This window comes from Rhea pennata, chromosome 1 (genome assembly GCF_028389875.1).
Source record: "Rhea pennata isolate bPtePen1 chromosome 1, bPtePen1.pri, whole genome shotgun sequence".
Lineage (NCBI taxonomy): Eukaryota > Metazoa > Chordata > Aves > Rheiformes > Rheidae > Rhea > Rhea pennata.
Window position 1 is genome coordinate 116386046 of NC_084663.1, and position 136621 is coordinate 116522666.

General features: G+C 44.0%; 1 protein-coding gene across 2 annotated transcripts; it reads left to right on the forward strand.

The window, feature by feature from the left end:
• The first annotated feature begins 27392 nt into the window (after window positions 1-27392).
• HUNK (hormonally up-regulated Neu-associated kinase) lies at window positions 27393-85626 on the forward strand. Of its 2 annotated transcripts, none has more exons than XM_062573235.1 (10): window positions 27393-27665; window positions 46521-46813; window positions 55242-55297; window positions 60972-61107; window positions 62818-62945; window positions 69186-69321; window positions 73422-73590; window positions 74572-74655; window positions 79940-80120; window positions 82539-85626. In XM_062573235.1, exons 1-10 carry the CDS (start codon window positions 27393-27395, stop codon window positions 83195-83197), a joined length of 2115 nt encoding a protein of 704 aa, XP_062429219.1. In that variant the 3' UTR covers window positions 83198-85626. The 2 variants fall into 2 exon arrangements, with proteins under 2 accessions (XP_062429219.1, XP_062429229.1); XM_062573245.1 differs by having other exon boundaries at window positions 80057-80120.
• Window positions 85627-136621: the final 50995 nt, after the last annotated feature.

Genomic DNA, 136621 nt, shown 5'->3' on the forward strand with positions numbered 1-136621 from the left:
GGGCAGGCGGCGGGTGAAGGCAGCGCCCGCTGTCGCGCTTGTCCTTACGAAACCGCTTTTTTTTTTTTTTTTTTTTTTTTTTTTTTTTTTTTTTTTAATGGCTGGTGGGGTGAGGGTCTGGCCTCTGAGCCCGCGTTGCAACCCGCCCTCGGAGCTGTGTCGTCGTGGGGGGTGGGGGTAGGGGGAGAGGCGCTCGCGTGGCCGCGTGCCTTAGATACTGTAAAACAGTCAGAACAGAAAGGCTGTTCTCGGTGATGTGCCTTCCGTGCTGGTGATGAGGTGATTAATCCGGTTTGATGGAGCGTTTCAGTGACTGCGTTCACACCACCGACAGGAGCTAGCATTAAAGCGAAAACTGCATATATCCTGCAAAAACATAGTTTCGGGGGCATTAATTGACTGTCATATCCCTTAAGGGGCACATCTGTCAAGCACATCATCGAGTGCTATAGCAACATACTAGTATCCATGGCCAGTCACAGCAGTCTGAAGTGTGTTGTGCTATATAGTACAGTGTGTTTTAACCTACAATGTCATCGTTTGACCCAAGTCCAGAACATCAGCCAGGGAGTGAGCTACAGAAGGGGGTTCAAAATGCTACATGTGCCTCAACAGAAAGCATGTTTGGTTTTATGTACATTGTTCGGTTAGACTGTGGTTGGTATTTAATAGAACTGTTAATCAAGTGCGAGTTACCTTCAAGAGTCCCCTCTCCCTTCTATCAGTACAAGGCAGTCCAGCAATTATATTTAAAAGTTGATAAAACTCAAGAAAGTTGACAGAGGGACAAGACCTCTTGTTCTACTTGGATTGCAAAAATACATAAAGGAGCTTTTTTGTATAACTATGACTAATGTTCGGAAGACGCTTTAAGATGGATTCTGAAGGCAAATGGAGAGTTTGTCCAAATGTCATCAATTTCTCAAGATTAGATTTCACCAATTCCCCTCATCGCCCAAAAAACTTTTTCCAACTCTCACAGCTATTTTTTAAAGAAAGACTCCAAATTGGATAAGAAAATAATACTGCACTTGTAGTGTCAGTGATGCTGCTTGTGATTTTGCCAGTTCAGCATGACAAATTACTTCATATCTGGCTTTCACATATGGGAGAAGGGGATTACTTAGTGAAAATTGACAATTGTCTCTGTGCAGGTCTCTGTGCAGGTAGAAGGTGGAGAAGTAAGAAAAATTTCTTTCAGAGGTTTTGGATTGAGAAGAGAGAAGGAATGAACTTCTTACACAAGTAAGTTATTCTCAAGTTAAGTGGTGACAACTCTTTCTGTAATGCTGGGTATCTGACATTAAACTCCTTTTGGTATATACTTGGTCATACGATCACAGCTCTCTCAACACAACGTCATGGCTTATACAGCATACAGGAAAAAAAGGAAAGGAAAGGCTGTCAGGGGTTATGGAAATGTATGTGAAATTTGAGAATTCCTTCACATATTAGAACCTCTTGAACTGCTTATATTATATATTTGCCTTTCACAGGGTGTCACAGCAGAGTCTAGTGGTGGTACCTCTGAAAGCTCTGCCTGTAAATACTTTTGAGTTTCCTCATTACTATTTTTGTTAGCTATTGTTTTGTTTTGAATCTTCTTACAAAAGCATCTGCTTTTGTAATATGTTTCTAACAATGTTTTGGGAATAATAAGATTTTATATAAACTGTAGGAAGAAACCATCTAGGTATACACAAGTGTGTTTAAAAATTGTGTAGTACAAGCACTGATAGTTGTAATGGTGTGGTGATCAGTGGGCTAGCTGTGTCACTGCATATCTTGCGGTGGTGAGCTCCATGCTCATCTAACTACCAAGCTCAAATCTAGAGTGGTTGTGCGTTGCTATAGTATGGTCCCTGTTCCGATTGCAGTATAAACAAATCCTTAGTGTCAGCCAAATTATCCCTGGCATCTTTTGTTCATTGAGAATAAAATTCTGGTTCCTTGGGGGCTGAATATATTTTCTTTCAGCCTTGGGGGTGAAGAAGGGTGAAGCAGGTTAATTACTCAGGGTTTAGAGTAAGTCCTGGCTTTACTAGGCTATGCTTATGCCCTTCAGAGCAGACCTGCTGCAGCAAGATCATATGCTCAGCAATTTTTAAACAAAATTTCCTGTTGTTTATGTCATACTATGACCACCTATGGTGAGAAGGGAGACAATTGTATAATTTGTTAATAAAAAGCATGTTCTCTTGATTGTTTTTGTCATATTTACACTTGTCAATACTTGAGCTCACAGCAGGTTTGTTATTTAAAATCTGCTTTTATAACATTAGGCATCGTACAAATAGAATGCTAGGCATCATATATATGTCATATATTTGTCCAATATAAATTACAGTCCTTGCCTCAAGGATCATGCATGACTAATACAGCGTTTGATATTGTTTGTATATGTATGTATATGTATGTTTTTAAAATTGTATATTTTCTGTAATACGTACAGCAGTATGTTGTAACATTATTCATGATAACGTTACCCATGTTATCCCTTATGTCTTACATATAACATTTTTGCTTCTTGTTGGTGCATAGATTTAATTTATTTAGTTATGCTCAGTTTACCTACTTTTGTTTCTGACAGACAAGCAATTACTAGGTGTGCAAACGTATGGAAATTGCTGTTCAGAAAATAAATTATGGTTATGTGATGTAATGATTCTTTGGCACGTGTATTTCATCAACTGGTACAGAGCCTTTTTCAAGCTTCCTGAGAGCTGAAATATTTTTGCCTTCAGTATAGTCTTTGTCCTTCTATACGTAATGAAATACAAGTTTCACTAAATTTCAGTTACCTAGAGCACTGACAGATAAATCATTATGTAAAATTCTTATTTATTTTTCTCTTACAGTAATGTTATTAAGTCTTGATCTTTGAAACTATTAAGAACTGTAAATTTTGCTCTGTCTCCTAAATTATTATTAACAATGTGCCTCATTACTGACAAAGAAATTGACTGACAATAATCATCCATAAAAAGTCATATTCCCTATTCTTTGATTCTCTGTGTCTGCCTTTGAATATTTACTGTGATGACTCATTTGATAAGTTATCACTTGAGGCTTTGTCATCCATTAGCATTCTCTAATTTACTGCTGTAATTTATGGGGCAGCTCTTCTTGGCTAGAATTTCCTGAAATCCCATATTCTACAATAAGTATCAAAATCAGTTTTCCTATGTTTTTTGCTACATTGCTGTAGGAAATTTATTCTTTATTGTAATACCGGGTATGTTTACTGCGATTATTTATCAATATTTGCAGCGGGATTGGGACTTTAGGTAGATGTACCTCATATCATAGAGAAGGCTTTCCTTATTTGTTTTATGTAAATGTTAGCACTAAGTAAAAGCCTCACTAACATCAGGCCCTTGAAATCAGTAGGTCTTTGAGGGAAGGGTACATCAGTCTCTCAGTGTTTCTCTCTCCTCTTGCAGGAATAGACCCTTTGGCCTGGCACTGAGATTCTGCACTTAAAAGCTGAGTTAACATGATGCTTATTAATGCTGATCTGTTCTTTTACTGTTTGTAAGCTCAAGTATTTCTGACAAACAGGCTGCACTGTGTTTGAAGGCCTTTTGGAAACTTCATAGTGTAAGGAGCATTTTCCTGCCTGGTTAGTGGAGTGAATCAATGTGCTTATGCTCAATACCTATGCTTTATATAGCAGTAGCTTTCAATTTGATTTGAAGTCCCAGCATAAGTGTGCAGGTATGAAGTCCTGGGTTCTAATTCATAAAGCCTTATAAAGTTTGACAGCTGGTCATCTTATGGGTTGTTTCTTTTCTTTCACACTGTTGCAATAAAATGAAATAAGATGTTTTTGCAGACAGTTCTATCATGCAGACAGCCAAATCTATGACGTTTGAACTTGAGATACTCTTGTGTGGGACTAACTTTCTCTGGTATTCTCACTGAAAATTGAGGTGTGAGCCTCATATAAAATACTTCTTTCTGGTCAGGGTTATTTTTGTTGAGGCAAGTTGGAACAGTAAGAATTTAAGAATGTATGTTTTGTCTATTATGAGCATTTTGATTTTTATGATCTGCCATGATTCTACTATGATTGGCTTAATTTACTTAGTATTTTAAAATCTTTTTTGAAGTGCTGGTGAGACAATAACTACGTAAAACTGCTTTTAATTGATATCAAATCACTGAGGGTGTGACTTGTCTATATCCCATGCTTTTGTTTAACAAAATGTCTTGGATAACCCTATGGAAACTGGACTACCTTCCTGCTCAATAGTGAAGTTATTAGCTGAAATCCCCCATCTTCAGTGAATCTTGACGGTTACTCCAGTATTTACAGAGATTCCAACTTATGCAGAGAAGGTGAAAATAAAGAACTCACTTTACAAGAGCTTTGTCCAACTCCTTATCAAGTATTTTGCACGTGAATTTTTGCACATGAAAGCATATGTAGACTTACTTTGCTTTTGCCAATAGACACATGAGAACAAAATTCCTCCTTTGTTCCTCTGTAGTTATCTCACCAACCTCTTTTTTCTGGTCTGATGTGGAGGCTGACAAGATCGTGAGACTAGGCAAAGCTTTGTTGTAGGTGCTAGACTGAAAGTCAAAGTGTGTCAGAAATCACTTGTAATATTGTAGTACTACTGTAGTCCATCAGAAGAATAGAGACTGCTGAGAGCAAACAACAATTACACAAAGACTAATTAGTTTTTTTGAAAAATTTGGTATTTACATGTAGATTAAGAGATGATGTGAACATGTGGAATTTAATATAGAAGGCAAGGAAACTGATACAGATATATGTATTATATGTGATGATTAATCATTTAAATTTAGCACAATATGAGGTTTATAGGACTAAGAACAACTGTTGGGAACATATATGTGCAAATCATCACATTTAAATAAATTATTCAGTGTTTTAGAAAACTTGCACTGTAGAAAGCAAATTATTTCAATTAGTAAATATACATGACTTTTTTCAATTAATCGTTTACTCACAGAGAAGAACACACAGTTATAAGACAGCCAAAATTCTGAGTGTGAGTTAATTTCGAAGTATGTGTGTAAGCCAAGAATACAGTAAAAAATTTAGAAATGTAAAATCATTCACTGACAGTTCAATCTATACCTCCTTCTCTAGCAACTTTGTGGTTCTGATTCTTTATGTCCTTGGCTGTTGCATGTTTTAAAATAGAATCACAGAATGGGTAAGGTTGGAAGGGACCTCTGGAGATCATCTAGTCCAACCTCCCTGCTCAAGCAGGGTCACCTAGAGCAGGTTAGACAGGGTTGCATCCAGGCGGGCCTTGAATATCTCCAGAGAAGGAGACTCCACAACCTCTCTGGGCAGCCTGGCCCAGGGCTCTGTCACTCTCACAGGGAAGAGATTCCCCCTCACGGTCAGGCGGAACTTCCTGTGCTTCAATTTCTGCCCATTGCCTCTTGTCCTGTCACATGGGACAACTGAAGAGAGTTTAGCTTCATGCCCTTGATGTCTTCCCTTCAGGTACTTATACAGATTGGTAAGATGCCCCCTCAGGCTTCTCTTCCCCAGGCTGAAGAGGCCCAGCTCTCGCAGCCGTTCCTCACAGGGCAGGCGCTCCAGCCCTCGGATCATCTTCGTAGCCCTATGCTGGACTCTCTGCAGTAGCTCCATGTCTCTCTCGGACTGGGGAGCCCAGAACTGGACACAGTCCTCGAGATGAGGCCTCCCCAGGGCTGAGTAGAGGGGCAGGATCACCTTCCTCAACCTGTTGGCAACACTCCTCCTAATGCACCCCAGGAGACCATTGGCCTTTCTGGCCACAAGGGCACATTGCTGGCTCACGCTCAACTTGTCATCCACCAGCCCTCCCAACTCCTTCTCTGCAGAGCTGCTCTCCAGGTAGAAGGTCAGCCCCCAGCCTGTACTGGTGTGTAGGGTTATTTCTCCCTAGGTGCAGGACTCTGCACTTGCCCCTGTTCAGCTTCATGAGGTTTCTGTCTGCCCACCTCTCCAGCCCATCCAGGTCTCTCTGAATGGCAGCACAGGCCTCAGGTGTGTCAGCCACTCCTCCCAGCTTGGTATCATCAGCCAACTTGCTGAGGAGGCACTCTGTCCCCTCATCCAGGTCATTGATGAAGAAGTTGAACAGGATGGGACCCAGTACTGAGCCCTGGGGCATGCCACTAGCCACAGGCCTCCAACTAGACTCCACGCCACTGATGACAGCCCTCTGAGCTCTGCCTTTCAGCCAGTTCTCAGTCCACTTCACAGTCTACTCATCTAACCCACACTTCCTGGGCTTGCCTAGGAGGATGTTATGGGAGACAGTGTCAAAAGCCTTGCTGAAGTCAAGGTACACAATGTCCACTGCTCTCCCCTCATCTACCCAGCCAGTCATGCCATCATAGAAGGCTATCAGATTGGTTAAGCACGATTTCCCATTGGTGAATCCATGCTGACTACTCGTGATTGCCTTCTTTTCCTCCATATGCTTGGAGATGACATCTAGAATGAGCTGTTCTGTCACCTTTCCAGGGATGGAGGTGAGGCTGACTGGCCTGTAGTTTGCCTGGGTCTTCCTTTTTGAAGGCTGGAGTGACACTGGCTCTCTTCCAGTCCTCAGGCACCTCTCCAGTTCTGCATGACCTTTCAAAGATGATGGGGAGCAGCCTGGCAACAACATTTGCCAGCTCCCTCAGTACCCGTGGGTGCATCCCATCAGGGCCCACAGATTTGTGAATGTCAAGTTTGCCCAGATCTCTAATCCTATCCTCCTCAACCAAAGGGAAGTCTTCCTTTTTCCAGACTTTTTCTCTTGCCTCGAGGCTCCGGGATTCCTGAGGGCTGCTCTTAGCCGTGAAGACTGAAGCAAACAGAGCATTCAGTAATTCTGCCCTCTCTGTATCCTTTGCCACCAGGGCCCTTGTCCCAATCAGTAGCAGGCCCACATTTTCCCTAGTCCTCCTCTTGCTGCTGATGTATTTGAAGAAGCCCTTCCTGTTGTCCTTAACATCCCTTGCCGGACTTAATTCCAAATAGGCCTTAGCCTTCCTCGCAGCATCTCTACGTACTCTGAGAGCGTTCTTATAATCCTCCCAAGTGGCCTGTCCGCTCTTCCACATTCTGTGTACTTTCTTCTTCTGTCTGAGTTTCGGCAGCAGCTCCTTGCTCATCCATGCAGGTTGGGATGCACTGCTCTTGAGCTTGGACAAAGTGATTCTTGAATACTAGCCAGCTCTCCTGGACCCCTCTTCCTTCTAGGGCCTTAACCCATGAGATCCCTCCAAATAGTACCCTGAAGAGTCCAAAGTCCGCTCTCCTGAAGTCCAGGGATGCAATCCTGCTTACTGCGTTACTTCTTTCATGCAGGATCCTGAACTCCAACCATCTCATGGTCACTGCAGCCAAGGCTGCCTCTAACCTTCACATCTCTAACCAGTCCCTCTCTGTTGGTAAGGACAAGGTCCAGCAGGACACCCTTCCTTGTAGGCTCCTCCACCATTTGTGACAAGAAGTTATCATCGATGCACTACAGGAGCCTCCTGGACTGTTTGTGCCTAGCTGTGTTGTCCTTCCAGCAGATGTCAGGGTGGTTGAAGTCCCCAATGAGAACCAGGGCCCCCGATCGTGAGGCTACTTCCAGTTGTCTGTAGAAGGCCTCATCGACTTCCTCAGGTGACCTGTAGAAGATACCTATAACAGTTTCCGCCATGTTAGCCTGCCCTTTGATCTTCACCCATAAGGTCTCAACTGCCTCCTGCCCCTCCCTCCCTAGGCAGGGCTCGATGCATTCCAGTTGCTCTCCCAAATAAAGAGCAAATCCACCACCTCGCCTCCCTGGCCTGTCTTTCCTAAAAAGCACATAGCCATCGACGACAGCTTTCCAGTCATGTGAGCTATCCCACCATGACTCCATGACTGCGTGGCCCTGCGATCGCACACAGATCTCCAGCTCCTCCTGTTTATTCCCCATGCTGTGTGCATTGGTGTACAGGCAAAAAAGAGTATTTAATTTTGGATTCAATGAAATTTGACTTTTATGTGCAAGTTCTTTTTTTATATATTTATGTCAGGATGAGGTGAGCAAAAGTAAAAATTATTCTTGCCCATCTGAAGAGAAATTATGTTTCTTATTTTGTTTGTTTGCTTGTTTATTTAGGAGATGAAAAATCAGTTTGCACAATCACAGTCAACAAAAGCAGAAGCAATTTTTATAAATCAGCTTTCAGCTTACTGAGTTTCTTGTGAGAAAACTTGGGTACATTCACTCCTTCTAGCAAAATGTGTAGCAAGATCAGCTCTAATAAGATCCAAACCTACTGTGCTTAGTTTAAGTTTTGTGCTTCTATAGTATTTCCCTGAGATAGACCTTCCACAGGTTTCAGGGCTACTTCACAGGATTCAGTGATGCGTTATTGCAGAACTGGGGCCTCAATTCCTGAACCTACTCAAACTCCTCCTGGTATCAGTAGGTCAGAGAAGTATTGGAGGCTTCATCCTTAGTGAAGATCACAAAACATCATGCTTACTTTAGGTCTCAAAAGTGTGTGCGCCAAATATCTTACACAAAAACAGTAATAAGTAACACCCTATTGTTCCCACTAGCCTTCTTTCCTCATACTATCTGACAAAAAAGGGGTGGTGATTTTAAACATATTTTTATTTTTGTGTACTCTATGTTTACAGTAACCAGTTCTGTTGAGCCTATATTAAAATATGCCTTATTTTATATTATACATCTGGCATTCAAAAAACATGATATTGTCCTTCCTTTCCCCCCATAATGAGCAATACTTGAAAATCACCACCAACAATAGACATTATTCTTGTATTTCTTTCGAGCTTTAGAACTCTTGTTTTTCAGTGTTTCTGCCTGATAAATTAATGAGAAAGCTTGTTTTTTTGAACAAAACTCAAGATAATCATGTAGTCATTACTTCAAGAGATGCTATTTTAAAGCGTTCAACAAATATTACAGGATGCAGCAAAATTCTGAGCGTTGGCAGTTATGCTGGATTTACTATGGGATGTAGCCACAGAATGTTTAAGGCTAATTTAATTTTTATCTCTTTTAAAAAGATTGATTTAATCTTTAATCTCTAAAAAGATTAAAGAGATTGATAGTGTATTAGTGAAGAAATCTAATCGGATTATACTTGAGAGAGGAGAAAGAGAAAACTTATGTAAGTGACAATGATTCTTGCCAAAGTTTATAAAACGTGGCATTGATTAGGGCTCTGTCTTAGTGGAAGATGCATGGACAAATTGCTGAGATTCATTCAGTCCCGGTACGCAGTATCTGTAGGATTACACAGTGAGGCTGCCCTCCAACAACACAGCACAGGGTGACAGAAATGTCAGATTTACTGAAGTTGTACTTAAGTGCAATAAGATTTGAACACTGATAAGCAGAGACTTTGTTTTTGTCCCTCCCCACTCTACCAACATTGGGAGGATGTTTACTAGCGTCACTACTATGAATTTGAGGAAGCAGCTTCCAGGTGAAATATCTTCATGGTGAATTTGTTGCACTTGCTCTTTCTCCACCTCCGATTAAATAATTCTGTTTCTTCACAGACTTTACTCCAAGTAGTTCTTAAAATAAACTAAAAAAATTTTTTTTTTAACAGCTTCTCCTACAGTCGCTGTTGTGGCCAGTAGATGGCACTTATGTACACACAAAGAAGGCATAAATGAAGTTGAAATAATTATTTCCACTGAAATTTTATATTTATGGAATGACACATGTTTAATGTCAACCTAAATGTGGTTCTTATCATAGCGTTATATAAGATTTATTACTTCGTCTGGGTGGTCTTACCCCTGACCCCATATATGAGGTGCTATTGACATTGATCCAAATTTAAATGTTGGCATATGGAGATCTAAATGCATATGGAGATCAGGGCCTTAAGCATGCTTCAGTAGATGGTCACAATACTATGTATTACCTGCACAGTGAATATGTTGATAAGTATTGTGGCTCACTTTTTTTCAGTAAATATTTCGGGCAAATGATGACTCACAGGATAAAAGCTCACTTTGATCTCATAGCACACGAGGAGCACAGATTGAAGAACAAAGTCCAGGAACTTGTAACTCTATATAAAACACTCTATTTCCTTCTTCAGTAGTAAGGATCTGACTTGCCCCCTGTATTCAGAAAGCAATTGTCAAACAAAAGTTTACATTAAAAAAAGGATAATCTAAAAACAGTTTCAAGCATTTTTTTCTGCTGAGATTTCTACTTATTCTAGCTGAGATTTTGTGCCACTCATTAAAGACTGATTTAAAGAAACATTTTGTACTGGAATAGATGTATCTTTTTTTTTTTTTTTTTTTTTTTTTTTTCTCCTTCTTCCTCTCCAAATGCTTATGATATTTATATCCATAGTGGAGATCATTTCACTATTTTCCCATAAAACTAAATTCCTATCACCTTTTGTAATAAGCCACTCCAGCATAAATCTTTTATCCCAGAATAATTTTGCCAAACATCAGGGATATTATTCCAAGCTAGTCTTACAAAAACAACACAACTTTCCTGTGTAGCCAGGCTCAAAGCAGTGGAGCCCTGAATTTGCACATAGGAGATAAAGGGAGCAAATCTAAAGTAGCTTTAATTCTCCAAAAGCAATCTCCCAAAATCCTCAGCATATTTTGGGCAGATCATGGGCCCCATCTCAATTAGAGCAGAAATTCAGGTAGTTTTTCTGGCCTACCATGCAGGGTGTGATGCTGTGTAGAGTCCCTGGAAAGGTGCTTGTGGTAGTCCCACGTGGTCAAGATCCAGTCTCCCTGCTGTATGCATAATCTCATATCAGGGTATGCCAGGGGATCACTGAGGTTGTTTGCTTGCACACAACAGCCATGCTTACGGACCCTTCATGACATTCTGTCCTTTTCACCTGTCATTGCCCACATCCTTCTTCCTCTACTGTTTTTTTTAATCAGTGATTTATTTTCAGAATTCTTTCGCAGATCTTTTGCATTGCTCGCTATAAAAGCAGCAAGTATTGCAATGAAGGGAGTGCTAATTTGCCTCTAAGTGTTATCAGCCTATGAATCCTGTTTAAGTCAAAATATAATTGTGAGAACAATTTGGAAATATTTTATCTGCATTTTCACCTGATGTTTCTTGGTAGGAGAAGTATGGTATAGCTAAACCGGTCAGCAGGACACAGCTATTTTTCATGAGTGCCTCACCATGGCTACCAGCAACCAGATAATATTTTTACTTTATGTGTAGAAAGATTCTTGTGAATTATACGAGTCAGTGTGCTTGCAGAGAGCGGTTCATCGTCTTGCTCTGGTGCTAGTTTTTGTGATTCAAGACCAAATTAAGCCATGTGGAACCCCAGCCCAATCTGTGAAGATCCACATCCAAATACAAAGTCAGTAAGCAGTTGAAGGGGCTCCTGGGGCTTATGAAGTTGTAAGATTGCAGTCAACAGACTGAAACGGGAAAGCATTTGGAAAATACCTCTGGTGTCAAATGTATGCCAATGTCAAATATTTGACTGCTGGCAAAAGATAAAAGATTATGAGCTGAGAAAAGAGGAAGGGCTGAAAGACCACTATGGGTGGGCTAGCTGAGTGAGCTGGCCTCTGGGAGCCTGCAGTGTAAGTGCTGCAGTCCTGCCTCACTGCTGGACCAGAACAGGCTCTTAGCTGGAATGTAGCACAGTTGTTATGCAGACTGTATATTGACATTTATTCTTCATGGAAACCAGGTCCCAGTAGTTCTTTCACTGGATGTAGGTGATTGGCAGCAGGGTGTAAGCCTTTTGCTGTCCTGTCGTACAGGTCATAGGCTTCAAGCAACCCTTGGCAGTGTGTGTATGCCTGCTACTATGAGCACATATAATACCATGCCTTGTTTGACTATGAACTGTTCAGCTCATCTGTTAAACACTTCATCTGCAAAACTATTTTGGGGGCAAAGTAGAAATATAAACATTTTAAATAGATATATAATTAGTAAAACAGACCCTGTTGAAGTAAGTATTACTCTGCAAGTGTGAATATTCCCCTAATTAAACAGAAAAAAATTAAGTATGATGATAGGTGGTTTCATGCACTACTGTAAGAAACTCGGGTACCTACAGAGATGGCTGTTGAAGAGCCAAAGTTGCATACAGCTGAGACCTGAATGTAAGGTAATGTGAGAGTCAGGAGACCTGACTTCTCTTTGTAGCTCTGCTACAAAGTCCTTGTGAGACTGCTCTGCCACTCTACTGTGACAGCACTCTGTAAGATGTGGATGATAGTTACCACCAGGAGAATTCATTGCTCACTTTGAGAATCCCAGAGGGAAGGTGATAAATAATTGTAAAATAGAACATTTATGAAGCTAAGTAAAAAAAAAAAAAAAAAAAAAATCCATTCCATTGCAAAACAAGAAAATACATACTGATGTGTATTGATGTTTCATATTTGAATTGCCTTAATATGTTATGGAGTATATTTACATTTTACTGGGTAGAATCTGAGAACAGCTTCTGAACCCATTAGCTGATATTAAGCCTATCAAAATAGCAATATGCAGGTGAGGTGAATTTTTTAGCTAATTGCATAGCCTCCTACAAAACATATGTAGGCTGGTTTAACTTAAAAAATACGCACAAACACATGCACACAAATCCTGTTGTCTGCATGTGAAGCCAACACTCATGCAGGATGCTAGTCAGTCAGGTCTGCAGATTGAAGCCCTGTATTTTTCTGCAGAAAAGCAAGTGGACTTTTGTATCCGTGTAAATTCCTTCTGGTGCATCATATAGCATGCACCTCGGTGACCTATCAGCTGGGCTCAGATGATAATTCAGCCTGTCTACTTTGCTGAGACAGCCAGAAGGCTCCAGTTAGGAAGGCATCTTGCTGGCTGAAGCACTGCTGAAGCTTCTAAGTTAGTTCAAGTGTACCTTGAAGTCTGCTTTGACCGTAGGGTAATCCTTGTCCACTTCATAGAAAGACTACAGGCAACTGCCCCAGGCCTGAGCAGTAGTACATTAAGCTCTCAGACATGATTGGGCTGTAGAGTATTAGGAGCTCCAGAGGGTAACCGTCAGCCACACTGGTTATCCAGAGATGGCTAATAGTGCTTTTGAATGCAGTCTTGAAGCTTTCCTCAAAAGACGGAAAAGGTATACAAATGCAAAAATTTCCCAAAGCCGCAAAAATATTTAGACGACTGTATCCCACTCAAACCCACAGAAACCTGGAGGCCAAATGATTTGGTATTTCTGTACCCTGATCTCTGTGTGGAGAGGCAGGATAGACGCGTGAGGGAAGGCACCTTGTCAGATGTCCCCGTGCCATCCACAGTGGGTCACTGAATTGAAGGTCGGATTTCTTCTCTGTCACCTTTCAGACACTTCTGTGAATATGACCTGCCAAGCCACAACTGACCTACTCAGAAACAATTTTTATTAACTACTGACCAGCACAGCCCCTGGACGGACTCTCGTGCTACTCCTGAATGGTTGTTAGGTGCAGGACAGGCCTTGGATTACTTGATAACACTCACAGAGATAACCCTCAACAGTCTGTTTCGTCTTCCCTGAATCATCTGGTGGTTCCTGCATGTTGTGTTCCGAGGGATATATCTCTGCCTCGCAAGGTGATTATCCCATTTGGCTCTAACTCAGCCTGGGTAGCAGCACAGGACAGCACAGGCTCACTTTTGGCAAAACAGCTGGGGATTCAGTGTTTTTATAATAATTCCTAGCATTTTTGTAAGCTTACACTGAATCTGCGCTCTCTTCCGCTGCATCTTCATGGGTGGAAAAGTGTGCCTGCCCAGTAGGACAGAGGGACAAGAAGGGGCTGGGAGCTAGACTGATGGACGTGCTCCATTGGTGCCACCCTCTCTGGCCCTGGGGAAGCAGGAGACTGGCTGCATGGTCTCTCTGCTTGTGCCTCAGTTCCCCTTTCACTTGGTGTTTGGCTCCAAACCTGGCTGCAGCTTCTGGCAACAAAGTTTTGGGGGATTTTCCCTGTGCTTTCCGTGCAAAAAGAGCAATGTTTTGTCCCTCTCTCTGCAGAGTCCTTATATGTTTGTACTCTTTTGACTTCTGAGCGCTGGTTGTAGCACTCTAGTCTGACAGGATTTTGGTTTTTTGTACTCCCTAGGCTGCTGCTAGGCAACTAGCCACTAACAGCAATTTGCATGACCCTTTCCTTGGACTATATTACTAGGCAAGGCATTAATGCCATCTTGAGTTGGTAATGTGACCCGTCGCACACAACCTTCTCCTTCTTGCCTGCTTATCGACATCTAACGTTGCTCTAAGTGAGTTACTGTATATTGTATTGGGATTAAGCAGCGGGTAAAATTGCGTGCTGACAGAGATATGACGTAAGTCCTGGAGATTGTCCTGATTCACTGAAAACATCAAAATGCTCAAGGATAGAAGGTACGAATGGGGCTAAAGAGTTGTGTGACCGATGCATCAGTAAATGCAAATGAAATTTAGAAGGTCATGTAAAAATTTTTCTTAGGAATAATACAGAGTCATTTCAAACAGCAGCGGAAGCTATATGTGTTTGGCTGCCTGTGAGGGAACATTCCTGGAAAAAATTAAACTCTCTGGCCAGTGGTGGGACAATTACCAGGATGGATTTTCAGAGGCAGAAGTAGCACTTAGGCACTTAATTCCTGTTGACTGTCAATGGTAATTTAGTATTTAATAGCTCTATTTGCCTTTGAAAAGTCTCTTTAATATGAGAGGGAACTTTTTTTGTTTGTTTTTCTTTTTTTCTTTTTCTTTTTTCCAAATCAGAAGAGTGTTCTTGAAAAGAGCTGGTTGGCAGCGTTCGGGCAGGCACAGCTGCTCGCCCTGCGGGGCCGCTGCCGGCTTGCTCCCCTCCATTCCCACGCTGCCGCAGCTCTCCTCGGGCAACCCAGGCTGGCCTGTGCTTTCAAGTGGGCTCGTCTTGCAACGCCTTTATTTTTGGGTGCCCGGTCTTGATCTCCTTTGTACTTTTAGAGGTGTCGCTTGTATTTGATAGTGTGACTAAGGAATTTCTGTCAGGAGCACTCTTGGAAGAGTATGTAATGTGAATTGTGGATTCAAGATCAATTTATTATTTTCTGTTGGTGTTCCATGTAAGTAGGTGGATAAAAAGAAACCTAATACATAAAATATAAGTGTTATCTTAAAGCTAAACCAGAATAAATTGATAACTTCTGTCTTAATGTGTTTGCAAAGATTCTCCTGATAAGTTCATTAGTGTGATCCTTGTCCTGCAAGCATGTATGCATGTGCCTAATTTTACTAATGTTTACAAGACCAGGGCTTTTTTTGAGATAAGAAATGTATGTTACTAACATATTTTCTGATGTATTCATTGCTTTATGTAAGTTGTTCTATTTTCCTGAAACTAATCTGTATCCACAAATATGAGACGTATTATAAAATTGTATGTACAATTATAGTGTTTTTTTAATACAACATCATAATCATATAGCTATAGTTATAAAAATATATTACGGTTCAGTACATATAGTTCTAAGTAAGATATTCCTGTTGATTTTTACTTCAATGTAGTGACTGAGAGATTATTTCAGAAGTAAATATTTCTGAAGTTTTTTGAAAGATTCTCAGGACTGTTCTACATTTTTGTTCTGTGTTCTACTTAGAAATCAACCGACTGGAAATGAGATGTATTTTGTATGTACAGTAAGGGTGTGCATATGCTTTTAAAGACCGTGAAGTTTGTCAGGACTTTATTTAGATACTAAGCAAAAGAAGCTCACGTAATCACGATTTTGTACGTCTGTCTTTCCTTCCCTCTCCAGCCATTTGCTCGGCGGTTGTGCAAAGGAGAGAGACCCACACGAACGCCCCCGCTGAAGGAAAGACGGGCAGCACGGAAGCCGTGGGTCAGCAGCATGCCAACCGCTTGGCCCGTGATCACAGTCACACCGCTACAAAATGCGCACATCGCTGCTATGATGCCTGACGGAGGGTCCCGGTGGCGGGACGAGAGCAGGGCAACTGAGTGCAAAGGATGCGAGTTTTTTGAGAAAATGGCCTTTACTCTGACCACGGAATGACTTGTTTATATTCTTCATTATTACTTAAACAGATTAGATGAAACCTTGGCTGTTATGAACCTAAACCTTTAATCCCTCAAGTAGTAATTCTTATATATAAAATTATCCTGTTATTTCAATAGGAAAGTTAATTGTAACAATGGACTCATTTTGAATATTACACTTTAAATATATTTGTGTATGGTTTTGATCCACTTAGAACTAGTTTTTCTATTTATTTCAAGACAAAGATCTATTTTTTTCATCTACCTTATTAAACTGCATTAGTATGTTTTAAGGGAAAAGCTTTCCACAGAATGAGTGCACGTATTATAGCGTGACTGTAAATGATTTAAAATGCTGCAATGCCTTCAATTACTAGCTATTTCGTTATAATCTTCTTGCTACATAATTTTCACTGTCTGTCAGTTGATTGGGTTTTTTTCAGCTCACTTTGTCTGGCATAGTAAAGCACTTCTGTACTTATATAAGGCGCTTGCAGGGTTACTGGCATCGAAAGCAAACTTACAATGAGTGTGTCTGGACACGCACCGCATTCAGTTTCCTTGCTCCACCTCAAGTCCTCCTTTAGGGCCAGCAGCGACGGAAAGTGCCCTGGGTGCTGAGCTTGAACATTCCTGCAAAATCAAGCGTGTTACTGATGGTTCTTATCATAAAAGTAATTTTAAGCCGTGGTATTCTCAGTTCAGAAGGGTTAGAAGTTTTGCCCAAGATAATGTGGGTATCTGGAAAGGTCTGCCTCAGAAAAATACGATATGCCTAATGTTATAGGTTAGATCTCTTATTTGCCGTAAGTGACACAGATATCTTAATTAGAAGGAAGATGAGGTAATTTAGCCAATATCACTTTTCCAAATATTTGTGCCAAATTCCACGCACACTCTGGAGCTCAGCACTTTTGTAATGTGTAAACCAGGAATCCTGGGTTTTAACCATGTACCTAAGGACTAGTAATTTAAATATATCACTAGATTCATCACATAGATACAACTTCCTCCCATTTGTCCTTCACCTTTCCATGTCTTACAGCTTCTTCTCATCCTCGCTGTGTCTGCTTCTTTCTTCCTTTGAATTTCCTAATGACAATCTTGAGACTAGTCTTTCAATCGTCTTCCATGATAAGTGGATTTGTCAGGAGAAAGAAAATACTTTATTAAATAGCTGGATATAACTTGGGGAAATAAAAAGCAGCTCATGAAAGCTGATCAAACTGTAACAGTTAATTGAATAAAAAATAGTGACTATCCCTATAAATGACGCTTTGTTTTACCTTTGCACTGTCACTGTTTGCATGATATTACTTCTAATTCCAATGGCAAAACATTCTCAAGAGAATTGTGTTCATTGCAAAAAAAAAAAAAAAAAAAATCTAGTTTATTGTTTCTGATGCCAGATGGACTACTGCGATGCTGTGTTCTGCCTTCCTGTTTGACATACAGCATCAGACTCCTTCCTGTTTGAAACAGAACATCTTCTAGAGAAACATCTGATTTGGATTTAAAAAATTCCAGAGAAGGAGAATGTGCCATAGCGCCTTGCTAGGTCGCCTTGCTAGGTGGTTAATTAGCCTCGCTGTTAAAAATGCGCATCTTATTTTATAGCTTGCGTTTGTCTCGATTCAGCTCCCAGCTCCTGGATCTCATTATGGCTTTGTCTGCGAGCGTGTGCTCATAGGTCTTAGATGTACTTTCAGCCTATGAGCAGTCATCCTCTCCCCTCGCTCGGCTTAAAAGGACTGAGGTCTTCCACCATAAGGTCTGATTTTTAAGCCTTTAATCGTTCTTATTGCTCTTTGCAGTATTTTCTTAAGAGTTTACCAACTTACTCCTTGAGTTGGGGGGAGCAGAACCAGATGCATTTTTCCAGAAAGGGTTATGTGAGGTTTTATTTATAATAAATGATTATAGACAAATACATATTATAATAATTATTATAATTTAACTAGCAATTTAACTTCTTTACTCCTACTTGCTTTTCCTTTTGTGTATGCATTCATGGGCCACGTTTTAAATGGCCTAAGAAGTTATTTTGACTGGCAGAAATAGCCACCCAGCACCTGAGTCACATTATCTCTTTTGGCCATTCAAGTTAAGAAAAGAGGAGGGGGGAGCAGGGTCCAAAGTGATACCAAAGCCAAAGATTTCATGAGTAATGCCTCTTCCCTGCCAAATCTTTCATGATGCTTAGCACTCATCTGGATAAATCCGTGCTGATTCAGGGAGAAAGTATGTGTTCGCTGCAGACACAGGTGCAGACATTAACTGTTTGGTTTTGTAACAACCAACCTGATGCCCTTACGTATTCAAATACATTTTTGAGCGATGCTGTAATCATAGAAATGTACGGACCCAGAAATATATATTTTCTTCTTTTTAATTTTTTCTTCCTTTTCCTAGAAAGCCCACGGCTGTGAAAACACTTCGGGCTGCAAAAATGCCTGGCTGCGAATGGCGCCGGCCGCCCCGAGCCCCCAGTGCTTCGAGTGAACCCGCCCCGGCACCGCCGGGGACGGAGCCCCCCGTGGCTGTGGTGGCAGCCAGGGGTGGGAAACCCACGGCTGGGCAGCAAGATCTTGCGAAAAGGCTTCGTTCGCCACCACCGCTTTCCTTCCGAAGGGCGAGCGGAGTCGGCGCCGGAGGCCAGACCATCGGTGGTCCCAGAGGGTCTTAATGTCGCGTGGTCGTTGCCCGAGACCAGACAAGGACTGACTGGAGAATCCCTCTAATGCCACCGAGGCAAGGGGGCTTGTTGCTATTACTGCAGAGACCAAAAAAAGAAAAAAAAAAAAAAGAGCAAAAATTACACCAGAACGTAAAGGGGAGCAAAGCCCCGGGGGGGCTGCTCTTGGCCGAGGTCCCTCGCGGGGCTGGAGCGCCCGGGCGCCGCTGCTCGCTGCCACAGCGTGGCAGTCTCGGACGCCGATGTGGGAAACGTGGAGTCAAGGCGGGGAGTTTTCGGGCGGCGCGGGGAGTTTTCGGGTGGCGCGGAAAGGGAGCCAGGCGCCCCGAGAAGATTCGGACCAAGGCACGAGCAGGACGCGAGCCAGCTTCGGGAGGAAGGGCTTGCCACCGCGCCGTGCGGAAGACCAGAACGAAAGGGCTGAAAACCCCAAAATATTCACACTGCAGGGAACTTTCCCCCAAATTTAAATCACGCACAACAGCTGCGCGCGTGAATATCGTTTCGGAGGCGTCGCGCCCGCTTACGTACCCACCGGTTTGCACAGCGGGTCTGGTCCCGTGGGCCGCCGATGGAGAGCGGTGGGGCTCGGGTCGAGGCTGCCGGAGGAACGTCCTCCGTCCCTCCCTCCGTCTCCTCTGTCCTCGCTATCTCGACAGCTGAGATCAGCCAGAGGGCTTTTGCCGGCCCACCCTGGGCACGAACATCTGGAGAGTGTAAGCTCCGCTCTCCTTGTGAAGCATCCCCCAGCCCAGGAATTTACTTCTCCCGGCGGCCGAGCGGAGCCGAAGTCCGCCGACCTTCAGGGCGTCAGGAGGGCCCATCTGTTTTCTCAGATTTTTGCCTGGGGGTCTGGCAGTGAGGCTTACGGCTAGCTTGCCCTGTGGGAGTCTGGGTGAGACGAAGAGTGGCCAGCGCGTTGTATATCTATCTGTTTTTCAAACTGTGTGTGCATGTTCACGCTGTCTGCAAGTTAAGATTTACAGGGAAATTAAACAAAAGAATTTTATCTTACAAGCACTTCACGATAAACTGACTTACTGGAGCAAACACCCACCACCCGCCTTTTTTTTTTTTTTTTTTTGTTAACTGTGCTGAATTTGTTCAATAAGTGTGTTCTTTCCGCTTGAGCAAGAATGTGATCCCGCCCTGACCAGTCTCTCCCGATCCTGCAAGGAGAGCATGTCGCAACCACTTCCATGACAACAGACTGGCACACATTATATCCTCAGGATTAAACCAGCACTGAATCATTAAGCAGAAGAAGCCCACGTGACAGAAAGCCCTTATTAAAACTAAAATAATTTCATGGTAACAAAGAAAGGCATTTCTTCTCTCTCTTTTCTTTTCTTTTTTTTTTTTTTTTGAGTTGTCTTTCTTTTAAGTAAGCAAAGGGAAAAAATCCGCAAGCCTGACATCAAGCTGAGATACCTGTAGACTGACATACCTGTAGACTAAACGGAGGGTGGTAGAATAAACAGGTACCAATTAAGTCCCGCAGGCCTTTGTAGTGGATGTAAAGCCTCGTGGGAAGTGGAAGATGTCAAAAAAGTGTTACAAAGCACCCTAGATCATGAGGGGCTCACACTGTGCTCCAGCCTAAGAGCTCTGACAGACCCTCCGATTCCTCATAACCATCTGCTTCCACTTGAAATTTCATGCATTCCTCTGAGTCTTGCCTCTGTTCACCTACGCTGCTTCCAGGGCAGCTTCATCGGATCCTTCCTTGTGTTGTTGCTGCTTCCACTGCTTATCTCCTACACCGGCTTCAGCCATTCAGTGTTTGCAAAATCCTAGAAGCAAGGATCAAAGGCCAGATCTTCTCCTTTTTCCTTGTATAAACTGTCCTGTTAAAACATGACTCTCATAAATAAAGAAACCAGGATTGGGACCCATACCATTCATCTTTGTAGAACAGTGTGCACCCCCTATCTTATACAACTAATTAAGAACAGTCCTGTATAGATTTTTATGCTAATTATGATTTGTTAGAAATTTCAAATACCAAGTCCCATTTCAGTAAAATTGCATGAAAAGGATTCACAATTTAAAATTTCCCTTAATTAATTTATCATGAAGCTAGTATCACTTTGGAAATGTGTTTAAGACTATGCCCAGTCTTGCATGTATATCGAAGTATTCACTTTAAAAAAAAATTGCATTTCCTAACTGGATCCCCCAGCTCCAAATTTTTGTTGTAGTTTCAATAGCTAGGAAAGTTGCACACAGAAAGACACGACTGCAGCAAGTTAACCATGACTTGCAAATGAGGTTTCCAATAATCATGCAGCAAGTCTATCTGTATACAAAGGAAGACACAGGAAAGATTAATGTTTTCAGTTTCAAAGCACCAGGATGAATTTTCACAGCTGAGGATGAGACGGCATTCATTTCAAGGTTTTTAATCTGATTAAATGCATGAGATTTCCCAAATTCTAATTAACGCTAACTGTACTAATGAGATTTGCAATTTTAGCAGTTTTACGATGGGGATGGCGTGCAGCGGTCAGAACGATGATTGCCTCAACTCTTCCATTGAGTTTGCTTTGTTTTTCTTTGCCATGCTATGCAATCAGAAAGCTGTATCACTCCTCGTCTTCAGCATATTTTTCAGAGATGAAGCATTGCGCAGTGAGCGGGGCGGTCTCTTGTGTGCCTGCAGGAACCCAGCTGTTTATGGACAGTGTAGAGGACAGCGGCTACCATGCACCTCCTAAGAAGCAAGGGAGCCTGGGCCAGAACAGAGATACACAGAATTGCTTGGGCTAAAACTCCAGGTGACTCTAGCCAAAGGCAGCTGGAGCCAACTCCTGCTCTAACCCTCATGCAGCAGCCTTTAAATACCTTAAAGCAAGGAGCACAGGTTGCTGGTAAGAGTTTGGAGGAACGCAGCCAAGTTGGTCTCTCTGCACACGTGGCTGAACGTAGCCGGCTTGCTGCGGTGGTCCACGGGCACGGAAAAGGTGCGGTGGGGCTAAAGCAGAGTGAGCCAGAGACGGGGAGCTGCTCAACCTGAGCGCTTTCGGGACAGCAGCAGACGTAACTGTGCTCCCAGAGCCCAAACGTACAGGGAACAGATCCGTAATTGCTGTGTAATCGTGTAATGTGTACTTGTAGCACTGTAAAATGCTGCTTTCCAACAATTCATTCAGTTGTAAAAAAAAACTTTTTCAGACTTCAACAAAACATAGAAATTTGAGTTCAGGAGTGAATCACTGGGTCGTTCGCATTTTACCACAGATGTAAACAAGGTGTTTGGAACATTTCTAGTCAGAAAGCATGTAAATGGCCGATTTGCTTCAACTGAAAAAAACAGCGATTTTGCTAGGTGCAAGCATCACGTGATGGTGTGCAGTCTGCACCAAGAATGGGAGGAAAACCAACAGAGGTAAATTCTCTTCTGGAGGTCAGGGCTTTTTGCCTCTATATTGCCAAGGAAAAGGAGAAGAGCCAGGAGACAGCGTCTTAGGGCTCGAGGGCTTCTTGATGCTGAATTTCCATTGTGGCGGGTCATTTGCTCGAAGGCTGTCGAGGACGACAGCTGCAGGACCGCTTGGACTAGTGTCAGTGCTTATGCAAACGTAAAACTTTTTATTTCAAACACCCGCTCACCTGCAATCTCCTTACGCGTTTAAATCGCTCGTAGAGCTCATTAGCGGTGTGCCAGCGTGGCACCGTGGATTGGCGCGGGAAGTCCACCGAAGTGGCTTTCAGCAGCGTTCGTAATGCCTCACAACTATTTCTGCCCACCCTCCTTCACCTCAAGGGTATCGCACTGTGAGATCTAGAGCAGAATTTGACCTGGCTTTTTGTTTTAATTTCACATTCTTTTAGTGGACCAGGTCCACTGTATTGGCATTCCTGTGTCTGAGTGCAGTATTTTTGCTCTACTATTGCCGTAAAAATTAACATAATGAACTTGAGAAGTTCAATCTGAAAAGATGTACTAATTTCAGGGATTCGTAAAACTATGATTTTCCTTTTTCTTTGCATATCATTCATCACTGGTATCTAAAGGCTTTTCAAAATACAAAGTATTTCACAGAAGCATAATTATACAATATTCTCATGTTCTCTCACATGTGCTTGAAACTTAAATTCAAAGTCCTAAATTTTATGACGCTATGCACTGCATGGAGGGTTTCACAGCAGTTTATTTTAAATTAAAAAATGGAATTTTTAAATTAATGAAAAATGAAAGAGAGTAATAACATCAGCACAGCAGCCCCCTGCTGTTTACTTTTATATCAAATTCAATTTGTTTTACGATATCTCTAAGCCTTTGCACACATATTGGTTGCACATAACTATATTATAGAAGCTGCAGGGCAGAGACCAAGTTGGAGATTTTGGTGGGAGCACAGGAAAAGCTGGAGCTTTCGGTGCGTGGAGAGACAGTGGCAGGTAAGACCATCACCAGCATAGGTCTGTAAAAATTATCAGCCAGCTTCAATGCTTGCTTACTCAGGGACTTTTGCATTTACATACACCGATCATTCTTGAGGACAACATTTGTTCAGTAGTATTTTTTCAAAGACAAGTTTTAAGCTTATGAAACGTTCAGTGCGAAAGTCCATTTCCTGCTGCCACTGAAAGGGAAAGTACGTTCATCCCGTCTGATTAGATACACCGCTGTTAATGGCAGCTGCATGGTATAAGCATTACCCACGTGTAGGAACATAAGTCATAGTGTTGTTAGTTGGTACTGGCCCTCACTGTCATACTGAAAGAGTTGGGCTCTTCACTGCTGTCCAAGTTACGGGTCAGCACACGGGAGAAAGGGCATCCCTGTAAATCATCCATTACCATGGGAGTGCCGGGAAACTCAGAAGCTTCTTATCAGTTCAAATGTGGACAGAGATTTAAACATGGTAAAAACACGTCTTTTACGTCCTTTAAGAACAAATATGAATACATTCACGCTTTGAAAATTATAATTAAGGCAACTGTTTTAAGTAAATAGTCCTCCTCTATCATCTGAAATCCAAATGTTACAGTTTTGGACAGTTGCTGAAAAAAATAAAAGCCCTTTTATGTAGAAAAAGATATCAAAGAGAGAATAAATAATAATGGCATGTCTTTCTTCATTTAAGCGAAGATGTTAGTATAAAGTCAGTTGTCTCTTCTACAGTCTGACTGAAAGCAACAGCTAACACTGCCTTCAAAAGGCCTGGCGATAGGGCAGGTGAGCACAGCTTACCCACTTTTAAGTTGACTGCTACAGAATAGATCAAATTTGCTCGTTGCTCTTGTGCAGCATCCTTGTGAATTTACCTGCTTCCTAATTTACCAGCATACCACTGAAGAGAGCTAAGATTTCACCATTCCTTCACTCAAGGGGCTCAGATCTCTTCAGAAAGACAAGTGAGAGCAATTAATATGAGTTAGGTTTGCAGGTGAGGCATAAGTAGACTTCAAGCATATCACGCAACAGTCCTGTGCTTCAGCACTTCCAAGAAATGCTTGGAAAGCTGCCCTCACCAGCTGCGCCAGCAGAGGCAACAACATGGTGAGGCAAAACTTTTTGCTGATAGACTTTCAGTATGACAATTTTTTTAATTTTTATTTATTTATTTTTCCAAAGAGAGGGATGGCTATTGCCCCAGCACTTTCAACTCAGTGCCCAGACACATCCTACTTTGCCATGGGACTGCAGCCAGGCAACTCAGCTGTGGGGTTTGACCCTCTGAAAGATGCAGCCCAGGCAGACCTTGATATTTGGAGATTAGGCCAATAAGGGGAGAGTCTTCCTTGTGCCTGTAAAGCTCTCTCCAGCTGCAAGCCGGTAATACCTTTTACTACAATATTTTAGAATGATGAGGCAGCAAAGGACAATACTGCCAGGGCAACTCTGAATTTCTTTGCTTTTGTGGATTTAAATCAAGCTTTAAATTATTTTTAGTAGCTTGTTATTACAGCTTTTGCAACCTGGGGACAGACTAGTGCCTTTAATTCATCAGTAATTTCAACAGTTAATAAGAAAATGTCATTACCTAGAAAGACCACAGCTCAGAATAAAGCACACTGGAGTTAAATTTAAATTAAAGCATGGACAGAAATGAATGCAGCCTTTGATCCCCCTTCCATCCAGACTGCACCCTGATGGGCACAGCTGGACAGGACAGAAATCATGCGAAGCAAGAGATCTCGCATGTTTAAAAGGATACTGTCAACTCATTAAGTCCTCAAGTCAAGTAAATTGAAACAAAGACTCGCTGCCTTCTTTCAGAGCTCTCCTGATGTTCTCTGCAGTAGCCATTTCTTGCCAGTTTTATTTTTAAAAGAGGCTGTTTTTCAGGTGTCTGACTGAAAAACATACCATGAACATCTGTTTAATTTTCACGGTGGCGAAAACCGTGTTTCTGTCAGCTGCGCGGCTACACCCCGCTCTGAAGGTGTAGTCCTTGGGGCAAGCAGAGCATCCCGTTGGCTTTGCCCGTGACACCGTCCCGCAGTGGGTGAGAGCCCCCTGCGCCAGCAGGGAAGCCGGCGACGAAGGCCATTGCTCGAAGGCCACGTGCTCGCAGCCTGGAAAGGGGCTGCCGATTCTGCGGAGCATCCTGGAACAATACGTACTTTTTCATCCTGTCTGCAGCACAGCTTTCTTTTTTTTTCCCCCTGGTATAATAATATTGTTAAAAACCTCACGTGCACCACCATGACTGGAGAAGTTAGTGATGCAGATGGACCCAGCCTAGCCACTGGTGGATCCAGCCTTGCCAATGTATGGACTTGTGTAGGGCTCGGGTCACCTTCCCTGGGAACTGAGGGATGGTCCAGGCACCTTCCCACTCCCAACTCTGACGTAGGGAACAGCAATAAAGGTATCTCCAGGACCGCTCAGATTTGGTGAGAGCCAGCTTTACCAATTCCAGCTAATTTGTTAAGGTCTGGAAGTACTGGTGAGAGTGGATAATGTGCCCGAAGATAAAACCCTCCTCTCCTGAAAAACCCACCAGGCACTTGCTGCTGTGTGCTCTAGAGATCTCACCTTGCTTCATTCCCTCACCGCTCGTGCCAGACCTGCTTGATCTCCGGACGGTCGTGTAGAGACCATCGGCATGCCACCGGAGTTGCCTCGCCGTGCACTCTCACTTAAGCTTCCCCGGTGGCAAAGTCAGCAGAGGCGATCTCTTAAACTTCTTCCCGCTTTCTAAAAGCCCGGATCTCCTCACTGATGCTGCTTGTAGCACAGCACTACACACACACTGGCAAACCATTGCACAGGCAGCAGGCTTTGGCACGAGGAACACGCAGAGTAAGGGGGGAGGCAAGCGAGGGCAGGGGCAGTTTCGCTGTTATGGAGAGCGCCTTGTCAAAGTGCACCGCGGCTACCCCAGCACAAGTGTAGCGCAGCAGCCGTGCCTTCAGGCAGCACGTCACGTTAATGAGTCCCTACAGCGTCCGTAACAGAGCAAACTGCTCCCCACCTCGCCTAGGCTCCTGGAGAGCAGCAGGAAGGTGCCAACTTTTACTTGCAATATTTGTAAAAAGGATCCAGAGCAGGGGTTGTGTGTGTATTTTAAAACCGAAAGGAAATTGTCAAAATACTATTGACTTCAGTGTTTTCCCTTCTCCAGTTCCTGCCGACTGTGACAGTATCGTGTTTCTATTTCACTTGAAATTTCATCCGCTAACCTGTATTTCCTTGTGTGTGGTGCAGCAGAGCCGGCTCCTGGGCTCCCAGCGATGGAGCCGCGCTGCCTTTAGCCATGGGATACATTCGGGAGGGATCAGTGAGCGCGCCAGGGAGCTAAGGCGGGATGTTGCAGGGTGCTGAGTTGAGCTGGTCCAGGAGTCTGAAGCAAGTCTCCTTCCCTCCCAGTTCTCCTTCCCCATCTTCTGCCTTTCCATAAGCGCTCTTTGCTGGCACCCGCCTGCCCACCTTCTGCCTAAAGCCCATCCTGGGCATGTTTTGGATCCGGTTAAGTGTGGCTTGGGAAGGCTGGGCTTAAGTGGGAGAGACTTCCAAAGGTTACTGAGCACAACCGGTGCGACCAACAGCGACGTGGAGCAGAGCGGGTGCGCAAGGGGCGCGCGGCTGGCCAGCACCCGCGCCAGCTCGAGCCCCGCTCGCCGGGCGCTTACACCGCTCCGGCCGAGGGGACCCGACTGGCGGAGCTGCAGCGGGGAAGCGGAGAAAGCGCAGCCAGGAGCAAAACCTGCCCGACGTTTTGAAGGAGTAAAAATAAATAAATAAATATATATATATATAAAAAAAAAAAAAAGAGTTTGTCTACGCTTAAAAAGAGGCGGTAGAGCCCTCTAGCGGGGAAAACAGCTTCACATGGCAGGGGAGTGTGATTGCAGTGGAGCTGCTGAGCCGGGTGTTTTGTGATTTTTTTTTTTTTTTTCGGTCAGGAGACGCCTGCACCTTCAGCAGAGAGTTCCTGCCGCCACGGCCCCGGGCGCGCTCGCGCGCTCTCCGCGCCTGACCAGCACAGCGCGGCGGCGCAGGTCGAGCGCGGAGCGGGGGCCGCGGGCGCGCGAGGAGGCACCGCGCCGGCCCGGCCGCCCTCGCCTCGCGGATCGAGTTACGGCACCGCGGCGCCGGGAGCCGCCCCCCGGCCCGGCCCCGGCCCCGGCCCCCGGCCCCCGGCCCCGGAGCCGGGCCCGCCCCACCGCTCCGCTCCGCTCCCCTCCGCGGCGGCGGCGGCACCGCGCGCAGCAGCGCCGAGCGGCGCGATGCCGGCGGCGGCGGGCGACGGGCTGCTGGGCGAGGCGGCGGCGGGCGGCGGCGGCGGCGGCGAGTCGCGGCGGGCGGCGGCGGCGGCGGCGGGCGGCGAGGGCAGGCTGCTGGCCGCCTGGCTGGGCGCGGCGGCGGCGGCGGCGCCGCGGGAGCGGCTCCGCGACTTCCAGCACACCAAGCGCGTCGGCGGCTACCTCATCGGGCGCAAGCTGGGCGAGGGCTCCTTCGCCAAGGTCCGCGAGGGGCTCCATGTGCTCACCGGCGAGAAGGTACCGCGCGGCGCGGCTCGGCTCGGCTCGGCTCGGCGCGGCACGGCGCGGCGCGGCTCGGCGCGCCTGGCGGCCCCGCGCGGTAGTTGCCCAAACTTCGCAGCGGGCTTCGTCCGGCTGCGGGCGCGAAAGCCGCGTTTTCAGTGCGCGTGTGCCGAGATCCTGGTGTTTAAGGTGCTCACTCCCCCCCCTTTATTTTATTTATTTTTCATTATTTCTTTCATTTTTATTTTTTAATATTTTTTGTTATTATTATTTTTGGAGGGGGTCAGAAACGCCCCCCCTTTTTTTTTTTTTTTTTTTTTTTTAAACAGCGGGGTAAATAAGACTCGCGCCCGTGGGGGCACCCAGGTCCGTTTGCTGCTGGCTGGAGTGGTCTAAGGTGCCGCGGGAGGGCTGGGTGGTGATGGGTCGGGGGACGAGAAGTTGGAGCTACCGCGCGCGGCGGAGGATGCGGGAGCGCGTCCTGGGGTGCTTTTCCAGGGCAGCGGTCGGAAAAGCGCACTGCTTCTCGTTGGGTATCCGGTAAGAAAAGTCTCCGCTCGTTTTTGTTCGCCACGCAGAACGTTTTAGCGGAGCCTTTACGCACCGATCGGGGTATGTCACAGCACTGCGAAGAGTAGCAGGGGTTTCGCTTGGCGGCGGACAGAGCAAGGACGAGCCCGCTGGGGCCCCCTGATGAAGGGTTATGTTGTTCTTGTTTGAGCTGTCAGACTTCTGCCTCTGTTTTACCAAATTGCTAACAGAAGTCTGTCCAAAGCAGGACACCTTCCTGCTACTGAAAGCTCCTTGGACCGGTAGAGCTAAGTACAGTGTAATTTACCCGGGCTTTAGTGGCACTGTAAGTATGCTATTGTTATAACTGCATCTTTGCAGCATACGTTCTCTTAAGATTTTCTTTCTTTTTTTTTTTTTTTTTTTTTGTTCTGGTATCTTTGTCGTGGAGTGAAATTTAATACAAGGCTCTGAATTTCAGCGTGAGAAAAATGATAAAGCTAGTGATTGTTATCGTATAGGAATGCAAAAAAAATTTTTGTTCTCCTCTGTTACCAAGCATGTGCTTCTCCTTGGTAACAGATACATCCAATGATCCTTTAGTTGATAAAAGGCACATGCACACACACGTCCTTCCCACCTCCACTTTTTTGGGTTGCTACATTTATCTCGGTCTGTTAAGAGGAAAAAAAATAAAAAGACCCACCACAGGTCCCTCTGTCTCAGCTCCTAGGCCCGCTGTTTTTTTTTTTTTTAATGTCTTGGATAACAGACGTTATGACAAAGTGACAAGCAGGAACACTAGGGGAGAGTTGTACTTTGTTGCTGCTGAGCTTTGAGGTGCTTATTTGTGGGCAAGTAGGATGGTCTCTGAGCACTCTCGGACCTGATCTTGCACCATGGGATCAAAGGAAGCTCTTGCTGTCAACTTCAGCAGGTAAAAGATCAGTCACGTAGTTTCTAATTTTCTAATTAAAGGTGCATCCTAGCAGAAAGTCCACCTATTTCATTTCAGCTATTTATGGATCAGCAATTTGAGTTAATGGGTTGGAGAAAAGGGTTGCTTCAGGTGAGGTCCTACCAGCTCAGGGTTCTTCCCTCTACTTGGAGGGGCGCAATGCTGTCCATCCCCCGCACATGACCCCGCGGGAAGTATTTCACCCCGTGCAGGGAGCTGGTGGACACTCGACTGTTCCGGGCATATTCCTGTGCTGAGCTTCTCACGTGGCCTCCAGCCAAAAGCAGCTGAAACATGCCCAAACTGGATCTGCCTCGCAGCTGCAGGCGGCTCTGCCTACATGAAGCCCACCACAGGCGACTGAGCTCTGACTGTAATATGAGGAAGAGAAGAAAAACATCTGCTTTCCCGGGCTCCTTTCTTGCAGAGCGCAAGGCTGCGCTTGAGAGGAGGTTGGGGCTAGCAACTGTGTGAATCAAAGTAGGAGTGAAACTGTGAGGTGGTGCAAAAATGAGTATCAGTGGCACAGGAGGAGATTATGGGGGAAGAGGACTTTTTACATAATAAACAATTTATTGTCACAGCAAAGTCCTTCCACAGGGGCACTGTAGCACAGGAAGGGGCAGGTCCGTTGATACAGCTGTATTTGTACCTCCTGAGAAGTCTTGGTGAACGGTGGGCCATGCTCGGAAGGATTAGGTACTGTTTTGTAAGTACTGCAGTGCTGGCATCCAAGCCCAGATGGCAAATATGTTCAGCACAGAGCTTCTCGGCAATCAGGTAACCAAAGTCAGGCTGAAGTTAACAGAGCTATTTGAGACATGTGCGAGGAGCTCGATGCACAAGTTACCTTTTTTATCTCTCCCTACCCACCTCCATCCCTCAGCTTCTCCTTCTGAGAGGGAGAAACCCCCAGGAGCGACACCGTGCTCATCCATAGGTTAGGGAGAGTGCTGTGCCATAGCTGCCTGGCACTGCAGGACCTCATCATTTGCGCGTTGGCGGGAACCAGAAATTGGCTACATCCTCTTCAATGCCCTCGTATGAAGGAGAAAGTTAATCTGCAGGAGTGTATTCCTAATGTGCTTGCAAGAGGAGTTCAGTGAAGCAAAACGTGCAAACAGCCTTCTCCCGTGGACAGCTTGCTGGATCATTGTAGTTGCTGCATTTTTCTAAGCTGATGTTTTATGAGCCTATTATTCCAGGATTGCTGCCTGCATGTATTTTGACAGGAAAAAAAAAAATTGACATTTGATTTTTGTCTTGCAAAGCGGGTGTTGAGCAAGGGCGCCACCTAAATTTCAATAAGATTACCGTAATAGTGTAAAGTCGGGGTCTTACTACTAATGTCTGGTAGCTGTATTGGCACAATCCAAGCTGTTACGGTCATCAAAGTATCCAACTTCAGCAAGGGGTGCCCAAAGGGGTTCTGATTTGCAGCAGACTTCAGCAACTCTGGAGGAGTTAATACACATTATTGTTTCAGAAAATTGTGTATTTAGAAATGAAATCTGTGGATTAATGAGTCCCCAGCTAGGCTCAAATCCATTGCACTGACACAGCGTGTTATACAGAATCAAGGCAATGCAGAGCAAATGCCAAAAATCTGCCATTACCTCACCCTGAAATTGCTAGAAGCTGAAGAGATCTTCAAGAGAGCATGAGATTTTATATATTTTGGGCCAAATGCGAGTTACTTTACCAGCTGCTTCAAGGGCAATTTGATGGATTACACATTTTGAGTAAATTGTGTGGGATTTCAACCAACAGCTCTTACAAGTACCTAAGCACAAGAGGGTGAGCTAAGGTGAGATTCTGAGCCTTAACTGTAAATGTCTTTAACACTGGATGTTTAAATCGCATCTTTTACAGTACCTCTTGTGGTTTATGTTGCCATAATGCCAGGCATGTTATTACTTTCTGAGCTTGAAAGATATTTGGTAATGCTTGATGCAATTAAATGCATTTTAGCTGAGCATAGGAGAATGTTGAACAGATTATTTTTTTTTCCATTGCTTTTGAATAAAAAAAAAATCACAGCCTATAATCTGACATTTTGGGATAAAAAGCTGATTTGTAAGATCAGTTCAGGCAGTCTTTATTGCTAATCCTAAGGAAACAGTTTCTGTGTGAGGAGCAAGCCAATTTAGATTTAAATTGTGGCTATGAAACCCTGCTGTGTTAGCTGTATTGTTATTCAGCTAATTTTTGGAGCCTGTGCACAACATAGTCTCAGATTGCTTCAAACGTTGTGCTTAAGGCTCAGAATGGCCAATTACTGGGTAATGGCAATCTGACAGAAGTTGATACTGCAAGATAGTATTTTCTGTGACTTTAGACAGCTGAAATTATGTTCCTGTCAATTCTTTCAATCCTGTTGTAGGTTGTATCATGTTCTATCAGTAGTCTAAATATATTGCATTATCTGCTGTGGACCCCTGATGAAATGCCTGGATAACCCTATATAGCATTGCAGATTGGCAGTGGAGAATGCTCTAGGGCCAAAGTTTGTATAGTCACACTTGAACTGAGGTTACATTTAACTTCTTCTAGGGATAAGCTTTGTCACTACAGGAGTAGTCACGGCAAATTGAATCATTTGATTTCTCATCCACTGAAATGTGTGTTTATCCATTTCTTTAGCATTATTGTTAAGCTCAGAGTAGGTGCCTTTTTGGTTACAGGCGGTCGAGTGGTTTTCTGTAACAATGCTGACTATTTAGTGGGAAGCAGCTGCTAAAAATACAGTTTACCAGCTTTTTTTATGAAGGTAAAGTGATTAACGTGAGAAGTGGGTTTTTCCCGGAAAGGTTTGTTTTCAGAATGCATTTCTGTATTAAAGAGGTATTTTGTATTAGAAATACATGTGCTGGGGGGAGAACGTGTACTTCAGACTCTGGGAAACGCAGTGGTGGGAGAGGGACCTGGAAGTTCCTGTGGAGCCCCGGCAGGCCCTCCTCGAGCAGAGGAGGTGTTTGCAAAGAGCACCTGCGTAGCAGGTCCCGTGGACTCCGTCACCCGCCTGCGGCACGTGGTTCTGCGTATGGTTTCCCGAAGTGCACGTGCCGCTGCAGCGGGCACGTCTTTGTTTGCACTCCGTGCCCTGCCGTCGCCTTCTGCAGCGCTCACCGCCGATGGCGAGGGAAACCTTTTCAATGGGTGATCGCTGACTGGGGCTCCAGCTGGCTTCCAGCGAGCCTGAACGAGATGCGGTCACACCGGCCGCTGCGGTCGCGCGGGTTGCGTGGCTGCTCTAGGTTGGCCGAGGCAGTTGTCTCCGAAAATACTTCCTGTGACTGGAAAGACACCGGCTGTCAATTTAACCAACGTTAATGTAAGGCAGAGTACTAAGAACTCTATGTGCAGGAGTCTGTACTCTCTGCATAGATATACATACACACATTTTATATACATATGTATTTGTGTGTGTACATACTTACATATATACAGTCCTCCATCGTGCCAGTTGCAAATCCTTTTGGTCTCTTGGGTAGTGCAGGCACTAGGCAGCTCTTACCTGAGCCCACTTGAGCTTTGCTCTGTTGAACTAAAGTCGCTCTGCTCAGGGTCTAAGTGAGAGCTGCGGCCCTGTGGACAGGAGGTGGAGTTGTGCTGGGTCCCAGGAGGGAAAGCGAGGGCGTGCGGTGATGGTTGCTTGCTAGCCAGGAAGGCCCACCTTATTCCTTGGAGGTGGCTCCATGGTAGGTGGGCTTTCCTGCGTTCCCGTCTAGGAGTGTTGTAGAGTAGCTTAGTCCTTAAATGGACCTGTTACGAGAAGCAGACTCTGGTGTGATTTGTTCTGCTCAATTTTTATCTTCTAGCAGCTTTCTCTAGGAAAGCAACCAGCCGTTTCAGAGAACATAGACAGGTGGACACAGAGATACGGACAAAAGTTGTACCAAGGGCTATCAGCAAATGTTACAATGCTGCATACATTTTATGAAGTTACAGTGGTTTTATTTTTTCCTGATTGAATTCTCTGTTTGACTACTTGTTCTACCATTGGGTTCATGAAAGGGAAACCTCTGGTGACCAAGAGACCTCGTGTGCCACCTCTGTGGCATCACTGCTGTCCCTTTGAGAAACGAAGATCTGGCGGGGGCCTTCCCTTGTGGACTCCTGCGTAAGACTTCGCTGTTGTCAACCTTGGCTATTCAGATTTCAAAGTCCTGGCTTCCCCGTGGAGTATTACTGGTTTAACAGTTGAAAACTTGGTAGTAACTTGTACGTACTTCTCGGATCTTCACCCTTGTCTTCTGATTTCTGAGTTTTGGGGCTGTGTGCGTGTGGAGATCTCTTTCAAACTTTCTTCCCAAGCATATGGACTAGGAGCTTACTTTGTTATAAATGAAAGTCGAGACACTAATGTAGTCACTGATCTTTCAGTTACTTCTCTTTTCCCCTTGCAACGTATTGTGAGGTTCCAGATAAAATTGTGAAACTTGAAGCCCCTTCATTGTTTTCAGTGGCTCATTGGGTTAAGCCACAGAATTTTGATTTGAAATTTGGTCTGTTATCTTACGTTCTTCTGGCAGTGCTACTTGCATATCAGTTTCCTATAGAGGCATTTGTTTTCTTGCTTTAATTAGTTTTAAATTAAATTTAATTATTTAATTAGTAGTTTTCTTGTTGCTTTCTTCTCAACGTATTTCTGAATTCTCTTTGTGCCTGAGAAAGCCTTGTTTTGAGAAGTACTTACTGTAAATCTGTACAGTGACTTTCTCCCAGGGTACTGTTTATTAACAGCTACTTCCTGTTATACCTGGATGATAATGCATTATTTTGCAGCTGTCAGTTATATGCACTGGAGGGATGAAATGAGGGTGTTTCTGCAGCCTTAATTTTGCCATTTCCTTGCTTTTACATGTTTACTTTCACTGTTTTGATGCTATTCTTTTCAGAGATGGATGTATGTGGATGCATAATTTATAGTGAAGCTACTAAATGTATGCTTGTGTTAACGTATTATATTTCAGGAAATGATTTGAAGGACACTGCCGTGATTCCAATGACATTAGTAAGGACTTTGCTGGAAGCAGGACTAGAAGTTTTGTTGCTTCATCTGCAAAAAGTTCTCTAATACATATTATGGCACGTACAAGCATTTTAATTTAAGGCAGAATAAATGCCAAAATGCTGATATGCAGTCACCTGCTAAGTTTGTTGTGATCACCTGCTAAAAGTTTTTTTTCATCTGGAGAATAGCCAGTTGCAGCAGGCACTTGCTATAAAGCCCTACTCTTCCCTCTAACCCTTGGTTGTTCTATGTTGCTTGCTTAGAGTAGGCAGAACAAATTTTAATAGCCAAGAGAGCCTGTTTGTTACTGCAGTCTGTCTTCCAGGAAGATTGTTTTAATATTTTTCAGCTGTGGCTTACAACACAATGCACGCTCTGCAATGAGCTGAATTGATGCACATGTGGCCATTGCTTATCCTCTTGAGATAATCTGCTTTCAAGTTTACATTCAGCAGTTTTAAGAACGTCACTAACAGTGCATGTCAGCAATGTGCTGCTTTTCATATGGACCATTATAATTTTAGTGGCATATGCAGGATTGAGGGAAGCCGCATGCTTAGGTTAAATTGACACCAGGTGTAGTTCTTATGTGGCACTCACATCTGGGTCCTTGAATTTGTTCTTGCAGTTTTTGTATTTTTAACATTTTTAATGATGTGTTAAACTGTGTGCCGTTTTTTGTACGCATGTGTTACCTATAAATGTCTTGCTAATTAAAACATGTCTTGCTTTCCACATCTTGGAATGCACCATATCTTTTTAAACTAACGAGCCGGAGAATGCTACTACATCTTCATGTATTTCAACAGACGTAACCCATTAAACTTCTTTGCCCCTCTGCTATACTGAGTTGTTTGTTAGCCTGCACTCAGGAAAATGGAGGTTATTAATGCAGCACTTACTCTTCACAAGAATATAACCTCATAAGTAAAGCAATCATGAGATGTTGTGACAAACCTTCTAGCAACTGAATTGTAATAGTCTATCTTAAAAATTGGGCTGTTTTCTTGTATAACCGACAATATAAAAATGACTGGAAAGTTTATATATAGTATTTCACTTCAGGGTTTTGGAGGAGTATCTAAAACTATCCAAAGCCAATGATTAGGTAAATATAAAATGGAAGAAGAATGATGTGGATTGCTATGTTGGTGCTTACCTGGCAGCGAGGGATACAGCTGAACCAAAGGAAACTGGTACTGGCTAGACTCAGACTATCCTGAGTACTCTTCTGCTTGCAAAATAGTCAGACGTTGCGTTATTTTCTACTTAGCTACTATTAGTAAGCTAAGCTACTAATAGCATCTACACGCATCTACTAATAGTAGCTTAACTACTATTTTCAGTTACATGGAGGAACAAAGGAACCCAACTCGCTTAACTCTGTGGCTCTCTAAAACTTTTTTCCGCTATACCTTCCCAACGTATGTCCGTTGGCTGGGTTCCTGGTGGGTATGAATTTAGTGGTTCCAGTGTTAATGCTGATGAGGTGAATCAAGTAGTTTCTTCTGGTAACTTTTACTGGAGTAAGAGAGACAGGACAGAGTGCCAGGACTGAGGTCTCTGGTTCTGGTACCTGAATCAGTGCAAAAGCTGCATCTTAATCTGGGCTTAATGCTGGTGCCTGCAGGGAACAGAGTCTAAGTTCCTCCACATGGAGGACAGGGCCTCCGTGGGGAGTTAACATGGCCCGTGAAGGAGACCACCCACAAAAAATAAACAGCAAGCTGGTGTTGCTCAGACCAGAGATTCCTTTTCTGAGTGTGCTGTGCTCCAGTCTTGCACTACCCAGCTCTCAGAAACACTTCTAATGTTAGACCCAGTAGTGCTGTTCTCAGTTGTAGTATGAGATCAGTATTACTAGTGCTGTGAGAGGGGGGAAAAAAACCACATTGCCATGAAGAGAACTAAAAAAAGATAAGTTATACATAATAAAGTTCCTTTGCTCTGTGCCTGTTGTCGACGATTGTCATGGAAACATTTTTTTTTTCAGGAGTAAATTTATTTTCTGTGAATAATGTCCACCGAGCTAAGAGAAAGAACATACATGAAACTTACACTTTATTGGAAACATTCTTTTCCTGGCTCCCAATGATGGTAAACATTTTATCTCCTGGCTTTTAAATCACTATGAAGGAGAGTATTACCTGGGCCTCAAAAGCAGCAGGTCTGTTGTTTTAATTGGCTTATTTTATTTTATTTTTTTCTTGCAAAGCTATATTGATATTAAAGCGTTTTATATGAGGGACTCTTAGTCTTCCATATGTGTAGTTACGCATTTCATCACTAAAATACAAAACAGGTATTATTTAATAAGAAACATACTACAAATCCATGATCGTGAAAATGGGAAGAGGCATAAGCAAGGTCTCTCGTGTAAGGATTGGTGTTGGAGGAATGTTGCGTGGTATCATTTCTCTGCTCTTGTTTCCCCACAAGTAACCTGAGATCTTCATCCATCTCGCTGTGACAGAAGAAATTTCCAGCATTAAAAAGGGAAGTTATACTTTATCAGAAACAGCTGGGTAGGATATGGTTCATTTGTGACCAAGGCATAAACCATGCCTTGCTGTATTTTAGCTCTCGCTGTTTCTTGTTGTCCTTCCAGCTTAGCAAGGCCATGCCTAGGTGAAGAGGACCTCCGTTTTCTAACAGTTGCCACACTGGCTTTGTTTGTGACAAGTTGCAGGTAGCAGTCAACTCTGGTCAACATAAAATAAGGACTTTGCTTGTCTTAACAGGTTTTCCATCTGCCACTGTGCCTGCACATCAGGCTCCCCATGCGTTTGTGTAACAGTCCTCGGAAAATGTCTTTCCCGTTGGTTGATTTATACCTTGAGATCCAAAGAGTGTTCACATTGAGTGATGGATGGTGTTATAGCATGTCAGTTCTACCTCATGAATGAGAGTCAAAAAGCCCTTTTTTGAAAAACATCTGATATTTGTAAAGTGATGCTTGACAAATATTTTACGTTTAAATCGCTAGGCAAATCCAGCTGTTCCAGGCATTCAAGTATACGTTTTCTTCCTGCCCTATATGACTCAGGTCTAGAGGCTGCTTCTGACAGGCTTGTAAAAAAATTCTTCTGAAACCTCTTTATTGCGTCCTCATTTATCTCTGTGCCTGGCTTTCTGCTGCCTCTACTTCCATCGGTCTTTGCCTAATCTCTCTTGACTTGTGTAGATATCTTGAGAGGCCAGGGAGGTAAATATGTGCTTCTGTCCCTTGGGGATGCAGTTATTGCTACTCCATTAGTTAGATGACCAAGGGAGCACTGAAAGGTCACAGGAGCTGGTCGCTTTTTGCTAGCGGCAAGATAGATCCCATCCGTGACCCATTCAGGGCAAGTCGTGTATTGCTTCCCGTACGTGTGACTGTGCTACAGCAGCGCAAATTCCAGCTTTCCCGGCTGTGCTGTTTCCTCCTGTGCTGTTCTCTGGCTTCCTGACATCCATATACCGTATGAACTGCTGCTTTGGGCTTAGAGGACTAAGCAAAAGTGTAATTCATGGGAAGTTTTATTCAGACCATCTGGGAAGGGGCAGAATTACCACCCTTGCTTCCCTCAAAACCATCTCCTGTCAGTTGCTTTGCTGTAAAGGTCTGGCCATTTCAGATGGCACAGTTATTAGTAGGTAAGACTATTTCTTTCTTTCAGTTGTTTGAAAATGCAGTGAAGAAGCAGTTGGGAAGAGACGGATTTATGGAAACAGCAGAGAAGTATGTCCAGGAGAGGATAACAGAAGTCATCCATGAAGTTATCCACAAATATGACATGAAATAAGAAGTATTTTGGAGAATCATATAGCAGAGAATGGCTCTCCTCCAATGAAGCTGAGCTGCTGTGTGGAAATGGGCCACCTCAGGTGAGACACCAGCTGTGTGTCAAATCAGCGATTTCCTGCGTTCCATTTCCTCCCTTCCTGACTTAAGTACAAGAAAGAAGGAGGAAGAACTGCAGAAATATGGGCAATAGCCTGCTATGTGAAGGAGCACTAAGCTGGAAAGTGAGGAAGCTTGGAGGGATCTGTGCTCACAGTCTTGCAACACTGACAGTTTTAAGACCTTCATGTGATCTGCCCTCGCTCCAATTGGATGGGAGCAGCTGTAGAAGATGTCCTTACATTAGTGCCTTGACAAACCAAAAATCTCATTACCCTGGAAACACTACCTTGACTGCTGATCCAGTAGGCAGCAGGGCTGTGGGTGAGCTGGGCTGTCTGCATCAGCATCAGTATTTGAATGGCTTCTCATGATACTTCACATCTTTTTACAAGCCTGAATTTGTCCAACTTTACCTTTTGGGAGGCTTGTTTTATCTCACTTGATTGAAGAGCTGTCTGTTACTAGACCATCCTTTCTCAGGTAGTTACTTGCAGAAAATCATCCAGTCACTGCTTAATGTTCTCTTAAGTGAAGCTGAAAAGCTGAAGTCTGGGACCTCAGACTGTTCCTAGAGGTCTCTTCAGAACTCCTTCCAAAATTTCAGCGTCATCTTTGAAGTAATGGAACCAGAACTGGATACAGTAATCTAAGAATAGTTTCCTAATTATTCCTGTCCATGACATTAATACCTTTTCTTACTTATAACTGATCCATCCTGCTTACGCTTTTTAGGATTATGCTCATTAGGTTATATGTGGTATCAAGAGGGCTCATCTTCATTTACTTATCTAAAGTATTCCTGAATCCCTTTCCACCCTGCTGGATACTGTCGTCTTTAGTGTGTAGGTAATGGAAGATTTTCTTCTTTTATCTCTTAATGATTTGATTCTCTTCATTCAGGCTACCTTGAATCTGCAGTATATGAGTGAGCATACTTTGAGTTACTATGTGTATTCTTCTTTAGATGATGATTTAAAGCTTTCTTGACTGTCTAGTCTGCCACTAAAGGGAGCATTCCCCTGCCTGCTGAGACTGTCTAAACCATATCCTTCTCTTCAGTGGCTGTTTTTATGTATCGTGAAGCCCTTTGCACACACTGTCAGAAGCTTTGAAGAGATGAGAGTACTTTAAGAGAAATGACTCCTCCTTAAAGTTTTTTTTTAACAAATACCAGAGAAAATTCAAATAAAAAAATATACAAGTCATCTGTCCTACGAAGTAAACACAAAAATTACTGAAGACTGAACATCACCATTTAAGGGTTAAGCAAAGAGATGGTACTGTTTATTTAATGTCAAATCTCAATGCATCTCTATTTGAATATCTGCAGAGAAGCGTTCCAGCATGCATACATGTATGCACACACGCACACACGTTTTGAAGTCTTTTCCTCCCACTCCATTTTTAGTAAGCATACAAGGCAAGTATAAAAGGTATCAAAGGTTTATGACTGAATAGTAATTCTTTTCTATCCTTGATCAAATAACTTCTCTCGTAGAGAAGTTGAGGTAGGTTTGGACTATTGCTGATTTCTTTGAAACTAATAGCTGAGCTGTAAACAGAAGGGATAACACCTGGTGTCATCTTTTTGCAATACTCTCAGAGATCCTTTGCTATTTTCTTTGAAATCAGTTCTTCAAAGGTGACTAGAGTGCTAACATTTGTTAAGGAAATGGGATGCCAAGCAGGATAGCCAAAGGGGATTCCACTAAAAATGCCACCCTGGGAGCCTCTTGAGACTGTTTGTCTGAATTGGGTATGTGGGCTGCAAGGTAATTTGACAAATCCCTAACTTCCAGCATGTTAATTTTTCTTTAGTTTCATTATGTTTTCTCCCACGGTGAAAGTTAAGTTTGTGTTTTCGCAATGATATCTTGGTTCATCCATGTCTGATTTCTCTCTATCTTGAGTGGGAGTTGTGTAGTCCTTTCTGTAGGTGCACAGTTCACTGATTTGTGGAATATATCTGCTTGGACAATCCTTTTCTTAAATCTTTTATTTCTTAAGATATTGGAACTTGTTGCTTAAAAAGTTATTTCTTTGCTGTACTCTGAGATTTGCTAAGTTTTAACACCTAAAGCAAAGAATAAACACTACGCAGTGAATGAGGTTTGCATTTTCTAATCCTTGGATTTGGTTATGAAAAGTGACTTTTATTTTGCTTGCCTGATTTCTTGGGTGCCCCAACTGAGATGCCCTTAAGGGTATTGCTTTCACAAAGGGCTAAGAATTTCACGTACTTCAAAGTTAGGTCTGTTTAATATGATTTGAATTAGCCACCCAAAATCAATGGTCAGTTATGAAAATAAAGCTTTTTTTTTTTTTTTTTTTTTGTAGTGAGAACTGTGGTAAATACAAAGCAAGCTGTAAGTGACAGACCATGGTCATCAAAAGGAAAGAATAAAAGAAAATAAATTAATCACATCAGTCATCTAAGGGTCCTCAAAGAAGAACTTGAGCTGGGCAATACGTAATCTGACTCTTTGTCTCACCCTGCTTGAACAGGGAGGTTGGACTAGATGATCTCCAGAGGTCCCTCCCAACCTCAACCATTCTGAGAGTCTGTGATTCTGTCCCGCTCTGCCCACTAAGCTTAAAATATTTATTTATTTATTTATTTATTTTGTCTTTAAGCAGATGGATTTACCAGATGGTGAGAGTCTCAAGTTCAGGCCATGCTGCTGCCAGCCCATTCGGCCGCGTCCCGCAGTCCAGGGCTCTGCACACCATGCGGGTGGTCGGGGTGCACTGGGGACAGTGCTGAGACCTGTCACTACTGCCAGCACTGGCACCACTTCCAGCAGCACTGCTGGAAGCAATCGCTGGCTGGGGTGGGAGGGGAAGTCTATCCATGTGGTGATCCATAGTTGAAATTTCTCGTCTTGCATTGTGTTTAATTCTCCACGCCAAGCCCCGCAGTGCTGGTTGGATTCTTATTCAGACCCATTTCCTCTCCATTCAGTGGGACCTCTCTCTGGCAGAGGACTGCAGCAACTGACTTCCTCTTATTTAAAGTTAGGAGAGCATTTGCAGAAGGAGACAAAATGGAATGATTGGATAAATGGGGAAATAATAATAATAATAAAAAAAGTCCAAAATGTCAGGCCCAGATTTTGCAAGGCCACGTGCAGTCTGCATTTCCGCCGTAAAATTAAGCATATTATCACTTTATTTTGCAGGCTGCGGCAAAATTATTGCACAGCTTTTCTTCTAGTTGCCATTGCAAGTATCTGACATCAGTTTTGTTCCAGACCTCTTGACCTTGGCTGAGCAAGCGTGTGCCATAGAGAAAACCTGTTTTCTGGCAAACAGGAAGGCTTGCTTCCAGTGAGATGCATCCTTCTGCCAAGAGACAGCCTGTATAAAAACATGCAGTCTGGCAAATGAGAAACCCGAGGCTGAATTCAGTCCTGGGTTTCCTGAGTACTAACATAACACATGACTGAGTGCACTAGTAATCATGTGGCTGTCACTTGGTTTTTGTTCAGATGGAATGATAATGCATCCTAGCTGGATCCAATCTGAGATTAATCAAGGAACCCTTGGTAGAGGAATAGATATTTTTGCTGTAAAACCATAGATTGAATAAAAATCTTTGCCGCTTAAAAAAAAAAAAAATCTATTGCCTTCCATGAATTTTATATGTATTTGAAAAGCAATTCTACAGCAACCTTGGCTTGCCTTCCCCCTCTGCCCCTTTCTAACATCCTTATTCTTTTTGTGTTTAACATCACCCTGGCATCCAGCGTTTGATTTCCCACTGGCAGGACATTACAGGAATGCCATAACTTGAATTTCTTCTTGAAGTACAACAGAGGTTTAGGTGGGAAAATACAAGATTTTTCAGTTGAGGTTTTGAGCTGGAGGACTGGGCTGATGAAAAATCCCACTCTCAGGAAGGCTGAGCCCCACTGACAAGACCCTGTTGCTTTGCTGCCTTACTGCTCTATAGCAAGATCAATCTAAATAGACCTTTGCATGTCCATTGGGTAAGGAAACATTTTTTCCTGCACTAACGAAAGTTTTTGACCCGTGATTTTTCAAAATGTCATAGTGGAGTTATTTATAACCAGCAGAAGGGGAGAGGGGAGAAGATCACTTAGACTTGTGCCCACTGAGCACCTGGAAGCTCCTTTTCCCCAGCACCACGCATCAGTCACTGCCTTGTGGCTTTGGCTCGCTGTCAGGGAGCGGATCTGTGCAGCTGCCCGTCAAACCTGTGAAATGTGCCTCGTGCATGGGCATATGGATGCTGTGCTGGGGCTTTGCTCAGGAGACAGCTGTGCCAGCCCGGGAGAAACCTGTCGTGTGCTGAATGCTAGATTAGCCCAGGACAAGATGTGCTAGAAGAAAGGCGGTTATCTCCAGCAGCAGGATACCAGGTGGGGAACGCTTCCCGGGGGGTGGGCCAACTATTTGCAGCTCTAAAGGCAGGATCCATGCATTGAGCAAGTCTTTCCTCTGGTGATAATGTTTTTCACCTCATTTGGGGAAGATGAAGGGGAGGATGGAGGAGATCAGGAGAAAAGAGGCATTGTGTGTCCTCACTTAGGATCACAGGATAGCTCAACGTTTCCTCTGAGCCACCTACCATGCTTTGTTGCAGTTTTTGAGTGATCCTTCCGTGCAGAAGGACAAATAAGCAAACAGCTGTTGAACTTGATTTATCCTTGTCTTCACTTCTTCAAGTTTAATAAGATTCATTTGGATTTGATTTGGCTTCTTTCTGTCCATCTCCAAAGCGTTCCCAGCATGCATGCACCTGTCTTTTGCTACTCCTTGGAGTGTGGTTAACCAGAAACTTAATGGTCTCACAAGTCCTCCTGACAAGGGGGAAATTGGGGTCAATGTATACCTATTTGCAAAGAACATGCAAAATGTGTTTTCTCTGGACATAGTAGTGATCTAGCAACAGACACCCCAGCACCCAGCTTTCTCCAGGCAATATCCAGCCCCTTAAACTGTCTCTTCTTGCTCCTTCTCAGCGCCTTGCTGTGACTGCTTCTGTGCTGTTTAGTGTCCATCAGCTGTTTTTTGGTTTTTTTTTTTTTTTTTTTTGGTCTTTTTTTTATCCATTCTTGCAGATTCACAGACCCTCTTAAAACACTATCTGGCAAAAATCCTCCATCCATATGTGTCAAGCATGTGCCTTTGTTTGGGTGATGACGTGCTGGTATTTGCTGCTGTTGTTTTAGCTGTTTGGTTCTGTAAGCAAAGTAATTGTTTCCTACAACTATCTTTAGAGAATAGTGGTGTTTACACTTCCCCCTCACCTCCATTCCGGTAGAGTTTAGCCAAACCTGAACTATTTTAGGACTACAATCAATAGAAGCAGTAATTGCTCATATGATGTGTCACACCATAAACTCCAGGAAAGCAATTCATTCTAACAGTGCAATTCTAGGACTCTGGAACCAAAAATATGGCCTATTACTCATCTTTGTATCTCACAACACAGAATAACCTAAACCATTTATTTATTTACACAGCAAAGATTTAGCCAAAAGCAAAGTGTTGAATGTCAAGAGCCACTGTGCTACATATTCGGAGTAATTACTTCCTTTATCATTTATTTATTATTTCTCTGCCAAAATTGGCTGAGAATTCCAGTGGCGAGATAGGCGTGATGCAGGCAGTGCAGAGGCAGCGAGCCCCTGCTTGAAACTTGGGGGAGCAAAACAGGATAACTGGCACGTCCTGAGAACTTTTGAAAACTTGAATGCATTTATTTCATGTTTAGCTAACGTCTGCTGCATCTTCTGTAGTGAATTGCTTTTTCCCCAATGCAAGGGGACACTGAAGGTGGAAAGAGCTCAGGATGAAGTGTGGATCTAAAAGCCGCTTTCTTGTGCGCTAGGGTAGGTGGGGGGCCTGACCAAGGATCTGTTGAAGTCAAGGAGAAGATCTGTCCTTGAGGCACAGAGTTCTCATTCTTCGTGACAGTGAAAAAGCTGTCAAGGAGTCAGATAGTTGGCTCTGACTTCTGTGGTCGGGCGTTTGCCCCCCGCTTCTCACAGGCACGCTCCACGTTTGCAGGAGACGGGCATGCATTCAGCGCTGTGCTTTTTTAGTCAATGAATTGGGAATGGCTTACTCATATGGATAACGGAGGATTCACAGGATGCCTCAGAATACAGATTACTGTTCCATATTGTTAGTACTCCGTATTTGGTATCCTGCAGCTGTAGAAAATATTAGCATTTTATGTTTAAAAAAACCCAAACTCTTGCAGAGATTGTATTGTGCTGCCAGCAAGCAAACTGGCATGTCATGTTTCTGTTACCCATGAATTTGTTTGTCCTCACCAGAATAAATTCTGTGGTTTGCTGTCTAAATAATCTATGCAAGCCTCTCTCCGTGGTCTTATCTCATTAGATGGAAAAATGTACTGTTTCCTTGGTGAATCACCTGAGGCTTTCAAAAATGGTTAAGTTAAGCTCTGATTTTTCCCTTTTGTTTTAGCTTACAACTAAATGATCTTTCTTTAATGTAACTAGCCAGGAGTGTAGCTTCCAGGCATTTGTGGTTCTGGTGCTAAGTGCAATACTCTGTCTTTTACCTAGGTAGCTGTCTGCAGCATGGTGTTCAGTCTTATCTTCATATCAAGGGCATTTCATTAGAATAATCTTTTAACAGCAGAAATGCATCCAGCTAGTTATGTATCTGACTTCTTGTTTTTTTAAGACAAAATATTAAGCCCAGACTCCTGTAGTTTTATTCTTCAGTTCCTGTACTGATAAAACTTGATGGGGCTTCAAGGGATTTTTGTCAAAGGTTCTGAGTCTATTTTTGTTGTCATATTTCCAGATCATACTTCTGTGTGTGTTTGTTTTAAAGGAAAACCAAAATGCTCACTAATATAACCTTTCCTTTCCTTGAAGGCAAAAAGTAGCAGACTGATCAAACTGAGAGCTGCCATGCGCTTGGTGTGCACTTGGCACTTGCTCAGGCTAGGAAGGTGGCCTGATACGTTTTAAATAAGTTCGTCTCCCGGTTGCCAGAGTCTTGCCAGCCCGCAGTACCGTGAATTATAACAATGCAGTTGGCATTAGCTGAAAGTGAATTTGCCGTGACTAGTTCATCCGCTGCACAGAGGAGTGTGGTACACAAGCTGGAGTTGGAAGGAAGTCTGTTTTCCCTTGTGCTATTAGCTGGGTATTGAGAATTGGCAGTTAGGTCAGTAAAACTCCAAGACGTTCCCCACATTTATTATTTTTTGTCTTTCTAAGGTAATGGGGGAGATCCTCCACAAAAAGGCGTGCAGTGAAGATGCGAGTGTAGCATCTTTCTTTGCTTGGGTCGCTCTGGGAAGGCAGCGGGATTATGCCGTTTTGCACACACTTCGTTGGCCCCGTGCCCATGCAAACGAGACCCTTTCACATCCGCTTCATGTAAAATTCAGCATTGTGCAGGAATACTGAGTGCTGCTTTTCCCTCCGAGGAGCGCGGAGATGGGTTCACCATGGCCCTTTGCTGCTCGGCTGGCATCTGCCGCTAAGTCACTGGCCGCTGCGCGTGACCTGGAAGTCTGCGGCACCCAGCCTAAATAAGAGATCTTGAGAAAATAAGGACCTGTGTTTTTGGGGCAGATAATGGAGGCAACATACTTTTCTTGCAGCTGTTTAGTGAATTCATCAAAACAATAAAAGGAACCAGCTTCTTTAGACGTAGAGTGATACACTAGCCTGGCCTGCCCTTTTGCTCACATGGGGTGTACGGCACCAGCAGTAAGAATGAAAGCATTTTGATAGGAGCCGGCCAACACTATCTTGCTGGCTGTGATACAGAATCTCCTTAGTTTTATTATATGCGTTCCCTAAGGGCTCCATTTGGCGTGGACAGCTCTGAGTAGATGTGCAATTTAGCACTTGCGTGAGGCAGTCTTGCCTGCTTGCATTTTGCAAAGTTATGGGGCTCTAGAAGAAACAAGAGGATCACCTTGCACGTATGTTTTAAAACATAACAACAAATGTGCCAAGTGACTGGTATCAAAATAATTCAGTTTTTCATAGTTTTGTGTGTGTGTATATGTGTATATATATATAAGGTTTTTAAAAATCATGCAAAGCTAATATTCCGGTCTAGTTTAAGAAACTTGTTATGGAAGCGTATTATCTCAAATCACAAGTCCAAAGCTAGAAACAGCCAAAAATGATACTTACCGTGTTAGTGCCAGTAGGAAGACTTTCTGAGAAAATGGATGCAATAGATGTCCAGCATTAAGTGTGCTATTTATTTGGGTATGGTTAAAGAGATTGTCTCCTCCCCTTTGTTACCTGTTTCTTGCAACAACTTTTGTCAGTCATGCTACAAGAGGAAAAAGAAAGAAGTTAAGTTGTGGGGAAAGCAGCTATTTCTCTGTGCAGGGCAGTGGTTCCTGAAACAATGTATCCTTTGGGACTGGCGTTTTTGATTTATTTTGGGGTTGTTTGTGCAAGGTTAAAGCCATAAATCACTGGTGGGACTGACAACAACCCCTTCTTCTCTGTTTCTCATTAGGTGGCAGTGAAAGTAATTGACAAGAAAAGAGCCAAAAAGGACACCTATGTCACCAAGAATCTGCGACGGGAAGGGCAGATCCAGCAAATGATCCGCCACCCCAATATTGCTCAGCTGCTGGATATACTGGAAACTGAAAACAGCTACTACCTTGTCATGGAGCTGTGCCCTGGTGGCAACTTGATGCACAAGATCTATGAGAAAAAAAGACTTGAAGAGCATGAAGCACGCAAATATATCAGGCAGCTTATTCTGGCAGTAGAGCATCTTCACCGTGCAGGAGTAGTTCACAGGTAATCTTAACCTCTGGTAAAATTTATCCAAGAGTCTCTAAGTGGTATTTATTATTTCTGCATTTATTTATATAATAAGCAGATGCTATTATAAAAATAAATCTCAACTAGCTTTTTGGTTAATTTGTCTAATTTTGGACAATAGAAAGTATCACCAGAAAGCACTTAAATAAGTGTGGAACTTCAGGTGAGCACACGGGAGCCTTGCTGACTCCATGCTGTTAAAGATAGTCCCATGCTTTGCAAAGGTAGGTCTCCTTCCTCCTAATAATACTATTTTGCTCCTTTAGAGCTTTGTACTGTCAGTTACTAATGAATGTTTCCACTGTTTCTTTGAGGAGGTTGTTATAGCTGTGTTTCACTGGTGGAAATACAGCAGTGTAGTGGAGTGAACTGATTTGGCCAAAGCCCCCCAGTCACTTAGCTGGGACAAAGCCAGAACTGGATCAGAGAAGATCACACTCCTGCTCCTCTGCTCTTTCCACTAATTATATCCCCCCCAGTGAACTTCACAGGACTGAAAAAAGGCAAAATACGGGGTATGGAACTTCAGTTCATCTTGAAGTGTCTTCGCAGGAGAACCGCAAAACTGTTGCGATGGGTCCTGAAGAGAAAGAAGAGATTCTTTTAAGTGAAGTATAGCCAGCGCATGTGTCTCCTTGGAGAAGGATGCCGGGGGGCTGAAAGTTAACTTGGGCTCAGGAGGAAACTGGACAAGTTAATCAAGGAGAAATCTACTGCTCAGGGGTCCTGAATCAAGAGTAGCCGCCTCTGTAGAAGTCTCTGAGCAGCAAATGGTACAGACTGGGGGTACAGGGAGAGGTATCTCATGTGATTGCCTACAGCTTACTCCTTTCTCTAGCGATACGCTCTCAGCTGCTGTGGAGACAGCACAGTGAGCTAGCGGGACCTATGGTCTGACCTAGTATGTTGCCTTCTCTGTTCTTAGGTGTATTTGTAGGGTCCCATCTAAAAAGGAGACTAAATTTTTATAGTTCAAACTGACTGCAGTTCCAGTCTGGGCTCCCATGGACTTGGCATGGGACGCTGAGCAAGTTGTGTAGGCTCCATCCTTCAAGTTATGTAGGCAATTTGGAGGGGCTAAACACTTGAATATTTGGGAAGATCTAGATCTTCATTTCACTGACTGTTCTTACGCTGTAGAAGGTGGAGAGCTGTTGTGTGCGCTTGTCCTCAGGGCTGCTGTGCAGTCAGCTGGCAGCCCGCAGCTGGCTTGCCCAGCTGTGCCCAGCTGTGTGTGGAGCTGTCTGCTGCTGTGCTGCACTGTTGAGGGTACATGGCTTGGTTAAACACCATGTGCTTTGAACACTGCTTTTTTTTTTTTTTTTTTTTTTTTTTTGGTGTCTTGAAGTCTTTCTACTTGTACAGAAACCATAGTTAACCTCAGGTGAAGCGTGGTCTCCTCTCAAGCTAAATTTCTGGTACCACTGGAACATACTTGAGCAGCAACCAGGTCTGTTTTGCAGCTCCTCTAACAGCAGCTGAACTGCTGACTACTCTGATTATTAACCCCTCAGTTTGGCACATAGAGAAGGAAAAAGTCCATTGCTTAAAAGGATCGGTTCATATGCCATAGGTACAGAGAGAGAAGAAGGAAAAAGCAGGTCCAAGTTTATGAGATGGGCAGAGAAAAAACCTGTCAGGAACAGATGAACATGATCAGCTTTCAACGGTGATACTGAGTCCATCAGCAGTTCCTCTCGCTAAAAAATGTACTTTCTGCATAATGTCATAGTGGCTAAGGCAGTTACAGGGAACTCACAGGCCTGACTTTGATTCCTCTCTTTGCCAGAGAGGCTTCAAACCCCCAATAAGCTGAATACAGCTTATTCATCAGGTGTACAATAGACTTCTCAGGCTGCTGTGGCAGAAAGAGGGCAAGAACTGTGGCTCCAGCAACCCATGCATGGGTGCTGTGTACCTGGAGCAGTCCTGGCCCTCGCCCCATCTCTCTGAAGTGTGAGGGACTTCAGGAGAGCACAGGGTGGAAGCAGCTGTGGAAGTGCAAATACGCTCTGCTGTGTCCTAACACTGAGCTCCATCTGTCCAGGTTCAGCAAAGCACGATCCAGCCTTGTGGCATTAAATTAATCCTTACCCCAGAAGAGGCATACACCACCCATTGTATTTCTTGAATCGGTGCACGGCACAGAGCTTTTCCGTGGGAAAGTCTTCCATCCGAATAATGAACAGGTCCAATTCTGTTTAAAGTCATAAAATTTGACAGTCAGAGGCAGTATATTTGCAAGTATTTTCTCTAGGGGCTTAACCGTTCAGTAAGTATCTTTACTTTTTCTGCAAATAAGATACATAGAACAGCATAGAGCCGCAAGAAGAACACTAGCAGCACAATCTGAATTTGTTGTATTGGCCCTCTGTGTGCAAGAGGGAGAAAAAATAATAGTTACCCCGGGAGTTGTTCTTCTTGGGCTTTTGACCGTGGCAACTCTAAAAACAGATGACTCCATCAGCAACTGAAGAGGGGGGAAAAAAAAGTGCAGAAGTCTGATTCATTCTCACCCTGGATGAAATGACAATGTTCTGTTGTTGTTCTTGCTGTTATTTTTAAAACGGTTAAAAAATAACAGCGCTATACAGTGATCCGTGGGTGTTCGCATTCACTGCATGCGAAACAAAACACAGCATTGTAGGCCGGAAAGTGGTCAGCTGGTTGTGTCCCTTTCAAAGTGCTTTCGTCATTTACATTGAATTGGGCAGAGCGTTTAAAGGAAATAAAAATACTCACTGAAGAGCAACAGCAACCAGCGTTTTCTTATCTACGTTATTCAGTGAATAATATAGATTACTTTCCCTGTTCTGTAACTTGGGATGAAAAAAAAAAATCAGATTAAATAAGTCATATTAAATTTGACTATATTAGTTAATGAATATTACTCAGCCAGCTTCAGGAGTTATGATCAAGGCTTGGCATTGCAAAAAACCACTCTGATCTTTGGAGAACAACTGGGACCCTGAACTCGAAGGAAATGTCTTTTAAGAAGCACTGTGACATGCAAAAAGTCTGACAGTCTGATACTAAAAAAAAAAAAAAAAAAAACAAAAAACACCCTTCAAGAAACCTTATTTTATTTTAGAGGTTAAAAAAATTACTGATGTTTGACTATACATATTCGTGATTTTAAATACATCCATCTCCTCATCTCCTATGATGGGTGAAGACTGCAAGTTTTTGAGTGCAGGAGTTGCATCTTTGGTGAGGGGTGTCAAGTTTTCAGAAGTCTGTGGCTGCTTCCTGAAAAAAATGCCACTGCCGTAAATATAATTTCATGTAGTCATTTATGCTCCATTCCTTTTATCAGAAGAGTTGGTCGGTTGCTAAAAATATACATGCAGCAAGCTCAGCTGTGAATCAGGTAGGAATATTTATCTTTCCCTCTGACAGGAGAAAACAAACCCAAATGGCACTATCTGGTGAAGCTTTCTCTTTTCAGAGGCTGTTTACATAGGCCTTCATGCTGTCAAAAAGCAGGATGAACAGTAAGCCCCTTGGGAGTGTAAGGACAACAGAGAAAATGAAGTGAAAGCCTTGGTGCTTGCAACTGCATCCCACAGGAAATTCTCAACAAGCCTTTTAAAGTAATTTTAACAAAATCCAATCCCATCCAGTGCAATTACTGTCAGAATGTCAAAGAAAAGAATTTAATAATGCATTGGTAGCAAAGATAGCTTTCTGTATTCCCCCTTTTCTGTCTTCATGGCAGTATGTTCATACCTTCCACTGCCGTTTTGTAATTAAAAGCAGATCAGGAGTTTGAAAGACGCGCACCAGAACTGAGGCTCAGAGTGGAATTTGTGTATTTTTCCATAATCTCCTTCCTCCCCTCTCCTCAGCTCGCTGAGAGCAGTAAGGCAGTGTCATGATTCAGTTGTTCAGGACGTTACGGGATTCCTGCTTCGGTACCCGTTACTTTGACGTGTTAGCTTTGATAACTTCCATCCTATTAATTTTAAGTGCCAGTAGTCTGGCTGTTGATGCAATATTTATGACAGATCCTGCGCTGCAGAACAAAGTCTCCTTTTGAAGTGCGAAGCTGACTTGTCTTCCTATTTTGTGACACTTTTCAAAATTACTTTTGGGCATTCTCTCTCCAAATACTCTGCCATAAACAAACTGCGCGTTATTTTCGTAAAGACAACGGACTGGATTCCTCTTTTACAGAGATAACCACATTGAATTCAGCGACATCGGGGCCGACAGAGGAGTCAGGCTCAGTGAATGTTTGATAACAAAGCTGTGCCTTTGAAATGCATGTTGAGGTGATGATGAACCCAAATGTCTGCAACCTTCCCAACTCGCCTGCGGCTCCTTAGAGGGTGCAAACAGTGGTTCACCGTAGAGGCATCAACTCCTTCCTCCCCCACTGCATGCGAGTATCTTAAAGTTTTTCAACAATGAATGCCAAAAGTTTACCTAGGCAAAAAAATATATACAGAAGCTCAGAAAGTGTGGGTTAGACGAGTGGACAGTGAGGTGGATTGAGAACTGGCTGAAAGGCAGAGCTCAGAGGGCTGTCATCGGTGGCGTGGAGTCTAGTTGGAGGCCTGTGGCTAGTGGAGTTCCCCAGGGCTCAGTACTGGGTCCCATCCTGTTCAACTTCTTCATCAATGACCTGGATGAAGGGACAGAGTGGCTCCTCAGCAAGTTGGCTGATGATACCAAGCTGGGAGGAGTGGCTGATACACCAGAGGCCTGTGCTGCCATTCAGAGAGACCTGGATGGGCTGGAGAGCTGGGCAGAGAGGAACCTCCTGAGGTTCAACAAGGGCAAGTGCAGGGTCCTGTACCTAGGGAGGAGTAATTCCGTGCAGCAGTACAAGCTGGGGGCTGACCTTCTGGAGAGCAGCTCTGCAGAGAAGGACCTGGGAGTGCTGGTGGATGACAAGTTGACCGTGAGCCAGCAATGTGCCCTTGTGGCCAGAAAGGCCAATGGTCTCCTGGGGTGCATTAGGAGGAGTGTTGCCAACAGGTTGAGGAAGGTGATCCTGCCCCTCTACTCAGCCCTGGGGAGGCCTCATCTCGAGGACTGCGTCCAGTTCTGGGCTCCCCAGTCCAAGAGAGACATGGAGCTACTGCAGAGAGTCCAGCATAGGGCTACGAAGATGATCCGAGGGCTGGAGCGTCTGCCCTACGAGGAACGGCTGCGAGAGCTGGGCCTGTTCAGCCTGGGGAAGAGAAGCCTGAGGGGGGATCTTACCAATGTGTACAAGTACCTGAAGGGAGGGTGTCAAGGGGACGGGGACAAACTCTTTTCAGTTGTCCCATGTGACAGGACAAGAGGCAATGGGCAGAAATTGAACCACAGGCAGTTCTGCCTGACTGTGAGGGGGAATTTCTTCACTGTGAGAGTGACAGAGCACTGGAACAGGTTGCCCAGAGAGGTTGTGGAGTCTCCTTCTCTGGAGATATTCAAGGCCTGCCTGGATGCAACCCTGTCTAACCTGCTCTAGGTGACCCTGCTTGAGCAGGGAGGTTGGACTAGATGATCTCCAGAGGTCCCTTCCAACCTTACTGATTCTATGATTCTGTGTGTGTGTGTGTGCGTGTGTGTGTATATGTATACTGTACATACATATTTATTTTTTCCTTTGGCCACGTTCTTCAAGGAGCCGAGACAGTCGGGCAACAATCTCCAGTGGCTGCTTTTCTTCTCCCTCCACAGCTAAGCCTGCAGAGACGTATGCCGAGGCCCCATGCGTAACACTCTGGGTAGTACTGCTACCGGGGTACTGCCTGCCGGGGCTTTGCATGCTCTAGCCTTTTGCCCACTCAGGAGTCCAGAGTCCCACGGCAGAGATTTTCCAGCGATGGTTTAGTCTGGTCTCTCTCTTTCTTTTTTTCTTTTGGTCTGGCTTCGTAGGACTTGTGCACTTCTAAGACTGGTTAATGTGGGATCTTCGTGTTAAATGGTAGCAGGTAAGTGAAAATATGCCAGCCTGGTTCAGCGTCAGGCCAAAAGAAGGGCTTTCAGATCGACATGGCTTGGGAAAAAGGTGGTACATATGGACTGTTAGGTTACCTCTTAGGGGCGAATCTGCTGAGAATAGATATATGCATAAACACCTTTAATTAACCAGATCTGATTGCGCTTTATAGTGAAACTATATTCAACTTAAATTTTTTTTCCTCTGAGATTTTAAAATTTTCCTTTAATTTTTATCTATTTTTATATATTTCAAACTTGATTCCTTTTAAATGTCTTCTCTTGTATTTATTTTTAGCCCTTCTATGGCTCATTTATTATTCTAATTGCCTCTATGTCTCTTTTGCTCAATTTTCAGCTTTCATCTATCAGTTCTCCTTCGTTTATTTTTAAAATCTTACCTCTTTTTAGCTAACATTTAATTTAGTGCTAAAATTTGCTCAGAACCTCCAAGTCCTCCATCTCCTCACCTTGAGCCATTGTACTGAGCATTTCAGTTCATTGCCTGAAATGCCATTCTGTTCTGCTGATTTCACCTTTTTGCTTGCTTGTTTGTTTTTCCTCCCATGCTGTTCTTTTGGCGCTCTTTCCTATTAAATTCCCAACCTCGGGATCTTCCTAGGGGCTAATCATGCCGTCTGGGGCTCTGCAGCGCCTTCATGGCAGACGTGGAGCCTCACGCTCGGAGAGGGGTCTCGAGTCCCTGAGTTAACGTGCTGAGTTACTTTCAGAGGAGGGAACACAGTCCAGGCCTTCTGTCTCTGCAGCTTGAACTTTTATCGACTGAATTTTACTGCTTCTCCATGAAGTGAATTTGTGCCAATGTATTTAACTACCGAGTACACAATGCAGTCTTCTCATTAGAAAGCCTTGTGTTAGGCTAAAGACACAGGGAAAGGCTGGATGTAGCCATTGAATGCCTGAACAAATATTGCAAAATATTCGTCTTCTGTGGATTTGTATATTATTTCCTCTATTTCTTTTAATGTAGGAAATGAAGAAAAATCTGGCTCATTAGGGTGTTGAAACATCTGTTCAATTCAGAGGAGGTCCTTGAGGTTGTATCTGTGAAGTGAGAGGCATCCTACATACAAATACTCCTCTACTTCTTATGTTTATTTGAAACATAGCCTGGACATAAAATGAAATGGAGGGGAATGCTTTAAAAAAGACTTAAAGTTGGTCACTGCTGTTTTTCTTGCTGGATCCATCCTTGTGAAAGGACTTTGGTTTGGTTGGTTTGCTTGTCTGTCTTTATTATGCATTATATCTTCATCTCTATTAGAGGCATTCTTCAGTGCTCCGTTCTCCTTACAGAGGCGAAATAACATAGATATTGCTGACTTCCCATAATTGTAGCTGATGGCTTTGTTATCCAGAGCTTTCCTAAGTGTACTGGGAGAGGCATCACTGCAAGTCTGAGCTATTGATATCTTGGCATGCTGATTGTTAGCAATACTTTATATCTGGATTTGGGGAAAAATTCAGGTAGTAAAGACACAATCAACAGCTAGAAGTTATGGACAAGTTGTGTAGCAACCTAACTAACTTTTCATACTGTACTTAAAGCTTAGTCTGCACACTTTTACGGGAGGAGGGTAATCGCTGCAATTTTTTTCTTATGTCGAATGTGATTTACAGAAGCACTACCATGTCCTTAAATGAAAGAAGTGCACGTATAAAGTGAAGTAGGTGCTCAAACACATTTCAGAAGAGTCTTTCTTCCTGTAGAAGGCATCTGCTTTCGTTTTACCCTCTCTCCCCTCCAAACTGGTTTCAGCCCTGGTCTGTGAAGTAGTTCTGTCAAAGTTGGGCTCCAAGAAGCAGCAGAGCAGGACTGTGGAAGAAGCGCTGATGTGGTACTCCGAACTTTTGTGGCTTTTCTCGGCTTTGTCACTGGCTTACTGGATGGCATTGGGCAAGTCATTCCAATCTCTGTGCCTCAGTTTTCACCTCTGGAGTATGAAATACTAGTCCTGGCCATCTCTGTAAAGAGGCTTGACATCTCATGCCGGAGGGGAGGCTGGCTCTTGTAGGCTGTAGAAGAGAACAGATGTTTGGGTCCTTGGGCCTCTGCAGAAGAGCATTTATTCTTCAGCTGCAGCCAAAGAAAAGGCTCTAGTTAGGAAGAGTAATGAGAAAATGACCTCCAATTCTAAAAGCATATATTTGAAATGTTTCCCGCATATAAGATTTCTGTGAACTTTTAACTACAGGCAAAATTTGAAGAAGCGGATTAATTATGGGGCTTACTCACAAATGATTGCAGATTCATTTTGTGCATGAAAAGCTGGTGTGAAGCTGTGCATGGAAGCACTGGAGAAGAGATGGTGTGTGGGGGTTTCGGCTTTGAACGTGGAACCATGTGTGCTGTGTTATATATGAATCTTGCAAATAAACCGATGAGAGTGACAGGAATTTGCTTCATTATTTCAGAGACTCACTCAAAATATTTTATTTCTTTCAGAGACTTGAAGATAGAAAATCTGTTGCTAGATGAAGACAACAATATCAAGCTTATTGGTATGAAACCAGTTTGGCAATTCCAGTAATTGAAATTGGTAGTCTTATAAAGAGAATGTTTGAGACTTCATAATCCTCCATGTGACAACTGCTAATGTTGCTACAGAGAGGAGCTGGGAGAGTATAGATAGCAATCAAGCTGTTCCTGACAGCATCTTGTGGAAAAAGTGTTCCAAATAATTCAGCTTTAACTGGGTATGGGCATAATCCTTAGTCTTTTAAACAACAGTTCTCCTATTTAAACCAGGAACTATGTAAAGGGTTAAAGAATTGACCCCACAGAAGTAATTTGTTTTATTACTTTGGCAATTTAATATTTACTGAGGGTTGGATTCTGCCCCCATATGCATATGCTTCCGCTGAAGTCAGTGGGAGTTGCACACATTTATAGCAGCTGGCAAAATCTGGTCCTCTATTTATATTCGTTACATTTGCTTCCAAAATCCAATGAGGAATTGGTTTAGAGGCTTGTTTAAAAAAAATTAAGATCAACAGTAGAGTCTTGATTACATTCAGGCATCGTTTGTATGCGGTTTTCGATTCATTCAAGTTGTGCAGATATTTTAGGTTAATCATCCATGGGTATACTCTCTCACTGCATCTGTGTAACTCCCATTAATGTTAATGTGGACACTGAAAAGAAAATATGCCCCATAATCAGATTCTTTTTTCTTTTTTTTTATATTTATTCCCGTGCCTACACTTTTGCCAGCAGCAGTCTCTGCGGTTGCAGACTTAAAAACTAGCCTGAGGTTTTTTTCTTCAAAAGGTTCCATCATCTGACAAGTGATGAAAATCAGTAACAAACCCCAGCTCAAATGGATGGTCCCTGTCACGTGTGAAGCACATACATTTCGAAACCAGCAAGGAGAGGATGGTTGATGAAATTCGAAATATTCAAAATCTGCTGAGGGGAATTCAGTCTTGAGAAAAATTACCACAACTTTTAGTCATTTCTCTGTAATAAATCAAATGACTCTGGGAAAATAATAACAAAACAAAATGTTACATTACCTCAGTTAGGGGTCAAGAGGCTACTGAGATGTTACCGTGAATCATTCATCACTAATGATGGATACCACCCGTTATCTGGATTTAGCAGATAAGGGACACCAGATGGCTTGTAACAGTGCTATACGAACATCTGATAGATTGAAAGAATTTCTGTAACCTTCCTGTTGTTGGGTGTTTGATTACACAGCGCTATGTAAACTTGACATCCGAGCTCAGATGTAATCAGATGATGCATGTACAATTAAAACTTTTGTGCCAAAAAATAATTGCAGAGCTCTTCCTACAGTCTTGTTGGCTTCAGCTGCATAGAAAGGTCTCCTCGCAGTGGGTGGTGTGGGAAGAAAGGAGAAGGAGACAGTCAGCTCTTCCATAGACCAGCTAGTGTGGAAATAAATTGTTCTCAGGTCTGCAGCCTGATTTTTTTTTTTCAAGCGGAGCAATTGTACACAGTATGTTTTTCAAAGCAAAATCCAACTGTCTGACTGGATATGTTATAAAAGAATAAAGGCTGCTTTATAGGTTATAATTTGACTGGAAGTAAAAGGAGATGTAATATCAGAGTCAGATCAAACACTTGCATTTTGTCAGCAATTGGCTTAAATCCACTTTTCCAGGTCCTCCCGTCCCCTGAGGAAACTCTCCGACTTAATTTTCCCAGAGAAGCCGCTTTTTGGTGACCCAAACCCAAAGAGACAGAGTTGTTTCCGTGCATTTTGCACTGATCTGCTGTCCCGTGCAACTCTCCAGAGTGATCCCTGGCCCTTACAAGAGGCTCCGCTGCCCGCACGCTCCCGGACAGCCCTGCCCGACCTCGGGTGCCGAGGGACGTTCCCGCGGGCAGGGCGCCCGGGCGAAACCTGGAAGAGGTCCAGCAGTGGTAGAGCGCGGTGCCGCTGCCCCGCTAGTGCCGAGGTGGTGCTGAGCTGCCTCTGGGAGCCTTCTGCTGGCATCGGCCTTCCTGGGTCAAGGGAGGTTTTCCAGCATCTGTCTCTGGCTGCTGCGGAGAGCAGAGAATTTACTGCTCTTCCCCCTCCCTTTTCATCCCCTCCCTCAGCTCATTTAGCAAAATATTTTGCGTAGTCTTTCTACAAATGCAGCAGATCAGTTGGCTGTCGTATAGTCCTGCCCAGCGAGGCTCTTGAGTAGCGAAGAGCAAGTGTTGTGGAATTACACACTGCATTTTGTGCTTGAGAAAAGAGGCTTTAAGCTACAAAAGCAGCTCCCCTTAATTTTTGGGGGGTGGGAACTTTGTCGCTGTCTCAAGCACTAGCAACCTAGTAAAAATGTTGTAATAATTGTAAAAGGAAAAAGACCGATAGAGGAAAAAAATAAAAGAAAGGTGGATTGAAGATTAGAAATGACATTGAAAGTCCCTGCTTTTTCATGCACTTCAGCAAGAAGCAAATTCCTTGAACCCCTTTCTTTGTCCAGCTGCTTAATGCCAGCTTGCTTTTGTTACTCCTTTTCGCTAGATGATAAGATGGTTTATAACATGTGCTTAGCTATTACTATTAGAAAAATTCCCTTTGCTAAGTGGACTCATTTTTGGCAGCTTGTTAAGTCTCAGATCTGAGAAATATCGGGACTGGAAATGTTGGAAACAATTCACTTCTCTTTAGCTACTGGCCTTTTTTGGTAGGTACCAGAGAAAGGTTTAGTCAAATGCCACTCGCAGGCCATGGGGGCTTGTGGTCTTCTCTTCACGGGCCACCAGCACCAAAAGGAGCTCTGCTGGCATACACAAAGGTCAGACTGCTCCATGAGTCCATGCTTTGTGCTAAAGGTATTGTTATTTAATAACATACTCCTTTTTCTAGCAGTCACAGTTTCATAGATAGGTTCATAGATAGCCGTATATCCATAGCTCAATTTTGGTTTCCTGGAGGCATTAAAAAGCAGTAACGTAATGCGATCCTTTGATAGTATGAACACTGGGGGTGGTGGAGTTTCCATGTCATAATATTTACTTTGGAAAACCAAGGATAGCCTTTGGTCTGGATTCTGTAGTTAGCTGAGCCTGTTAAAAAAAAAAAAAAAAAAAAAGCCCAAGATAGACAGTAATGGCAGTAACATTATCAGTGCTGCCATTACCATTCTTACCAAGACAAATAGTGTGTCCTTAATAAAAATCACAGTGCAACCATGTAATGCTGACGCAGTGTTGGCAAAATTTCCCTTTTTTTTATTTGCAATAAAGTCCCTGCCACCAGTATACAGGTCTTTGCACACATTTTTAATTTCAATAGGCACAGTGTAGCAGCTTAGAGTGAGTGAATAAGCTAGATGTAAGTGAATAAACTGTTTATACTTTAAGCAAATGAGATAGTGAAAGCTTCCTCTGGAGCGTACTTCCACTCCATTAATAGTGATCAAGAGCTGCTGGTTTCTGCTGTCTCAGAGTATAGCCATTATGTACTTTGAATGTAAAGCATTATATTAAAATCGTGTAATTTTGAGATGATATAATAAAATAGTGTGAAAACCATGACTAGCACTACGTAGATGTATCCTTTCTAGGAATTTTGAAATATATTTTTCCATTGAGATGACCCGTCCAAGATCATAGCCAATAAATAAGTAAATAAAACAGATCCTCAAAAGTATTCTTATTAGCCCCAGGGATAACACATATCCAGCAGAGATGATTGAGCAGTGTCCAGAGCAAATGGGTTTCCACTGGAGGCAAGGAAATTGTCCTGATCCTCCGTTTGTTCTTTGCAATGTTTTCCAGCAAAACCCATTCCAACCTCTGTGGATGTTTAAATATGGTGCCCAGGACATTGGCTCCATGCTAGTCCTCCTCTCGGAGCATCGGCCAGTCAAGTGGAAAGCACTGTGCGGTCATTTGGACACTCCCAACTCACACAGTCCTCTTTCTGACTTTATTTTTTTTTTTTTTTGTAAGCATTATTCATTTTTAGCCTGGTTTCCTAAGGGAAGGTTCCTATGCGAATGCACTGTCTGTCAGCATGCTCCTAATGCCTTGGGAGAGTCTTGTCTGATTTCAGCTACGTTTAACATGGGGGTAAATGCTAAAAGACGTGACATTGCTGCGAGTGCTCTGCAAAGAAGTAGGTAGGTAAGGGAGAGGGCCCCTAATTAATGACTTTGCGGAGGGAGACAGAGTACCACTGCATGGGCTCAGCAGCTCTCTGGCCTGTGAGATGCGGTGCTTTAGCCCAGCCAGGCAGGTGGAGAGGACATGCAGAGGGTGTGAGGCACTTGGATGCAAGACACAAGTCTGTAGGAAGCAGGTTTCAGTAGTTGACTCCTCCTAACTGTCTGGATTATGGATAAAACAATTTTCATTTTAAACATGCACACATTCCGGTAATTTTTAACAAGACTGAACTGAAAAAAGAAAAGAAACTAAAGATGTCTGTGTTATTAATAACAGTATTGTTGTTGCAGCTGTTATCAGTAACAAGTTATTAATAAACGAGAACATCTTTGTGATCTCTCTAGATCCTCTGTTTCCTGGATGTACCTGAGTATCACAGATTCTTGTTGCAAAACGCTACCAAAATTTCCTGTCCGTCTGTGTGGCTAGAACTGTTAATTTGCTCTTGCTATCTCTTGTTTGGTTAGAAAGATGTACCATTCTGTAGCTTTGACAAACTTGTCCTGTCCTTGCGATGCACTTACTTACAAAACACTGCTGCAGAAACAGTTTTCCCAGTCATCCCTCTCTTTGAAATTCACCTTGCTTCACCACGTCCAACCTAAGTTGTCTTCACTTTCAAGACCCTCCACCTCCTCTCCTGCTGGTGAGGCCTAGCTGGAAGCCAGCTCCACAGCTGTCCTCACTGAAGTGCTTTTTCATGCTTAGTGGTTTAATTTTTAAGATCTTTTCTTAAACCCAGCTCACCCTGCATCCATGCTGGCATTTGAGCAGACAGGAGAGGCTGTGGGAACACCCTTCCCGGCATCAGCCAGCGCTTGGCTTGGCCAAAGGCTCTTGTAAGACAGCAGCCGCCTTTGGTGCCTCTGCTCACTCTTGATGCCAGCCTTTCCTGGTCTCCTACTACTATTGCAAGCAAAGAGTGTTGGATACGCCCAGGGGCTTGAAATACAATAATTCAAGACAGAAGAAGGGAGAGGAAGCTAAATCAACACGTTCTCTTTCTTCTCCCAAGTTTTCCTTGTGTTATTTCAGAGCTGCAATGCTGACTCTGCAGCCCTGTGTTTTGCATCACCACAGTAGTCCCGGAAAGCAGACAGCCTCCTCTTAAATTTGATGGCTAATTTACACAAATCAGTGGAAAATGCTGAAGATGTAGCACGTAAACTTGGCCACTTGGTAACATCCTGCAATAGTATAGCATCTGAGGCAGCCTGAGGCTACTTTCTGCCCCATACACAACATTTAGTGTATGGGACAAGTTTAGCTCCAGTTGTTGTCATCCAAATCTATATGAAATATATTTACTTCATTTATGCAATTGGTAATCATGCATGTTCTAAGATTTTCTTATTGTTTGTGGAAATCTCTAATTACTCAGTACCTCAAAGGAACAAATTGTATAAAGTTTTTGTGTGTGGATGATTTCTTAGGGAGTTCATTGCTTTGCTTTTGAAAAAAGGCTTGCTCTTCTTTGTGTTTTAATGCATTTTTACTGTATCTGTATGTTTCCTAACTGCATCTCTGTGTCTTTTGCAGACTTTGGCTTGAGCAACTGTGCAGGCATCTTGGGTTATTCTGATCCATTCAGCACTCAGTGTGGGAGCCCAGCCTATGCAGCCCCTGAACTTTTGGCAAGGAAGAAGTACGGGCCAAAAATAGATGTTTGGTCCATGTGAGTTACTTCTCTTGTTCATAATTATTATTACTGTCATCATTGCCCATTCTCAAATCAGAAACGTTATTCAAGTATTTAGCTACTGAGAGCAAGACATCATCATGCTTTTGATTAGCACGACTCTGTGAACGATGTTGTGCAGATATTTTGATTTGAATAGACCTTTGCATGTCTGCATGTAGAGGAATAGAAGATAGCACGGCGAGATTACTGCAGAACAGTGTCCATCACTCACTGCATGCCTGACTTTGGATGCCGCAGAAGATACGGCTCTGGCACAAGAGGGCAAACAGCTTGCTTTGTTTTCCCCGAAGGTACCTTAAACTTTTGCACGGACTTTGAAAGCATAGTAATTAAAGGGGAAGAAAAAATGGCCAGAAAACTTAGACCTTTGTGAGCTTCTTAGTATTGAGACCAAAGAGCAGATAAGAGTTGCCTATGCCAGACTTAGAGAAAGTTGCAGACATGTTTTTGAGCCAATGCATTTGAACAGTAGTACAGTTTTAGACTGTGCAATGCCCTCCTGCTAGCCAGGACCTGGTGTCAGTTTGTCTCTCCTGGAGAGAAATTAACTGAACTAATGGATTTAGGAGAGGAAATGGCTGGGGAAAGGTGCAATAAAGTCAAACAAAGGAGAATCAGCATGATCCCAGAGTCTGAAACTCAGCTGAATTTTAGCTTTTGCAGTAGAATTGATAGATTTTCCCTCATTAGTGAACTGGGAATAATAAAATTTATATGCTTGTTAGGAACTGTGATAATTTATGAGTTAAAATTTTTTATGGTACTTTGAAAATGTAGAGTACTGTGTCTGTACTAATACTGCTAAGAAGGATTGGCCATAGATTATATATGAGACAAGGAGAAATAGTAAAGTGTGTTTAGAAACCTCAGTCAAATTCACCTCTCAGTTTGATCCACTAGTACCTTTTCACAGTTAAAGACTCTTCAGAACTTTGCATATTGAAGCCTAATTTGTAGTCAGTGCTCTGAGGAGACCCAGAGCTAAATTATCCTATAGCTGCTTTATTTTTCGCTGCAGCAGCAGGTCGTCCGTCCACATCAAGGATGAGGTTAGCAGCACTGTGGGATGCAGGCACTCTTACTGGGACTGGAATGCAGACAAACAGCACAGTCACCCTTCTAAGCCATTCAACCTTTTCCAGTAATAATATCCTGTTCTTTCTTTTTTATCTAAGAAAAAGAATGTGGTTAACTACTACTGTTCCTTGTAGCTGAACAAATGGTTGTATTTGTATTAGTGCACTGGTTTAGTTTCTTATCTGTTCACATAAATTTATTCACCAGACAGGGGAAACAAATTCCCAAAAGGAAGGAATTCCACCTGATCAAATTTGAAGCCATTTTAAGAGGAAAAAGAACAAGCGTACTCAACCCACTTGTCATGGCTAGCTTTGCTGGCTATAAACAAGCAATAATTTTTCTGCTCTGAAAAGCGTAATTGTTCATACCTGATCTCTGAGCTGCTCCAGAGGCCCTGGAGGTCCATGGAAATCCTTGGGCGTTGAACCTCTGTGAGCAGGCTTCTGGGACTTCCTGCCCAAACTATCGAGCGCGACAGGAGGGAGGTTTCTGCTGCTTCCTCACCTTCTGTAATAGCCATCAAACCATAAAGCAGAAGTACAATCATTAAACGCTATGTTTTGTTTTGTTTTGTTTTTTTCTTTTCTGTCTGTTCTCTTCCAGTGGGGTAAACATGTATGCAATGTTGACTGGAACATTACCTTTTACTGTGGAGCCGTTCAGCTTGAGAGCTTTATACCAGAAAATGGTGGACAAGGAAATGAACCCGTTTCCCACTCAACTCTCCACAGGTAATCGAAGGAGGGTGCTCGGGTCTATTCGGGTCCAGGTGGTTGCAACCATTGCGTTGAACTCTGGATTGAGAGTCTTGGTACTTACATAGCTTGCTAATTGTGAGAAATGTTCTTCTTCATTTTAGTCTCCAAAAGATCTACAAGACTTGCTGTAGTGTAACCTGCTTTTGCTTTGACTTCTGGACATAAGCTGGAGAAGTGCCAAGTAGTAATGGATGTGAGAGAGGAACAAATCTGTGAAATGTCTTTCACAGAATAGTTGGTTGGTTTTTTATGTTCAGATGATTTCAGTATAGCATATGGATGCATGAACACATTATTTTGGAATAATACATTCCTGGGCATTGTCATGACCAGAGCTGGGTGATATGCTGCCTTGAATTAACTCACATTTATTATGGAATAAGCACGTGCACGCAGAAAGTTATTATGGGACGGTGACCTGCAAGAACCCTTGTGTGTTCTGAAAATGTGAAGTTGTTATTTGTATTAGTTGTATTAATTCCTGGTTGAAAGCGATATCACTAGGCAACAGAATCATTTTTAAGCTTATAGCAAGACTGTGTCAGTATTTGGAACAAACTCTGTTTTGTACTTAGGTTTTATTTTTGTAAACTAAATTTGATGTTCTTGGAGAGCTTCTGTTCTCCCTATCTGGCAGACTGATAACTAGGGACATTCAATAAAATTAAAATATTACAGATATAAAAAAGAGTAAAAGAGTATACCTTTTCACTCAGTACCCTAATGATGGCAACCACTGTCATGGGGTATAACAAAAAGCCCCTGAAAGTTTTGTCACAAGATGAATTCTCCAAGTACAGCTTTACCTGCGTACATAAGAAGTAGATAGCTAAGGGTTTTCTCACACGGGTTGTCTGTGGATCAAGTAGTGTGCACTGTTCCTGATTCCGTCAGCGTCCGTGTGACGTATGGTTTTTCTGCCAGTGGTTTGCATTGCTGGCATGCTGTGAAGCGATAGCTTTACAAGTGAGCTGGGATGCTGCAAGTCTTGCCATGTATTAGATAAATTAGTATGTGGTATTTCCATTCTGGAGACTTGCCTTTAGGGTTCAGTTACACAAAATTGCCATTTTAATGTTCTAGCACACGTTCTAAAGCCCCACTGAGTAAATTAAGAGTAAGATTATATTGACTGCTTCATGCTGTACTGGATAGATGTCAAATCCTGCAGCATTGCAAAGCTCCTCTTGTATTCGGGGACTTTGATGTCATAGTAAAAATGTACCAAGCTTACCAGAAAATGTACTAGGTTTGCCTGCCCCAGTGAGACTTTTCCAGTAAAGAGCTGCTACACAATAGCCATGTACCATGTTTGAACCAATAGACTGTTTCCCCGATCATTGCTTTCTTTCAATCACAGTAGTCATTAATTAGGACTTTATTGGGATAACTGATGTGTGAAAAGTTGACTCACCCAGGAAAGGCCTTTAGAAGATCAGACCTTACGTAGCAAAAGAGATAACCACTGCTGCCAACAGGTTTCCTTCCGTTGTTTCACTCATGCTACCATTTTAGCATGGAGATTGGGTTTTCTCACAGTTGCATCTCTGTAGAATTCATAGCTTACTGACATTATGCTCTCCAATGAAAGCAGTATTTTGTTTCTCCTGTGAGAACTATAGCAGTTTGAACTTTCAGAGATGGAAAATTAATGGAATAGATTTAAACATGTTAACCTTTATTCACTGTGAGTAAAGGTATGCATCCGCTCTTGATTTAAGTCAGCAGGCTTGCACATTCACTGACTTGGCAAACCGTGATTTAAGATGACATTTGTTCTTGCTACTGTTAGTCTTTGGGTCACTAGATAGCAACTCTGCTCCTCTGCTCTGCAAATTGTTTTACTCATTAACTCCTTAGGTATACAGATCTTTTTCTTTAGATTTCTTTTTTTAGTTCACGTAGGGATTTGAAATTTTTTGCAGTAGACCGTTTTGACTGTTCAGTATGATGTCTTTCAACATTTAATCTAACAGTTACCAAATACACAGTTCCATCATAAAAGCAGCCATTCTTATCACTGAACAAGAGTGTATTTTATTTGTATTAGTTAAAATTTAGGGTAACCATGAGCACCAAAAGCAACTGTGTAGCAACAGGGAAAAATGGGGGTTAGTATTTGGTTTTCCTACTTAGGAAACCATTTTTCATTAAGCTTTTGAAAAACTTAGTTATCCTAATATTGATTTTAGGTGAGCAGAGCTCAGTTGTTAAGGAAGTTGGTATTAGCTTTGCACACATTCCTTGTTTCTCAATTTATTGCTCCTGTATATTTATAATCCTCCTTTTCGGAACAGAGAAGTGAAGCAGAGACTAGAAGAATACTTCCTAAAAGGTGTTCGTGTAGATCCTCAGTTTCTTTGTTTTATAGGCTTTCTGCCTGCTTGATATATTTTTTTAATGTTGCAGAATCCCATGTCTTTCATAGCTGATAGTTTGAAAGATAAGGTTAACTGAGATTTTATCTTTCAATCATCACATCCTCAGGATTCCCCTTGAAAGCCTGTAAAGCACTATCTACAGCATGTGTGAGCACGTATTCCGTGCCTTTGAAGCAGAAAAAAACCAGCATTGCCTTTTATGAGAGTTAAGAAATTGATCACTCGGACTCCAGGAATACGCGGCTCATCTGATGACTTATATCCCGCCTGTGAAGTACAGAATAATTGCTAGTAGTCGGTGAAGTCTGTCTTGAGGAGTTGCGGCAGCTCGGCTAGACGCTGCCGTTGCCCGGAGCAGAGAGGCGGTGTGGTCCTGCTGAGGTACGCCGAAATTCTCACGAAATGCAAGCAGGCATCTATCCTTGCTCGGAGTTTGGAGGCAGGATTTTGTTAGTTTACTGGTGGCTGCGAGAAGTGAAGCGGCCTTACGTCGCTTTACCCTCCCAGTTTAATGAGCAGCAGCTGTATCCCCGAATCCCACCAGGCATGCGCTTGCAGCGGGACCTTCTCCAATGACTTGTAGTCCACACTCACGGCTCTCCCTCTGCTCCTGTTCTCTACCGAGCTTCATGTACTAAAGGAAGTTTAAAGAGAAACCGTGTTTCTCATGGTATTGGTCTTTCAGTTGTCGAAAGAGCAAACCTGACCCCCGAATTGTACCAGGAAACAAAGCTGCATCGAGTGCAGGTCACTGGCTAATCAGATTAATGCTGTCCTTGGGTTCGTCACGAGCGAGGCCCTCGCGTTCGCTTACATAACCGAGCTTTGGAGGGATGATTCGGGGGTGCCGTTGCTCCTGAGGCTGCTTGGTTCAGCGGGAAAAACAACCTCAAATGTAGCGAGTCCAAAAGTCGATTCGTTAGCTTCAGGTTTGCTTCCGAGGGGACTAATTTTGCTCTCCTAGGGCTGCATGGCTGACCAAAAAAAGCACCTCTCTTCCTTGTACTAACAGTTCAGATCAGCAAAGGTGCTGTTCCTCACCCCAGCTGCAGTGCCTGGGTCCTGCCAGCTAGCAAGCCTCCCTGGAGGGCCCTCGTCTCCGGAATTAATTTCTCCCAGTCTGCAGCTGTTGATCTCTGTACGGCTTCGGAAGTTTCATTTAATTAGTCTGTCTTTTACCGAGGGAAGATAAAAAAGTAAGGTTTTTAAGGAGAACTTTGCTCTGTTGGGATCTAAGAAGGGGCTTGGCTTGGAGGGAGGTTTATTTTCCACTGGGACGTGCGCTCCGGAGCTGTGGGTTGTGTGCAGTTTGTAACAAGACAGGCAGGGAAATACTGGAAAGATGGGGATTAAAATGAACGAACAACAGATTAGCAGTTTCCGATGTAGAGAATTCTGCTCCCAGGAACTGCGACGTGAGGGCTTTCAGGATACTCGTAGAACGGTCATAACATCAACTTGCAGGAGATTTACGGGCCTCGGTGTAGTCTCCTCCTGCTGTTCCTGCAATATTGCTGTCGTAGGAAAGTACAAAAATGCTGGGAAAGATTTAAACTGAAGTATCTCTCATAAATCAGTGATCTGTGAAGATAGAAGGAATCCAGCTCATGCCTAGCTGACCTGGTAAATACATAATCATAACTCTCTCTTTCTCTCTCCCAATTATAAACTTCTTGACAGTAGGCCTGTGCTGAAACGGATAGTCTCTCAGGGCCCTTTCCGGCTGATACTTGATTTTTGCAGGATGTTGAGCACAGAGGTTACACAAGCTGTTAGGAGTCGGCACCGATCGAGGCTAACCCTGATTTATTTGACAATCCCTCGCTTCCTTGTGCACCGAAGCGCTCTGGAGTGGCAGCGCAGACTTCCTGCCCCTTCCCTCAGGTGGGAGGTGATTCGTGTGGGCTTTCCGAGCCAAAAACGCTCGGGGAGACAACCCGCGTGCACGCGCAACGCAGCGGAGTCGCGCCGTAGGGGGGGAACCACTTAAAGGCGAGGGCGCTGTGCCTCGGTTGGCGTTCGTGCCCGTTTCAGAGGAGCGCGGCGCGGCCTCACGGGCGGGCGTGTGGCTCCCCTCGCACTGGCTGCGGGGACGGGGATTCGCCAGGGTTTCCACTGTTGTTCTGGCGAAACGTCGCGGCTGCTCTGCCGCGGGGTGAAGGGCAGTGTGGAGTGTCGTGCGAGTGAGACCACCGCTCTCTAAAGCGGAGTGGGAGGACTGGTTCATGATTTCGTTGCATCAAGGCACTAGCACGTCCAGTTTGGTATCCTGTATATATCGCAAGCGCTCAAGGGGATGGCCTGCACTCACCAAAATTAGTTGATGTGACTGTATTGGCAACCCTCTACCACAGCTTTCCCGGAGGACACAGCTTAACATGCCAATAAATCCATGTCTTTTGCAGGTAGAGCTTAAAATGCTTCACAGTTGTATGGAACCAGAGAAACCAGCGGTAGCTTTTCAGCTCAGTGTGTTGGTCCTCAGGCTCTGTCAGTGAGAGGAGCAATTTATTTCATATGCCTAGTCAGCGAAGAAGTTCTGGCAAAACTTATATATACAGGCCAAGCCTCCATTTGATCTAAAATACATCTTCATTAAGTCCAAACCCTTCAGTTAGGGAGTTTAGTTAGAACAACTCAGGAAACTATGCTGGAAACTTTGCCCCAGGCAAAGCAGAGCAGTGGCCATGTGCCACCACTGCCCAAAGTTGCTGCACCGGTTTCCTATACTTGTCTCATTAACAAGCAGATGAGACATGCTCAGAAGACCCTAGGAGGGGAACTGTAGCTCTGCTGCAGAGTAAGATGGAAAAAACTCCTGCAAGATCTTGATCAATCTGACTTAGAGAAAACTGTGCTAAGCCACCACTTCTGTCTTTTGGTTGCTGTTGACTTCATCTAGGATTCATTTGGCATCTTGCTTGGCTGTAGCTCCTCTACAAAATCATTGTTTTTCCCAGAATTTGGTTTCTTTATCTATTGTGCAGAGGGAGAGATCTGTTCTAGCAGACATAATTAGTTCTTTGCTATCTTGTAGTCAGTAAAGTGAATCCAGCCTTGATAATTTGGCTAATAAAGACTAGAACTACTTAAAACAGAGTTTATTTCAGCTTAGATATTGACTTCTTGTGAGCGTTTAAGCAAATCACTTGACTTCTTTGTTCTTAACTACATAAGAAGCACATGACTTACTAATGTCAGAAAACTACTTTTGAGATTTTTTGCAAGAAAACCCTGAGGGATGGTTGAATGTCATTGAAAGTTGAAGGTTCAGTATCTGAAAACAGAACTGAGCCCATTAATTTTACTGTATCCTTTCAGTTTGGCTAAGGCCTCCTGCAGCTGATTGTAGTTTGGATGGAAGCCAGAAGAGAATTTGTCCTTATAATGTCAATGGGAGCAGTAAACGCAGCTCTCCATGTCTTTCCTCCCTGCTCTGCATCCCTGCCGTCCTCTCTACTCACCTCCAGTCTATCTCCTTCTATTTTAAACACAGTGTGAGTGACTTGCCTATGACCTCACCCTCTTGTCCTCAGACAAACAGAAATTAAGTTTTGGCTAACCTACCCAGAAGCTTCAAACAAGCTCTGAAACAAAAGATGCTTTTTCTCCTCTCTTTTATGACTCTATAAATCATTGTATATTTTACTTACTAATCCCTTATCAGACTTTTCGTTTTCTCAGGGACAGTAGACCATTAGGAAAAAGTTGCTTGTTACTGTAATCTTGGTCAGCTGACCATGGCTGACCATAGTAGTTGAATAATAACTCAGCTACTGTGTTAAGTCGTAAAGTGTATGACATAGTTGTATTTTTCTTAATGTCTTTGCAGCGGCCATAAACTTTCTACGATCTCTACTAGAGCCAGATCCGGCAAAGAGACCAAACATCCAGCAGGCGCTTGCAAATCGCTGGCTTAATGAGAATTACCCTGGGAGAGCACCACTTAACGTCACGTACCCAAACAGGTACTGTGAGGAAGAAGGGGGAAAGCCTGGCAATGTCTAAACCCATTAACATGTTTAGGACTCTAGTGTTGCTGTTTTGCTGCTTGTGTGACAGGGTCATACTGCCTTCTCTGGGATTGCTTTTGTGAGGCAATATGAGAAGTTGCTAGGAGTGTTTATTGAATATTTGTTTCTTGAAATGGTCAAAAACACTTTCTTAAATTAGAAGCTGGCATTTGATGCGTTTGCAGGGTGGCCTGGGATGCAAATGATTGCTGATTACTTGGCTCCAGACTGTAGAACAGGCATGTGTGACAAATAGGTCATCAGTTTTGATCTTCTCCTTTGCTGTTGCTAGAGCCATGCTACTTTTCCCATGGAGACAATGCCTATTTGTGATAAACATCTGAGGTACTGTGGATTAGGTAAATATTATGCAAACAGTGCTCAGGAAGGTCAGGCTTAAATGCTCTTGCTTTGTTGATTGTTGAGCTTGAATACCTGTGCAGTGCTGAGGTGACTAAATGCAAACAGATAACGAATCTTATGGCCAGTCAAACATCCATCTAGGGAAAAAGAAAAAGGAAGGTATCCGTGGTCCACGCTGGGTAGAATTAATCTTGCTTGTCTTTAAACATTTGCAGCATGGAGTCCACACATGAGCCCGTCAACCTAGGCTCTTTCTGTAGTCAACGGAGAGAAATAAGGGCATTTTTTAGGGAGTGATTCACCTGACCTCTTTCTGATTCTGCAATAGGATGACATTGTGTCCAGATGTGTGTTTCTTTCCCGTGTCTGTAAATGAAGCCTCAGGCAGCTCACTCAGAAATATGTGTCTATTTTTGATCAGATAAAACCCTTTCCTTTTTCAAACCCCTTCAGCTGTATTCAACAAAGTCTAATACTTGTTCATTGTTGGGGTTACCAACTTGCAAAACAGTGACTTAAAGCCTAATTTTATCAAAGCACAATTTCTGTCCTAACTCACTGAGAGGCAAGTCCCTACGAGAAGATCCTAACTTTCCCCCTGCAGTTTACTCAAGTGCCAGAGATCTAATGTAGCGTAGGCCTAGAGATGTGACAACCAAACCTTCACTGAATATCTGAACCACTGTTCCCCACTCAGAAATGGTTTGGTAGTCTTTGTCCATTGGTTCCCAGAATCAACCAGTCCTGTAGGCATGCTCTAATTGTGCTTACAGACAGCCTACAGCGTTCAGTTGAAGTTAAAATTGTACTAGTGGCCACCAGTCTTTATTCACTGGTTAAACGTTAGCCAGATGGGCAAGGTATTTGTCAGAGCTGTTGGTCCAAACACTGTGGGGCTGGAAGGACATACAGCACTGTCCCCTTACTGCTGAAGCAGTTGCTCTATAAAGGCTGCTCTGTAATAGGTCTCCAGCTCTCAAAACATGGTTGTATAGATTTTGAGCAGCCTGGATGCCTGTTCTCCAGAGGGAGACAACATTAGAGCCATCTATTGAAATGAGAAGGGCAAATGTGAAGCCAGCTGCATTCAATCCTCAGACCTACGTGCACAGAATATGAAGGTGGTCCATCAGAGCAATTGTTTTGCAAGGAATAAGATTGAGAACAGGCAGACTCATTATCCCAACATTACTGCCCTGAATTTAAGGGCAATTGAGTTAATTTGCATAATATGCTTAACAACAAAAGGAAATCTGAGTTTCCATGGTGCACTGGACTGTACTAAAGAGTGGTACGTATGAACATTTTATGGTAAAGAAAGGGAAAACAAGTGTAAACTGAATGAGTCATTAAGCTAATGAAATCACTATCATAATGAGTCTAATCAATCTACTAAACATGGCATCTGTTAAGTGAATGTAAGTGTAACTGAGAGCTATGTGGGTAATTTAATTCTCTTGCTGCATGTGTCTAATCTGCAGAAAAGAGGAAAAAAGAAGGAAATATGGCTTGAATGTGATTTCAGAATTCTTTTGCATTTGTAGGTACATTTCTATGTCTCTATTTTTAAATTCTTTGCTTGCAGTTGTCAGGTTTTTGTTAGATAGTGTTGGAAGCGTCCATTGTATAGTTTGTTCATTGGTGCAGTTAGCTAGGTGACTTAGAAGAGAGGCTGGTCTCTATTAAATAGAATAGCTGTGCAATGCTCTTTATTTATGGAGTGCCCATTAATCATTTGCTCCCAAAGGCCATCAAATTAAAGGTAAGAACAGATGAAAATGCAGCATTGAACTGAAGGAGGGCATATGTTTGCTCGTGCATATATGTTTGTGTATATGGTGGCGAAAATAAGCCTTTCCTATAAAAACACATTTAAAGGGAATATCAGTGCAGAATGCTACTCTTTACTATTAAAAAATCAGTTCCTTTTTTTTTCATTGTATTGTTTTTCTCATTATTTGATACTAAAATATGAGAAATCTAGACACTCCTTATATCAGAACCCAGGTTTTATGATGAAGGCAGTGAAGGATAAAAAGATAAAGGATAAAAGCTGTATGGATTCTTGTCTTTCTCTTTTTGTATATTTCTTTAGTTTAATTAGCTTAATGTCCCAAGCTTGACCTACCTAGAATTTGTCATTGTGGAGCCTGATAGGGAAAATCCCCTTCAGTTTGAAATATTTGAAGACACGGCTTGTCTCCTTTTGAGCTTGCCTCACAAAGCATCACTAGAACAATCTTCAATAGTGTTTCTCCAGGTTTTTGTTAGTGTATAAATCTGGATAAATCCCTTTAGTTCTGAAAAACCCGTGACTGAGTTTGCAAGGAATCATTCTATCTCTTAATCATGATTTTTATGACATAGATGAGAAATTACATTCTATTCCTGAGATCCTCTTCTGGATTCTGGGGGTACTGCCTGTTGTTCCCGAGACAGGAACAAGGTACAAAAGGGAGAGAACATGGGTAAGGTGGAAGAGCAGCAGAAATTGCGTTCGCAAGAAAATATTCTCTCAGGCTTTTTATAAGCTTGCTTTTATTAAAGAAATTCCCTGAAGGCAAGTAAATATTTCTCACTTTGCTGAGCACTTCAGGTAGAAGTTACTTGAATTTCTTTTGCTGTCCGGATGCTTTAAGGTACAATGGCTAAGATAAGTTCTTGCCTATGAGCTTAAAAAACAAAACAAAACAAGCATTCCTTTACTGAAGAGTGTAAATAAACATGCTGAAAAAAGGAAAACATTAGCTATTTGAGATTTCCCAGACTTTATTTTAAATGTTACCCAGGTCCTCCTTTTATCAGACCCAGTCTGATCTCCAGGGGTTCCTAGCATCACAGCTGTACAAAGCAGGGGTATGGCAGAGCATGACTGGGAAAGGTAGCAGCAGGCTATAAAAAAGCTCATAACCTAAGCTCCACTAAGTTGTGTTAGCCAGATATTAGACTACATATTAAGAGCAAGGAATATCCTTAAGAAACAAAACCAAACCCAGCGTTTCTTTGGCGATGAATGGGAATTGACGGGTACATGTGGGAATCTGGCCAGCTCATTTTGATGCCTAAATAGGAGCTGAGTTCTTTGGGAAATCTGTTTTTAATATTGCACTTCTGCTTGTAACCCACATGTTTATAGCAGCAGAGTTACCATTTTGAGAGCTGCTGTAATAACCCTCCCTTTATATCGCCTTTCTCTGGGATGAAATTCCCTAGCTCCTTAGCGTGAGATCATTGGGCAGCAGGTGAAGGGAGAAGTTGAACGCCTTGGTGTTTGCTTACAAGGACAGAGATATTTCCAAAAGCAAAATGTAGCTGCCAGGGCTAGATTTTAACTCTTTTCCTTCAAAACCAGCTGGAGGGTCTTGAAGCACTTCACTAGCCAGATCTAGGGCAACGACCTGTGGCATCCTGAGCATCATGGTGCCATCTCCCAATGTGGTAGGACAGACAAGAAGAAGGCTGCTTGTCTAGCTGTCCTGGCATCCCACAGGGCGAGTGGCTCCTGCGGAGCCGGCCTCCCTCCAACCCGTTCACACAACGGGAGAGCTAATCAGAGCCGCGTTGCTGAGCGGGTTTCAGACCTCCTCTTTGCGCTCTGCTGGTTGCCCCATCGCTAGCGAGGTGCTGTGGCGGGAGGACCATGCTGACACCGTGCTCTACCTCTCTCTCTCTCTCTCTCTCTCTCGGTGTAGAATTCACCTCGAGGACCTCAGCCAAAGCGTGCTGCTCCATATGACTGAGAAGCTCGGCTACAAGAACAGCGATGTGATCAACACGGTGCTCTCCAACCGCGCAAGCCACACGCTTGCCATCTACTTTCTGCTGAATAAGAAGCTGGAGCGCTACTTGGCAAGCTTGAGGGTGAGTACTGCCTCAAGCCGATTCTTCGGACAGGGGGGATGAGGGAGTAAACAAAAGTGCTAAAGGTTTTCCTGCGTGCTGGTGTTTGATCTCAAGGCTTTGCCTGAGTTTTTCTCCTTTTGTAGTAATAACTGTGGAAGGAAAGTATTCCTTGCGAACTAATAATGTTATTTCAGATAGGAATTCCCCAAGCTGCAGAGATAATTGCTTATAGGCTTTAAGTCTCAGGAGTCTACATATGCATAGAAGATGCCTCCTGGCTCAGTGGTTACCCTACAGAAAGCAAACTGATGCTATGCAGAGCCGTACTGGTGAATTGCAGCCTACTGTGTCAGTATGCTGAGATAGTTCTGCTGCTTGAAAGAACTATAGCACAGTGTGATTTGATGCTGGAAATGAAGAAGAAGATTAAGTGGCTACTAAGATTTTATTTTGTTTTTTTTTAAGTGAAAACTTGGATGAAAGTTGTTCATAAGGAAATAATGGGAATATGAAGTTTGCTAATCTGTTGATCTTCCTGGCCGCAGAGTATGGCTAATGATACTTACTCAAGTGTTATGGTGGGCAAAGTGTAGAAGGAGAAGCAGCACTGTCTCTTCCCTTGGCCTCTCCACACAGCTATCTATGGTCTGGAAAGGCATATTAAATAGCCAAGGTCTGTAGGCTTCTCCATAATTGCATAGGCGGTGTCATGGGCTATAGGGAATTTTCTTTTTAACATATTTGTTTCTTACATAAATTATCTCCAGGGGCCTTCTCTAAGCAGCTTCTTAGTTTTTTCTCAGATCTTTCAGAAAGCTTGTTTTAAAGATGATGACATTAATGATATTTAAAATATAATGAACTAAATTCACCATCTCTGTAAGTTGATGCAACCCCACTGAATGCCAGCAGTCAATGTGGTCCATTAAATAGTAGTTAAACATTGGTTTTCTCTAATTATCTTACATACTTTACTTTTCTCTGCTTCTCTCTCTGCAGAAGTCTGAAGGCCAAGACAATATTTGCCACAAGAACCAGCTGTACCAGATAGAAAAATACAAGGCAAATAAAGACTCCTATGAGGTAAAGCTCATTAAAGCTTGTTAAAATACTTTGAAAGCAGACTGAATTTGAGCATCCCCAGTGATGGTGGTTAAGACAATGGATTTCTGGACCTGTGGAGAAACCAGAAATTGTTCCTAGGCCAGAAATATTGTGCGATTTGGTTTACAAGAAAGTGATCCAGTGATTTGTTCCAAAAATGGGCCAGGTTGGCTTGGACTCCTTCATTAAAAAGAATTGATTGATGCCTTGACTGTACAGGACAAATAATTCCCTCAATTTTCTTTTGAAGAAAAGAATAGCAAACACCTAAAGTGGGAGTTTAAAGGTGACTTTCAGCTCCTATGAAGAAGAAAAAATTAGTTTTAGATGCTCTGTTTAGCAAAATCTACACACTTCTTCAGGTGGCTCCTTAGTTTCATTCTGAGGTGCAAATTGCTGGTGCTGCAAGAAAACCATAGCTGTGTTGCCCTGCAACTGAAGGCCCCGGTGGGCCAGGGCAGAGAGATGAGTGACAGGAGAGCCAAGAGGCTGGGCTTTGCCCTTACCAATCACTCAGCATCAGTCTGCATAGTGTCCTGAGCTAGCCCTGGACTGAACACTAGAAACAGTAAAACTATCAGCACAAAACTCTACCAGGTTAATATTTTGCCTCTTGGCAGAACTGGTATGGAATTAGCTCACTGCCTTGTGAGGGACTTCCCTGAACCAGAGAGATTTTACTTTTCGCTCTGGCTGTCTCCAGTCATTTTGCCTGCAGGTAAAGAAGGTAGTTTGTATTAAAGGAATACTTGTCAGATTATAGGCATCTTTCAATGTCTGGGTTTTTCTTTTCCTGTTTTTACTCTGCTGAGCACTAAAAACAGAAGGGTAGTATGTGCTGTGCAAGTCTTATCTAACAGTTACAGCACAAGTAACAGTATTCCTGAAAAGTTTACCTATTTCAGAAGCTATTCTTCAGTGTTAATTGCTGATTGTGACTGTATGGTATCCTTAAAACTGGCTTCTCAAACCAAAATTGCAGGGGCAGTTATGTATTATAGCTGGTTCTGTTTCTTTTAAAGACAGCTTGCAAATTTAATAGCCAAGCTGAATTGCAAGCCAGATGGAAGTACCAGGGCAAAGTACTTATCATACTTAAATAAATCAAAAACACCTTACTTAAAATGTATCAGCAGTGGGTCGACTCAGTGAATGTAGTATTTCAAAAGGCTCTGTGGCAGCTGACTGCAAGCTGTTGCGGTGCAGACTTCCCCTCGAAACGCGTGCAGGTGTGTCCAGGTTAATGCTGCAGGAGTTGCGAGGCACGACTCGATGCTCTCTAGGTCAGATTCTTCCAGCTGCTGGTGCAATTTCTCTGTGCAGTCACTGAGGGCTGAATGGTATTTAGGCATTAGCTTACTGTTTCTGCATATGTACCGTGTAGGGGGGAATCTGCAGTAAGGCATTTCTGTGCACCTGCATGGAGCTGTCTTGCTGTAGCCAAAAGAGAAACACGTGGCTTGCTTCAGTGCTCTGCCTGAAATCCCTGCACCCCTAGGAGGGAACTGCTGTCTGGCTTTTGTAAGGATAATTAAAAACTAATGATAGCACCACTGTTTGACCCCTGTTTTATTTGTACGCATACTTGGGGATAAAGGTTCCTTCCAAAGCCTGTTCTGCACTCAGAATTAGTCCCAGTGTAGCTATTTAGAGCCTGAGGGGGCGTCATTTCTTTCTCAAAATAGTTACCTTGGTATAATCCTGGTGCAGACACTGTGATAATAACACAGTATATTCTCTTTCTGCATGGGCATAGCTCAGAATAAAGCATGTTTATATCGCTTTAGCTGTATTTACCCAAGGGAATGGTACAACATTTACTACGTGAGGACAGTTAAAGCAGCATACCTGGGTGAATAGAGACCCTGAGAGGCTGTTGCAGTTTGTAAGAATGGTAGACATTTCTCCTGGAATATCTTCATGTGGATGGGAACGCAGCCTGGATAGCCTCCAGGTGACACCTGCGGGATCCGCGGGAGCCCCTGGGACTCCGGGCTTCCTGAGCTGCAGTTAGAGTCCTCTTATCACCCCCTGCTTCCAGACTGAAACTGGGGAGTACTGGTCCCTAGATGAATAACGCGAGGACCGTGTAGCTGTGTGTTGCCATGGAAATACCATGGAGAGAGCTGGCCAGGTTCAGCAGAAGCAGCCGCCTGAAACGCTTGCACCCGGCTCTAGCGATGCAAAGAACGGCCTCGGCGAGGGCTGCCGGCCAGCAGCACCAGCCCTGCCGCAGCGGGGAGCACCCTGCATCCCTGGGCAGAGGGCACGCCGGCTCCCCTTTCCCGCCGGGTTTCGGGTAACAGCAGTGTGCTGGAGCGGAGGGTGCCCAGCCTCAGGTTGTGTTGCAAGGACTTTGTGGCTTTAAGATCTTGTGCCGTGCTCCTATCACAACATCGGACCTGGCCAACGTAAATACCGTCTATCTTCCATTCAAGTCCCTGGGCTGTAGGGTCGAGGTCAGGACAGGAAATAGCAGAGGGTGATGTAATGCCAGCGCTACCCAAGTCTGACTTCCCAGGACAACTCTTTCGTTGTGCGACAGCATGCAGGACCTTGCAGAGCTGCACATGGTGCACCGAAGAGTGGACTTTTACAGCCCCCCTGAAGGAAATCTTCCCTTCCCTTTTAAAATGTAATAGTATCTGGCACCTTGGGAGTTTAGGGTTTTGGTTGTTTCCCCTCCCACAAGTATCTCCTAAGAGAAACAACCATAGTAAATTTAAAAATAATTAAAAGACCATTTACAACATCCATCCAGGGTAACGTAATTCACTGCTAATACAGGATATGTGAAATTTCTTTTTCATGGCTACTTTAATCTGTACAGTATGACTGTGTTACTGCTGCTTATAAAACATTACAGCTGTGTGAAAGCAAAGTCAGGGGCATTTGGCATGTGTCTCCAAGCAGAGCAGAGAAGAGATCTGGCTTGCCTCTTGCACCATTAGGCTAAAAATATTGCAGCACTGAAGTGTCCTGTGTTCTGACAGATGCTGCAGCAACCAAAATGCAAATTCTTTCCTCGTCTATCCAAAATAGCAGAAAGCCGTTAACAGTTTTTTTCATTGGCTCCTTCAGGCTTCATACATTGAGCACTTGGCCTCCTCCTCACAAGTACCTTTATAAAAAAAGATGCTGGGTAGAGCCCAGCCCCTGCTGAACTTGGCAGCAGAGTTTCAGAGCCTTGGGAGAAAAAAGTAATACAGTGAGCCTTGGAATTAACCCTGCAGCTCCCGCTGACTTTATTGTCACAGTCTGTTATTCGCACAGCGTTAGTATTGCCGTGGTGGTGATTATTGCTGTCATTGCTTCATCATTGTCAGCAGTGACTGCGCTGGCCAAGGTAGTGCCTGGGGCCCATCAGGCGTTGGGTTGCTCCAAGCACAGCTCAAGCGGGGAGGAGTAGATGCTCCGTGCCTAAACTGTTTACAGCTTGTAAAGGGAAAGCCATCAAGTGGTCAAAGAGGTCTAACCCAAGGGGAGTGATGACAGCTCCGTAATGTGTTGGTGTGTTTCTTTGGAAGAGTTAGCCAGCTTCGGTTAGCTTCGGGAAAAGAAATGTGAAGGGAGAAGAGGCGTATGGTCACTTTGCTGCTTTTGTCATCAGACTGAAATTCTTAATTCATGATTCACTGAAGCTCTTCCTTCTGACTATGTCGCTTCTGAAAATTCAAAGGTTATTGAGCCTAGCAGTGCCTAGCATAGTTTGTGCAGGGGACCAGGCTCTGTCTGAGTTCTGGGAATGCTTAAAATCAATGCTGGCCAGTTATTTTTCTTTTATGTGTCTTAATATGTTTCCAGAGTTGTTCAGTGGCCCAGAAGAACCTGAATTGTCTTCTGCTTCTTCCTTTCCCTTTCTCTCATGTATGCACATTGCTTTGCTTTTGATAGTTGTTAATAGGTTTTCTTTTAAAAGAAAATTGTCAAGATAGCCATCCTTCTGTCAGTTCATAATTTTCAGACAAAATACAGGCGTCAATGCATAGTTGGAGGAAAGAACACTACTGCTTTTTAAAAAAAGACTTGTAGTTAGAGTGACTTTTCAAAAAGACGTAACAAAACATGTAGCTTAATTGAGAACTGCAATGACAAAAAGAATGTCACGTAGATGCCCCTCTAAGAAAAGCAACACCAAAGCAATCAAAACAAAACCCTGACTTCTTTATGATTCAGCGTACTCACATCTAAAACCAGACTACCCAAATTTGCCCAAGAAAGGTGCGAGATTCTTGAAGTCTTTGAACTGTAACAAATTATGAGCCACACATTTGATGCTTGATTTTTAGAAGTAAAATAAGACTTTTGGCTCCGCTTGAAATCAGTGACAGATAAAGAGTGTTATGCGGCTTGCAAAATCAAGTGACTCATGTTTAAAAAAGATAGGATACATTTTCATCGTAAAACAATACTTTAAAAATTGGATTCCTTTTAGAGACCCAAACCCATGATACTCTTTTTTCCTCTGCCATTTCTGAAGATCAGACCTTTCTTTTAGGATGTGCACATCTGCAATCCCACCTTCAGCTGTCTTCATCATGTCGTGAATGAATGCTATGTTGGGTTCACTGAAGTGTAGGGTTGTCCATCAGTAATCATCTATGCCCTGCATTTTGTGCAGTCCTCTTGCAGAGACACCATAAAATACGACTAGTTCTCCGTGACTGGATTTAATATTCAGCTTGCACTCGTTCAGGGGTGTACCCACAGGGTTGCAACATAACATGCATGTGGAATCAGAGCCTATCATTGTAGACAAGGGACATTGCCATCAGGATCTTGTTGACAGAATATAAATGACTCAAGAATTTAAACCTTTTTAGAGCTTTTGCAGTTCACCTTTTTTTTGAATGTCAGAGGAAGTGCAGTAAGCAGAAATCAAAAACCTTTCTCTGTGTTTAAATGAGAAGGCAAATTTCAGCCACAAAAGAGCACAGATCTGCATGTGCTTGCTTCAGCAAGGTCTCCTAGGACAAACGGCCTTTGAAGAGAAAGCATTCCTTTTCTTTTAACTTTCTGAAAACAACTTTAACATTGCATGAGTTTCAGAGCAGATGGGAGCCATGAAATCATGTGAAACAGATCAGAGGAAAATGTGACATGGAAGATTTAGTTATTTTGAGTAGCCAGGATAAGTTCCTTGTAAATACATCTTTTTTAATTCGTCTTCAATAAGTGGTGTGCTGATGTCTCTGGGGGTTTTTAGGTCATTTAAACTTCCTAAAGTAAACCAGATTGTTCTTGTTTGTTTTACAACTTAAAGGACAAAAAACTCAAAGAACAAGAAAAGAAAGGGGAGATTCTTCACCGTCCACCCCCAAAGAAAACTGAGAAAAGTCCAGTTTCATATAGACAGCCTTCTTCCTGTCTTATCTCACAGATACAGAACACCAAGGCACTGCTGAGGGACCGAAAAGTCACCAAGGCTGGAGGTCCAGAGAAAGGTTAGTAAGAAATATCACTGCATCTGTTTGCCTATTACATTTATGTGAATGTGTTTACATGGGTATGTGGTATTAATAAGTCTTGTATGTTGTATATTTGTTACTAAATAGGCATGTGGTTGTGTTTACTGTCTGTTCTGGAGGTGGTATGTAAAAGAGGACAGAATAACGCAGTCAAACTTTGAACAAAACGTCCTAAAGAAACCGTGACAGTGTTCAGCAGTCATGAATCCTTAATTTTACTTCTCTTTTTATTTGTCAAACGACAGAAATTCCACAGTGCTTAAGAAAAAAAAAGTCTTCTTTCCCTATTTATAAGTACTTGCACAAAATCATCTGTACTTCACATTGGCACTTTGAAAGCATCAACACCCACCCCAGAGCAGTGCTGGTTTGCTCACTGACAAACCAAAACTGATAGAGAAGCTTCTCTCTACCAGCGAATGGATTCTGAGAAGGGAAGACTAAGGGGGCACAAGGAAGGAGGTTGCTGAGCTGAAGGCAAGTCCTGGTAACTGCAAGCTCCCGGGAAAAGTGGTGGGCAGCACTTACCTGGTGGAGGATGGAGAAACAGGCAGCCAAGAGGAAACATGAGTGGAACCACAGTGAATTTCAGGCAGTAGAAGGAGAAAAAGCGTTAGTAGGAAAAGGAAAAGATGAGACAGCTAAAGGAGAGAAAGCATTAATCATGCAGGGTAGGACACAGCCTGGCGAGGAATGGGTGAGACATTCTCTGAAAAGTGGCAAAAGAAGGTATTGTAGAGAGAAAGAAGAGTCAGCTGGGAAAACGGGGTATCAGTAGCACATATGTGGACAGGAGCTGTAGAAGAGCAGGAAGGTGAGGCCATTGCCTCTAGAATGAGGGAACTAAGTGAGGGAAGATAACTGTAGATCACTGTGGGGAAATACAGTGATTGAAAGTGTTTATTACACTGTTAGGAGGCTTTTTAGAGTGGTGGTTTATGGTGCATATTATGCGCTTTATTACGATTTGACAGTTTATCAATTTACATGTTCAACATGAAAAATGTCAAAATGGGGCTCATCTGGCAGTGTACACACCTCTGCTGTAAGGTAGTAGTAGTCCGTAGAGCTGGTCAGAGATGGGACATACCTTTTGCGGGAAAAAAAAAATTAAACATTACAAAACCCTCATGTTCAGAATTTGTTGTTATTTTTTGGCAATTTTTTGGCAGGGGAGGCCATAGGGGGGAATAAACCTCATTAATTTTTCTTCCTCTTTAGGATTCTCCTTGCGTTTTTGAACTGAAACCTGAAAATCGTTCAGAGCTCACCAAAAGCATTTTTCGGCTTATTGAAGCAGTGTTTTGACATATGTCAAATCAAACAGTCAAATCATTTTGACCAGTTTTAGAAAGAAACTAGTCAGGTTAAACCTGGTCTGCTTTTCCCAAACATCTCTCAACCCGTGTGATTTCGTGCTGTATTTCTGTTTAGGTCTCAACCCCTGCCAGGACCATCCCTTTCAAAAATCCTAAAGAAATGCATGTGAGATTTGTGGCTGCACCCTGAGGTCTGGCAGACCTAAATTATTGTGGATCCATTTTAAAGGGTCTGAGACCCTCTAATCATGGACAGTGATTAAACGCTAGTCCATTCTTCTTCCAGCTGGGAAGAAGATTCCCAAAGGGGAATCTAGCAAAATAGGCTCTTTGGATTGCTTTTCATAAACACAGCAAAATGTGTTTTTTCTTGCAGCTAGCTTGGCAAAAGTGAGTGCCAACATTCTGTAGAAACTGAGTGGATCTTCTTCATGGGCTGTTTTGTATTTTTGGGCCAAATCCTGGAAAGATTGTTCCATTTATATTCAGTCCTTGCTTGGGGAAAATTCTCACTGAAGTCAATGCAGCAAATCTGTTCCAACTGTAACAGCCTGAATCTAGCCAATGCAGTTACTCCATATTTACATGTGTGAAACCAAGAACAGATTTTGTTCCAAAATGCAAGTAAAGACATTAGGAATTAACTCGCTATTACCCTTTATGTTGGTAGGTGTGCCAGTGAATAAAATATACAGATGCAGTTGAAACTATGCAAAGTTGTGATAAAAAAGGAGAAATGTCAGATTTCTCACACTTTGCCCAAGAGCATATAATTAATACAAGTAGCTGAAGACATCTGTGGTTTTCTATTTCATGTTCTTGTCTTACTCAGTTTAAGCACTCCTCCTGCCATTGAGGAAAGTGGCAGATAAATTACCCCTGAAACTACTATGTAAGTATCAGATACGAGCTGGGGAATCAGGTTCTTAAGTGCTTCGTTGTGCTTATCCCTAAGACCATTCGTTTTAGCTAGCGCATTTGTCATGCTTGGTAGAATTTGTTAAAGGTGATGCCAGATACTGTCTGCCATAAATCAGAGAAATCACTTGCTCTTCTGATTCCTTTTCTGATGTAGACTCTACTGGTGGGTTAAGCCCTTTCCATGAACCTGTGGCAACCAAGACAGGCTGCGTCACTTCTAGTTCCCTGGAATATCTTGAAATCCAGCAACCACTTCCACGAACCCCCCGACTCCTCAAGAGACAGGATTCCCCACAGCAAGAGCCCGCAAGGATCGGTGGCCAGGCAAAGGACTCTCCTCTGATTCTCAATATTGTTCATTCTTTTGAATCTGTTGACAGAGAGGACCAAATAGACCAAGTTTCCCCCTCACATCAGTACCGAATTTTAGGCTCCCCAATAAATTTTCCGTATAAAAGCTCAAGTGAAAGGACACTGTCCCCACTTTTTCAGCCAGGAAGTACCTCCCCTGCCAGAAGCCCTGTTCACCCCACCCAGGTCTCCTTCACATATGACGAGAAAGTGAATCCGGCGAGAGATGAGGCAGTGTCCCCCACTCAGCTGGTTCCCACCAATCCCTTGGGCAGCCCTAACTGTGTTAAAAGCCGAGGCAGGTTCCCCATGATGGGGATCGGACAGATGCTGCGGAAGAGGAACCAGACCATGCAGTCAGCCAGCGACAAGCCACTGGAAACGAGAATGCCGCAGCTGCAGCAGATGAGCCCCACGCAGATCTCCTTCAACGCAGCAGATGCCGTCAATGGCCAGTGTTAATCTGACACACCAGGATTGGTGCTGCTGCTGTCTGGCACCTCACCTTTTCTATTTTGAAGAAGGGAAAGCCACAGGCGCGTTGCTGTCATTACATGATACACTTAGAGTGGTCCAACTTATAAAATCAGAGGTCCACTTGTAAGGAAGGGTTTGTCCTACATATTAAAGTTGATAGAAGAGGGCCCTGCTTGTGCTGTTAAGGAGTATTAGCATTTGGCATTTGACTGTACAGTAAAACGTCTCGAAAGAGCTACGTGAATATGTTTTTTTCCTGCTCTGAAGTAGTATTGCAATAAGGTTCGTTGGAAGAGCGGCAAGCATTAACAGCTTGATTCAGCAATGTAATGCGCCTGGTGCCATGAATGCTGGTCCCATCCAGGACCTGGGGTAGGACTGCACTTGCTCCATCTCTCTGTGCCGTACAGTACATTGTACTGTCAGAGGCATTCATATGGCTGAAGAAGTGGAAGAACTCAAAAAATACTATTTCCAAAATCATCTTGCTACAAGCACAACCAGGAAGAAAGAGGAAGTTTGTGGAAGCTTGAATAGAGACATGCGTGTTCTAAACATTCAGAGAAAGTGGGAATATGGAAAGTCAAAGCAGATTTTGCTGTTAATTACACAAAGTAGCTAATAATGGAATCATTTTCTTCTTAAAGAAAATGATGATTTAGTAGGTGATGTCACACATAAGAAACATTATTATTTAAAAACAAGTTTCATCACATGGAAATCTACCCCACTAAAAGTCTTTCGCTTTCATATATAATGGCTTTGCAAGTGGATGCTTTAAACAGTAATCCAGATTGCAATATGGTATGTTTGAACAATCCAGACACCTCCAGTTTTTATAGCTACACTAGTTCCATGGCACTCTTACATGCAGGATTGTCTTAGCCCCTATTACAGCAAAACAGCATTGGACATACTTGAAGGCTTTTCTGAGAGACTGTAGTGAATTAAAAAGACTAATAAAGGACACACGAACCAGTACCAGTGCCATTTTATACTGCAAGTATGGTAATCCAGTGATTACCAAAAATTAAGTATTGTTAAGAGCTGTCAATATTGACTTTCTTAAAAGGCAACATGTTCTATGTACTGGTCTTGTTTTTTCTAAGTAAATCATACATCTGAGAAGCTGGTGACATTTTTTGGTTCTGTTTTTGTGTTTAAAATGTTTCTTATAAATTAGAAGGTTTAGCCAAAGACTACTCTTTTCGTTTGTCCGTACTGTGCTTGCGTATGTGTTTATGTACACGGGACATCTCGACAATGCTTCAACTAATCTGTTTTCCAAGTGGGTAGCCCTTGGCCACATATATTTCACTGCAGCCCACCCGCGTAGGGTCATTTCGAAAAACGAGGCAGCAGAGGTGTTGTCTGCAGGGATTGTTAATGGAATATAGGAATTTTGCATCAAGATCGTCTGTAGGAACCCAAGCCCTATTTTTACCAATAATATTGAAAATAATTTGTGGCTCCACTGCTATGGTTTCTGTGCAAATACTGAGAGTTTCCCCATTCAGAAAGCCTTCCTTCAAATTTCATGATGTACGAAGATTGGGGGAGGAAGAAAGCTAGCACAGGCAGGAGAAAAGTTTACAAACAGAGCCCCTAGTTGAGTGCATATTTCCTGATTCCCGGTTTAGACCAGGCCTTTTGCTGAAATTTGCAAAAAATAAGTTGGAGGTTAATCCAAATACTGACAGAAGAGATAACTAATTTTGATGGCTTGCTGCTGAATCCAGCAGAGAGGCTGGGCCAAATGGCGCGGAGAGTGAATGCCTGCAGTGCCCTTCTCATCCCGGCAGCTGGGACCTTCTGCACTCAAGTTACTAGGCAGTTCAGCATGGAGGAGCTCATATGCTTCTTACTGTACTCTTCAGTGTAGTGAGAATACTTGCTTCTGGGCCTGTTAAGCCACCACTAAAATTATATACCTATAAAATCCCAATATATTACGAAAGATAGCCCTAAAATACTTTTGAAAAAATGTCATATTTGATTTGTACAGAACACCTGTGTATCCCAGAGGTCCATTTTAGGTCTTCCTTTTGTGTAAAACGTCAAAGTGCTTCTTTTTGTTCATGCTAAGAACATGTTTGCATTGTAAAACTAGTGAGTGAGGACAACTGAAATGCCATGCATGCATCAGACTTGAACAGATGGCAGGTATTGACTTGAATTACAAACTCAGGTGTACTTGAAACCCAATAAAAGGTTGGGGGAGGCAGGAAAGAGACATGTATTTTTTGTATAAGAGTCAGAGTGAAAACAGAAATGTTAAATCTTTTATTATATTTATAGAGAATATATGAGTACTACTCTGCTAAACCATGAACATGTATCCAGCTTAGACAGCAGCTATGTACAGTCAAACTGCAGTGACCATATAAGGGGCTTACTGAAATACAGTAGTGTAAATTCCAGGGGAAAAATGTATTTGTTATCATTATTAAATATATGTACTTTTTAAATGAGATTGCCATGGAGTGCTTACTTTGTTCGCCAGGTCACTGCTTAGCAAGATATGTCTAAGTATAAAAGCAACCAGCAGAATTGCAAGGTGGCAAGAGGATCCCCTCACCTTTGCCTTCACCCAGCAAAGGGTAGTCCTTTGAATCTAGCAGCTGACTCGCCTATGGACCCTGTATGGGCTAAAAGGCACGTGGTTGTTACAGGATGGGTTTTTCTTTTGCTTAATTTTGGTCCTCTGCAAGTTGCACACCTAGTCTCAGCTCAGTATCTGAGCCCTCTTTGCCACCAGTGGAGACAGAAAGTCATCTCCCCCTCTTCCCACCTTAAAACAGAGATCTAAAGTAGGGGAAAGGACTTGCCCCTCAACAGTGCATAGCCATTCCCACTGTTGAGGGAGGGATAGAGTTGGCCAGTTCAGGTGAGACACCTAGCTTTTAGGCAGCCAGCTGAATCCCACCTGTAGGAAGTCACATCATTGCCATGAAGGCAATGGACAATCAGCCATATCTTCTGCACCTGTAGAGTTAATGACTTCAAGTTGCTGGGACTACTCCTACCTTTGCTAAATTTAGCACGGCTGTGCAAACTGGTGAGCAGCCTTGCAATTCCAGTTTGAGCATTTCTGTTGTTGTTGATCCTTTAGTAATTTTAAGTAGTGTTTCTTCCTCCTCCTACCTTTTTAAAAATCTGTTTCTTAAAGAAACTGATCTGAAGAACTCCAAAATCAGTTAAGAGTCTCTTTCTGGTGTTCTCAATAGGCTTGGCACCAAGCCCATAATGAACCTGTTCAGTAGATCTGAAAATACACCATGCGTTTCAGGTGCATTGGGGAGAAGATTGCACTACTGTGCTTCAGGTGCAAGCTGAAGGCAGTGGGACTTTATGGGGGCTTTTTGAGGTAGTATTTATATGCAGAATCCAATGGAATCAATGGACCAGCTGTGGATCATTTAAAGAAGATTTTGCAAACTAACTGATCACTAGGCAGGCTTTCAGGTAAATGAGATGGTTAAAAAAAAAAAAAAAAATCCCTCCAGAATATCAAGGTTCACAAATCCTGCAAGTAATCAACAGTTGCTTTCATATTTTTGCACTTGACATCACTATATCTTTGCCACGAAATCCCTTAGAGCATAACTGCAAAATGAATAGGGTCAAGTTTTTGGGAAACTGTTAAGTCTTCAGTGCGCCAGTAAGGGGGTTTGTCAGCAATTCCCTGGAAACAGCCAAGCACAAACCCGCCCTGCACAGCAACACGGCTGTGGTTAACGTAGAGAAGGAAAGTGGGGAGAAAGTCTGTGCGCTCAAGCAGGGCACAGTCCGCGCCTGGCAGAGGAGCCGTGAAAGTCTTGGTGTCAGCCGCAGAGCTCGGGGCTGTCCCGCTAATACAGGAAGCGTTGCTAGGTCTGGGGTCACTGCCGGCGACAAGGGGAGTTTCGGGGTGGTGGGATCTGGTGGGAAGGGCAGCGCCCGCCCGAGGGCACGTCGACCCTTTAGTGGCTCGTTTGTAATAAAGCTTAAAACTTCCTGGCTTTGATCACCCCCAGCTAGCGAGACCCTGAGCCTTGCTCATGGAGAAGCAAGCACCAATTTCAGGGCGGCTCGTCCTGCCTGCAGCAGTTCTGCATTTGACCGCCCGCCTTTCCCCCCCCACCACCACCACCTTCCTAACGCTCCGGGGCCCCAAATGGTTAACTTTCCCTTTTCTCCTTCCCTCACGCGCTTTCTCGGGCGCATAACGAAGCCGCTGGGTACCGCAGCGATGCCCGTTTTTATCGCGGCTCTGTGGAGGGAGAGCTGTAAATCACTCGCTGTGCAGAGCCGCAACGACGCGTGGCAAGGTCCTTACTAGGGGTGACGCCTGCGGTCCTCGAGCGAGCGAGCCTCCTGGCTCCGCGGCTCGCTCGCCTCTCAGGCGGGCTCGAGTAAGAAGAGCCGGCGGGAATACTGGGAGCTGGCTCAGTTTAATGCCATCGCTTTCCGAGGAGAGAAACGTGCTCCTTCAGAAGTAAACGCACATATTATTTGTAGCAGCCTGTCTGTCGGGGAGCTGCTTAAGCATTGGCTTCTGCAGACATATACATCGGCATATATTTCCTTGGACATGTTTGCGTTACACGTAATTGGCTTTCACGGAGATGACTTGCAGACGTATGTAGGAGGAAGATAGCTTAAATCATTTTGAGTCCTTTAAATATTTAATAGCAAGAAGACCAGCTAATATCATGCTTTTTGTTATGTAGGTACATGCATTTAACTGTTGTTAGAAACAAAGAGCGTCAGGCTAGAACGGAAAATAGGATCTGGAGTTTATCTGAGTTTCCTTCATGTGTGGCTGCTAACACCTTGGTAGCAGTATGCCCGAGAGAGAAGAAATAAGAGCTTTATTAATTAAAGGTGAGTTGCTAAACTTGTTTATAAATTTTGGTAGTGTTTTAAAGCAGGACTACTGCATTTTTGAGAGAAGTATCATAAAAAGAGATGTGTTTCTTAATGTGCCTGTGAATACTCCTCTTCTGCTTACGAATGTACAAATCCTCCCATTGTATTCCCTGCAACCAGTAAAGATGTACTCACAGGCTAAAGCAAAGCAAGGGAAAGCCACAAGGGGCTTCTTTCAAAATAGTTTAATTCTTCCTGTTGCATAGTTTGAGGCAGAAGTATTGTGCTTCCAGCACAGGACTAGTTGTTGGATAAATAGAGTTTTTCTCCCCCATCTCTCTGCTTCCCAAACAATGTTTTTGACTTGTCCATGTGTGAACTTGCACCCATATTTCCTGTTCACCCCACAGTGCTAATACAGGTCTCCTTCTCTACTCAGTTGCTGGTCCTCATGAAACGTGTGGAAACCTCAGCTTTTGGAGACCTCCCTTGGCTGCAATTGGCCAGGAGGGTCCTGGCGTTGTGTGGGGGAGACTGGCAGACGGACCCAGAGACAGACCTGTGATCCCTGAGGAAAAGTCTCCCTTTCACCCCACGCCTGCCTGAGTGCTTGGGGGTATCTGACACACAGTGACATGCAGTACATGAAGCTCTTCCCTGACAGCAGGCCACCTAGGAAGACTGCCCAGTTCCTCCCATTACCACAGCTTGCACACTGCCAACATTTTGCAGTTACCCTTTTTGTGCCCTTTTGCCTGCTACAGGCTCCACATTTAAAACACTGTTCTAATTCAGTCAAAATGCTCCTGCCACTTCGTTTGCCGGGCTAACGAACACTTGCAGCAGCTTCCTCTGAACAGCCCTGGGCATATCCCCCTGCTTTGGAGAAGGCACCGGCCTGCCACGGCCAGCTTGGCTCCGCTGCCCCAGCCGGGGCCATCCTCAGCCGCAGGAATATTACTACTGTGGGCTGTAAAACACCGGTGCAAAACAATTTCAGGGGAGTGAAAAGTCCATTTTCCCAGTATGTCACCTGAATGGAGGAGGTAGCTATCCCAAGAGAAAATTTCTTAAATCAGTGCTTAACTCTCCAGTCCCTGTGAAGGCCACCAATTTGTTACAGTTTGTGGATTAATTAGATTTCATTTTGAACCCCCAGGGCTATGGGTAAAAACTTCAGGTTTTTTACTGGTGGGCTTACCTTCTTAATAACCAAGCACAATGCAAACCTTCTTATTCAGTTACTTAAGCATGCGGCAAAATTGCAAGTTACAAAACCAGCTTTTATTTATAAAAGCGACACCATAGTGGGTGTTGCAGCCAGCATTTCAATGTACACAGCTGCTTTGTCAAGTACATTTGAGAACGAGAGATGAGAAAAAGAACAAGCCTTGATAGATGGTTATTGTAGCAAAGGGCTGCAGCTAGGGCTGGTTCCTCAGGTGTCGCTCCTGGGGAGGCAGCCAGGGCCGAGGAGGAGGATGGTGCAGGGCACCAGCCACGAGGAGCAGGCTGGGTAGTGTTTGCTGGTGGCAGAAACCGGAGGAGCAACTCTCAGATGCTCTGGTACTGCGGTTAAAATTGGCCTTGGAGCAAGCAGGTTTCCTGCATGCTTTTCAGCAACTTCTGCGCTAGCGCGGGTTAGTGTTTAGCATTTCTCCCCCAGCTCCGGCCCTGCAAACTCAGCCTTGGAAGAGGAAGCAAAACTGGTGTTAGGTTCCTGTGCATCAGCAGCAGTTAATAAGGCTGCGTAGGGCTTGTCCCTCCCGCTGTGCAGCTCCTTCCTCACCCTTGGTGGCTTTCCTCCGCCCAATTACAGCGCTGAGCCTACTGACGGGGTGGCATGTGGCATGCGCTTCGGCAAGCACGTTTTGCGGGTCTCACGGGAAGATAACGCCAGGAGAACGCACGCTGCTGAAGCCAGCGGCCGTGGCTTTGAACGCACGAAGGAGAGCTACCTCCTCGGGGAAGAAGGCGCTGCTTCTTGCCGCTGCTTTCCAGAGCAGCAGGTGATGCCTCGCCGCTGGCACTGGGAGCGCGCGCTGCGAGCAGCTCACCCGCGCTCACCCATTAGGTTGAGCGGGTCGGTGATGCCTCAGGGGACCTGGAGGCAAACGGAGCTTGGGAGACACCAAAGGAAAAGCTAATAAGTGACACTTCCCTCTCAGAGACAAGTGTCCTGAAGGGAAAGGAGAAAAGCTTTCATTTGCAGTCGAGCACGAATCACCTCCGGTTAGCATCCGCAGCTCTGAAATTTCTGCTGGATGCCAGGCTTATTAGCACAGAGCAGCCTCGGGAGCTCAGCTCCTTCTTTTGGGCTTGTTTCATATGTCAGGTGGGAAAATCTAACTTTAGCCTTTACTTCTGCTATGTACGGGTTGTTCACGGGTAAGTCTCATGTCTCTGCTTCTGCTTACGTGCAGCAAAGGCACGACAAGAGACCATATTAACAAAGATTGTCATGTTTTGCTTTCTCCCAGACTTACTGCACTGATCATTAACATAAAAAAAAATAGAGCAGCAGAATTAGAGGGGAGAAAAGGAATAAATAAGGGGAGATTTTCCCAGTGTTTGAACAGCTCAAAATCCAGCCTGCAGCTGGATCACCCATCCTTTTCCTCTCCCCTGCCCCCTCCCTGGTCCTGCTCACTTGTTCATGCCCACTCCCTGGGGCTGGTTTTATAACACTTTCAGGAGCTGACCCCGCTGAAAAATAATCATCTTATTTGCTGGGCTGGTTTTCAGCTAGATCAACTCCCTAAACTCACATACTTTCTTGGAAAAAAAAAAAAAAAAAAAAGATTGGAGAGAGGAACGTGCAGGGAGGGTGCAGGGTCTCTGTAACCTGGCGGTCCAGGGCAACTCGTGTGATCAATTTAACGTCCCGCAGAACTGCACCTGCAGATGGTTTGCTTCCAGGCAGGACCTTTCCTGATAGCTCATGAGTTTCTCGGCCTTCAAAGCAAAGCTCACCCAGCCTTTCGTGTATGCGGCCCCAGAGGCAGGAAAATCTCTGCTTCTCTTGCAGAGAGAATGAGGGCACAGCGAGCTCATGCAAAGGTGCAATCGCAGTTGCCAGGAATGGAGCCACGCGTTGTAAGTGTGTCGTGGTAACTGCGACAGGTTACCAACACTTCCGTTGGCCCAAATCTCTCACAAGTGAGTCTGGAAGGATTCGCTGCTGTTAAAATTTCTGCAGCCTTGAGGCTCTGAAAGGGTGGCTGGGTGCAAAACTCATGGGATAAAATGGTGATATTTGGGCAATGAAAGCACTTTTTCAGACTACAGAGTTGTCAGAACAGGTTGTGTCCCGGATGAAACTGCAGCTAAGATAATTTCATGGGCATAATTAAGGCTAAATAATTACAATTTAGTCACGTTTTCCACAACAAACAAGCCAGAAAAAAATAAAAACATTTTTAAACTGCATAGAAGCTGCACAGAAATGTGCAAGGGGGAGGAACAACAGTGTTTCTGTATCACAGTGCTGATTGCAGCACTAAAGAAAGTCAGCTCCTGCCTCACCAGCTGCTCCTGCTGTCCTGGGCTTCTGCGAGGCCAGTTTTGATGACTGCACAACTTCTTTATTTTGAAGGGATATGTAGCAGGGCAAAGCCCCATAGTTTTCTGGGGCTACCACAGTACCAGTGACATATGACCCAAGTGCGAGGACAGGGATTTAGATGAAATCGGAGTGCATCTGGTCGTCCTCCCAAAACTGAAATCGGTTCTAACATTTCCCCTTCCTGAGCTTTGGAAATAGATGGAACCGATGCTTTTAAAACCATGCCTCATCCTTTCCAGCAGCTGTGTTTTGGGTTTTTCTTCTGAGGCAGCAAACCTTTCAGTACTTGCTACTCCATGCTCAGAATATGCAGTCTGGGGGCTGGTGCAACATCCAAAGGGTGAAGAGGGAGCTGAAATGGAGGCTCCCCCTCAAGGAGGGCCGGCTGGAGGCTGGCTCTGTCCTAGCACACGCTGAGCAGCTGCAGAGCTTGTTTAACTCACTTGGAGCTGTGTGTGTCCCTAAGGGCTGCTTAGGGCTTGAAAGAAGGTGGGCTCAGCAGCATCTCCTTTGGGACGTGTTCAGTACACTCCAGTAGCCAACACCGGGCTATGGGGCTGGCAACAGATATTTCGGTGCATCTGACTTAAACCACTTGGAAAAAAAAAGGATGTGGGGGCAATTTTGCAGGGTCTCAACCTGCTGTCTTTACGGCACTTCTATGGTAATGGTACTGTGACGGAGTACAGCCACAGGCTAGGACTCAGTGTCTTGTGCATTACAAGGACAATATATTACCATGCCCCTAGAGCCCCTTCCGCAGCAACTCATTTAAATATTTCATCCATGGATGCATCTAGATCTGACCCTCCTGTCCTTTCGCAGCAGCTGGGCGAGGAAGTAAACCTTTGGCTGCAGTGGGAGTTCACGTGGAGCCATGCTGATGTCTTTGTGTCAGCACCACCTGCTTAAAAATGCTGTTCTTGCATTCCTGGGGTGCCTCTGGATGCATTTATTCATCACTGCTGTTTAGCAGAGCGCCTGTCAGGTTGTAGGTTCAGCTGCTCCAAGGCTGCTGAAATGCAGAGAGGATTTGACCGCATAAATCTGTGCAGTGTTATGTTCAGTTGTCGTTCCTCTTCTGCGGGTCCGATGTGACACCGACTCGCTGAGAGGGCAGGCCCCCCTGTGGGAATCCAGATGGAGTTGGGAGTGCTTCAGTGTAGCTGGTTCCTAATCTGGCCAATCTCATGGATGCTCAGAATTTCCTTTTGCTCAGAGCTGTGCTCTCTCTTCCAAATGGAAACGATGACACATTTAGGTCTGCTCTCCAGGAGCACGCTTTAAACTACTTACAGCTGATTGCAGTCCCCCAGTTTGCATGTGCTGAGGCACTGGGAAAGGAGTCACATGTCTCAAGTATGTGCTAGTCTCAGCTCCAGAACATGTTCACACAAGGCTTTGCGGAGCTGCCCTCTGTCCACCGCACTGCTCATGCCTAGAGCAATAGGTAGAGTGAGGAGATGCCTGTGCTCCAGTCTCCAAGCAAAGAGCTAGGTCAGCAGATGGCCTGGGGCTGTGATTACAGCATGTAACACGCTTACTGTGGCTCTAAGTGACAGTAAAACGCTCCCCTCCTCCGCCAGATTTTTGCCTGGGTTGTGTTCTTGCATTTCAGATTGCTTGCCTGGGCCAGCGAGGACGTGCTGCTCCCCGGGGGCCGCGCACCCCGAGGCGCCTTGGCTGTTGAAAGGCACAGAGTCTCACTCGGCAAAGTTAGTGTTACCATGCTAATACAGCCGTCTGGGTTCTTGTCCAAGCCTGACGGGGAGCCCCGGCGCAGAAACCCAAAGTCCACCTGCAGCCATCCCCACAGACATACCTCGGGACCCCACACCTGCAGCTCCTGCTCTTTCCTCTGCCTCCTGAGCTGACAGCCTCTGCTGCAAAGCCTAGGAGACACGACAGAGATTTATGTGGCATTCAGATCTTCTGTGGCATGAAAAACTGGAGACCTGAATGAATGAATCCAAATTCCACCCTTCCCCTAAGGAATGAACTAGGGCTCCCACAACCCCCATCTGAGACAGAGACCCAACCCATGCGATACAGACTCTTCCACCTTGGAAAATCCCATCCAAGCACCTGGTCTGTACGCTTACCTGGGAGGGAAAACCTCTCTTTGACTTCAGCCCCTACATACCAGCATGAAAAGAAAAATAAATAAATAAATAAATAAAAAATAAAAGCAATTCCTCTCTCCTAAAAGCCACACAGCACCTGTTGCTTAGTGCTCAGCTGAAATACTAATCCCAAATTGGTGACTTTGCAACAGTCTCCATAGTGATTAATTGTAACTTTGCAGACAGGGCATTATGACTTGGCAAAGGAAATCAGATGCAGAAGCAGAAGGACTCCTTGGTTTATATAAAAAAAAAAAGTGGGGGGCAGACACATTTTATTCTCTGCATTCAGCGGATCTCCTCTGTGCTATCATTGCTGCCTCTCAGCCTGTTCAGGTCCGTGGAAGATGTTCAGGCAACACTACACAAGGCTGACACAGCAATGGAAAATTCCCTCCATAGCCCAAACGGATGATTTCATGCAAGATGGCACTTGAGTGGTTTTCCCTGCCTACTGCACCTGATCCAAATGCATAAGTGATGAGAAGGCAGAAGCTGACAGCATGGGAGGATGAAAATCCTCAGGGCATCCACTGAAGTGCGTGCTGAACCTTCAGCTCCAGAAGATGAAGCTTTGAAATCTACCTGAGTCCACTGAGACTATTTCAGGAGACTGGGTGTGGATGAACTTCTTACTAGAATGATTTAAGGATGGTCAGTTGCTACAGAGGATAAAGGATGCCATCAAACACATATCCGCCACTTTCGTCTTTGCAGACTGCGTTCTGGGAGAGTCTAGTATCTGACTGCTCAGACAACTGCTCGTCTTTCCAAATCTTCAGTTCCTCTGAATATTTCTGGTTTCTCAAATTGTAGTTGCCAAAAATGCAGCTTTCACAGATAGTGTCATCTTTGCAGAGTCCTGTCTCATCTTATTCAGTTACCTGCAAACCTTTTTGAATGAAAACACCAAATCCCAGATTAGAAAACCGATTAGTTACCTGTGCATCCCATTTTAGAAGTATGGGATTATATGGCAATTACAAAGGATCTGACTAAGCCAATTTAAAGGGATGCTGACATCTGGGAAATATTTTTACAAGCATTTTACACTGAACATCCTTACCCCAAATCCTTTCAGGCATGTAAATGAAATTTCAAAATTGGTCTCTGAAACCCATTGCGTTTTGCATTTTGTGCTCAGGTGATCAGGAATGAGAAAGGCAAACTGCTGACAGCTACAACTGTCATTCTAGTTCATAAGTCCCCAGCAGCACCATGGTGACAGCACTGTTTAAGCCCAGGTACTGACCTGGAAACATAATATAGCTGTGTGCACTTTTTCACCTCTAAGAGAAAAAGTAACTGATGCACTGGCGCTGCTGCCGTGCCTTCAGAGTTTTAAAGATCTATCAACTGTAGAGAGGGTTTTAGTAGCTACTGAGGTAACTGTTGGGTTACAATAATGTATTTATGCATTTTTACTATACATGAACATTGTCATACATGAATATATGACTGTAACTTACAGGTGAGGGGGTGTTACCTGATGCATGCAGTAGATAAGGAATCTGCAGCAGAGGCCTTCAAGCCATGGACCAATTTACCAAGTGGGAGTGGGCAGGCTTACAACATTTTGGGCCATTTTCTGCCCCTCAGTGTGCATGTCTGTCTTCTCCAGGCATTTCCGCACTGTTGGCAGAGCTCAGCTGCAGTTGGCAGGGAGCTAGAAGTCTACATGTTTCATGAAAATAGGCAGCGAGGTAGAGCAGGGAGATGTTGCTGGTGCCCTCACAGAAGAAGGGCTCCAGGTTGCACTCAACTTGTAACAGCAGCTGGAGCATCTGCTCCAGACTTAGGTGCTGTGAGTGCAACCGTGAGAAAGCTTTGACCAAAGCCCGCACCCTGTCGGACTCCAGAGACTCCATCTGTCAGACGGATCAGGGGGATGCCCTGCTTAATTAGTCCCTCTGCCCACCAAACTACTCTTCTTTTTTCATACAGTGCATCCTAGTCCCCTCTTCTAAAATGCAACCAGCTACTTTCAACTAGCAATTAAGTTGGTCTTCTTGATCCTTCTGAAGTTCCAGTAAGCACCATGATGACAGCAATATTCATGCAGGCTCATAGGCTCATGCATGGATGGGAGAGATGGCATATATGTGATATAGCTCTGGTTTTGTTTTCTCAGGACTTGGAATCTGCAGGGAAAGCAGGGGCCTTGAAGGGTACTGTCTTGTGAGGCCACCTCTGGAGGCACTGTATAAGAAAGGACCAAGGCAGAGCTAATTAATTAAGCTTTGGGTTTTAATGGAGAGGGAAACCACAAGGGTAACTAGTTGCCAGTGGGAAACTGTGGTGAGTAGTGCTCAGTCAAAGAGCTGGGTTAGTGGGAGACTAGATGAATCAAAATGTGGCTCTGGAGGAACCTGATGCCTTGGGTAAATGAGCTGGAGGAAGGAGATGCAGGGGAATGCTATTCCTCTAACTTCTGAAATCTGCCTTCCCCAATCTCCACTATTTGCGTTTTTGATGGAGTAGGGTTTAAGCCTTTGGAGTTTTTGTTCTTTTTTTTTTTCTTTTTACATTCAAATTCTTAAAATCCTTGTGCCCAACTTTCTGTATTTCTTCCTAATCTGTATTTATTTGTATAAGCCATTCCCTGGGGATCAGGTAGCTATGGGACTGCAACATCCATCCTCGGCAGGTGTTTCTTCTGATAAGGGGGAGCCATGCTTCTTATCAGCATAGAAAGCGACAGAAGATCAAATCTGACTAATGCCTTCTCTGGTGCTCATCAAGGCCATAACTCAGATGCATATTCTGATGTTGACTAGCATAGGCTACTGGAGACGCTCATAACTCCTGCATCGAATGGGCGTAATTTAGCTCATTAAATCAGGCTGTGAAGCTTCCTTCTCCAGTGAATGGGGAGAGACAGGCTCCTGCTCTGACTCAGCTGATGGAGAGGCATGACTGAAGTGATCCGAATTGCCCTCTGAAGGAACCGATCTGTCTCTGTTGGCTGAGGGGGGCGGCTGAGTGTCTCCATATATATCTTCAGGGAAGTTACAGCTTCTATTAAAAAACTGCTTCTTTAGCAATGTTGAGTCAAGTGCACCCAGGCTCTTATTCAACAGGTCTATTCTGTGACTTTGTTCCCAGAATCAACTGTTGTTGCATAAACAGTCCAAAAATAGCCTGTCTTCTCAAGAGAAGCTCCTTCAAAAGTGAAGTGCTTGAATAGAGGACAGCAGAAGGGGTGGAGGGAAGAAGTTTTGTTTTTTCACTTTCCTTGTCTTTCAGTAGTTTTTCTTCTCACTTCTTTGGGAAAGGAGAAAGAGGAAAAGGTTGTCAGGTCTTGTGAGGGCTGCCACAAGCAGTAATTTGCAGGGACTGGTGGGAGTCCATGCCAGGGAAACAGGCCCTGCAGAGATCAAGTGAGGCTGAAAGTGGAGGAGAGTCACCAACTGGCAAGCAGTTAGTTTTAGGGGCAGAGCAAGTTACTCTAGTAAGACTGGAGTAAGGGGAAGATACAAGGCCTAAAGGTGAGGAGGGGGTTAATAAGTCACTGCAGCTTATGCAAAAATGGGCAGTAGCTGCGACTGGTGTGGCAAGAATGCAAATAAGGATCAAGTATGATGTCTAAACAGAAGGATAGGAACTGTGTTTCTCAAGAAAGAGATGTCATAGCACAACCTGGATGGGAAACTGAGAAACCAAAAACATAATTTCTTTCACACAGGAGACCAGATACCTTTAAAAAAGAAACACAAAAAGTACCATAAAAATGTACAAACACTCCAGAAAAGCAATGGTACTGGCAGGGTTTTCTCTAAAAGTGTATCTGAGAATGGATGTACACATCAGCTCCATGAGCACATGCCTGTGCTCTTCCTGATAGGCACCTTCCATGGCAGAGAGGGTGGGTTTCATCTACAGTCCTGGAGCCCAGAAACATCTGAAATCTCTGCCAGTTCCTTCCCATAGGAAGTAGCTGCATATGCGTTGAATGCCAACTATCATGCTGCTTTGCAACAAATGAAGGGAACAGCATGGGGTTTACAGGGCAATAAACATCCAGTTGGCACATTATGCTCCTGTGAAGGGTCAGATTGATGACCCTGGGAGAGCACTTTTTTGTGGGAGACATTCCCAAGGAATAAACCCAAATCCACCAGGATATTTCTCACCCCCAAGGCATAGTGAGATACCAGTCCCTGGGGTATCACGAGGTCATCCTCCCTCAAATCAGAGTGGTGGGCACTTGGGAAAAAAAGAGAAAGTAGCTAAATAAATAAAAGTAACTTAGCCCTAATCCCCATCTGAAGGATCCTGGTGATGCTTCACTGAACTCAGTGGATATAAGGTAACTTACAGCTCACCACAGTAGTGAGCCTGCAGATCTGATCTCAAATCCAAAGTCCAACCCAGATTCAACGATTAGAGTTTTTGATTTTTTTTATTGTTGCCTTTAGAAAATAGTATAACAAGTAGATTAAACAAAGAATAAGTGTTAGAAACGGCTGTTCTTTATACAGAAGGATAATGCTTTTTCTGCCCTTGTCTTCTATCTTCTGTTCTTTCCTTTAATCTGCTGCTGATGCTAATGGTTTCGGTGGTCTATGTACTACTTGAGGATGGAAGGACTGCTCTTATCACATGTCTACGGCATCACAAGACATGGCAGGAATTCTGACCTTCAGCAGCTGGTGTTGCTTTTTGCAATAGGTGCGTTTTCATCTCTCCTTAAAATTGGTGCCTGGAATGCCTGTGAAAACAGTTGCTTCCATAGGATGCTTAAGGAAGTTGCCTGATCACCATTTTTTTATGTTTTTTCTGTAACTTGTACAAACCAGGTATATAACCTTTCAAGTTCACATAAAATTTGTATTTATATTTTTAAAGTTAAAGAACTGCTGGGGTGCCTTAGCTAAGAGAAGCGAATGTTGATTGTTGTGTCAATAGATACAGTGATGATATGCTCTCATCACTTGCATGCATGTTGAGGCCTGGGGAGAAGTAAAAAGGGGGAATAAAAGGAGGGAGGGAGAGGAATTTGGGCCGTGGCAGCTGTGCTTGTCTGTAGCAGGCGATGTTAAGGGAAGAAGAATGGTCACAGGCTGTAAAATTGCTCCAAATGAAAAGCAGACTGCTAGAAAGCCAAAATTCAAGAAAACACTTGGACAACCAGAGCAGGAAGAGGAGAGTTACTGCTCTGTTGCTAGGTGATAGATCTGTTATCATGCTAATGACAATAAAGGATGATCGTGGTACCAATAAAGCATCTTTCATCTGAGAATTACCAAGGGTTCTCCAGACAACTAGGCAGTATTATTCCCATTTTCCAGAGGCACAGACAGAAATGAATTGATTTGCCAAAGGTCACCCAAAGCAGCACTGATGGATTTCAGAATAAGAAATTGTCCTAATTTAGTTCTATTGGGCCAATGGCTGTCATAAAACTTGTCTTTGCGAGCAATCCCTCCTCCCTCACCTCATCAATCACTGCCAAGTCCCTCTCTCCTGAGGGGACGCTCTCCTGTCTTGTTTGTATTTCTTGTCTTGTTTAGATTACAGGAACTTTTAGGCTAGGAGTGTAGTTTGCCAAGGACTGTGGAGGGCAGAGCAAACGCATGTTTGCTGTTTTGTGACTGTGTGAAAAAGTAAAACATACAAGGCCTAGCAGGCATGAAATAGAAGATGAAACTGCATTATGAACCCACCAGTGGCCCAAGGTGGTTGTTATCATGGGCTGCTGCTCTTTCTGCATCAGCAGGCTGGGGCACATGCTGCCTTGAGGTTGAGATGAGCAGTCCTTACCAATGGGTATCTGCCAGTGGTGGGTCAGGGAGTTTGCTGCCTCCCCACCGGCTTTCAGTGCGTTGAGCTCCCCCAAGCACAGGGCTGCTTTTGCTGGGGTCATAGGACAAGGAGTCCTACACACCTCGCACATTCCCTTCTTATGCTTGGGAGGAAAAAGGCTGCGATAGGCCTGAAAGTTTCACACAGGGTAACAGTAACTTGTTTGCCCTCACTTGCTATCTTATTACAGCAAATTGTGCTAAGCACCCACTTCTCCCAAACACTCTGACCAGGAAACATTCAAGGAGCTCTGCACTGACAACAGTTACGTGACTTCAGGATGAAGGGCTTTTAGGTTGTCCCCCCACCATGACTTTGTGCTAGACAGATACCCCCATCACAGCCCATGAAATGCCAACAGACTACTCTAAGAATAGTGCAACTATTTCTCTACCTACTGAATAACAGCTCTCCCTGACTACTGTAGTTAGCAAGAGACACGGCTTTTCTCAATGCTTGGGCTTTTCAGGCATGAATCAGTGAAGCGTGAGTCAGGCACGCTTCTTCTAGCATTGTTTCCCTGCAGAGATCGTGAGGGAAACACAAGGGAACCTAAATTCTAGCAGTCGTAAGGAAACAGCATTTCTGATTTCCATCCGAAGAACAGAATTTCCATGATGACAAAGAGTAGCCTCCAACTTCTTGATGAGCTGACGTAGTCCAGCAAGCACAGCAAGGCTGGAAACGCAGAAGGTATGCCTACCTCAGCAATTTTATTCTGAGTCACTGTTCCCTCAGGGGTCTGTGCTATACATATATTCTAGCAAGTGCTTCCTGTGGTTCTTCTAAAGGTACAAAAGAGGCAGCACCTATATCTCTAAGCTTTCCGGGCCTTCAAAGGCGTGAAAAACAGGCTTTTATTATCTTTCCTTCCCTTTCTTCATGTGTAAAATCAAGATACCTCACATTAATCTCTGGTTGTCACTGTGAAAATTTAGCTAATCCTTCTTCAATACCACAGAGATGTAAATTGCTATATGCAGTAGGTGCTAAGTGTTTTAATGACTCTTCTCTTGTGTTTTTCCAACCTCTCAGAGTCTTGGCAAGTTTCCTGAGAGTCTTAAGAATTTCAACACAGGCAGACACAGCACCAAGCAACTCATGAGCAGGAGCCACCCAACAGCTTTGAGGGTTTTGTTCAAATTATGCAAAAGACCAAGACAATTTGATACCTGGTATAAAGGTATGGCTGTAAAATGGATCCTACCAATACCTTAAATCCTCCTATTTGATGTAAGGCTGCCTCTGACTGGCTAAGAAAGAGACTACACTATCCCCAGTCAAGCTAAATATTCCTGTATTATAGTCACATATTAAGGATAGGTATGTGCTTTACTGGATTGGGACTGTTTTCTCTCTCTATTAAAAAAAAATTCAAAAATGGGAACTTACTTACATTTTTTGTTGATGAATGCACACTCTGGCCAGGCAGGAGTATTAGGAGCAGGATAGGACCAGCTAAGGAAAACTCTGCAGGCAGCCTCATGGTGCTTACAGAATAAGTGCTCCTCATAGACTTCATGTTATGCTTGAGCCTGACTTGCAGTGGAGCCCGAAAGCCCTGCACATCATTAATTTCTTCCAGATGATGGGGAAGCCAGGTAGATGGGTAAAGTTAGCTCTGCTCAGGGCAATGTGAAATGCCCCCCGTATTTTTCCTCTGTGTGTGACAGTTAAATTCTGCATAGAGCAGCTGAAAAAAGGTTTGGCCTTTTTGGTGAGCTGTACTGTCTCTTCTTCTTCTAAGCGTCAAGGACTTGCTGTCCCCATGGAGAGGCTGCCAGCAACAAGAGTTAAGAAGATGGTGGTTTAATCAGTGAATCTGGTGAGATGAAGCATCCCCTTTGTACAGTCACTTCTAGCAGCCCTCCTGGCTCTTGACCTTACAGTTATCCTGACTGCCAGTGCAGTCACCTCCCTCAGCCCCAACTCTAACCCTTTGGACAAGGCACCCAAACATGATGAAAAATACTCCACAGTCAAGGTCTATTTGCAGCCCATAGTTTCCTTAGGTAGTTTCTTTCTGACCCAATGCAAACTGCACATCCAGGCTTTCTCCACCACTCAGCCTTAATCCTAACCCTAATGAGTGGCTCGGCTAGGGACAGCAGATAAAGCCTAGAGAAAAAGTAACTTGCAGCCAGGTCTCTTGGCAGCTCATGCTTCTCTTGGGCAGCCCTTTTCCTACCCCATTTCAATGGCACCTTCATGCTCTATCTCCCTCTCTCAACTCTAACTCCAGCCCTAAATGTAATGCTACACAGAGATCAGTCTTTGGACAAAGCGCCCCAGACGAAGTCTGTATGAAAAGTATCTTGCAGCCAAGCTCTCTTGGTACCAAACACTTCCCTTGGGAAGTCCATTTCCTGAACCATGACAACTTCACCTCCAGAATACCTCCTTCCCTCAACTCTAACCTTAACCCTAATCACATGTGTAGACCAACCTTAGGACAAGGTCACCTAGACATAGCTCATAAGAAAAATACCTCACAGCCAATCTGTCTTAGCAGCCTACACTTGTGCAGTTCCTTTCCATTCCCGGGACAGTTGCATCTCTATGCTATCTCCCTCTGTCAGTGTTAACCCTAATGCTAACTAAAGATCGACCTTTGGACCCCAACATTTCCCAAATGAAAATATCTCACAGACAGGCTCTCCTGGCAGCCCACACTTCCCTTTCCATCTGCATGCCAACTGCACCTTGAGGATTTTTGTCTCAGCCTCTCTAAACCCTAAATCTTATCCTAACTCTAATGCTGATTGATGAACTTTGTACAAGACATAGCCTAGATGAAAAATGTCTCACAGCCAAGCTCTCTTTGCAGCCCACTATTCCCTTGGGCTGCTCCCTTCTCTCACCAGATGTACATCCAGATTTGCATTGTCTCTCTAGCTTTACTAAGGCTTGATTCCTCTTGTTTTCTCCCTGTGGTGCATTGCAGTGATGGCATTTGCTACTACTGATGTTTTTGTTCCCCCGCCCCCCCACAAACACAGAGCACAATCCCACGTGAAGATTGAATGGTCTGTCAACCTTTCTGAATATGCAGGTAGAATTTGGTCATCTGCACCACTGAGGGTCTGAGCATCTTGCCCCAGCCTTTCCCTTCCACTCCTTCATTTCCATTATTTTGAGTGAAATGTGTATCAGTCATCAGCTGGCTCTGAAGTTTCATACTACTATTTTTTCAACAAAAAGCTATGTATTTTATTTTAAGGTGTAGCCACTGAAATGAAAAGAGAGGACTATCATCTTTTCAGTGCAGCTCTGTGTGTGTAAAGCAACCCTGAAGCTATCTTAGCCCACAAGGGTTGATTGCCTTCCAAGCTTGTAGCTTGACACTGCTTTGAAAACAGAGGCTGTGGAGAAATGAGACAGCAGTGAAGCTTTGGATGTTTCAAAGTGGCTTATGTCTCCTTTCGCAGCTGGGCTCCGTGCTCCTTCTAGCACAGCCAAAGAGCAGCAACAGCTTATTCTGAAATGATCTAGACATGGTTGTGTCTATAAACATTTGCTGTTTCAGGTCAGGTCCGTGCACCCGTAGGGGTAGAATTTTATGGAGGTGTCCTCCATGCATGTGTCTGCTAACAAGGATGAGCAGGATTTGAGACTCCTCCTGTCTTTTTTCTTTGGTAAGATTGCAAAAGGTGTGGTAAAGAGTTAAAGAGCCTGAAATGAAATTACTGTTTGCTTAAGCATTTAGAAGGAAATATTGGAAGAGAATAAAAGCAACCAGCGATGAGTGTCTGTCCTAGAAGCCCTGTGAGAGAGCTACTTACTGCTTTGACATATTATGCCCGTTGCTGGAATGCCTAGAACACTTAACCAAGGACCGGCTAGGAATTTATGCTAAGTGTTGTGCAAATACATACAATGAAGATGGCTCTTCTCCCAAGGATACTGTGGTCTAACATAAACAAATGGGGAAGGACCAGGTAACAAGGAGTTAATTTTGGTTAGCATGATAAACTGTCTTCTCAGCATCCAGTGGCTGGGAACTTTGTCTCGTTTTTGCAGGCCCTGCGGAAAAGGGGCATTTATGGGGACGGGGGGGGGGGGTGTAGAAGGAAAAGGCTAAATTAGTTTTGCAGCTGCTTACAGGGAGTTTCCCCTCAAGCACAATGGGCAGCGCAGGGCGGGAGCTGAGGCAGGGCCTGAGCGCTGATGTAAGGCAGCTCTCCTCAGAGGCACCTTGGAGCTGGGACTCGCCCCACCAGCACCGGAGCAAGGTGGGGAGCTTGGCGAGGGACGCTGGACGCCTTGCAGGTGCCGCGGTGAATAAGGGAGAGCCGCTCCTGGCAGGCATGGGGAGGCACGGCCAGAGGGTGGGCTAGCCAGGCCCATCTCCCTTGCCCTCTCTGGGGACCGTGTAATATTTCAGTCTGCTTTGCATCAAACAGCTGTCTGACCACAGCCTTCCCGAGAGCAAAAATAAAGGAAAGGGTCCTGAAAATCCAGGCACCGGCTCTTGCTTTTGTCGACTGCTCTTGTCAAAGCCCATTTGTCAAAGGCTGTGCTCTGCAAGCCCTTATGCGCACGGCTCCGCACCCCGGCTCCTCCGCTGCCCCGCTGTAACCTTCACATTACGAAGGTTAGATGAAACACCGAGCTGTTTTTCCACTCCATCTCCTTGTTTTTCTTTATAAACCAATGCTCATTTATTAAACCAGAATTCATACGGTAAAAACTCCTATGATCAGATCAACGTACTGGCTTCATAAATGATCACACCGTAGCTCCAGGTCTGCCCTAGCGGAAGGGAATCTGTAGCAATAATACAGCAACAAAGGCTCTGCTAGAAAAATAATTTCAGTGATTGTACGGATTATAAACTGCTGCCACTTGTTTCATTAAGTTGTGTTAGCCTTGCATGGCCACACACATATCACCCGGCATTGAAAGACAGCTTAAAGGCATTATGGTCTCAGCTTTCCTAGCAAGTGATGGCCCCTGGCAAATGTTTCTGCATCCAAATGTCTTCTGTCATCAAAGCTTTAAAAAAATCCCTCTGTTGCACTTCAGTGACTGCATCTGCCTCTGGCTGATTTCTGCTACCTGTTCACTGTATCTGTTTCAGATTCTCGTGTCTTCCCGAGCTTGGTAGATATAACGTAGACATAATGATGTTTTCTGTTAGTTCTGCACTTAAGAGAAAAATGCAAGATTGCTCTGTGTGAAGTGTTCTTCTTTTTCTTTCTTTTCTTCTTTTTTTTTTTTTTTTTTGGTGGTAGCTTTTTCCTTGGAGGAAGAAGGATGGAAATTCCAATGGATCATTATAATTCATTGTTTTGTTTAAAAATGTCATAAATGGAGGCAGGGGGTTCCAATACTGCACAGTCCTATTTTTAGCAATCTGAGTGTTTATCGATTTACAGTTTCTCGGTGGAGCCCCTCAATGCCAATGAGATGCTTAAACCTGATGGCCTTTCTAATTTGGCAGTGGTGGCTGGTGTGAACCCTCAGTGAAGAAACTTGCAATGCTGCTGAGCCATGTGTAGTGATCTGGTTAAAATCACTGGGAGGCTTGTGCAAAGTCTGAGGACCAGACCCAACACTGATATGATCTGCTTCAGCAGAGCTAGCATGGTTGACATTAGGAACCTGGCCCAAATGCCAGGTGGCCCTGGGATGACCCTAAGGCTGTAAGACGCCTTATCAGTTGGGCATACAAGGTCTACGCTTGTCCCATTTGATCCATGAGAGCATGTATCCCTGTAAAACCGTAAGGATCTGCCCATTTGGAATGAATTGCCCGATGTAAAGAGGTGCCTGGCCGAGCTCCAGTGAGCCAGGCTGAGTTAATTTACTGCCTCATCTCACAGCTGCCTTTGAGCAAGGGTGGCAGACTGGGTTGTGTGCCACCCCTTGGCTGCCACATTCCCCCCAGCGGGATGGTAGGAATTGCCATCAGACTAAAAGCACTTGCTGAGAAGCTGGCACATCACCTCCTTCTTACTCCCACAACAGGGACAACAATTTTCAGCGGCAACCAGACCAAGAGCAATAAACTTTTAAATTGGTCCAGCACAGGTAGTCAGGGGCCAGCTGGAGGCAGGCCTGTTGGTACAGGTTTCTTTTCTGAAGCCTCTGCGTGAAAGGCCCAGCCTCTGGGACCTCTGTGTCATGCTAGCCATCGTCTCCACAAAAAGGAGAAATGCAGCCCACCTAATGCCAGCCTTCTCCTCACTGTGTCTGTCCAGCAGCTACTGGGCACCTGGACTCCTTCTGTAGTTAAAAGGGAGAGAAATGGTCACCATCTGGGGCCAGATTCATCCTACCTTGAGGGATGGGGCTTAGGGGGTGGGTAGGAGTAGGGGACTTCTGTCCCTCTCCATAAGCTACAGGGAGACACTGGGCAACTCTTTGAGAGCAGTCTTGGAGAAAGGCTAGCCATATCCCAAATGTCTTCCAAGTGAAGCTACTGCATGTGGAGGGAGTGTTGTTTTTGACAGCACGGGGTGGAATCAAAGGGGACAGGAGCTTCTTTAGTGGCTGATTTTATGGTGTTCCTCCTCTAAACATCACACATGGGAAAGGCAACTGATCACAGAAGTTCACTTTGTGCTCAATACAGGAATTTTAAAATAAAATGGATGCTCCACCATACATAACTATGTCATGACAACTGTAGGAGATGTTGATATTATACATCCCACTTGACATGCCCTATGAACATGGGCTGAGTAATTTCAGGTTGTACTTAAATAAGAGTGACTGTATCTTTCCTACAAGCATAAGTCAGTTAAAAATATCCTGTGGTTACTGCTTCAAAAATGCCTTAAAATCAACTTAATCTGGTCAGAAAAAGCTGGGTGATGGTGATTGCTATATTAAAATATTCAGCCGTAGAGCATGCCCTCACTGACATCAGTTCCTGCACATCAGTGAGAGCAGGGCTTTGACATACAGAGAGGACCACTGCCTTTCCCCTGCGACCACAGCTGTCCGAGCAAACCCTCTAGCTGTCATCTACAGCTTCCCAGGCCACTGGCAAGGATCCAGCCTCCGCTGAGGCATGTTTAATGCCTCCAGAGTCTCAACACAAGACAGAAAATCCATCTGCCTTAGCAGCCCATTTTGTAGCTATGAGGTTTCCTGTCCATCTCTGTCTTCTGAAAGCCTGTTCCTAGGTCCAGAAATTCAGGACCTGTCTTCTCTGGTCTCGGTACATGGGTCTCTCCTTAACACAAAAGCCAACTCAGCTGCTGTCTAGGGGCACAACCAGGCCTTGCTGTCTCTACCACCTTCCCATGACACCCCTCCACACCTGCCCAGGACCCCACCTGAGCCCCTGAGCTTGCCCTGGGCTGCCTCGCTGTGCCCAGCCCTGTCCCCTGCCAGCCCTGGCTTCGTCGTTGGGCTTCCTGGACTGACCAAAAAAAGGAGGATTTCGCATTTTTGGTATGGCTTGCTTGATCTTGAGAATCTTGGTGTGAGCACTGGCTTTCAGATTTGCAGTTCTCCACCTCTCCTGTTCATCCCTCTACAAATATCTTTCCACTTTTTTTTTCTTTTACAACTTTGTCACTAAAAAGGGGAGAGAATTTACTCCCCAAGTTAGGATGCAGAAGGAATTAGCAGTTCGCCATCGTCTCACTGTCCCTGATACAGAGCAGCTTGTCCCGGGAAGGCTAATAAAGAGGAACCGTTCAGTGCATCCGACAGCCATTCGGCTCTCCCACGATCTGCGCAGAAAGTACGGCTACTTCTCAAGTTGCCACCGACTGTTTCTGCGTTGCCTTACTCGCTTCTGGCAGGATGTAACTCCCGCTCCCAAAGCATCACGAGCCCAGCAAATAGGAGCTTAATTCCACAAAGTCTTTGCTTTCTCACCTGTGGGCCCAGTTCCCTGACAAATGTGACAGAAACCAGAAGCAAACACGGCCTGGCTATTTTTGAAAGCACGGCAAAACCTCCATCCATACTGAGCAGCCAAGGCGGCATTGCAGAGCTGCTCCAGCCTGCTGTAATCCCCCGTGACTAAAGGCTGCCGAAACTGCACCAGCCTTTCTCGAAGTCCTCAGGCTCCCCCTCGGCGAGGATCACTTTCCAGCGGGGCGTACGCACGCTGAGCGTTTCCCCTGGCTCCGACGAATTCGGGGGCTGCAGGCCAGGGCATTTATGCCCTTGCTATGAGCGGTTCCTCGTGCCAAACGCTCTGCGCACCAACCTCATTTACACATCGCAGCATCAGCTGCAAGTCAGTCTAGTCCTTCATGTGTCTTCCAAAAATGAGATGCAACATACTGTCCGCCTGGCTGGGCTGCAGTTAGCCTCACACTGGGGTAATTTGCAAGCAAGAGAGGCTGTGAGATGGTTGGACTCTTTCCAGTGTCTTTTGGCAGCTTGAGATGCAGCCGAGAGGCTAATGGGCGCGGGGATCTGGCAATCGCGCGTGGCTCGCCAGCCGTGGCCCACAGCGGGCTCTGCAGAGCCGCTGATGAAGGAGGCAGGGAAGGCAAATGGGGATGCACTCCCATGGCTTTGCTGGAGCAGCTTGGTGGTTCGTATTTGCCCATGGCTGCAGGGAAACCATGCCGGTGTCACCCTTGGAGAGATCGAGAAGTACCTAGAGCAAATCTACTGAATCTGCAACGTGGCCTTATGGTTTCTTGTTTACCAAAAGCTCTGCAACATTTTATACCAATGTCCCTGGTCTTGTCTAGCCTTGTGATCTTATGTTGAGAAGTCCAGGCTATTTCCCCTCTTCCTTGCTCTCCCAAAGGCCAGAGGGAAGCTCCTGCCAGCTTCAGCGGCAGGCAGGCTGCGGCGCCCTGCACTCTCTTTGCTCCATGTTCATGGCAGGAAAGGGTATAAAGTAGTCCTGGCGAGGTAGCCAGCAAGGGCAGATGGAAGCTGAACACAGACCAGCTTGGTATTTTTCTTATTGCACTCATAGCTGGCCTCAGTTAAAGCTTTCATTCACCAGATAATCTTTAATGGCTGACGTTAAGGTTATCTATAAAGCTGACCGCTAGGTGATTGGACCCAAGAGTTTCCACATGCTCATGATATACTCTGAGGGTTTCCTTTTTTAATTGCTAATATCTATGGTGCAAAGAGTATTTATTGCTATTTGAAGAAGCAGCTACTCACTCAGGGTCTCTAGAAAGGGAAGCTAGTGTTCCTGTTGATTCATACTACTAACATTATTTATGAAGTCTTAGCCGCAGAGACCATAAACATCCAAAATGTATTTTCTCTCATAAAACTCAGCTGCATGACACTCAGAACTATGAGCTTTACTTCTCTGGAAAAGCGGAGAGGGTTTTTGTTATTGTCATGATCATCCTAGGTGAAGAATGGGCTTTGGTTACTCCTATGTGTGTTATAAATACAGCCAGCTGCGAGATCCATATCCAGACCAGGGCTGGTCTGTGAGCTGTGCAGATGTTTCTTCCGCTCACAGTAGGAAAGAGGGGCTGGTGGAAAGTTTGAACCTTGCATTTCCCGGATGCCTGAAAGTATTTGTGTGTGCTGATATGATCTCTGTCTCACTCTGTCACTCCCTGTCTCCGTACATCGAGAGCTAGCCAGACGCCGTGCCTGCAGACCTGAACTTCCTCCAGGCTCTCGTGTTCAGGTTGAAGATGTGACCTCAACGCCGAGAAAAAGAGACTTCGAACTCCCAACAGCAAGTGTCAGGGGTCTGGTAAGCTTGCTCCTGGCCGAGCAGGCCCTTGAATAAAGTAATAAGGTGGAAAAGTGAGAGATGATGTAGTGCTAAGTGGCAGCTGGTGTTTGGCTGGAAAGTGGGCAGCTCTGTGGCACATGGTGAGACCCAGGGCTCGGGAGCGGGATGAAGAGGCAGCTGAGCCATGGTGCCCACCAAGGTGGGTCAGCGCCACACCGAGACAATGCCTGGTCCACTGGACTGCACGGGCTGCTGCCTGTGCGACTGCTTTCATGGGTGGAGGGAAGAGAAACTCTGCAATGGGTCTGGACCTTGCTTTGCCTTGAGGCAAGAAAGGAAAAGGAATCAGAAAGCAGCAGTTATGTCAAAAGCAGATTCAGGCTCATCACTTTTCTATCCATCAGAGAGCTGAGCTACGTGGTCTCTGTGAGGTGGATAGGGGGCCTCAGCTGGACAGAAATCTCTTCTAACCGATTCCATTAAGAAACGCAAATTGTTAATTTGTCCCTGAGTGCCAGTGTGGAAGAACTGACAGATCTGGTTGCAGCCACTGGCCAAGGGATATCCTGTCATTGTTGTTCTGCAGATTGGATTAAAGCCCTGCCAGGCTCTGAAACCTCATCAAGACTCACTACAAGAAGGCATTTTACAGTCAAATTCACTTTGACATATATATATTTATTTTATTTATTCATCTATCTATATCTATCTCTAGATAGATAGATATAGATATCTATAGGTAGAGACAGAGAGATATCTATAGATAGATAAACATACTAAGGGGAAATAAAAACATGCCATATACCTTCTTACTAAAAAGATGTGTTAATTCATGTATAGAAGTCTCTGGCCATTTCAGCAAAGCCAGAATGCTACCTTAAAAAACCCACCCTCAAACAAAGATCCTTTAGCAACTCCTGAAAAATTACACAAGTGGTCAAAAGGCCTCATGTCTTATTATTTCCACACACACGTTCATAATTTCACTGGGCCAACTGCTTACGACTGATTGATTTCACTTCTTAGAGACACCACACATCTGGAATTATTCAGGACATTACAGTATATAATGCTATGCTAGAATAGCTGCTCCGTTTAGCTCTATTCCCTATGCTTAAACAAATCTTAGAGGAACTTAAAATTCCCTTAACAACAGCACGTGCATGTTGACCCGAATGGTCATCTGAATGACAGCATGAAAATACCATGTATGTAACACTAAAACAAAGTCTGTCTGTATGCACAGAAGTCAGGAGGATCCAGATTTAATATTTTTACAGCAGTGTCAATATTCTTCAGGCATAGCTGTCCTTAGGATCCATATTTTGATACCCTCATTTGTGCAACCCAGGATTATATGTCTGCATTCAGTTTATTGAAGTCAGCAGAAGTGATTTGGAGTCAGGGATTTGTTCATTGCAAGTAATGGTCTCACATGCTCAGCCCATGATTGCATGCTATGTCCTGTCCAGGATGCATACCTAAGAGGTAAAGGAAAAAAGTGGTGGTTTAATAGAGTGTTGCAAAACCCCGGTTATTCACAGAAGAACAGGAAAAGGAAAATAAAAAAAAAAAAAAAACCACAGATGATCTCTCCTACGGTGACTTAAGGTTAGTTTCTGCATAGTTAAGGCTAAACTGAAAGGAAGGAAGAAGGTGTTTGTACTTGCTATAGATTTTGTGTGGTGAATGAGGATGATGTAGAGATTTTCGTTTGACATGTGTATTAAGAGAAGATAAAACACTCACACCTAGCTATTGGATTTGTCTGGATTCTCCAGTCTATTTGCTTTTTCTGAAGGGCTCTTTGGAGGGCAGAGGAAATGGAAACCTGCCCAAGCTTCAGCCTTTGTTACAGAGAGAGGAAAACTCTAACTAGATAGCCCTTTAAAAAAGCAGAGTCCTGAACCTGACAGAGAAACAAGCAAACAAGATGAGAGAAAAGGCTGCGCATGGAAAATTCACTGGCATTTTTGCCAAGGCATTTTTCGCTATTGCCTTTTATTCCAACAGGCCTTCCACTATCTCACCTTCCAGAAAGCATAAATCTCAAAACTTTTTATGCACACTAGAAAAGGAATGTCTGGAAGTCTCTTAGGAGATGTAAATTGTTCTAGTTCCTTCAGGGCTGATGAGCAGCCACACCAAGTGAAGCCATGCCAAAACATTACAGATTTAACTGTCCCTTGCCAGCTGCAGTTTGGATTCTTGGCTTTTCCAAAATTAGCCTAGTCATTCTGAAAGTTAACACGTGTCTGTAGTAGAACAGATTTCCTAAAAGGTCAAGGCTCAAATAATAGCTCTAACATACTTCTGACTGGTGCATTTTTGCTAACATTGCTGTTCTATACAACCATGCACTGCAGAAATCTCTGCTGTCATGCACACAAGAATTTAAGCAGACTTCAGGTGATTTTAAAATGCACCGGGTTCCACCACTGACATGTCATCTGTGGCTAAACCATGTGGTTGCCTTTGTTTTCTGCGTTATGAAATTTCCAAGGGCATCGCATGTGCCAGAAATTGCAGTTGTTTTGTCATCTGACCCAAATGCAGTGGGGAGAAACTGCGCTCATCCTGAGCCGGGGGTAGTAAAGCCTGGACAGCCCAGCTAGGATGTGAGCTGGCTAGACACTAGATTTAAGTGGCACAATCTTTGTAGCACAACAGAAGTTAGTCGTAAAACTGTATTTTACAGCTACAGAAGAATCATTTTTAAGGCCAGCTGTATTGGTAAAGGATATCTTTATTTCAGCACAACTACATCTGCATTAGGGACCATAGTAGCACAAATATTTTGGTAAAAAGTGCACTCCTCGTCAAAACTGTTTTAGCAGAAGAAAAGGCAAGTGCCACACTGCCATCAGCCTCTTTACAGTCAGGTGTGCTCTTCCAGCACAAACCGATGAAGTACAGGAAAAGAAATTCTCCCTTTTTTTTCTTGCTTCTATTTTGAAAGGATTTGATTAGCATTTAAATGAAAAGTTAAGTGGTTACCCTGTGCCATATATCATGGACATCTGCAACCACCTTCCATTTAAGTTAGTTGACTGTTTAACCTTTTGCCTTTCTTTTTATAGTTCTCTTGGTAACTTCCTTACCTCATTAGGTTTTTGAATTCAGAAATAAAAACTAGATGTTTGACTTCTCTGTCCCGGATCTGTTTTTAAAGCCCCTTTTGAGAATATTAAAACAAGATTGGAGCCAATAATGTTCTGGTTTAGTAGCACAGAGTGACTATTTAAGGTGTTTGGGACCTCCATATGATCATTTATCATAACATTATTCCAGTTCAAATGTTTAATTACAGCATATTTTCAAATCCCTTTCCAGAAGCTCTATAAATACCCCAGCAACATCTAAAGACCAGCATTGCCAATAGCTAAAATGGTCTTTTCATGCAGACTGGCTTTTGCTTTCTCCTCTGCTAGAGGAGATTCTGTTTACATCTGTTTCGTGCCTAGGAGCCCATAAATGTTGTGTTGTTCCTTCACGCGGTTTTTGCTGGGTGCCACCAGGTGCTCAACACCTCACCTTGCAGCCTTGGCCGTGCCTCCATCCTGCTCCTCTGAGCAGCGGCAGACCAAGGTAGAGACTGAAGATTTCGCCAAAGTGACCTAGGTTTCTCTACGTGAGCTCGGCTCTGCTGAAGCAAAACCCTATCCCGGCCATCCGATGCGCAGCTGCATACATGAAATGAGGGTCTGGCATGTCGGAGGAAGCTGCACCTACCTGTCGGCGTTGTTCTTGGTCACGTAAGAGCATGAGTTCATCGGACAAGGATCCAACAGAGTGAAAACTAGCAAAAGGACGTGGACGTATGCTTTGACCAAAGAACTCAATGTTACTGAGGAGAGAGTTTGACAGTGAGTCTAAAAACGATCAGGTGTGGAAAATAGCTGTAGTTGTGTGGATTTTTTTTTTTTTTTTTTTTTAAGAATACTAAACATTCAGGATTCATCCTCTTACTTAACTGCTAATCAGTGCAGCCAAGAGGGCAGATCCTCTCTAGGGAGGATTTCCCCACACTGTAATTCCTGGTTGTGCTTTTTTGGTGCAGGTGCCCGTGATACTGCCCCTCTTCGACCCCAGAAGGCCAAACACAGGGACTCGCTGGGCTCAGGCTTGTGCAACAACTGCTGCACCCTATTGGCTGCGATTTTGAGAAGTATTGCCTGAAAATCAATGCCATGGGGAGGCATTTTGGTGTTCAAAGCAGAATGACTGCCAGGCATCTTCCCTCTCCCTCTCCTTCCTATACACTGTAATGAAAAGCTCATGCAAAGAAAGCAGAAGGAAAAGCTCTTTCCCTTCACAGTAAGGAAGCCTATATGCTTTGTGGCCTTGAGACATTTGATCCCCCCTTGGTCTGATCCGCTTTCATAGGTGCCCCGAGGTTGCTGGGATCCCAGTTGCACCCAGCTGCCCTAACCCTGCTGAAAATGTGCAGTGGTTAAAGAAAGAAAATTTAAACCCAGCTGCCTGGACACCAGTTCAGTAGGACTTACTTGCTTTCAGTGTCCAGAGGACTAGACGCTAACTTAAAACCGATGTTTAACACATGGATGAGTGATATTTATAGGACCCTCTGCTAGACTAGGGCAGAGCTACGCATATATATTGGCAAATAGCAAATCCATTGAAAAATGTGGTGTTGGTCTTTCTGGAACCATCAGTGACTTTCGAACTCTTTGGACTTAAGCTGTATTTATTTTGGAGAGCAATTCATAAAACTGTTTGGGGGTTGGGAGATGGGAGTCAACTCTCCTCAAGCAGACGAAAGAAAAGAACTAAATTTACTCACATTTCAGTGAATCCTTTCATCCCCAAAATGATACAAAAAGGAGGACATTTCTTCCTGGAATTTTTAAAACCCAACTTTCCATTTTGTTTGCTTTTCTTTCACAAGCCCAGAATTCAGTGTTTTATTCAGGTTGAATAGGATATTTTTTACAGAACAGAACTCATTCATTTTTTTTCCTGTCAAAAGAAGAGAATGTGAAATCTTTCATAACTTAGTTCACTCTAGAGAGATTTCGAGCTGATTTGTTTTCTTTTGTTGATGAACTGAAAAAAATCACTTTTATTTTCATAGCTCTAAGCAGCATCTAGTGAGCTCTTCAAAAATGGTCTGTATCTGGTCTGGTTATTTAATGAAGAATTTGGAAAAGATAAAAATAAAAAACAACATTTTTCTCTTTCAACTGTTTTTACATTTTAATTGCAAATCCTCTGCCCCTAACTCTTGGCATATTTGTAACTGATACACTCCCCCTGAAAATCATAAAGATAACCTTTAACATATAGTGTAAGCTTTTCTTCCTAAGGATAACATGGAATCCAAATCATTACTACAATTTATGTAACTCTGTATCCTGAAATCCTTATCAAATGGCATTAGTTTAGTAACTAGAAAACAGAGTGGCATTAAGTATGGAAACAAACAAAAAAAAATTTCCATCATGCACAAACTTAAATGAAATACTTAAGATGAATACTTTACGACAGTCCCACAGACATTTTAACATGGGTTTCAAAGCTCAGGGTGTGAGTAGGTCCTATTGACATCAAGCTGCTTTATTCTGTGATTTCCAAGATTCTTTTATGTACCTTTCTAAGAGTGCAATGTCAACTTTCCTCTCAGTATCATGACTTAGTAGGTGTGACTCTTCCTCTTAGGCCTGCTCTTGGTCTTTTCCTTTTACTAATTTACAGTGATTTTTCTGGTCAACCACGTTGCACCTGGCAGGTAGAAACATCATCTCGCAAATTTTGGAATATGAGAAAGACGTTTGCGCTGAACTTCAGAATAAAGAGAAGATATAACCCTTGATAGAAAGCCAAAACCAAATGTGTTTGAGGCAAGGATGACACCATCTCCTGGCCTTATTTCGACTGGCTCTTTTCCAAGACCACCCATTTTCAATTCTTGGTCTACATGGTTGGCCAACACCCAGCAGTCTTGCTTTAAAACTTTTGCCCCTTTTTGGTTCCCCAGACCTTTGCCTGACAAATAGCTTTAAAGTTCCTATCAATAACTCTAAAGTTAACCATAACAGTAAATGTAGGTTCCCCATTTCACATGCATTAGAGGACCTGGAAATAATGCAGGTAATAATTCAAGGGTTGTTCATTTTGGTGCTCCATGCCAACCTTGACGGGAGGTCCCCAGCTTAGTTGCCTTCTTCCAGAAATGCGACCTGATAAAGAGCTGTTTTCCGAAAGGCACAACCTCCGTATGCCCGCTGCAAAATCTCCCTGGGTGGTGGGTTAACTTTCAGAAGAGATGCTACAGCGAAGCACATGACAGGAGCTGTCAAACAACCCCTGCTGTTGTAGCAGGGCTTTTGCGTAGCCAGGGGCCACCGCGCGCACCACACACGTCAGAGAGCCGGGAGCAAGCTGCAAAGGGCCGCGGCCACGGTTCTTGGGCTTTGCTGCTTTGCTGGAGGGTAGGGTCAGACTGGGCAAGAAACAGCACTTCAGATTTCTGCTGCCTTCATTTAAGGTTAGAATTTCATCTCTTATGTTTTACCTTCCTCTCAAAAAATCCCTCAGTGTTTTCCTCCATCTTTTTGGCACTGCATTGAAATAAGCTGGGGGTTGTTAGCATACTCACAACATACTGTTGTGCCTCTAGGTATTTACAGTCACCTGACTGCAATTAGAAATAATTCCTCTTTCTGCTAAAGCACATTCAATATATGACTAGATATACACAATCAAGATCCCAAATCTTGTGGTGACTTTCAGATAATTTTTTGTTTTTCCTGTGTGTGAGAGTTCCCAGGATCGAGGCTTGTTTAGATAGGGAATCCCTGAAAATACAAGCATAGACTTAAAATACTGTCTGAAAGTTTTATTGATGTTTTTCTATTATTTTAATGTCACTCTATATTCAGAGCACATATGACTTTCTTTGTAGGAAATAAACCTCTTCAAGCTACCAACTGAAAAGGGGATTCCTCATCATCATTTATTCTGTTGGCTATTTATTGAAAGCTTTAAATAGTGGACAGAAGAGATCAAAACTGAAGTTATTTAATGTTTCATTAGAAAAAATAAACCTTTTATTGAATATTCATTTAATGAACTAAATATCTATAAGTTCAGGCTAATGTTACAGCAAAAAACCTTTTCCTGTCAGCCTAATTTCTTCTTCTTCAATCTTTTTTTTTTTTTTTTTTTTCAGTACTAGTAGAGTCTAGGAAGAATTACGGAAAACCTCATAGTTTTATCCAGTGTCACTTAAAGTTTGAAGGACAAGACATCTTGTTGTCTGTTTTAATCAGGCACATGTAATGCTTGTCTATGAGCTGTGATTTTTTTTTTTTTTTAGCATTAATAGCAATTAATACTACACTGCTAAGGAAGTCTTTCTCATTAGTATCATGAGAAAATCATAAAAACACAGCTGGCTTCCAAATAATAGCATTTATTGAGTAGGTGCATAAACAAATAAGGCTTAACTCCATGTGCCCTAGTGAGTTTTGCTGGTTTCCACAGTGGAAAGCAGGGAACTGTGGCAGGGGGCCCAGACTGCTTACAAGGACTCGTGCAAAACCCAGGCACTGCGCCCTGCGATGCAGAGCTGTGGGCAGGAGCTGTCTGCCCTTGGCTCCGTGTGATTTGGCACATATTCACGCTGGCTCCAGCAGGACCTCTTGCTCCTGAAATTTTGAAGGTTTGGGGCTGAATGAAGTCAGTTTTCCAATATTGCACAGTCTGAGCTGAGATGAAGCAAAGTTTAAGCCCACCATAGGCTTAAATTAAGAGACAGGTTGTTCTTGAAGGAACTGTAGGACCTGTTAAGAACACGAGTGTTTTGCATACATACTTAAATGGGCAGCTACGTCCCAGGTTTGAGCAGAAGGATAGGAGTAACAGCATAGCAAAATGCAAAAGGAAAAAAGAAAAGAGTGGAAATATTGTTATGGAGGTGTTTCTGAGGTGCAAGGACAATAAGGCACTTAGAGGTGCTCCACGGTGGGCCACCAAAAGAAACATCAGGGTATTTCCCTCGCCCACGTGAAGCACCCCAGTGCCGGCGACTCTCACCTAGCTGCTTGCTTAAGGAATAGCGTAATTTGAGCATTTTGTGCAGTCGGGAATAGCAGTGTTTGCTGACAGCTTCCCCAAGGAGAAACAACACACTCGTCCAACACGAGAGCAGGAGGAGGAGGAGGGACGCGTTTCCCGGGGTTGGTGTGGCGCGAGCCCCGCTCACCCTGTGGTCAGGAGCAGCCACGAGGGCTCGGCCCCTCCGCAACGCAGCTCAGCAGCTGACGGGTTCACGGCGTGAGGCCCCTGCCAGCTCGCAGCATCTCATTTTCATAATTTGCCACATGTGCACCAAGTTTTCCAAGCGCCGTGCTGGGAACGCCCTCCCCTCCGAGGCTGCCACGGCCCGCTGCGGCAGAAGACCCCCGTCTGCCAGCATTTCCCACCCTCTGCACCCAGGTGCTCTTGGTGCGAGAGCAGGCGCCAGGGTGTCAACCCTGTCAAGAAAAAGCCTAAGAAGCAAAATTATATCGGTATTAACTTGCAGTGGTCTTTTTTGACATTAAGCTTCTTTTTTTAACCTTGAGATAGTAAATAGGTTATAAGCTGCCTTTTGGAAAAACGTTATCTGTTGACCTCCTTGCCTAGAATTTGAGTGGAAAAGGTTTCATAACACTTTTATTTTACCAGAGGTCAAGTTTCTACTGAGAGGAGAAGAACAATGTGACTCATATATACACATATACACACACACACACACATATACATATATAAAAACAGCTGGCATTCCTGATGTATGGAACTTCAAGTCAGGGAAATTAATGACAACTGAAAACCCCATTCCTCTCCAATTTCCTCCGCTAATGCACACGAACTGGTTAGAGCGCACAATTAGGAGGCGGCTGCCTGTTTCCAATTAGGCCAGAAGACAAGATCTGCCTCTTTTCTAAATTAATTGCAGCTAAAGCTTGCCAGTAGTGGGCCTCACTCCGCTCATGCTGGTGCGCGTCAGGGAGGTCGGCAACGTTACACCAGGGAAAGCAAGACCAAGCCTGCCCCACATGTGCTGAGACACTGGCGGCAAGGTGGGAGAGCGTCCAGTGCCCATCCCACCCCAGTCCACCCCAGTAGGGCAACTATGTCTGATCAGGCTGGTTTGATCCTCCTTCTTTTCCAACCTTCCTTGGTTTACCATGGCCAACACATCTGTATTTCATCCCATCCCTTCAGTCCAAAAGGCTGCCACGGCGGCGGGGGGAGAAGATGGTGTCTTTCGAAATCCTTGTCAAGAAAGCAGAGGTGCCGGAGTTACCTAACAGCACATTATTTCTGTTGACAAAATTTCAACAAATAACAGTTCTGGCTAATTCCAATGTAATTGATTTGGCATGTTAATACAGACTTTGAGGGATTCTTTCTACTTTTTTATCCATTACAAAATGATTTTGAAATACAGGCTGTTTTGCTTGCAAAATAGAAACAAAGCAAATAATATAGAGAAATTGAATTATTTTGCTAAACTCCCTCAGGCCCAGTCAATAACAGTTACCACTAAAAAAACAATTTCTCCCATAGGAGAAGCACTCAGAGAAGCTTTCAGAAAGCAGATAACCAGGGTAACTGGGCAACGACTACTCAGCATTAGCTGCAAACTGGACTTTCCCACAACAGTTACGATTCAGGTGTTTTTTACTTCCAGCAGTCTAAAGCCTTTGATTTACAATGATTTTTTTCACAATTATTTTTAGTTAGGGTGAAAATAAGTGAGCATTCATATAGGGAACAAAAATCTCTGGTCCAAATCTACATTAAGGAGAATTTATAAAAGGGCAACCTCTCCCCTCTTCTTCCCCTGCCTGTTTCAGAAGTGAGGCTGACTGACGCTTCAAACTAATACTGGGAAAAAGCTTTCCTCTTGCACAGGATGTTTGAAAATTGTCCAGTTCTTGTTCTGCAGCATCTGGTATCAGTCATGTCTTGGAGTCAGGATATAAAAGATGAATTTGAACATAAAGGAATGAAGAATAAAGCTCTGCTTACATGAGGATCTATTAACATTTTTTCCATAAAATGATCCCTACAGTACAGAAAAAGTTTCAACCAACTACTTCTAGGTGTTGAGCTTAAACTATATGCACAGGAATATGATGAATGTACTGTGGTTTATCTGGTCACACAACAGATAACTCATCTGAAGTATGAAAGACTGAGGTTATGCTTATATTCTGTGAGACTTAAAAATATGATACCAAAAACCTGTATTAAATTCCAACATCCCTGACAAAGGATTGTGATTTTAATGTGATACAGCTGTAAATCTGATACAATATGCTGATTTAGCCTTCTCCTTAATAGCTTCTGATGGCATCATCTCCCAATGCTGTTATACGGTAGGCACTTCAGTTACAGTTCCCGAGCTAAATGCCTCCTAACGTAATCTCAAAGGGAATGGTGCATTTAACCAAACCTCTGCTATGCAAAAATATTGCATTTCTTTTGTCATGAAGTGCAGTAAAACGCTATTCCTTTGGAAGGGCAGCTACTCAGGCTGTGGCATGGTCCCACTTAAAATGGAGGCAGGCTGGGAACATGTCCCTGTGCTCCCCCCAAGTACAACAGAGCCCGCAGCCCTCAGAGTCCATGGCACAGCTTCACCCCGCCATGGGAGGACCATGATTTAATAAACTGACTGGACATGATACTATGGTTGTAAGATGTATTACACAGTACAAGTATTTCTTCAAGCTTGAACAGACAGCATGAAATCTTACATGAATACGCTCTAAATTGATCTATGCATGGAAGGGAAAGAAATGAAGTCTGGGCCTTTGGTCTTAATTCACACATAACGACCAAACACTGCTCCTGTGCTTAGTACCAGTGCAAAGACTCCAAAAATACATTCAAAATGTATTTTAATTGCCTTAAAGGTGCACAAGCCTTTTGTGGATCATCTGCATGGGCTTAGAAAGCTCCTCTGCTTTTTCCCTAGAAAAATAGTAACTGGACATGTTGCTCAAAACACTGTGGCATTGTTTTTACAGTGGGATGTATGGTGAAGGATGATGTATATATCCACTGATAGCAGTGGAAAAACCTCCACTCAATAAAATGGGCTTTAAGCCAAGCCCACAGTGAAGCCTTGTCTGTAGTTGTTACCATGATGGTAGGTTCTGTAACAACTATATCATAAAACACTTTGCAAAAGAGTCACGAACTCTGGGAAAGAGTAAGGCTTATATATTCTATTTAAACAGAGGAAGTTGCTCAGTGACTTGGCAGCAAAGCATGACCCCCCACTTACGGGTAACTGAAGCCAGGATCAGAGAAACCATATAAGCAGATAGCTAATATCAAGGTTCACATCTTTCCTGTCTGTTACTGATTTTTAAGAGTATGTCTGAACTGGACCTAGAGATGGATAAGAGGAAAGTGAAGGCGATGTGTGATGAGGGCAATGGCCCCCCTGCATGCAGACAGCCTGGGCCCAGCTTTCTGCAGTCTGTCAGGTCACTGTATGAAATTGCAATTCCATTGAAATCAACAGCTGAATTCCTCTTGAAATCAGTGGGGCCAGGGTTTCCCATTTTGGACTAATAAAATATCAGAGGGTGAAGTGGCGTACCTATCACAGAAAGAAAAAAAATGAAAATATAAATAGAACGGGGACAAATTAATAGCTAACAAATATTCCCTCTGAGTCATATGGGAGATCTGGAAGAAAAACAGAGTGCGAGGAATGAGCTAATCTCCAGGTTTCTGAGTTTAGATGATAAATAAATGTCTGAATAAAAGGAGAGAGAGGAAATGAGAGGCAGGAATGCATACCTTTTCACTCAGAAGGGCCTGAATCTTGGCTAGGAGAGGGCTATAGCATAAAATCATTTTCTTTTATTCTCAAGCCAAGACTTGATGGAGTGGGGGCTGCAGTGGCAATGCTGCCTCAAGTAGGTGCCTTGCCTGGACTCTTGTTTCTAGGGCTGAACATCAGCACACTGTCCTTTGACTGCATTGATACTACAGTTTTGGAGCTGCTGTAAACAGGCTCAAAAATCATCAAGTTAAAAACAAACAAACCCTAACTCTAAAGGCATGTAAGGACGTTTCTGGGAAGGTGCCAGTGTCATCAAACCTCAAACTGGCGTTGACATATGAGGATGCTCAGTCTGTCCAGGTGTTTGCCTGTTAGCTAGGGAGAGCACTCCCCTCTCCCTGTGCTCCTGACTGCAGCAGCAGGTTTGACTTGCATGATGTGGTTAGGACAACAGGTTTGGTGCATCATCCTGCACCAGCTGTGGTGCACTGCTCTGCTCCAGCTGTGAGAAACAAGTACAGTGCTCCCTGACAGCTACCCACCAACCAACCTCAATCCCAGGATTCACATAGCTTATTCTTCCCTTTCCCATTTCTTAACCATCATTTTTGCTGTGCTTGCTCCTCCCTTTCTCCACCCTGGTCTTCCCTGAAGGAAGCAACCCACCCCTAATTACTTTTTCTCCATTGAGCCCACTTATGCTACATCGATACCACATTTGTGTTTCTGATACCAGTATCTAGGTAACATTGGCTACATATGTTGGCTAATATATATATTCCTGGACATGGTTGCCCAGGTACTGCTGGCTTTGCAAGGTCCTACTCCCCAAAAGATCCCCAGAGCCATTTCTCTGAAGTCTGGCTATTTCTCACATAACTCCCCCTTAAACACCTGTGAAATCCAGCTATTCCTCATCACGCTGTCTGTAACTTTTGCCAACTTCTCACATTGTTATCTACTACTTCTGGCAATTTCTCATTTTATGATCAATGGTTTCTCATGCCCTTTTCATTTAGCTTAACTTCAGGCCAGGGGCTGGTCAGCAGCTTTGTCATCTGCCTACAACCCTAACATGGAGGAAGGAAGAGCGAGATAGTGAGATATATTTTTCTGTTGTTCACTATCAGGCTGTGAGAATATACTGAGATGGGTTCCTGGAGGTTCTTTCCTGGAGCCAATACTCCTCAATATTTTCATTAATGGCTGATGAAATAGATAGTGCACTTAACAAGCATGCAGATAAGAAGAAGCTGCGTGGGACTGCAAGCCAACTCAAGGACTGGCACAGAATTCAGAATAATCTTGTGCAATTGAGACCTAAGCTGGAAAATATTATTTGCAATCCAATACAGACAAGTGCACTGCTCTGTGTGTCAGTAGGGACCACCTGCGCAAATGCAGGATGGAACAACTAGCTGCAGAGCAGTTTTGCAGGAGTTCAGGAGGTTTACTGATTGCAGGCTGAACTTGGATCAGTAATGACAAACTGCTGAGAAGAAGACACCTGGGGTGGGATGTATGGACATGAAAGCCTTGTGTAAGGCAAGCAAAAAGAATCTTTTCACTCTGTTGGGTTGAGCTGTTAAGACGCCAGTTGGACTGCTCTGTCTTGTTTTAGAGACAGTTCTGCAAGAAGGGTATGAAGTACAGAGTGTTTTAAAGGAGAGCAACAAGAACCATGATAAATCTAGGAAACTAGACCTAGGAGGAAATGTCAAAGGAAAGGGATGAGCTTGCCTGTGAAAACTGGGGAAGCTCCAGCAGGAAAATTTTCTCAGAGCAAGCTGCAACAACATTCTTCAGGAAAGGTGGAGTTCAACTGATGCTGCACCAAAGCAGTGAGATTGACCCCTTGAATCTTGCGGTCCCTCGCATTCCCGTCCACTGCAAGCCTTATGCAATTCCTACAGTGGGACTGAATTTGCTTGGCTTGAACAGGGGTGGTTGGACTAGAGGTTCTTCAGAGATCCCATCCAGCTCCAGCTACTCTGTGACCTGAGCAATCAGACACCATTACCCCCCCTCCCGCCATGGCTCTTCCTATGAGAAGAAGCTTATGATAGAATTGAGGATCTTCAGCAGAAACCTGCTTGATTACAAAAGATGGGCAAAACCCTGTTTCCCCAAACAAAGGAGAAATCCTACAGTGGGCTCCTTTCAGCCAACTCTCAGATCAAAAATGCCCCCAGAAGAGTTTCTAGCTAGTGGATCCCCAGCGCTGAGTCAAGCTGCAGCTGATGTTTTTTCATTGCCTTCTCTTTGTCCTCTTCCCAGCTTTCCACCATTCCTCTTTCAGAGACACTCATGTCTTCTCCTCACTTTTTCCTCCTTGCGTCTCTGTCCATTTGTATATATATTTTCATTGTGGGAGGGGATACCTAGTTCCACAGAGGCATTTCTTTCAGTCTAGTCTTTTAATACTCAGAAGTGAGGAGGCTTACTTACATATGCACATTCAGAAAGATCTAATTCAAATCAAGCCAATATTATGAATGACTAAAAAGTCCCAGCAAACTGGCAACATTTGCAAGAGACACAAAATGACTTAGTGTTAGTCATGATTGTCAATGATGATTTAGGGGAAACGATTGTGAAGAGGAGCCTAACAGACCTAGGTGAATGAGAAATATGATGTTTAGTCAGATGCTGGCAAATGCTGGAGTATGCACACTGCCTTGAAATTAGCAGGTGAACTTTGCTTAGATTGGAAAAAAAAATAAAAATAGTCAGCTGCAAAACAGTTAATATGTTAGTGACAGATGTGCTATTTCTGTTTAACAAGTTCTTCGAGGCTTTTTTGCCTAAAGAGCAGTGTCTCCTTTCTCATGTTAATATGGTGACTCTTTTAAGCACATCAAGCTAAGCAGCGAAGGATAAAAACGTATTAGTCATTTCACTTCATTATTGTAAATGGAAAAGCAACTTCCTCACCAGTGTTCCCCTGTGCATAAACATCGACCTGAACTGCTCAGTGGAAGTGCAGTAACCCCCTTTTTGCAAGTCTTGCAGCACGTGGGACTGAGCTGTTTTTAACTGCGTATGGATGACCCAGGTTTTAACTGCCTCAGCCATTCTAGTTGTAACGTAGTTACAAGCTGCACCGGGAACAGGGAAAAACCATGGGAAACAGGTAACAGAGTAAAACAGCAGGAGTCCGAAAAATACTTTTCTCCTCATACGAGGAATTTCCAGCAGGAATTGGAATTGGTCCCCAGTAAGAAAAGGAAGTAGCTGGGGATGCAGCATTCATTCATCTAAAGAGGTTTCTCACTCAGGTGCTCCCAGGCGGAGGGAGAACAGGGTTAGGCTCGTCTGGGCTTTGTTTCTGCCTATCAAAGACAATAAATTACCTCAACATTGTCCCAGCTACTATGAGGAAACAGGTTTACACCCGTGATAACTGGTTTTGTTTGCAGTCCTTTGATGGCTGAAAAGGTGGGCTTGCGTGGGATTTTTCAAATGGAGGGGTTTTCTCGAGTTAACTGAGGAGCTTGTTTTGGATGTTGAGAAATCCGTTCTGACCCCTGCTGTCAGTTTTGGGAAAAAAATAATGCTTTCAGCAGCGGCAGCGATGCAATCCTGGAAGCTGATCTGGAGAAGAAACAGCGTCACCGCAAAACATCAGAGAGCTGAAAGCCAACTGCTTGAGGCTGAACCGGGCTTCACTGGTTGCAGCGGCTGAACCCCCAGCAAAGTCCATGGCAAAAAGTCACATGTTAGCTCCAGTAGCCCCTGGCTGGAGTCCTGCAAGGGCTGTAGCTTGCACACTGCCTTTCACCGGGGTCCTCGAAGTCCCCTCTCCTGCTCTGTGGTCCAAGTGTGCTTCTGCAGCAGCAAGGCAGGCCAGCCCGTCTCACTGCTGTATGACTAAAAATAACCAGAACCAGCTTGTTTGCCTCAGCCTCTTGCTCTTCCGCTGCTCTTTGTTCGCGACAGTGTCCGAATCTTGGAGGGCTCAAATATCTCCACCTGGAAATAATTTCCTGTACCTGTCACACAGTCTCCCTGTCCACAGCACTGTCTCTGTGCGTTCGCACTGCTGCTGTGTTGTGATACCAATGATGCACTTGGGTCATCTCCGTAGGCATGTAATGACATGCTTTTGTGCAGTCCTGATGCGAAAATTTGCCCTTTGCACAGCTAGATGTATAGCTGCGTAACAATGAAGAGGAAATAAGGTATTCACCGTGGAGTGGAGGAATGGAATTGCCTCGAGCAGACTGGAAGGTTTTTAAAATTTCAAACACCACGGGAGCTGGACCCTCAAAAGCAACCCACACCCATGCTTCAGAGGCCTATAAAACAGAAAAGCTAAGCAAAGTAAAGGCAAAGTGAAGTCCCGCTCTGAAGATACCACTTAATACTTTGCAAATGTGCATGTTTCCTTCTGCCGTATTATTTGCTAAATTCCAGCCTGACGCAATTTGGAGCAGCTGGGACATTTAAGTCCTGCGGTGACCCTGGCCTTCCTAAAATCAGAGCTTTCAGCACCATGCTGTTCCTGGGCACCACAGGACTTTGTCTCCTTTTCATCTGGCAACACAGGGCTGTGTAGCGGCCACCCACCAGGGTCATCAGTATCTCAGGGCCTCTCCAGTTGTCACATTCCTGTACCTTGGAGGGAAGCTGGTGGCCAGCTCCCCACTCCCCCTATTTCTTTCTTTCCCAGTACTGTGGGCAAGACAAGGATATACTCTTGTTCAAGCACAAACGCCCCATGCTCTTTGTATTTTTGTGCCTCGGCTGGTGTTTACAGTGGATTCCCAGGAGCGTTTTATATCCAGCACGGGTGACTAAATCCCATCCTGCGGAAGGTGATGTCAGCCGCTCCCACGCTCACACAGCGCATCCTGCTTCGTGTCGCTTCATCCGTAAGGGCCTAGGGTTGTGCAGCCAGGCAGCAGCCTAGCAGGACAGCATCCATCTAACCGGCCAAGAAATCTGCAATTGCACCTCGGTTGCTGATCGCAAGCAGTGAGGTTTGCTTGGAAAGGGAGCCAGAGGAGAATGAGCATGTGCGCTGTGCTGGAGGAGCGCAGGTGCTACGTAGGTATCCTGCACATTGATGTCAAAAACAGCCTGTGGCAGGGAACATTATGAACTGAAGGCAGGACAACCACAATCGTGTGCTGAGCTGAACTAGGTCGAGAGGCAGCCAAGAAAATCATTGTCTCCATGTGCTGGTAGGTTTGTTGAGCTGGTTCCTGTAGTACGGGACTCTCCAGGCCCTGCGAGGCTGCGCGTTGCGCTGAGCTGCTCTCTCCTACAATGAAAACTCCAGTCAGCACATATATGACATCACACTTTTATTTTCATTTTCCTCTGAAATATGAACTAGCATTTTTTTTCAGTATGATTCAAATACCAGTCTAAGGATTTGATTCAGAGGAAAGCTCTGTGCTTTGCTAAGCTGGCTGGAAACCAGCGTGTTAAACTTCAGACACAGCTTTGCTGTAAGACCCTGCCAACGCACAAAGCGTAGTCTTTAGATGTCCTACACAAAGCTTTGGCCTCTCGTTTCACTGTTCTGCAGTGAGTTACCACACCAGACTACGGCAGTGAGGTATGTCTTTCAGTGCCAACTGACGTGGTCATGGCAGGCAGATATGACAGCACTCCAACACATTCAGGTCACGAGTTCTGCTTTTCACCTGGTGCCGAGTTAAAAGCTCATAGACATTGCTAGAAAGACTCCCGTTGACTCTGATGGACTCTGAAGCAAACCCGAGCACAGCATAAATATCTCAAGGCAGCCTGCAGCTGCATGTCAAACAGCATATGGAGCAGGGATGAAATCCAGCTCAGTCCTCAACTCACTGGATCATTGCTACACGCAGACACAGAGGAGAAAGAGAGTGTACAGCGTCAACCGGGTGTAGATTTAGGGAACAGGAGAGCCGGACTGTCTCAGCCCATTAGCCGTGCGGATGCTCTCAACTGTGTGACGTGGTGCCCACATACGTGCTCAGTGCCCCTTGCTTGGTGTCTACCGCAGCTGCATGCAGCCCTGCACACATACAGAAATGCCCTTGTGGATGTCATCTGAAGCCCGTCCCAGCTGTGACCTCGCGGAGTCTCATTCAGCAAGCCGGCAGAGCCGACAGCCCTGCGCAGCTCTTTTAATGTGAAAAAGGGCCATTGTAAAATTCCTGACTCCTTCCTAGTTATGTCTTTCCTGCAGGAAGTTTTTGACATGGCTTTGATCCAGCTGGCTCTCTGAGGAAAGGAAAGTCTTTTCACAAATCTGTTGAACACATAAACTTGCTCTGAACTTTATAATATTTTTAAAACATTAGTAAAATTAAACATATAAATTGTCAGCTGGTTTAATGAAAGAAGGGAGAGGAAAGAGGTGGTTTTAGACATGTGAGACCTTTTGTTCTTAAATCAGAAAGTTAAATCCAACCAGTGCTGCATATGGGCTCCAAAGAAGGTTATTTTAAGAACTCAATAAGTAATCAAGTTCCTGTTTAGGCTGGGCTGATCATAAGCAAATGAATAGCTCCTTCAATAGTTTCAAAGAAAATAAATCTCATACCATATAGCATTGAAAAGTCACTGTCCTATAGTATTTGGCCTTTCAAGTAGTTTGCATCATCTCTATAGAAGTTAATTCAGGAATGAAGGGAACAAAATAGGAAAAAATAGAAAAAATAGGAAGCAAATCACCTTGTTGATGGCTGATGTGTCTTACCTGCTACAGAAAGCATGTTCCTGTAGAGAGGAGAAAGGTATGATCTTCCCTGGCACAGCAAGGCCTTTCCACTGACGCTCTAAAGGGGTCTGGAAGTAGATAAAAACCTTCTCCATCGTCACAGCCCCTGGCAAAGTTTTCCTACACTTTTATGAGGAATGTGGACTGCTGAGGTGTCTTTGAAAAGAGCTGATAGTGCCACCGTCTCAAAGACAAATGACTCCTGAGGCTACTTGTGGTCTTAGAAATACTCATTTTGGCCCAACACAAAATTCGTAATTCAGATGAACTAATACCAAAGTGGATATGACTGTGATTGCAGCACATGTACCTGGGTTGACAGCAAGAGACTTCTAGTGGCAAAACAAAGGATTTAGTGGGGTGTGGACATCTGAAATACGAAGTGCCAGATTCAGCCCCACCGTAAGTGGCACAAGTTCTAGCCAGCAAGGACTCTATTAGCTTTTATTGCTCTCCAAAATGAAGCTGTGCCTTCCTCTGATGTGTGTCTATAAGTCTCTAATGTGATATGTATGCACAAATCTCTGCTGGGTCTTACTCAGTTCTCTGGTGGCACAGTCGCAAGGTCCAGTGCTGAGCTGGGTGGCAGTGCGGTCTCTTTGCAGGGAGCTGAGAAGGACCCATGAAGGGAACCAGGCTCAGAAAGAGCACTGCAGTGCCAGCAGCACATCATGAGTTTTACTCTGTCACCTCGGCAAAGCGAGTGGGTTCCTGAGCTGGACAAAAATTAGATGTGAATGTTAGCCTCTCCTCCTAGATTTGCCAGCGAAGTCAAGCTGCAAGTCTGAGCAGCTTGAATCAGAGACATTTGCATCTGGACGGAAAGGGTAATTGCATCATAATTCATTTAAATCTCTGTTAAAGATGTATTCCTAGAGTAAATACAATTATTTAGACATGTAACAGGGATCCAGGATGAGCCTGACGTAGAAATCAGCTATGCCAAGTGGTCTGCCAGGAGGACACACTGAATGTTTTGTAGCTAGACTCTGATGCCAGAAGTATCTAATCTAGTGACGTATCCCAAGACCTTCCCAAGCTGAGGGTTTCCCTAAAGAATTTTCCATTCTAGTCATCTACATGGAAAATAGGGACAAACCGACAAAAATATACAATGAGCACACCGAAAGGAATTTGTGGGAAAGTTGAATCACAATACCTTTTTGTTTAGTTTTGCTATTTTAGTTTTGTTCTGCTGCTCTAAAAGTCACATGGAGGAGTTTTGGTGGAAGCTGGTAAGCCATTCTGCATGAGTCTGTGTGTGCATATAGATATATGCCTACATGTACTACTGTATGAAATTTGCCCAGAACCTGCTGCTTCTCAGAACTGGCTACCTCTTAGGCTTGGGGGTAAGTGAGTTTTCTATTTAAAGAAGGATAATTGCAGTTCAGTAGTAGACTAGGCACTCTGTTCTTCTTCCCTTCTATTAAAGCAATGCAGTATCACGTTGAAAAAAATATCAAAAAGTTCAATATAACTTTAAGTGTCACAAGGAGAAGAAAAGCATTTTTTAGCCTAGAGATATCTTCTTGTGCTTTAAACTTTGTGAGTAAAATGTGGGACTTACAGAAGCTAACAGCAAGACTCCCTCTCATTACAGTGAGGCCAAGATTTCAATCTGCTTTGTGTATTCTCAGTGTGTTTAACTTGATCCCTTCTAAAGAGATTTACAGCAGACAGAAGAAACTACAACACTATAAAATGTTGGTGCATACATACAAAGTGAATTAATAGACACAAAAGATTTTGGCACTTAAAGCAATGTTTGAAAATGTAGCCCTTTATCAGCTTGAGCAAATGCGTGTAGTAAATCCTGATAAGTCCTATAGAAGTGCTTGCACATTTTTGAGAATGTGGCTTCTGCGTATTATACTTTTCGCTTGCCTAGAGCCAGGGTCTGCAATCAGCAGCAGTTTTCTCTGAGTAAGGACTTAAGATCGAGTCTCTGTAATGCATTACAGAATATTCTGTTCCCTGTTGAGATAACTCTCAACAGACAGTAAGTATAGATGTTAAATCTGGAAACTTTCTGTGGAGAATTCAATTGATTTTCCATATCTCCAAATTCTGCCTATACTTTGGAACAGATGAGCTCTCATATGCAGAAAAACATCCACCTAGATACAATGCAGAGTTTTAATATATTATGCCATGAATCCATGAATTTTGCATGAGGAGCAAATGTGATTGAAGAATCCTAAAAAAAAAAAAAAAAAAAAAAAAAAATCATACTGTGATATTCTAAACAAAAAAAATAGCATCAGATGAATACATTTGAGAATCCTACTGGTGATAAAAGATAGAAATCATATTCACAATGTTACCTAGATGGATATAAAATTAATCTTGAAAAAAAATCTTTAAACGGGCTAATTTCCCTAGCTGCTATGGAATTTTAAGTTGAATATTGATGTGGAATAAAAACTCCTTTCTAAATTTCAGAATTTTATGTGAAGTGGAAAGGCCAGCTGACAGACAGGTTAGTGTAAAATTGGCTCTCCATACACTTTCGCAGCACATTAGGCCCAGGACATCTCTGTGGTACACGCAAGGCACGGATCTGTTCCCCAGCCGTTGATCCGTGAGTTCAACGCCTGGAAAATAGCATGAGCTCAGTGGAAGCATTTCCAGGTATTGTCAGTGCAGCGAGCCACACTCTGCTCAGCCCCCAGCCCTTTTCTACCCGTCCTGACAAGGGACGTGGAAATAGTTCATTAAAGAAACAAATACATCGGTCATGAATCCAGCAGTTCTGCTGCCCCTACAGATGAAGAAAAAAGAAGTTACATTGCTTTTGGGGTGGGAGATTTGGTGGTGCGTGCTTTGAGACAGCACTGTGAGGAGACCGCCTAGGGACCAAGCCGGCTTTGGGCACTCAGCGTATGGGAGCAGAGACCTGCTCAGGTCATCACACAGTTGCAGGAAGGACAACAGCAATGGATGCAAAGATGCTGGCAAGGTGGACCCGGTTTGCTATCCTTCCCTGAGAGGGTAACGGCACCGTAGTGGAGAAACCACTAACTGCAGATGAGAGCAAATGTACTACAAAACAGCACATGGGACACCTGGCCGCATGGAAACCTCAGTTGTCCACCACAGTCCCGGAATCAAGGCATTTTTTGGCTCACGAACTTCCCCAACTGAGATTTTCTCCACATCCTGTCACCTGTCCCATGCTCCCATCTCTGAAGTGAGGGGACTTCCTCCAGCTTCGCCCGTCTAACTGCTGTCTCTCCCCTCCCGTGGGCATGGGCGCCGCGGGTGGGCACACTTCCCCTCCCTGCCCCTCGGTACCATCCCGGACATCTCCCCGGGAGGTCCCCGTTGGTGCTTCACAACGTCTTGAGAAGGTTGAACCCTGGCCACTAGGTCGACTGACGGCGGAGCCCTGATGCACCCTGCCCTCCCTCCCTCCGCCGCTGTCTTTGATCGCCGTCCATCGCTCAACGCGCCGTCCCGGTGCAGCAGCTGGGTCGCTCTCCGAGGCATCCCTGCGCCGGGCTCCACCACAGCTCGGGTGTACGAGGTGTCACACCACGGGACTCGGTAAAGCACAGATGAGAGGGGCGCCAAGCGGCTGATAATAAAGGTGTTAATCTGAAGCACTGCTTATTCGTTTACCTAAGTGCCTGTAAACTGTCATGCTGTAAAAGCAAAATATTTTATTTAATGCCAAAATAGATCTGCATAACCTTAACTCTCCAGCTTGGTGAAAGGAAAACATCATGAGTATAAAATATACTATCCAAGATCCAAAGGCAGTACAGTTTCAGCCTTGGGCTTTTCCACAACTGTTGTGCTTGGGGCCACAATAAAACTTTTCAGTTTTGAAAAGAAATATTTTCAAGAAGAGAATACTCCTCCAGATTATTCTGACACAAGCTAGTGTGTTTAGTTTGCATAAATCAGAGGAACATTTCTATATCCATTGAAGAATTTTAAGCAGGATTCAAGGTGCTGCATGAAATTTCCCACCTACAATGTTCGGGCCCAGGCAGTGTGGGGGGTGTTTCAGTGACAGGCGGAGGTACATGATGGAATTAGTCAGGGAAAAGATTTATTTTCTTCTGCCTGTAGGAAATGGATTTGCTAAGATCTTAAAGCCATTGAAAGAGAGTTCCTAACACTTTAACAATCTAGGTCACGAATTATGTACACAGCATATCCTTGCATATTTTACAAGGGATTAAAATGATTAGTAGATGTTATAAGAAATTGCCGGCATGAACAGTATGTGCTTCAGATGGTTATAAACACACCAGAAGAAGCTTGATTCTAAAGATTTCACTGACCAATGGATCCCTCCCTCCTTCCCTCCTTCCTTCCTTCCTTCCTGGAACAGGGAAAAAAAGTTGAGGAAGCTTCTCAGGTTAATCAGTGCTTAGGACACTAATTATGTGGACATTCAGTGCAATGGAGGCATTGAATAATCAAGCATAAAATAAGCAACAAGAGAAAAGCTACCAGCGCGCACGTGTGGGGTTTTTTTTTAAGTGTATATATAAATATAAACATAAACACAAATTTAAATAAATAATATATAGATAGACAGATTTTTAACAGTGTGATCAGAAGTACTAGCCCCACCACTCCCTAGATTCGTGTTCCTGCAATGGGGACAGCACATACTGGTATTTTCCCTGCTTTTGAGCAGTGGTTGTAGGAGCAGCACCACACACGCTGGCTCTGCCCTACCAACACTCAGGCCTCGGTAAAGGGAAATCTGCCAGCCAGAGGGGCAAGTAATTCTCCGAGAAGCTAGCCCCTAGCTGTCCCCGACAGTGCAGGCGGCACAGGTAGGGGAACCGTGTGCCTTCCCCAGCAAACTGCCCCCGCTTCCAGTGAGCAGAGAGGGTTGTAAGTGGCCCTGTAAAGCACAGATTTAAACACGTCAAAGGTCTTTCCTTAAAACTTGCTCTGCTCCCTCCTTAGATAAATCCTCCTGTAGTTTATTTCCCAGGATACTTTCCCAGATTTAACTGGTTGAACTGTTTCCGTTCGAGCTGAGTTTAGAGCAGTAATTTCTCTCTTGCACCCAGTTCCCCACTTCTGCCCTGCCTCACAACCAGAAGCAGACTGTGATATTGCTTTTCTGCTGGTTTTTATTCCTTACATCTGCAAAAATGAACCACAAACCTGTGCTCCAAGGGGCCTGACCCACCCAGGGTACGTGCAATCCCTCTCCTTCGTGGAAGCACGACTGGAAATCTGGCCCCATGCTACGATATAATTCATGCACTAAGAAAGGCTACTCCTGAAACCAGTTTGAACTGTTTGGCCTTTTGGAAGCAGTATTTATTTCTGTCTTTGCCAGGCAAGAGGAGCATTACGCTCCCCTTTATTTAACAATTTTAAAAGAAGTGGGCTCAAAAGAGCAGTAGCATGAGCTTAGGAGGAATCCCTAACTATCTCAGAACGACGTATGTAGTCTTCTGAAGTACTCAGAGCTTATTAGAATAAAAAAGTTCCTTAAAGAAAGAAACCATCCGACAGGCAAATCATTTCTGGCTGATACGATCTCATACATTCCTGGGGCTCCGTCTGCTTTCCGCTGCCTTGTCTCATACTCAGCTTGCAAATTCTCTGGGACAAGGAGCATATTCGTATGCCACGTTCCCAGAGTCCCCAGCACAATTAGGTCCCAGCCAAGGCGGGGGCGGTGGGGGGGGGGGGTTGGGTATTGGGATCACAGCAATAATTGCAAATATCAGATTTACAGTGGAGGCCCCACACCCCCTTTGAAGTCATGCAGCTCTGGTTCTCTCAGCTTTGCAGCCTGATTTGCAAACCACACTCGCACTGGGGAGTTTCTGACAGAAACTTGGCTTTTAGCAAGGCCTCAAGGCCACAAATTGTTGCTTTTGGACGGTGTTGAAATGCCTTCTTGAACGGGAATGTGGACTGAAGGCCACACATACGTGTTTTGCTGTAGGTGGTCATCAAAGCCCACTTCCCTGGAAGACATGTTGCCTGTCCTACTCCCTTCCAGCCCCCAGCAGCATGCCCTTGGGGGGCCACGGAGTTTCTCTTGCGGCGTCTGCCACTGGCGCCCAGCCTAGCCCTAGTCCCGCTGCGGAGGGAGCGTGAGGCTCTACAGTCTCCTAGCCCAGACCTTGAATTATTGGACCTGCAGATACTGCGCTTTGCGTTATTCATGGAAAAAAAGCGCCCTCGCTCCAGATCCCTTCTGCCGGTATCACTGGCCAACATGAGGCATTAACTGCATTTGCTACTAGTCTTGCAGGGCTTATTACTAATATGCATTATAATAGGAAAGCTGCTCCGTGTCGCTGATGAACGGAGAGGATCTAAGCATCTCCCTTCTAGAGAAGGCAGGTGATTCATCCCCTTTGCTGGGAGGAAAGACTGACATATGCCGAGCATATTGTACCCTCTCCTGTGAAGTTACAAAGCTGCCTCTGTAGGCACGGCTCGCTCGGAGGAAAATTCCTGCCTCCTCTCTCCCCCTTCCCTCCAAATGGAAAACATTTGATCCCTCCCCGCGCCGTAAACAAAGCTGCCTGTGTGCAACTGCGAAGAGCTGCTCCACGACGTGAGACGTACAGCTGAAGTCAACCACAGAAAGAATGGCGCAGGCGCTGGCTACATTTAATTAAAGTCATTCCCTTATTTAGGCTGGGAACCCAGACGATCTAAAAATACCTTGGCTCTTATTTCTGCCTCTGATTTGAGGCATGTGCTCTGTGTTTGTTTCTTTTTGGTGAAAGGAAAATATTACCTAAGTTTTTTTTTTTTTTTTTTTTTTTAACATAGGCTTTTCACAAATCTTTTTCTGAAAGCCGGAGCGTAGATTTTACAACAACAGCTGAGGAATGGCAAATGTTCTGTACATTGCTAAGGTGTGTTATAGGCTGCAACCATTTGTCTGTTGAAAAAATGTAGGTGCTTAGTTTATGCTGTTTTTTTTTTTTTTCTATTTTAGACTACAAGCTAGCTAAGTAGCTGCAGCAAAATTCACAACCTTATTTTTGCCATTCTGTCCCACAAGGCTAAGGCTGTCAGCTGAGCTCCTACAACATGATCCTGAAGGTGCTCACACCCACGTATTGTGCCCGGTCACCAGAAGGGCAGGCTTAGCCTGCCAAGGAACGCTGCCTTTCACCTTGCTGACATCCATGTGTGCAACGCTGCCTTCTCAGAGAGATGCTCCGGGCTTATTTTTCTGGTTTATTTTGAAGTAAGTCAAGAGAAATCCTCCAGCTTCCACTAGACTATTTTCATTTGAGGCCTGGATCATAAAAACGTGTTGAAGACAACGGAATCCAAAGGATGCAGGTGGAGAAGTTTTTAATAAAAATAGGTGTTTTGTCATCATTAGGAACTTCCTATACCAGTGTTTAGGTCTTTGATTACTCCATTCAATTTGATTAAGTGCTGAGAAAGAACAAAATGACTAGGCAATCAAAATCTCCAACAGAAGAGAATCACTTCGGCATTTTTAAAAATCTACTTGAAAAAGGTTCTTTTTTCCAAGCATATTCATGAAAACATTGTCATTTTTACCAAATCTTGAAATATCTACCAAAATGGCATGTCAGTTTCAAAGTCAGAACCTTTAGCTGACTCGACGTGAGATCCTATATTTTCAACATTTTCTGCTGGAAATGTTGGTTGAAATGAAATATCTAAACGAAAATGGCAGGTGTTGCTGCTTTTTGCCTTTGTGCAGCTGAATAAAACATGGTAGCTCATTTGAGTAAGTCCAAAGCATCTCATACTCTAGCTGTACCATCTGCATCGCAGTTCAAGATGTTATGAAGGACAAATGTAAGGAAATGAAAATTAACTGGTGAAAGGACACTGCAGACGACAACACTAGGACACAGCATGAGATTTAGTCTTGTTCCCACTCCTGCACAACCAGCCAGAAAGGTAGGTCCTAGTGGGACTCCCACCCAGCAGTTAACACACTGCCACGTATTTCCCTAAAGCACCTTCTCCTGCAGAGTCGGAGCTCTCATGCGGATGCTTGGCCCTCGCCTCGCTGGAGCGAGCTCCCCACGGCGCCCCGGGAAAGCAGCTTTGCTCTTTGGTGCTGCGGGGCTGCTGCAGCCGTGCTGGATGCCCCGTGCTCCCCGCGGGAACGTGAGGCATAGCTACGCTTTTCCAGGATAGCCCACATCTCCGAGGAGGAAGAGCGGGTCCCGCGCCGCCTCTCCCATTGCTGCCCTCGGGTGCTATGCTTGGCCAACTCCTCCTCCAGCCTTGCTTGCAAAAGCCCCTCTCCATCATCGCCTTGCCTTCGAGTGCTCCGGCCACGGCACGTGCTTTGAGGAGGTGTCATGGTCTTCCCAGCCTGGAAGTGCTGGAGAAACCGATGCAGTAAAAGGCTGATTAGAAAGAGCTCCGTGCTGTCAAAGCAGGACCCGAGCTCAGAGCGCAGACCAGACTGCAGCAGGGTTTAAAAAAGAAGAGAAAAACACTAGATTTTACTTATACTGCTGCAAAAATATATGAATAAGCGTGTTTACATTGAGTGCACAGGCACAGATGTGGAAAGGCTTGCAGTAAAATATAATTAAGACCGTCAGCATTGCCAAAGCTGAGCAATGGCAAGCGGATGTTTCTTTGGGGCATTTGGTACTGCAGTATCATGGCAAGAGGGAGCTGCACAGCCACAGAGAATATGAAAATTTCCTTTTTTTTGGCTCAGATCTAAGTCCCTTAGAGTTTTTCCCATTTGTAGTTCCCGTGAATACCAAAGATATCCTGAAATGCAGACGGGTAATGTGACTTGCCCAATCCCAGACAACAGGTCAATAGCGCAGACCAGAAAAAGCCTCAGGCACAGCTTCATGCCAGGCTGAAAACCATAAAGCTTCCAGAACAGGCAATCTCTACATAAACTGAAATCCATCTCCTTAAAATGAC

What these genes read in the sequence shown, in the direction of transcription:
- HUNK (XM_062573235.1), top strand. Translation starts at nt 27,393, where the DNA reads ATGCCGGCGGCGGCGGGCGACGGGCTGCTGGGCGAGGCGGCGGCGGGC. An exon ending in TCCCACTCAACTCTCCACAG is followed by an intron (nt 62,946 to 69,185) that starts GTAATCGAAGGA and finishes ATGTCTTTGCAG; the next exon opens with CGGCCATAAACTTTCTACGA. An exon ending in CAAATAAAGACTCCTATGAG is followed by an intron (nt 74,656 to 79,939) that starts GTAAAGCTCATT and finishes TACAACTTAAAG; the next exon opens with GACAAAAAACTCAAAGAACA.